The sequence below is a fragment of the Amblyomma maculatum genome, chromosome 1, assembly GCF_055883805.1.
Source record: "Amblyomma maculatum isolate TAMU_Amacu chromosome 1, ASM5588380v1, whole genome shotgun sequence".
Lineage (NCBI taxonomy): Eukaryota > Metazoa > Arthropoda > Arachnida > Ixodida > Ixodidae > Amblyomma > Amblyomma maculatum.
This window is the reverse complement of record NC_139344.1, coordinates 453,507,845-453,652,023: the sequence shown is the minus strand read 5'-3', so window position 1 is coordinate 453,652,023 and position 144,179 is coordinate 453,507,845. Positions and strand designations below refer to the sequence as shown.

Genomic DNA, 144,179 nt, shown 5'->3' with positions numbered 1-144,179 from the left:
CTCTCACCCATGCTGGGTGGGATTTCAGTCTGTGCGCTCTTTTAAGGCTCTTCAGTACCCGCCAACTGGCCTCAATAATAACCGACTCCCGATAACCGGCCTTTGCAATTCTTGTCACCTGTGTTTCAAAACTCTTGCCCATGCCGCGGTAAAAAGATTTCTTCAAATCATTTAATAAGCATGTGTTGATCATCCCATTCTTCACTAATTTTTAATGCCCCGGATTGGAGCTTAGCAATGGCTTCATCGTTCTTGGGTTGTATTCCCAACAAACATGATCATCACCGAATTGATCAATAGATCTAAATACTGTAACCGATCGTCCACTGGTTCTTCAACAGTAAATTCCAGCCCGGATCCACACTCAGTAAAAACATCCATAATGTCCTTCATTCGTTGATTGAATCCTTCACGGTCTGTGAATACTAAAAAGTCGTCCACATACCTGAAGGTGGAATAATGTAAGCCCTCCAAGTTATCCTTCAGGTGTCTGTCCACGTACATTAAGAAGATGTCACTCAAGACCGGTGCAACACTCGACTCAATGCATACTCAAGCTTTCTGCATATACTGCTTATTCTTCCATCCTATGAAGGTGGACTGCAGGTAGAACCCCAAAAGTTCAAGGAAACTTCCAACACTTACACCTGAGGCGTCAATGAAGTCACATTCATTATTGTCTTCAGTAATGCACATTTGAACACGCTTAAGGAGGCAGTCATGGGGGAAGCTATAATACAAATCCTTGACATCCATGCTGAAGCCTACACATTTTCTTGGAATGTGTTCTTTGAGGAATGCAACAAGGGCTTCAGAGTTAGGTAGCCTTAGGGGTTTGATAAAGTCAACGAGGGAAGGCGTTTCTGCAAATATTTGGACACCAGGTGCTGCCACGTGCTCTTCTCAGATACGATGGCTCTGAACGGAACATCTCGTTTATGGGTTTTTGCCGAAAAGAATACTTCCAAATGTAATTGTTGGCATTGTTTCACCTGTTCACGTATCCGTTCAAGCCCAAGATCATCTGGTAGAGCCATAGTCCTCTCTTTTATCATGGTCGCTTTCATAGGAAATCTTTTGAAATTCTCAACAGCAGCCTCGGCGTTTTCTTGAAACTGATTCTCAGAAAAGATAGTAAAATACCCTTCTTTATCTGATAGTATACCTCTGAGGTCTCTTGAGGCCATCCATTTTGCAATATAGTTAATAGGGCACTGTTTCCGCTTTAATCCTTCTTTTGTGTGCTCTAACACTTCCAAGCACTCATGGATGCACCGCGACCTATCAGATTCTTCAACTCTATTTGTAATACAGCGTGACATGGTCACATGTTCAGCCTCATCAACTCTAGGCTCAAAAGCATGCTTAGGACCCAGCTTCAGCATCTTACCAATATCTAGAGGTATCTCTTCATCTGCGAAATTCAATACCTTGCCTTGCTGATCCTTGTTCATCTTCTTTTTTTGTGGAAGCCGAGGTAGAACCACCTTCCAAAGAAATTCCGTCAATCTTTCACTCAGGGCACTCCACTCTGTATACTTGCGACACGCACGCTGCTTGCTATACATGCACTCACACACGAATCGTAGACAATCCTTGAAGTGGCGGGCTTGCCTCCACTTTCAACGGACAATAAGTGTGTCAGCACGACTTCTCTTGCTCTTTCAAGCAAAGAGGTGCCTTTTTTAAGTGCTTTTTATGCAGCAGGTGAACCCAGGGATTGTTTCACGTGACTGTTTCATTTCCATCATGTTTGTTTTTTCTGGGCCTTTGAGTAAAGGGCTTAGGCATAGTTGTGAGTCAGCGCTTGTACAGTGCTTTTCTTGTCCTTTGTCTTCGTGTTCGCGCTGTTTATATTAATAATGAATAAGTACCAACTCGCCCAACAAAGTATCTTGGTAAGCCATATTTCTTGTGCAACGGGCTCTTCGTGTGTCCTACAGAACCTTTCGTTTAATGAACCTGAGGTGTTAGCGCCTGCCATCGCCGTTTGTGTCTGCCAAGCAAGAAAGGCCTCTTGGTACCTCAAGCTCGGCACAGTGCCTCCGGAATTCCTGAACACCATTGGGTTGCTGAGGCCATCTACTGGTCATTGCAGGAGACTCTGCCGTATGATGGTGTCTGAGATGTGGAGGCAAGCCCGCCACTTCAAGGATTGTCTACGACTCGTGTGTGAGTGCATGTATAGCAAGCAGCGTGCGTGTCGCAAGTACACAGAGTGGAGTGCCCCGAGTGAAAGATTGACGGAATTTCTTTGAAAGGTGGTTCTTCCTTGGCTTCCACGAAAAAAGAAGATGAACAAAGATCAGCAAGGCAAGGCATTGCATTTCGCAGATGAATAGATACCTCTAGATACTGATAAGATGCTGAAGCTGGGTCCTAAGCATGCTTTTGAGCCTAGAGTTGATGAGGCTCCACAGGTGACCATGTCACGCTGTATTGCAAATAGAGTTGAAGGTTCTGATTGGTCGCGGTGCATCCATAAGTGCTTGGAAGTGTTAGAGCACACAAAAGAAGGATTAAAGGGGAAACAGTGCCCTATTAACTATATTGCAAAATGGATGGCCTCAAGAGACCTCAGAGTTATACTATCAGATAAAGAAGGCTATTTTACTATCGTTTCTGAGAATCAGTTTCAAGGAAAAGCCGAGGCTGCTGTTGAGAAGAATTTCAAAAGATTTCCTATGAAAGCGACCATGATAAAAGAGAGGGCTATGGCTCTACAATATGATCTTGGGCTTGAACGTATACGTGAACAGGTGAAACAATGCAAGCAATTACATTTGGAAGTATTCTTTTCGGCAAAAACCCATAAACGAGATGTTCCGTTCAGAGCCATCGTATCTGAGAAGAGCACGTGGCAGCACCTGGTGTCCAAATATTTGCAGAAACACCTTTCCTCGTTGACTTCCTAACTCTGAAGCCCTTGTTGTATTCCTCAAAGAACACAACCCAAGAAAATGTGTAGGCTTCAGCATGGATGTCAAGGATTTGTATTATAGCCTCCCCCATGACTGCCTCCTTAAGCGTGTTCAAATGTGCATTACTCAAGACAATAATGAATGTGACTTCATTGATGCTTAAGGTGTAAGTGTTGGAAGTTTCCTTGAACTTTTGAGGTTCTACCTGCAGTCCACCTTCATAGGCGGGAAGAACAAGCTGTATACGCAGAAGGCTGGAGTATGCATTGGGTCGAGTGTTGCACCGGTCTTGAGTGACATCTTCCTAATGTACATGGACAGACACCTGAAGGATAACTTGGAGGGCTTACATTATTCCACCTTCAGGTATATGGACCACGTTTTAGTATTCACAGACCGTGAGGGATTCAATCAACGAATGAAGGACATTATGGATGTTTTTACTGAGTGTGGATCCGGGCTGGAATTTACTGTTGAAGAACCAGTGGACGATCGGTTACAGTATTTAGATCTATTTATTCAATTCGGTGATGATCATGGTTGTTTGGAATACAACCCGAGATCGATGAAGCCGTTGCTAAGCTCCAATTCGGGGCATTCCAAATTAGTGAAGAATGGCATGATCAACACATGCTTATTAAATGCGTTGAAGAAATCTTGTTACCACGGCATGGGCAAGAGTTTTGAAAGACAAGTGACAAGAATTGCAAAGGCCGGTTATCGGGAATCGGTTATTATTGAGGCCAGCTGCTGGGTACTGAAGAGCCTCACCCATGCTGGGCAGGGATTTCAGTCTGTGCGGTCTTTTAAGAACGCACAGACTGAAATCCCTGCCCAGCATGGGTGAGAGGAAGAGGAAGGTTGCAGTGGTATCGTATGTGCACAGAATTTCGCATGGCCTCAAAAATGTAGGCAAGAGGTATAGTGTTGACGTCGCTCAAGATGAAGAGGATCTGCCCGGCTATTCAAAGGGAAAGAGAAGCGAAGAAGCAAGAATGTGGGGTGAAACATAGAAACCGATATGTTGGATGCAAGACAGGTGTGTACAGGCTTCCACTCTCTTGTGGAGCCAGTTATATAGAACAAACAGGACGATGTATCAATAAGAGACTACAGGAACACTGGAACAACTTGGAAAGTGGAAAGGACAAATTGTTTCTGATATCACATTGCCATTCATGTGAAATAATGAAGAAGGAGAAGAAGAAGTGCACTCCTAAGTTTGACAAGGTTAGGATTTTGTATCGCCACAAAAAGAAGATGACGAGAGAGATAGTGGAACCATATTTCATTTCAACGGACAATAAGTGTGTCAGCAAGACTTCTCTTGCTCTTTCAAGCAAAGAGGTGTCTTTTTTAAGTGATTTTTTATGCAGCAGGTGAACCCAGGGGTTGTTTCACGTGACTGTTTCATTTTCTTCGTGTTTATTTTTTCTGGGCCTTTGAGTAAAAGGCTTAGGCATAGTTGTGAGTCAGCGCTTGTACTGTGTTTTTCTTGTCCTTTGTCTTCGTGTTCGCGCTGTTTATATTAATAATGCATCCGGTATTTTGTCTTTTTTATTGTGCGGATTTGGCTGGATTGGCTTTGGATCGGACTTATGGTCACGCATTCCGCGACTATCCCTTTCTGCGCACACCACTGATACAGTGGTGCCAGTGATGAACCAGGCCTTTTTTTTTCGCCTTAAAAAGAAATACCACATGCACAGACGCTGAAGGCCGGTACTTCGACGTTACGACTATGGCTTGCTTGATAAGGTTAAAATAGTGGCCCTTGTCGTCCCGCTGTCCCCCTCCCCTGACAGCTACAAAAGGGGAAACGACTGGATAGTCATGTGTGTGAACCGCCGCGCCTGTTGAAGAGATATAACGGTTGTTATCGCCAATCACTTGTGTTAATATTACAATCACGCGGTCATGTCCGACATCATTTTTAAGCCTTCTGGTATCAAGAAAAACTATTGGATCACTAAAACTAACATCCTCATCAAGTGTTGATGGCATCAACAGGAAGGCACTAAAACACAAAAACCACTGTGAGTGTGGTCCTATGCTATATTGTCTAGCCGTCGCTGTCATCAGGAGTGGTGCTGGAAGACTATAAAGTGGGCAAGGTAATTACAGTCCCGAAAAAAGGTCAGTGATGTTAAGTTCGTGTTCGGCAGGTAGAGAAGCAGACGACGATGATCTGATGATGTTCAATGATACCAGGTCGTCTTTGGTTTCTACGTCCCGTGACCGAAGGTAGTACGTAAAGTACGTCTTAGTGCGCGAGGCGAACTGCGCTCAAGTTTCATCGCGGCGTTTCGTCGCGCGCTCAAAGCGTTCGAGGTATTCTGAGGGGTTAAGCTTCGGCTCCTTATAGCGGCTGTTTTTACCGACTCGTAGCTGCCACACTCATCGTCCCCGAGGTTACGGAGAAGGTACCTGACACGCTCGGCTAGTGCTGGCATGATTAAGTGAACGCGGCTTTCGTTTGGCACCTTGTACGTCGTGAAAATTCTCTCGACTTCCTCGAACCATAACGGCACGTCCGCGTCACACGGCAGCTTCAGTCCCTTAAGGACTTTAGCGCATAGGGAGACTGGATCGGGCCCCATTCGACGCTGATCGTCAATGTCTGACCTTACAGACGTCTGCCCGCTTCCCGCTATCGCCATTGCAACCGCTGGATCTAGCCCTAGTTTCTGTAACTCTAGGCGTTCCTGTGAAAGAATTTTCAATTTTTCCAGCTCAAAATTTAGTTCCATGCGGCGAATTGCAACCGCATCGGATACCGACATCTCCGCTATTTCACGTAGCGCTCCTGCTACAGGCTGAGTTGTCGCTTGCTGCGACTGCTCGCTGCCATCTGTTATATTTCCCCCTGTTTCTCTCTCGCCTACGCTCGCCATCATGCTCCGTGTTAAAACCATACGCCACTTTACACTTGAGCCATAGCCACTTCAACAAAGCGCTAGAAATCCCGCTTACCCGTGATGGTGTCGCCAGTTGGGGCCTCCGTCCCTTGGTGCCGCAGCCTCGTCGGAGTACTTCCCCAGAACGCTGCCTCTGGTTCGGGGCCTATGATCACCTTGCTGCTTCTGGCTGGACGTGCGGACGCTTGTTGTCTATTGGGTTCCCAGGGCCTGGGTGCTCTGGGTGATGCTCGTGGTCGCTGGTTGCCGAACCCTGTCGTACTGCGCCAGTGATGTTAAGTTCGTGTTCGGCAGGTATAGAAGCAGACGACGATGATCTGATGATAGTCAAGATTGAGGCTCCGCGCTTAGCACGTATTTACAGTCCCTAGGCTTTAACCGAGATGCTCGGTAGAAAAGTAAGGGCTTGTAGAGTGACTTCTCTGTGTGAGAGTCTATTTTGTCTCAAGTTGCAGTTGTCTGTGTTACTTGTTACTGTAACTGTTTGCCAATGTATAATATCTTGTTCCTGTAAATATATTTCTCCTCTTGACCATCATCAGATCATCGTCGTCTGCTTCTCTACCTGCCGAACACGAACTTAACATCACTAGGTCCTTTATCTTAGTGTTCTAGTTATCGGCCTATTTCACTAGCAAGTATTTGCTCAAAGATAATGGAACACGTACTGTACTCTCACAGAGTAAAATGTTTAAAATGTGTCATCTTCTTTAACCGTAACCAAGATGGCTTTCGCAAAGGCCGCTCATGCGATACTGAGCTAGCTTCATTTACAAATGACATAATCTCTAACCTAGCTTTCAACATACCTGTAGACGCCCTCTTTGCTGATTTTGAAAAGGCATTCGATTAAGCTCCGCATCAAAGGCTACTCCTTAAACTTTCAACATTACATATTAACCACCTTGTATTAGAATGGGTAATTTCCTTACCAACCGAAAACAATTTGTGTATGCTAACGAACGCTCCTGGTCTTCATCTCCAGTTCTCTCCGGAGTACCCCCAAGGTACAGTGCTCGGATCGTTGCTGTTTCTAATTTCCATTAATGATCTGCCTAGTAACATATCTTATAACATTCGCGCAGACGACTGCGTGGTTTATCTTCCCATTCATAACAGTACTGACACTAGCTTTTACAAAATGGTATTGAAGGAATTAAATCTTGGCGTGAACAATGGTTGCTGTGAACAATGGTTAATGTGCCTAAACAATAACAAAACGCCATTGCTATCTTTTGAACGCCGGAAAAACTATCAGACATCTACTTACTGCATTTCCTGCTCACCAATACTACGCCTTCTGTCTTACAAGCACCTTGATGTCACAATTTTGGCTACACTAATCCGGTCTGAATATATAATGAACATTGCTAATGAAGCCACTTTCACTCTTCGTTGCCTCCATCGAACCTACGCCTAGCTTCTGCATCAGTGAAAACATTAACTTATCTCATATTCGTCCGGCCTAAAATAGAATACGCATGCTCACTCTGGGACCCCCATCAGTCTGATTTTTCCAACACCCTAGAAGCTATCCAGAATCGCGCTGCCAACTTTACTTTTTCGGACTGCTCCTATAACAGTCACTGCACTTAAATCGCACGTGAGCCTCACCATTCTTGAAAGGATACGTGGCTTGTTCAGACTGTGTCGTTTTTACAAATTCTTTCAGACATTAAATGTTTCACAAATCTTACCAGCTCCTCAACAGTCGAGCCGCATCAGTTATCCAAAATCTATTTAACCACCCCCAGTAGAAACTACTGCCCATCTTCGTTCCTTTGTACAGACCGACCAGGACTGGAATAATCTGACTGCCATTGAACCCCTCTTCGCTTGAACATTTATGAACATTATGCCCATCCCTCATGTAATAGCCTTCACCAGAGGCATTGGAGGTACTAATAATAAATAAATAAATAATATTTTTACCCGCGACTGTACACTAGCGAAGCATGTTTCGGCCTGCTAGTTCCTTCCGCACTATGCTCACTGCGAGGTTTTGAGGCAGTACAAGTAGCGGTAGTAGTACAGGACATTATACAATGCAGCACTTAGCCGTCTGATATATCCGTGTGCTCAAGCGGGAAGTTTATGAAGCCTTCGTTATAGACAAGAAATCTTCGACGTGCGTAAGCACTCTGTCAGTGGTGCTGACAAAAATGGAGTATCTGGACTGTCACAATGGAAAGACGTAACAAGAGAAACTTTCAGTGTTTTCTCTTTACTCTTTCTTCTCAAATGTCGGTTGGGTTTTCTGACTTTCTTCTCAAATGTCGGTTGGGTTTTCTGAGTTCCTCTTCTCAGCTTTTTGTTTTCATTTTTTGAATTTTTTTTTTCGGTGGTTTTCTTTTCAGTTTTCTGGTTTTCGTAGGGGTCTCATAATTTTTCTATTTCTATTCCTATTCCTATCTTCTTCTATTCTTCTGATTCCCGGCAACGAAGACGCAAAAGTAACAAGAGTTGCTAGTCAGTCGTTTTTTTTGCACGTGTCTTCTGTTCGTTGTCCTGTTTGTGGTGCGCTGATTTCATTAAGTACATTTGAATCCTTTTACTGCGAACTCTTTTACTGAGCGAACCTCTGCTTTTTGAATAAAGTGGCCTCCTATATAACACGAAATATAATAAGTGTTCTACATAGTCCCCAAAGAAGGGACGGGCCTTCCTCGACCACAATTAATTTAGCGCCAACGTATAACTTTCTAGATTGGGCTGGGAAATACCTATGAAAATTCATATCCCTGACGACATAGAAACTGTTAAGCGTGTCTACACTTATTAGAGACACATCTCGTCGCGTATCGCAAAGAAAACGAATAGGGATGCGCACCGGTGAGCTCGAGCATAACGCTCATTACATAGCTTCACTGAGAAACACTCATGCCCTCAGATCCTTTAAGCATGAGCCTAATATAAAAACGAAAACAGAGACTGTAAACTGAAAATGTATAGAGAAATATCTACTAGTGCTCGTAAAGAGAGTTTGCCATACAAATTTCACCATTTATGTTACTGTAGTCAATTCGCTTCATCGGAAATGATTTATTGGTCCATTTCGCATACCGTGACGACCACAGATTACCTTAAAGGCAGTGCCTCAGGAAGTGATGCAATGTTTAAAAACAGCTTGCCCATCACTCTGTCAAAGAATTTATGACTATAAGTACATGAGGCCTTCTGTTACGTTCTAACCGACCAGACTGTAATGCGTTAACTTAGACGATTGTGTTTATTTGCGATACCCACTACAATGGCGATTCAGTGCACCACAGGACATGTGAGGCTAGCTGTAATTCGCAACGCCCTCATATACGGTGGCTACTGGCAAGGCGCCAGTTGAAAACGGGCAGCCACGTTGAAACTGTTCCAGATATGTGCAACCTTTCGTGCCACTCGTTTCGGAGAGTCACTTGTATCTTTACGTTTCAGTTTATAGAAACCTCCCATGTATACCAAAAAATCTTTGTTGCAGAAACACTGCGTCTTTGTAATCGAACGTGCAACCTACCCTAGTAGCCTACTGTGGTAGTTTTGGCACTTAGCTGTCATCTGTTCATAAGGTCCAGGGTCCAATGCCGAGCAGTGTGATTGTGTTTGGAGCAGTGAAAAAATACAGGGTGGTGTAAATTAGTCCACAGCCCACTTTTATGGCATCGCTATGTCTTCATATGTGAACGTGTCGCTTGCACGAGCGGCTCGTTGTGCTGGGTTTGGCGCTTGGCTGCCATCTGTTCCTGAATAGGCGGCACTCTTGTGAATCTGACCGATTCTGTTAGGCGGGGTCCCAAATTGCACGTCTTTTAAACATGAAGGGAAAGTTGACAATTCCGTCGCATCGTGTTTAATCGCACAAACCCCATTTCTTTCCTACACAGGATTCTGTTGAATCTTGCAAGCCGAGCTTCTCCTGTCCTGTGCAATATGGTCACCTAACGTAACTGAGCAGTGCTTGTTCTATAGATGACTTCAGAGCTTTAATATGGCTGCCTTTAAAGTACACCAATAAAACGCTCGCGCTCTGAGCTTTTTTTCTCAGCTGAATGGGAAAAGAAGGCGCAGCTTTCTGTCATACCAAGCACACCGAAATATCAAGGCCAGCCACTGCCAAAACCATGCCTTAGAAAAGCATGCTTGGCGTCAAGGCACTTAAACAAAATTTCAAATTATTCCTGCATTTGGTAACTGCATTTCAAGCTTCGCAATGATGCAAAAATCTTCCGTTGTTATTGCGTAGCTTACGTTGTGGGGTTAGCGTAGAGCCGAGGTGGCCTCTTTCTGAACCGTGTTTTGACGCTGATTTAGCACTAGGGGATTTCCTTCCGACTAGATTGGGTTGGACAAAATATCTTACTATCAAGATATTCGAACACTGAAGATGTATTAGAAGCCGCACAGAGTGGGTCGGAAGAGACACCCTAGGCTCTAAACTTTTGACATATACTGTACTTTCTTGAGCGGCAGCTGGGGCTTTTCTCAGAGATTAACTGCTTACTCTCTTTCTTTTCAGTACATCCGTTTGCGTTTCAACGCTACCATTTCGTTGACGGCCTGTGTGATCTACATATTTCTCACGGTAACTGAAGAAGGAGCACGTACTCGGCAATATTTTATTCATATGTACAAACGCACACTCAGCGGACTGGCAACCTATTCATAGGCTAATAATTTAATTTAGAGCAATCTGTTTACTGATTGTGCAGTTTAGAGCAGTCTTTGTGTGCAGAAAAGTTCCCTGAGTTCGAGGTCTGTGCGAATAGATTTACTTCTTTCCCTGTAAAGCTGCACCAATATGTGAAAAACAACATAAGGATGTAGCTTTTAGAACATGCGTGTTAATCAAAAACCTACTGAAATAATGAACTGTGTTGTGCAAGAAATTATGCAGTGGTATTTCGAACACACATAAAAATTTAGTTTTTAGCTATACCCTACTTCTATCGCATTTGAACTCCAATTAATTAGAACTGATTTATTTGAGCAGTTTGTTTGGAATAAAGGAATTACATATATATCTTTGTAACTTTGCTAGTTTCACCTCTCATTGAATTCTAGCATGCAGCACGCGACAGCTTATTAGGGGGTAAAGAATAAAGTTATTTTGTTTGTGTCATTAATCTGTGCTAGATAACATGTTATGTGTTATACATTGAATATATTGCAGGCAGAGTCAAAAAGTGCGAACTTCACAGACGTAGAATAACTTACTTGTAAGAAACAGAATGCTGCCACCGCAGTGTTAGTCTATCTCTCCTTTTATAGCACCAAATTCACGAGTTACAGGGCCCTAATTGTAAGATATTCATGGTAAACGTGCGCGAAAAGGCAAACACAGCAGAGAAGACAGCACGACACAAGCACTCACTAGCAAGTGAATGGTTTGTTCGAAAAAAAAACAGCTTACGAACACAAGAAAGTGGGAAATTCAAACAAAACCTGATGCCGCATCAGAGACCCTAATCAGGGCGGGGAAACACACGCATGATAAAATGCGAAGTAAAGAAAAGAATACCGGCACGGAACAGAACAAGCACGGAGAAAACTCGTTAGTCGTAAAGGAGTGCGTGCTTGTTGAGTGCTGGTGTTCTCTGCTTTACTTCACGTTTTATAACGCGTGTGTTTTCCTGCCTTGATTAGGATCCCTGATGAGGCATCGTGTTTTGGTTGTTTGTTTGTATTTCCCCATAACATGTTCTTCAGTTGTTCTTTTTTTTTTTCTTCGAATAAACCATTCAGTTGCGAGTGAGCGCTTATGTCGTGTTGCCTTCTCTGATATGTTCGTCGTTTCACACTCGTTTACCATGAATACTTACCAACTTGCCCAACTTCTCACATAACGCTAATGATAAGATATTGTTCCAATACAAAACGTAAGCTTGTTCGTCCAGTGTATTTCATAAGTGGCTCTTAAGCGACCGTTCCAGGTGTTTCATTTTTTTTTTTTATCTGTTATAATCGAGCTTTATCTATCAGTCTGGCATGTTACATACACCAGCAAGTTTTCTGTGCGCAGTTTCTCAGTACCAACGAGTGTCATGAATTGTTGCCTACTAAGCGCCTTTTTTATTTGTAGCAAATCATCGGGGCCATCTCCATTTTCGCAGCATCGCTGACGCTAGTCACTGGTATGTCTAACTCATTTCTTGCTTTCCACCATAAGGCTACGTCTAACAGAAATATGTGCTAAACATTATTCTCTAGGAAGGTTTCATACCTTTGTTCGTACAGGGTGAATGTCGGGTCACATTATGTTAGGTAAATGCGCTTAGAAGTCTAGTCTAGCCACTGCCCCTTTAAATCGGGTCATAAGCTTATCGGATAAATTCAAAAACGAATACAATGGCATCGCTTAGAAGAATCGAGTTAGCCTTAATAATCTAATTTTGTTTCTTTTTATGAAAGGTCGGAAGCCTTAATTATTCCAGCCACCGCGAACACGCCACATTTAAGAAACGTTTTATATTTTTACACTACTCATGCCCGCAGCTCACCTGTCGCAAAGAGTATGCAACATCATGCCTGGAACCAACAATAAACTTTAAACGCGTTACTTCTAGCTTGCCAGAGCTGCAGTATAATGAATTCCTATGGCAGAACTACAGCTAGCTGGTTGGCTAGCTAACTACTAACTGCAGCGGCGTCACTTAGAGATGCAACCGCAAAGGTGCATTTACAATATTCACTGCGTTTTTTTTTTTTTTGAAGACATAATGTCTGCTTTTTATGAAGCCAGGAGTTTTGAATTCGTTTCGGCGTCGCAATTAATGCAAATGGAATAATGTGCCCAGTTTTAAATCAGAGTTGTCAGTCAGATAAATAGAACTTCTCCTGGTAGTAACATAATGAGTCACCGCATCATGTGTTATGACCGATACATCATTGTATTGACAGCAACTTCGTTTTTGTTACACCTAGAAACGTTAGCATAACCTAAGTGAAGTGTTACCGGAAAAACAATGACTGTGAAGTTTTTAGGCTTCAGTTTGTGCTTTGTGGGACGTCACGAGGTCAGGTGACCTATCTCAGTCGAAAGGAGCTGCCTACTCTCCGGTGTGTTTGATTCCTCTCTCACCCTTCCTGTCAACACGGGCAGCTCCTTTTATAAGGAAGGGTGCGACAGGAATCAAACACACCGTGGGCCTTACACCCCCTCGTCTGAAGCATCGCACCTTCAGACGTGACCATTCCTTCTATGAATAAGTAAATGTGAGCAAGCGTGGACTATCGCCATTATCCTAAATGTGATATTAGCTCCTTAAAGTTTTCTCATCAAATGCTAACTATCTTTTTTGGCATCGCTGTAAAATAATCCGGACGTCGGTACAATTAGAGACAGTAAAGTAAAAAAACTTATTTTTAAGTTCCTTAATATTGTTTCGCACGAGGTTTTGCTCTAGTATATATGCGTATACATCGCGCTCATAGATTTAGTACCACCGGCACTGAACACTGCTTGTAACATATATATAACATGCTAGCCGGTCTGGATTTTACAGCCTTTAACAAGAATAAAATACCTATTTTTCAGTCTTCAAGGTCCCTCTTTTCTGGTGCAATGTACTCATTGGACTTTCTGGAACTCTATACACAGCACTGGTAAGAATTTAAATTGTTTATCATCTGTTTTCAAAGTATTTTCTTTTGTTTTGTGGGGTCTATTCAAGGTTAAACTATCTCTGCGGCCTAAAAATTTCTGAAGCAGCTTGGAGTATCTTGAAATATACCAGGGCATTTTCACTCAGCGAAGCTTGCCCAAAGCACCTGTTCCATATTCCTGTTTCTCTATCCAGGGTGGACTTCGTGGCGTGGTGTGGACTGATTGCATGCAGTTGATTTTTATCCTGGTTGCACCAACAACACTGATAGCGAACGTTATAATTGACTCACTCTCCCCAAACTCTACAGTCCAACCAATAAGTGATATGAACCTTAGACGCTACTTCGCTGAGTAAGTTGCTCGTTTTGTTCGTTTTATTATTGCAACACTGGAAAAGAAATTCTTGATTTTGTTGTGTTCGCGCCTACATAGATTTTTTTTTTTTTTTTGCTGAAAGGTACCATGACTTTATAAATTAAAAATTTTCAAAAGGTTTTGTCAAGCATAAGCGATGGCCAGACTTGATTCTTTGCACAATAGAAAGCGCCGTCTATTTGGGTTGATTTAAGTTACAAAAGACCGCCAACCAAACTGAAGAATTAAAAGGCAGAACGTTTCATAATTTTGCGAGAGAGTTGCAGCTTGGTCATTCAAAGCCCTCGTTCAGTAATCAGCCGCGTCAGCGATCGTAAACAGTGGATTTAAGATGGTGGAACGCTTCCTATAAAGCTGGTAACAACACCTCCCTATATCTTTTGAATAGGCCATGATTCAGGAGTCTCCTACGTTTCCGTACCTCGGCGTGCATTACAAAGGTTCTATCAAAGTTAATTTTATGGTTGAATGCATCAAAGTACTCAAACACCGCACTTCTATTAAATTAAGTTTCTGTACCAACCAGACAGTCCTCTATCGAATACTTGCTCTTCAATTTGCACTTGAGATTGGTTTATAGCATAACGATAAGTTGGCCACAAAGACTTATTTCCAGTTGCTTCCTTGATGAAGAAGATCGGAGTGATGGTGCTTGCCAGGAATAAATATTGACATTTCACATAAGCATTGAACTGAGTATAAGCCTCTACGCATCTGATAGAAAGACCGCACACATACAATATTGACGCAGGCTAGTTCTGCTTCAGAAGGTGACCCCTCATGTTCTTTCTAAAACAGCTTCAGCTTTAACCTGACCAGCGACGAAAATGTTTGGTCCTGCTTCTGCGGAGCGATGGCTTCGTCACTCTATCGGATGTGCCTAGACCAAATGGTTGCCCAGAGACTTCTTGCTTCACGGACGCTGCAAGACGCTCGAAGGTATTTCAAGGTCGTTTGAGAATCAAGCGCTCTTGGCCAAATTAATGTAGGCACTGTGACGCGTTTCTCCTAACATGAATAGTCAGGTGGACCAACCTGACGCCCGCAGAATACTGCACCGCCATCCCATCCATTATGTCATTCCACCAATTTACTTCTCACGCGCTGTGGCCTCTGAGCAACGGGCAAGTTCTATCTTACCGCTGAAGCTCCTTTACCTGTCCCAGCCAAAGCGCAAAACTTCTTTTCAGCGACCTGATTCGTGATTTTTACAAACACTGCTACTGATGTCAATTGGTTTAGTAACCTTTTTTTTCTGCAAATCGGCCCTGAATTGCCGTTGGAGCTGCCCATCGGAGTCCGACATGGGTTATTTTCAGGATTTTCAAATCGTTATCAAAGAGGATCAATATGGGCAGCCAAGTGGGCTTGCTGCAAGAACCAGCAGGAGACCCCTAATGGTCGTCTTGCATACAAAACGATGGAAGGGGATTTCTCTCGGCCATTTGTGGCAGCGTAAGGCCTAATATGGGCTACTCTGAGGAGATCTGCAGGAGTTCAGGAGCGCGCACTTTGAAGGCAAAAGGGCTGAGAAAAAGCGTCATATTGCTACGAAGATGACAAAGCGGGCAGTGGCGCGAGGCGGAGCGCTCGCGCAAGGCCTGCTGGCCATTAAAGCATGTAATGTAATCACGTTGTTCTGTTTCTGTTGTGTCGCCGTGTTTCATCGCTTGTCATTTCGCCACGTAACATTTGATTGGAGGTGCGGTTCATCCCCATCCTCGCCTTGCACTGTCGAAGCGAACCGTACGCCGGGTCCATCTGCCGAAAGACCGTGGAGATCGCCGCCCAGCTCTGCCCCAACCCTTTTTGCTCAGACCCGACCAGCCGCTGTCCCCAGCCTCATCCCCAGACCTGAGCACAGCACACACGACGACCAGGAAGAGCCCAAAGCCGACCCTACCGACCCTACCGATCCTACGATGAAGCGACCTCACGACCACTCGAGCGAAGACAGCACCCCCGCCCAAGCCGTTCGGCGTATCCATGAGCCTTGGCCTTCGGTAAACGGTGAAGATTGGACTTGATGATCCGGTGCAAGCATTCTTCCCATCTTCGCATTCATTGTGGTGTCCAGCGTTTCATGTCCCAATCCTGTGTCTGTGTTCATCGTCACGTCATGCATTGGATTTCTAGCAATCGCTCGGTGCCCCCGGGTAATGCTACGAACATGACGAAGAGGGCAGTGGCGCGGGGCGAAGCGCTCGCGCCAGGCCCGCTGGCCATTAAAGCATATTTCATCGTCATGTCATCACGTCGTTCTGTTTCTGTTGTGTCGCCGTGTTCCACCGCTAGTCATGCCGCCACGTAACAATATGCTTGCATTGCGATAAATTGCACCCATCTATTGCAATCTTACGCCTTCATAAATCATTTATTCGTCTCTAACGGAGTCAAGGAGGTGTTAAAAGAGACATAATAAAAAGACTAATGAGTAAAAAGCACAAAAGAAAAATACAGAGGACAAGGGCCACAGGATCACCCTTATGAACAGGAACAACGAATTCCACTTCACTGGTGTGAGTAGAACTGAAGACTTGGTGAAGCACAAATCCAGGCTTTATTTAAGCACTTTATTCATTTTTAGTTCATCTTTTTGCCACTGCCATGTCCATCAACGACCAGACTTTTAAATTACGGGAACGCGCACACACACGGAGCAATGTGAGGCAACATTTTCGTGGTGCGTGACTTCTTGAATTTTTTCCAGATGTCAAATTAGCTCAACCATGTATTCACGCATCTTCCGTGTTTTTGCAATGACGACCCCGTCACAGGACAGCTATATCTTGCAGATAGTTTGTTTGTCTTTTTTGTGCGTTCCACCCTTTGATTTTTTTATCGGCGACTGCACAGGTACGAACTACATTACCGGCTTACATGTAGTATTTACTTTTTTTACAAAATCACGATCACTTCTATCTTGCCGTAAAGGCCCCAAGCCTAAAATATGGCTAGGCAGTGTTCACAGTACAACTGAAACAGATTACCATCTACAAACAATGCGTAAAATGTCAACACGTGTGCAAATGTCATAGAACAATTCGCGTGGTTGTCGTTGCCCGGTGCCTTTCAAAAGGGGGCTCATACGAAACAAAATAATTTGCCTTTTCATCTGCAGAACTGCCGTGGCCAGCTCAATTCTTCTTTTTGTGTTATATTCTGTGGGCCTATGCATGGGAGTGGCACTGACCATCTGGTTCCGGGGTTGTGATCCCATTCTGCTCGGAGAAACTCAGAGAATTGATCAAGCAAGTATATAACAGCACATTTTTCATTGTCTTTTGCGCCTCAATGCGTTCCCCGGAGTTAAATGGTCATTCAGCTGAATGGGCTCCTTGATAAATGGAGGTCCACATACAGGAACATAACTTTGAAGTCATACAGCCTGAATGGGGCGATGCAATGAGTACTCTCTCGAGAGGGCACTTAGAAGAAAACTTATGCCTAAAATTTATACATGTCGTGCCTATGTCCATGTCAAATGTGTATGTCAAAAATTTTGAGATCAGGCTTCTTCTTCTAAACGTGCAATTGCTCTCGTTTAGCATTCGGGGAAGTCCTTCTCGTTGGGCAAAAATCTCCTTACACCTTCAGGAGATCTGGAACACTGGGAAGGCATTAAAAGCCTCGTGGTGTGGCACACAAGCAGACTCCCTCGGCTCAAAACCCTTACAAAAACTGAATGTAATCTATCGCTGTCCTGTGTCCTTCTTTCTATGGACTATCGTCTTTTGCGCTGTTTCACAATGAATTCATGCCACCTATAGCCAACTCACCGTTTTGTACTTTATTGCGCAGAGTCAAAAGTAGTTTTGAGAAATTGTTTTCTCCCTGGTGCTATAAGCATTTGCGCATCTCTGACGACGCGAGCAGGGCTACATTCTTTTGAGATCCTCAAAATCCCGTAGCTATCACCTTTGTCTGATCGTGCTGCTCATCCTTCTCCCACTACTCGCTCCTTATGCTACTTAGATACTTTAATGATGCTAGCTCCGCATCACTCACACCCCCACGGTCCTTCATGAGGGTAGACGGCGCTGGCCAAATGGAGACGGAAAAGAATATCTTGATTCGGAATTCAGATGCTAACCTAAGGGTTCAGAAAATCTGGCCCTGTCATAGGTTAAGGTGAAGGTTAGGCGCTCGTCTGGCATGAATGTGCATCACAAACGCTAGCATACTATCGTAATCACATCCATATAAAGCACGAATGCTTCGTGAAAAGCGCACCGTCACAGTGTGACAGGTTAAAATCAGCGGTGTTACGGAGGGTACGGCATAATATACAGGTGTGCACACAGGTAATCGAAGCACGCTTTTCCGTTCAAATTTAAATCCCACCATCTGCAATGGAGATAAGAAAACAGTATTTGCCCAAGTGAAAAATCACTAGGGTGTACAACCGGTTCGCAGATACCACGCCTTCCAGTTCCAATTATGCAAAGCGTGAAAAGTGTTTGAAGGAAAAAGCGTGCTCCGTTTACTTTTGTCCTCACCGGTACGCGTTTTCGTGAATGGGAACCATCTTTGGGTAGTAGCACGGTCTGTGCGTCACACATGCAGTGCTTTCTGTGTTCCAGACTTGACTTGGTGCTCGGGTCCGGGCACACTATCGGGTTACATAGAGCCAGACTGCTGGTGGAGGGATTACCATTCTATCATAATTGGTCTCTGTCTATAACGTCTTTGCCTGTTACGTCGCAAATGTTCTCTAATCAACTGGGACGATTTTCGCTTCTTTCTGGACAGACCGTCTTGATATTCGCCCTAAATTCTTACTGAGCGCATACAAATCGCGCTGAACAGCGTAACCACCACCATCTGTATTGATGTTGGTCGACTAGCACCACATCTCGGCTTCCTTAACTTGTGGCTGCCCGCCGTAAAGCCGAGCTCGCTGCTACGCGAGACCTTACATCGGTGTAGGCATGTACACGACTTAATATCTCACAGCTGAAGCTGGTGTATATAAACGTGATCTCTCACGACAGAGTGGCATGCGTAATCTGATGTGAACAATTTCTAGCTCACTCCTCGAAGGGTTCACTCTGACGAACGCTCATGCACTGGATCATGGGTGCCGCTCTATCGGCTCGAGCTTCAGACAGATATCCCGGAATACCGGTGGTTGCTGCTTATACCCTCAAGTTGCTATTGTAATGTCTAAGGAAGTCATTCGCATTAATTACGTCACTAAACCGCTTAGCTACTCGGAGCGACAGCACACGCAATCCTAACAATCCTGCGAAAGTACGTTTTAGCAGACAAAAAGCTAGAGCGTATGCCAGGTGGCTAGGGGTGGAAGTGTTTATCGCCCTTGCATGGCGCTTACATGAACTTTCTGATGTTAAATTCTTAATATACGCTGCTGACATAACATTGTGGAGCACGCACAACGACCTACTGACTAAATCCGCTGCCCTGCAATCAGCTTTAGCTATTACGTCTGCATATGCGTCTTCCATTGCCCTCGAACTTTCCGCCAATAAAACAACGTTCATATCAGTCGCCAACCGCTGAGGGCGTCGTAAACCAGCGGCAACATCTATATATTCGTCTACATCTGTCCGGAACCCCACTTTAGAATTGTTCAACAGAAACAATATGTTTAACCTTTCATGAGTTAGGAACTGGAACTTTACGGCTGTCTCTGGCTAAACAAGAGGCGTTGCAGACTCTGTGTCTGATCAGACGCGTTGCTCCAAAAAGAGGTGGCGCTCGCTCAGACGTTGCAAGACAGTTGGTGCAGGCAGTTGTGCAACCGCGCCTAGTTTATCAAGTCAACGACAGCATTTGACAAGGGCACAATGAAATCGGCTTGAAGCTATAAAGGGAGAGACAATGAGGGTCATCACTTGCCTCCCTCGCATCACGCCAATCGTGGCACTCCAAGATAACGCACCGCTAAACACAATAGATGAACTTTTGCATCAGCGACGTGATGCACGCAGGCTTAAGGGCACGCTCTCTCACGCAACCTGAATTCTCAGGGCTTATGCTTAGTCACATTCACTTGTACACCGCCACTGCAAGTTCTTCCTACTTGATGTTTTATAAAGCTGAGCAATAACAAGCCAGATGATTTACGAAGGTCTAGAACACAGGAAACGGCATCGTCACTTCGCGAGCGAATTATGGAACAAGACGCCCGCTTGCCACAAGGATCCATTATAATATACGTCGACGTGAGCATCCAAGCCTGCGAAGTGACAACTGCAATTTACTGCGTTATCAAGTCTTCACTGAACAAGACGTTAACGTTTCAATTATCGGAACCCCCATCTTCTTTTCTGTGAGGAAGGCGACTCATTCTGTGACCGTCATTCCCATGTCTCTCACAGCCAGGATTGTTATACGCACTTATTCCCTCCAGGTGACAAAGCTACTTTGACGCGTTAGTGTTAGCACAGAACTCTCCCAAAGTATTATAGAGTTTAGCGGTATTGCACCACAGCCAATTTATATTGAATGGACTCCACGTTACCTCTTAAGTCCTCAAAGCCAGGCGGATTCTGCGACCCGCCTTTCACCCTCAACCTCCGCATCACTAAATCTCATAAAATTGGGCAATGCTACCCTACTTTTAACAAGAAACGAACACCTCCAACGCCGTACGCGTGCTCTGTCACCTCCTTGTACGGTGCGCCTCCCCCGCGGTCTAATTCGTGCAGAGGAGGTGGCGCTTCGGAAGATTGGATTTGCAGTGACCCTAACACCGGCAGAGATTAGAAAGTGGCCTCAATTTCGACTTCGGTATCCACAGAAGTCCAGAAATGCAGAAAATTATATACGTCATCTGCTGTGCGAATCTCCAGCGCTGAAGAAGACGCGTATCGGGCACCTGGTGGCAACTGGTCACTCCTTCCATATTACGCAGTCCTATGTCGCTTGAACACCGGGGCCGCATCATCGTTCACTCCTTGATTTTATTGCATCAGCCAACCTTTTTTCACTTATTTGGAGACACCCTTCATCCATCATAACATTTCTTTTATGCCCTGAGGCAATAAACATCAAAAAAGTGTTAAATAAACATTTAGTCAACCACCTCGTCCTCCTCAACGTTGTGGTATTGGTAGTATTGGTAACGTTTTGGCAGTAGGATCTTTAACTTAGGTTTTTACTTTGACTACTTTGGCTGATCGTAAGAGGTCAAATTCTGTAACCAGTACACTACAAACGTAACAATTACTAAGTTCAAATACGGTACATGATTCTTGTTCAGCAGCGAAGCAGGCCACGCGAGAGACGACGATATACTTCGGTCAACAAGGATGGCTTCACTGCACAACACCCTGTTCTTTGAACATTGTCCTCGTCGCGTGGCACCAGTGTTGCGCTGAAAATACATTTATCCAAGACCAAAGGTCATTATGATTTTGAGGCAAAGTTCACCTCGTCCAGTCGATGTAAACCGTTAACGCTGGCAGCAAGCAGCCAAAATTGCGCAGCTGACCCGGCTCCGCACACGATAATGGCCGTGTGTCACCATTGGAAGAAGCCCCCTTGCAGGGCACAGCGCGAACTTCGATATATCGAATGGCCCACTAAATAAGAGTTCGATATAGGCGAACACCGCTCTTGTACTTTTGCATGGAGTTTTGAAGGAGATATTCTTACAGTTAGATATAAGCCATAATTCGATACATATGAGTTCGAAATCAACAGTGCTGCTAAGCAAAATAGGCACTGAAGTTCCCGATACAAGCAAGGTTTCTGTATAAAATTTATTCTCCTAGCAGTTCAGCTTCCTTATTATGCTAAGTCTCTTGAAATTATGTTGCTGACATAGTCCTGTGAAGTGTTTTCATCTACTCGCACTAGAAAAGTACCATTCTAGTAGAAAAAAAAGTCAGCATATGCAGACTTTGTGTCGTGTTCGTCTTCTCTCTCCACATAAAATGTACAAAAACATACGAAATCGAACCGAGCACTCGATCCGTTCTGTTCTAAAGCCACTATAATAAAAACCGGTAAACCATGGACTCATAAGGAGGAAAGCTTCGCGTTCATAGTGACAAGTCTTCAGTCTTCAAAGCTTTGAAAAATACTATGGGCGATGCATTTGTAAGTATTGAGAACTGCTGGGGTCGCCTTTTAGGAAAATCTTGCATTTTGTTATTTTTTACATCTGTGCGTGTTTGCTTTGTATTTTTTTTTCATTTCTAGCAATACTGTTGGGGACAACAATGACTATCTACAGCACACTGTGTGTGTACATGGGATCAGTGACAAGGGTGAGGTCAACGTGTCTTTGGAAAGTTTTCAATGCGTCACAATTTTAAATTATGTGCACTCTCCACAATTATTTAATCTCCTCCGTTGGTTGGCCTTCATTTATAGTAGAAAAATGTGAGACGAAGTGTGAACTGAAATATTCAAGGAAAGAGTACGAAAAATATCATATTTTTATTTGCACCAAATTTTGTAATTACCAGTGTTGTGGAAGGAAATACTGCAACGTTTCCTGCAACATTTACGAAATTTTCATTTCTGCGTTAATATTGATTAGATGCTGAGTACTTTCTCAAATAGTAAAACTTTATCAAATAATTGTATGTTTCAGAACATTACGGCAATAATTAATCATTAGGTACTGCCCTAGAGCGCCCAAGTAGCTTCAAAGAAGACGTACTGCTTTCTCAAAAACTTCCCAGTTGAAGAAAAATGCTGTCAGGTTCGGTGTTCGCATCAATCTTGCAAATCGCTCCCACCTTCGTAGGTCGCCTTTAAAATATTGAACCGGTAGTATAAGGCAGTTTATTTATTTATTTATTTATTTATTTATTTATTTATTTATTTATTTATTTATTTATTTGAAATACCCTCAGGGCACGCGTTGGGCGTTACAGAGGGGAGTGGAATACAAGACAAATTTTGAGGACCAGGAGAAAAGCACAGGGGAATTTATAAAGGTACATATTGAAACATAATAAACAGTACAAAATGATCAATAAGGAAAACCATAATGGGCAGTAAGAGCATTCTTAAAAATTTATATTACTTATAGACAACAACGCCTCAGGAAGGTGGTGCAAGTTCTTAATTGAAACGCGGGAGGAATGAGAATTGTAAAAAGCATTTGTTCGACATGTTGAGGATTCAATTTTATGACGATGGTATTATAACCGTTAAGTGTACTATGACAGTATAGTTAGCTAACGTGGTCGGAGTATCTGATGCGCCAGCCAGAGAGAATGGAGGTGCAATGTGTTTTTCCATGTAAGTGGTTGATGATGCAGCGGTAATTACTATGTAACGAACAGATCGATTCTGATAGCTTCGAAGAGGTCATTACAATATTAAGGCCGGGATCTCATACAGAAGCTGCATTTAGAGTTTGGGACGTACAGATGGTGTGAGGAGTCGAAGTTGTTCTGGCTAAAATTTAAACGGAATGAAGGATGCGCTAAGCGACAACAAAACACTAGTGAAGACACTTGTTCCTTTATTCGTCCATTTTGCTTATGCAATACGTTTGCCGAGTGAAGAGTATGCATCCGAAAGCGGTGGCTAGCTGCTCTACTGTATTGTAAATGTGTCACAAATAACTGCGTGTAGAGGTAAACATGGTATATGTCGGCTGCTAATAGCTAATTTTTGTTTATAAATTCTGTTCAACATCGAGAAATATTAATTAATTGAAAGATTACAATTTTTTTTTAATTTCAACTTGAACACAGATGTTTTTAGAATATTTCAACAGAGAAATATGAACGCTATTGTTATATTGGAAGAGCACCTACTGCACCAAATAAGCTGGCTGTGGATGCCTTATTAACAAACTGAATGTCATTACACGAGTAACGCTAAAACTATTTATGATCTCTAAATGGTACGAGGAGAGATGGCAGGGGGCATCCACTAACCCTACTGCTACTGAAATCACTTTCTTCTTTTGAAAGATTATCATCATCATCATCAGCCGGATTATATCCACTGCAGGTGGAAGGCCTCTCATATTCCTCTAATTAACCTGGTCCTGGGCTAACTGCATCCGCTTGACACCTATGGCATTTAAAACCGTGCGTTTGTTCATTCATTCATATATTCCTTCATTCTGTTTGATGTTCATGATAGTGGGCAAATGAAATTTTCTGTTCATCAGACCACGCTTTTTCACTCTGGAGGTTTCGCAGCGGGTCAGGCTGCTACCGACAGAAATTGTGTTTAGCTTTTCCAGAGCTACAGGCCTAAGTTCATAGGCACAAATATCTTCTGTAGTTTGTTAATGTCACTGCAATAGGCAGAAGCCATAGCCGAAATTTGAATGACACACTTATTCAGTTAACTCCCTTTGATCAAGAAATGATGTCATAAAGTGCTGTCCACGTGTTGCTTTTTCTGGCGCTCTTATTTATGTAGAAAACACCAAAGGGCCCTAATCGATAGAGGTATTGCATAGGGTGAAGGCGTTACAGGCAAGTGATGAAAACTAGAAAAGCCTCGAATTCAATGAAGAAAGAAGCAAAAACACATTATGTGATAGTTAACTGTACGACGGGACTTTGGAAATATGATCGTGCCATTCACAAATGGACAAAGGCAAATTTCTAATGGAGCGCTTATTGATGATACAGCTTATTAAAAACGAAGATGTAATTCAGAAAAATCTGCGTGTTTTGTTTTCAAGGCTGTGATGCTGATAAAACGTGAATAGGCGTAAATGAAACGTACTACGTGGTTCCGCAGTGATTAGAGGTCGTTTATTAAATATGCTTAGTGAGGGCTCCAAATAACCGAAGCATGTTCAATTTTTGGTCGAAAGAGAGCGTACAAGCACGTAATCGGAAATGGAAAGGAACATGCTTCAAGTTTTCTTTCATAGAAACTAACAATCGGCCGACAGGTGCAAGGATAAGTTAGAGTGGGGGGAGGTGGCGCGGGTCGGAGGGTGGGGGGTCACGTTAGGTCAGAATGAAGGTAAAGACTGAGGGACTTGTATGTTGTTACCAAGTCGATATGGGTAATTTAAGGAAATACGCTGTCTGAATTCTTCCGATGCTTCTCGGCAGTTCAGGTAGAATAAGTTTCACACGAGCAGCCTTCTGAGGGACGCAGTTAAGTTTGTCAATCAGTATTCTTCACTGAACAAGAATCAAGGTCTCTTACAACCGTCATTGGCTCCATGCTATCTATGTAATGGCTCTCAGTGATTTCTTTTCTGACAGATATTTATGATGGTCAGCGCGGGACTGACTGGACCATTCGTGGGCTTATGCCTTCTAGCTGTGTTGTTTCCGTTCGTCCACTCAAAGGTTTGTATATTTTCTTTCTTATATTGCTGTTTTCACCACTGGGCATCACAGAGGTGTAGAACAAAAAGAGGAAAATTTAAATCATTTTGTACTTGTTTTTTTTTTATCAAAATTGAGACGCGTGTAGACGGATAAAGCGACATTTTACGCGCAGTACATTTTACACACACGCAACACGTTTATGGAGAGCTCAGTATAGTATGGGGACACCTTAACTCCGCCTAAGGGTATGACACGACGGCGTTAATATGGCAAATTCACCAAGCGATCTGCTCATGCGTGTGTATTCCAGACATGCTCCACATCGCCCCCTCTAGAAAGACACCTGCGGCATCGCTCTATTACCCATTAAAGCGGTTTTCCTTTAGTTGCGGGCAGTAGTCAACAGACCGCGCCTCCGCAAAAGTGCTTTAGGTGGTATTGTGTCGAAGCGGGAGCGGCAGTCCGGAAAGCGCATGCGCAAAAGTGTGTTGTTTGCGTGCGCCATAATGATCGCTAGCTAACACCACATAAGAAAAGGTAACGGCAGCGAGTTTTCGGCGCATTCAGAAAGCATCTTTTTATAGGATGGAAATGGCTATAGTCACTGCCTCAGATGAGAACCAAGCATTACAGCAGCCGCTGCACAGCCGTCGTCGAAAAAAAGGCGCTTTGCCGCGGTACCGCTTTGTGAAACGTTTTAGATCGCCCCATGAAGCAATGGGACTTTGTCATGATATGCTGCAGACCTAATTAAACGAAGGGATAACCATTATTTCATGCAAAAAAGAAGCTCGACTGGGGCATCTAAAACTAATGGGACAATTAAATGTTCTAACATTGTCAGTATTCGTGTGTGTTTATTCAATATGATTATGTCTGTGTTATCCTACACATACTCATTACCATAGAGCTCCGTCGCTACAGTAAACCATGTTTGCGGCACTACACTGCTGAATCAAAGAACGCGAGTTCGATCTCGACAGCTGCTTTTCGATGGAGTCGGAAAGTAACGGACACGTGCATGTACTACGAGACATCAGTGCAGGTTAAGTAATTCCAGGTGACGAACCGAAATTTCCTGCGCTACAAAACGCCACATTCTCAGAAATACTAGGATTTTGACTCTATCGGGGCATTATGTAGTGAAGGATACGCGCTGTACATTTCCAGGCGAACATGAAATACGGTTGGCTGGTTTATGGGGTGTAAAGACCCAAAGGGACTAAGGCTATGAGGGACGGTGTAGTGGAGGGCTCGGAGTTGCAACCACCTGGGATTCTTTAATGTGCACTGGCATAGCTCAGCACATGGGCGCCTTGGCTTTCGCCCTCATAAAAAAGCGGCTACCGCGGCCAGGGTTCGACGGTCGACCTGCCTCCGTGGGTACACATTCAAGCGCCTTAACCACTGCACCATAGCGGCGGCGGGAACATAAAGTATGTTTGCCCCAGCATTGTGAATAATGGCGTTGTGTGTAATAACAAAACGTAATTTCTAATGCCACAGCTCTGGTGCAGTTATGACAAACAGTGCATTTTGCAGGGTGCTGGTGTGGCAACGCTTCTCACGGTCATTTACCAGGTCTGCCACATGGTGGCGACGATGAACACCGGTAGGAAGCCGCCACGAATGCCGGTGTCCCTTTACTACTGCCCCGGAAACCGGAGTGCGACTGTATCATCGTCGCACACAGTGCATTTTCCGCCAACCACCCAGTAAGATGATTGAGCCAACAATATTTTCATGGTCGAATGTGGCGTAATGTAGACGCAGAGGTGACCCCGTTTAGGGTTACCAGGTGCGAGCTTTCGACAAAGAAGGATAAACACACGACGAAGCGCTTCGTCAGGTTCGTTCATCTTCTTTGTTGCGAGCTAGCTCTTCCTAAATCATACCGCTTAACCCCAACACGAACTCTTGTGCGGGGAACCCCAGTATGAGACCTTTATTCATAGATCCAGGTCTATCCCGAGCACTCATCGCGTGTCAATGGCCGATTTGTCATGTTTTGGCTAAACGAGGAGATCGCGTGCCCTAATTTGCCCATAAGAACTTTAACACCACAGCAGTAAGATTTGAAAATGCTTGCTAATATCCTGCCAAACTTGCAAAAGTTACGTTTCTGAGGCATCCTCTCCTTGGGTTAGCTCCTTCGGTGACGACGATGTGATCCGAGCGAGCGAGAGAGGAGCAGAGCGGAGGATGGGAGTACGCAAATAGAGTCGCGAGGTCAAGGCGGAAAGCAAAGGTGGAGCGAGGGTCTTACAGCCGTCCAAATTTTCAACAGGCGTGCGTGACGGCCGCATTCCCAGCGATTCTGGGCGTTACAAAGGAGTTAATCTGCTAAATGACAAAGTATAAGAGAACTCAACAACCCTTGCCTAATATTGACCTTCTGGCAAGTTTTATTCGCCCGAAAGCGCAGGAGCACAGAAGAGGCGGGAATCACGCAGGCCAGTTAAAGATTTGGGCGGCTTTACATCATGCTCAGCCAGCCCTGTGTACAGTGGTTGCGGAAAAACGCACTGCTCGCCGCTGAGGACGAGGCATTGCTCCCTCGTTGTTGAATACAGACGCGGTTTGTGTATTTATTAATGCACAAAAAGTTATGTTCGGCAGAATTCCTCGCCCACAGACGCCAGTTTTTAATGTGCAGTGCGTAAAAGCCAATCAACGAGCTTTCATATGTGTATTTTCTGTGTTTGATAACTGGAACTTCCTGGCGGATTCATAAGTTTTGAAAGGGGGATTCATCTTTTCCCATCCCTTTAAAGCAGATCATGCTTAATTTTAGGTATTTATTATTAATTTAATCATTAGGGCTTTCATTTATATCATGTCAGTCTTGCTTTACAGCACACCTTCATAGTGCACACCAATGCACGTTTCAATGTTTTGCAGCGTACGCTCCTCTCCTAAGGTATTGTCACGCTAATGACGACGATGAAGGATGGTGTGACCGAAGAGGAGGAAGAAGCGTTGGTTTCTGGGCGCTAGTAGGCTTCATCTTGTTCCGCTTCATCAGCACTGTAAATAAGCACCCCTTCTTATTTCATCGTAACAACTTGGTGTAGGTGCGGGGTACGATCCCCTCGATCCCTACCTACTGCGCTGCAAGGCCAACTGGAGCTTCGACGTAGTCGCCGCATCGCTGGACTGCCACCGCTCACGACCATTATGGACCACGCCGACACAAACCATGCAAGCCGCGACGCTGCAAGCCAGGCTGGCGGCATGCCTGCCCACTCCAACCCAATTCCGTCCCAGCCTTACCGGGAACCACGACCTTTTGCCGGAGAAGAAGGTGAGGACGTTGAGAAGTGGCTACTCGATTATCAACGAGTTAGTCGGTACAACCGGTGGGACCCTCTTACCATGCTAACAAACGTCGTTTTCTTTCTCACTCACACGGCTCTGACCTGGTTTGAGAATAACGAGGATAACTTAACGACTTGGGAACGGTTCGCCACCGAGTTAAAACTGCGTTTTGGCGACTCTGTTCCCAGCAAAAAGCGAGCTGAGCAGACCCTTGCACAAAGAGCTCAATTGCCCGATGAAACTTCTACAACTTACACAGAAGAGATCCTCAAGTTATGCAAATGTGTCAATTCCAACATGCCCGAGGAAGACAGAGTCGGTCACATTTTGAAGGGTATTGAGGCGGACGTGTACAACTTCTTAATCGCCACAGACAGCCTTGACACTGTCTCCGATGTCATTAGACACATCCGCGCGTTTCAAGCTTTTAAAACACGTCGTATTGCGCCGAAATTTGGGCGGCTGGCCAACGTGCCTACCGTGGCCAGTCTTGATGACCATGTCAAACTAGATCTTCCGTCAACTATCCGGCAAATCGTGCGCGAAGAACTTCTACGGATCAACACGCTTCCCCTGCATGAATCTGCTGAGGTTTCTGTCCTGAGGGCCTCTAGACGGCCGGCTTCACCACCACAAGCTATTCAAGTACAGCATTTCTCTCAAGCTCCTGAAATTGCGGCTTCTATTGACTACCCGCCAATGCATTTTGCCAACCCGACTGCGTCGATGCTTGACGCCCCAAGGTATGACGTCACCTCAAGTGCACCTAGATCTTCTATTCGATCTACAAGGAATCCTGTGCAGTGTGAGCATTCAGCCAGACCTACGATGCGCCCTGCTGTGCCTGGCTCGTATCCACAACAGCATTTTATACCTTCCCCACCGATATGCTACCGCTGCGGCGTCGAAGGTTACATCGCCAGGTACTGCCGCAGTATGTTCCCGCCACGCTATAACCGCCCGGTGCCTCCAGCAGTACCCAACAATCGGCAATAGAGCCCCGTTTTCCAGCAATCCACTCCTCGTGGGTACTTCGGCAACATGCAGAACCAGAATCTCCGCGACCATTCCCCAGCATCTGAGCGAAGTGTTACTCCTCCACCCGCCTTCCGTGCACGTCGTTCTCCATCACCGCGGCGGCGCCCCATGCCGCCCCATCCGAAAAACTAGCCAGCGCGACCGATGGGGGTGAGGCCGCTGGAAATGTGCAGTGTGCCAACATCCCTCCAACTGCAATGCTCAAAAACAAAATTCGTGTGTTCATTGATGGTGTGTGTACATTAGCTTTGGTAGATACGGGTGCGACTGTGTCTGTGATGAGTAATCAGTTTAGGCGCTTGTTGGGACGCAAAGTGATGTTTGAATATGACCGTGCTTCAACGTTTTGTGGTGTGAGTGGAGAGGCGTTGCGACCACTGGGTGTGTGTAGTGCGCAAGTGTCTGTGGGTGGTGCAAGTTTTCAAGCCGAATTCGTAGCTTACCCCACTCTACGCATGACATCATTTTAGGAATGGACTTCTTGAAGTTTTGTGGCGCTACCGTGGACTGCCGAAGCCAAGAGGTTCATTTTGATGGCTCGCATCTGCCGACACTTTTCGAAAGTGGCCGTGATGAAGAAACAGTTTTTAGTATTACCGAAGACACCGTAGTTCCACCCTTGTCTGCCATGATCGTCCCCGTATCCGTTCTACTTCTTGAGAAGCTTTCATTCCAGGCCGTGGTGCACCCAGTTCACTCAGCATGCCTGAAGAAAAATGTAATTATCCCTGACTGTATGATCTCCGTGCATCACGGTAGTGCCTCGTTATGGACCATCAATCCATCGTCCGAACCCGCAGTTTTACCAACGGGATTGAAGCTTGCCTCCTGTGGACCCGATGCTCCCCACGTCGTTGCTTTGGTCACAGATGCTACGAGTGCCACCGTACCTCTGCCTGCTGATGAAACTTCGATCATCCGCATGATCAGCGCCGATCTCAGCTCACCTCAACGCCGTACTCTTGTGGATATTCTTCTACCTTTTTCGCCTATGTTTGACTTTTCTGAAACAGATGGACCAACCTCTCGCCCTGCACATCGGACCCATCATAGCATCAACACTGGTTCGGCTCATCCCATTCGTCAAAAGCCATATCGCGTGTCCCCATCAGAGCGCAAAGTCATTCATGAGCAAGTGGAGGACATGCTACGGAAGAAGGTGATACAGGAGTCATCTAGTCCCTGGGCTGCCCCTGTTATTCTTGTACGCAAGACGGTTCGTGGCGATTCTGCGTCGATTATCGGCGTCTAAATTCTGTTACGAAAAAGGACGTCTATCCTCTTCCTCGCATAGACGATGCCCTCGACTGCCTCTCTGGTGCGTCCTATTTTTCTTGTCTTGATCTCAGATCTGGCTACTGGCAAATTCCAATGGACCCTGCGGATAAGAAAAAAACAGCCTTCGTAACGCCAGATGGCCTTTATGAGTTTAATGTTATGCCATTCGGGCTGTGTAAAGCGCCAGCCCCATTTGAACGCTTTATGGACACAGTTTTGCGCGGCTTAAAATGGGACATTTGTCTTTGCTATCTGGACGATGTCGTCATATTTGGGAAATCCTTCCAAGAACACAATGACCGTCTAGTACGTGTCTTGAATTGTCTGCACAACGCCGCCCTAATTCTGAACTCTAAAAAGTGATGCTTTAGAGAGCGCCAAGCGCTTGTGCTAGGACACCTTGTCAGTGGTGATGGTGTAATGCCGGATCCCCAGAAAACTGTCGCTGTTGAGTCTTTTAAACCCCCGCAGACAGTGAAGGAGTTGCGCAGTTTTCTAGGGTTGTGTTCGTATTTTAGATGCTTTATACATCGCTTTGCTGACTTTGCTTACCCATTGACGTGCCTTCTCCACAAAAACTCTACTTTTGACTGAACACCAGACTGCGACGCGTCATTCCGTCAACTGAAGATTCTTTTATTATCGAAACCCATCCTACGTCACTTCGATCCTACTGCAATGACAGAAGTACACACGGACGCTAGTGGAATCGGTCTTGGTGCAGTCCTTGTCCAACGGCACGATGAACGAGAGCATGTTATCGCGTACGAAAGTCGTACCCTGAGCAAACCGGAGCGAAACTACACAGTCACCGAACAGGAATGCCTAGCTGTAGTTTTCGCTGTGCAGCGTTTCCGTAATTATTTGTACGGACGTTCGTTTACTATCGTAACTGACCATCATTCACTCTGTTGGTTGCGAAACCTTCGAGAACCATGTGGTCGCCTCGCACGCTGGGCCCTCCGGTTACAGGAATATGACTTTGCCGTGGTGTACAAAAGCGGGAGGCGTCATGCAGACGCAGATTGTCTTTCTAGGATGCCAATGGCCACGACTGGACCTGAAAGCGACGATTTCGACAATTATATATCGACCCTCGAGCCAGCGTTCCCCGACACGAATGATTTCAAAACGGAACAGCAAAATGATACCAGTCTGCAGCCTCTCTTTGCCCAAGCCAACGTACCTACAAGCCGTTTTTGTGTGCATGATGGCCTTCTATGGAAAAAGAGTTATTCGCCTGTCGGCCAGCGATACCTACTCGTAGTTCCTAAGACGTTGTGCACGGACGTATTGCGTGTTATGCATGATGATCCAACTTCTGGGCATTTGGGATCGGTTCGAACACTCCACCGTGCTCAAGAAAGATTTTACTGGCCAAGAATGCGCTCGACGGTTGAACAATACGTTGCCAGTTGCAAGCAATGTCAACGCCACAAACGTCCAACTGCAACTCCGTCAGGCTTGCTGCACCCTGTGAAGACCCCGACAGCACCGTTTGATCAAGTAGGCATTGACCTCGTAGGTCCGTTTCCGAAGTCCGTGGATGGAAATCGCTGGATTGTAATCTGCGTGGACTATCTCACACGTTACTGTGAAACCGCCGCTCTTCCATCTGCTACGGCGCATCAGGTGTCGCTTTTCTTGCTGCACTCAGTCATCTTACGACACGGGCCGCCACGAATTGTCATCACTGACCGGGGCCGACAATTCACTGCTGATGTGGTTGAAGAGCTCATGCGTTTATGCGCCGTAATTTTCCGACACTCTACGCCATACCATCCCCAGACAAATGGCTTGACTGAGCGCGTCAACAGAACGCTTATCAACATGCTAGCCATGTATGTGGACACAGGGCATAAGAACTGGGACACCATACTGCCCTTCATCACGTATGCGTTTAATGCCGCCACGCATGAGATGACTGGGTACAGTCCATTTTTTCTGCTCTATGCCAGACCACCACGCTACTCTCTGGATACTATCCTCCCCTTCACAAGCCGTGAAGACCCCTGCCTTGCTGAGACCCTCTGTCTCGCCGAAGAAGCTCGAAGAATCGCCCGATTACGGTCTGGTGCTTCACAAGAACGTTCTAAAGTTCGATACGATGCCAGTCACCGGCGGGTCACGTACTCTGTAGGTGATTTAGTCTGGCTATGGCGTCCAATTCGGCGCCGTGGCCTACATCAAAAACTCTTGGCCCATCATGACGGCCCATATGTGGTTATCAAACGCATTAGTGATTTAACTTATGGAATAGCCCGCCTGACAGCATCGGGTCGCCGGTCTGCCAAAACCGAACTGTGTCATGTTGCCCGCTTGAAGCCGTGTCAGCCTCGCACAACTCACAAACACGCACAGAGGGCTTCGTCTGAGTAGGGGGGAAATGTCACGCTAATGACGACGGGGAAGGATGGTGATGGTGTGACCGAAGAGGAGGAAGAAGCGTTGGTTTCTGGGCGCTAGTAGGCTTCATCTTGTTCCGCTACATCAGCACTGTAAATAAACACCCCTTCTTATTTCATCGTAACAGTATATAGGGCTCCTGGGGAAACCTGGTGACACACTGGCACCTATATGACATTCGCTGAAAAGTCACCTTGCGTTCTGCGCTTGAGCGACGTTAGAGTTAGTACGCAGAAAGATCGCACGCCGAGGAATTCCTGGTGTAAAGGGAGGCCACTCCACCACAGGGAGGCCACTCTACCGTCTTCGTAGTGTGACGTCACGCACCATGTGATGCGACAATAAATAACAAACCACACATCCTCTAATGACGCCGACATCCACGAACGTGATTCGAACCCATGGAGAGGTTCGCACGGCAGCTTCCCTTGGAACTACATTAAGCAACTGAGCCATCGCCGCATCCAAGCATCGCACGTTTTCAACGAACTTCCGATGTCAGTGCAAGTTAAAGAACCCCAGGTGGTCGAAATTTCCGGAGTCCTCCACTACGGCGTCTCTCATAGCCTGAGTTGCTTTGGGACGTTAAACCCCACAAACCAACCAATCAGTAAGGCCATGCCCAGTTCTGACTGTGGCGTCTTGTCCTTTATACAGGTACCTGAGCAGACAGATGAAGTGAATTGCAACTCTCATCTCTTGGAGAGCTTACCACAATCTGCTGTGATCTACGCAGTCAAACGCGTTCGCATAATCAATAAAGCAGAAGTAGATGGGTTTTGCAACTACCTTGCTCTTTCCATGATACAGCGAAGGTTGGCAATCTGGTCTCCAGTTCATCTGCCCTTGAGAAACCCAGCCACCACGTCCGGAATCTCCCGATCCACATACTGCTGCAGCCTACCTTGCAGGATTTTCAACATCACCTAGCTAGCATGCGAAATACGCGCGAACCGTGGGGTAGTTGGAACAATCTTTGGCACTGCCTTTCTTTGGCATGGGGATGTAACCTGACCTCCTACAATCCTGTGGCCACTCAAGAGTTGTCCAAATTTGCTGACATAATTTATACAGGACGTTAACAGCGTCATGTTTGAGTTTTTGAAGCAACTCAGCTGGAATTCTATCAATTCCGCTAGCTTTGCTCTTAGAAAGGCTGGCTATGGCCCATTCACTTTCACTCTTCAGGATGCCCGGCTCGAGATCAGTAATCACAACCGTCTTATGTTGGGTTTGCGCACCCGGGTCCTTCTTCTAGAGTTCTTCTGTGTATTCCTGCCACCGCTTCTTCATCTCTGAGGCTTCAGTGAGGTCCCTGCCTCGTTTTTCCTTTATCACGCCCAGCATAGCACAGAAGCTTCCTTTGATATCTTTGATTGTCTTATACAGAGCTCTTGTCTTCCTCAGTCGGCTATTGTCCTCAACTGCTGGGCACTGTATGTTCAGGAAGGCGTTCTTATCTCTCCTTGCTATTTTCTGAAAATCCGCATTGAGAATTAACCTTGTTTCTTTCTCTTTCTCCCTGCGTTGAAGGCCTCCCAGGCACTGTTCTGCTTTATTAAAACGCACAGGCCTAATGGAAAGACTATGAGTTTGCTGTTATGTTAAGTGATATGACTGTGACGTGATGTGATGTGGCATGTCTGTTATGTGACTGTACTAACTTCAACTATCCCTATCTCAATACTTTTATATCAACTCATCCCCTTTTCCCTGTGCAGGGTAGCAAACCGATTTCTTTTACCGGTTAACCTCCCTGCCTTTCTTCCTCATCTTCCTCCTCCTTCTCTTTCTCCCATAGCTTTTGCCATCCTCCTTGCCTCAGATATTTGCAAAGCCTCTTCAGATACACAGTTTGCTTTTTTGCATTTCTCTTACTTTGGAACTACCTTAGTAGCAACTTCTTGCTTTATATCATGAACATCAGTCCACATCTCTTCAGGCTCTCTGTCTTCTAGATCTAATTCTTGAAATTCATTCCTCACCTCTACAACATATTCTAATGGCATTTGATCCACATCATACCTGAAAGGCCTTCTAGTTTTCTGCGTTTTTCTCAATCGAAGTTTAAATTTGGCAACAAGAAGCTGATTCTCGGTGCCACAGTCGGCCCCAGGCCTTATTTTTACTGCTTGTATAGCGCTTCTCTATTTCTGCCGGCAGAGAATATATACAATCCGATTCCTGTACAGACCGTCCAGTGAAGTCCATGATAGCAGGCGCCTCTTGCGCTGTTGAAAATGAGTATTCGCTATGGTCAGGTTGTTTTCTTTACAAACCTCTACTAGCCTCTGCCCAGCTTCATTTGGCTCACCTAGACCGAACTTGCCTATAATTCCGGATATTTCTTCACTCCCCAACTTAGCATTCCAGTCTCCTATGAGAAAAAGGACTCCTGATGATGGAGTGCGGTCTAAAAGGCATTGCAGGTCCGCATAAAAACCTCTCAATGTCAGTTTCTTTAGCAGTAGTGGTTGGTACATAGACTTGGGTAACAGTTATTTTGAAAGGGTGACTTTGGATCCGAAGTGAAATCATTCGTGTAGTTTCTGGGGTTCTACCCTAGCACTTTTGGCCATTCTTCTGTTTACTATGAGAGCGACCCCATTCCTTCTCCTGGACTCATGCCCACAATAAAAGACATAATGGTCGCCGGAAATAAATTCTCCCATTCCGGTCCACTTGAGCTCGCTGATACCCAAGATGTCAAGTTCAATCTGTCCATTTCTCGCTTGACGACATTCCGTTTACCTTGTGTCATAGATATATTTCATGTTGCTATGTTGTATATCTCCTTGCGACATCGGACTTTCCGGTCGCTTCCCGACACACACACAACTGAGCGTCCTTTTGGCTTTAGCCCAGCCGCTTCATTCGTCCTGGAGCTACTAAGGATCGCCCTTTGCATCCCCATTAACATGTTTAACATGTAGGACGCCTTCCAACCTGGGGAGCTCATCTTCCGGCGCCCTATCATTAGTGCTATTGTGACTGGCCATAGGATTTTCTTGGCAGGAAATACTGGAGTAGGTTGCATTCCTTTTCCAGTGAATCACATTTTGTGAGAGCTCTCTGCCGTGACCTGTCTATCTTGGGTGGCCCTACGCAGCAGAGCTCACGACTCCATCGAGTTTCTCAAGCCCCTCCGCCACGACAAGGCACTGTTCCATGAAGGGGATTAGAAGCCTAATTCACCGAAAATTCGGCCTTTGAGCTGCCATTGTGAGCGAAAATTCAAGAACATGGCACTTGCCGATGGGAGCTAACAGCTGACGTGGCCGCGCTATGACTTGACGTAGTGCTGCCTAACGTGTCATTTGAAAGGAGTTTCATCCTCTCCCATCTTCTTCAGTATGGGGGATCAGCCTGCAAGGAATATATAATTCATCTTACCCAGGCCATGCAGGCACGTTTATGAGGCTTCGTTAAAGCGGAGCCTTGTATGTGAACTAGTAGCATATGCTGTCGCTCCGTACCCTTAAAGGTCGAGCTTCAATGTCCTCCATATTTTCCATTGATACATGCACATTTCACCAAAAGCTCAAACAATGGCCATCTTGCACTGATATTTACAAGCAGAGAATGGTTGTGTCACTTTACCGAAAAGACTTCATAAAACCTAAAGGACTGTGAGGTGCCCGGCATCTACATTAGGATATAGAAAGCGTGCTGAGCGGGTCAGATAAATAACTCAAGTTATTGGCATTCTAGTGGAAATCAAGAAGAAATGGCCATGGGCAGGACATGTAGTGCGAAAAGGGGATAACCGACGGCTAACGAACTGGATTCCAAGAGAAGGAAAGCGTAGCAGGGGGCGGCAGAAAGATATGTGGGCGGATGAGGTTAAGACGTTCGCAGGGGTGAAGTGCATGCAGCTAGCACAGAACCGGGTAAAATGGAGAAAAATGGGAGAGGTCTTCGCCCTGCAGCGGGTATAGTCAGGCTGATGATGACGATGGTGCGCGGCGGTTACAAGGGCAGTGAGGCGCTAGTTTGGGTTCGCTGCTAGGTGTGCGCGGGGAGAGGAAGATAACGTCGTGACAATGGATGAAGCGTGTGTGATCTGTGGTGCAGTGTGGTGTTTACTAAGCCGTCGGTCAGCGGTGCAGACGTATGACTGTAAGGCTGACGTGTTATGGCACGGGCGTATTTTCCGTTTGAAGCAATAAACGCAGTTTTAACCACATGACAAATTGGGGGCTCGTCCTAAGCTTCAGCATGGACAGCGGTGCGGAACAAGGCGACGAGTCTCAGTCGCTGCGTCCAGTTGTGGCTCACAGTAAAATCCAGGACCTACTGTCGCAGACCGGCGGTTCAACCCTGGCATGGGAGTGAATCGCAGGGGTGGTTCGATCTCTGCTTCTCCAGACACCGGTGCACTCCAGTCATTTCTCTAGCCTAGTAAGCCAGGTGGCGCAGCTAGGCCTACATCTGACCGACGTGGCGGCACTGACCGACGCGGCGACGGTGCCGTCCACGACTTGGAGATTCAGTAGCGCTTACTCGGAGGTGCCAACGTTTTCGGGTTACGAAGACTACCAAACTTCCGATAAATTCTTGAAGCGATTAAAGGAGTTTTGTTACATCTTTAGAATCAAAGAACAGCTCCAGCGTCAACTGGTTCCGGTGGCCTTGGAAGGCAACGCAAAACTGTAGCTGCGCTTCACAAGCAAGTTTGATACCTGGGCAGGGTTCGTGCACCAGTTTCAGGCTGAGTTCGTGTCCGCCAACTATAAACCCAAAAGCTCCTTCCAAAACCCAAAAGCGCCAAAAAGCTCCTTCAAGAGGAGCTGCAGCGGCGCATGCAGCACCCGCAGGAGAATCTCCACCACTTCATTCACCTGATAGCGGAATGTTATGAAAGAATGGGACAGCCGGTATCTGAAGAGGAAAAAGTTCGTACAGCTAGGGAACTCACGCACCTGCAGTTACAAGATCTAGTGGAAAACATGCAGCTCAAGGACCTCCGCGATATGGCAAAGGCGGCGGGAACATTGATGCAGAAGGCGTGGAACTGCCGCAACTACGTGCCACCCCCTTCTCGAAGTAACCAAGTGGCCCAAGGTCTAGCCTTTTGCGACCACGTTGCAGCACCTCAAAAAGGCAACAAAGCAACCACAGCTTTTTAAATGTCCCTGGGTATCAGTGGCCTTTGCTCCCAAAAGCTTTGCAAACTACCCATTTCGCAATCATGCCTGCACCAAGTGACCGCTGGCCGTAAACAGTGGGTAATGGAAGTGGCATAGGCAATGTAACAAATTCGGTCACATTGCCTCCCAGCAGTATTCGGCGGCATCCAACAAGTAGCATGGCCGAGCCACCTCGACCGAACTCTCAGCAACAGCTCTGCCATCGTTGTGAAGGTGCAGGCCACTTTGTTAGGCATTGTGCTTCGAGGGAGTCAAGAGGACAGGCTCTCTGCTTTCGATGCAACATTCTAGGGAATATTAGAGCCAACTCCCCGGAAAACGCTCGGATGTAGATGCTGCTCCTGCCGGCACCTACACCGCAACGCTGCAAGTGGCAGCTACGGCTGGAAGGAAAGAGCCCCTACTTGAAATAGCGGTTGACAATCTGGTATTATTCGCACTCCTTGATACTGGATCACGTGTAAGCCTTTTCGGTGACACTGTTATGGCAGCAGCAAAGTTAGCAAGTGCCATTCCTGGAAAAGAATCTCATTCTCTCCGTCTAGCGACAGGGTGGACTGGCGCAATTCGGTCGGTGCAATGCAGGATTCATTGGGCAGGAGCCTGTCGCAAGCAACGCTTTTTGCACATGATGGGATTGTGTCGGGATGTAGTTCTAGGAAGAGACTTCCTCGTAGCATCAGACATGTGTATTCATAAGGGCCATGATGACTGGACAGTTGACACAGACCCGTATTTTCTCGTCAAGTTTGTGCGTCCGCCTGTTACTATGCCTACACAGTCGGCATCGACCGATGATGTGTGTGCACTGGCCACCTTCTTTCAAGAACCCGTGCCACAACACACCGAGAGTACAGTGAGTAGCCAGCATGATGACTCGGAGAGGCGTGTATTAAAAGTTTTGGATGATTGCCATCTTTAATAAAAAGCCAGGACTCCCCACCCTCATGGAGCACAAATTGTGTCGGAAGGCAATGTACCAGCACGCTGCAAGCTTCAGTGAATGCCAAGAAAAGAGAGGTTATGGATCAGTGCCTTCAAGAGGTGTTCAACGAGGCGCTTATATAACCCAGTACAAGCACTTGGTCTTGGTCGCCACAAAACTTGTGGATACCGCTTCACAATCGACTACAGGAGTCTGAATGCCAAGTTAAGGGTACCAGTGTACCCTATACCAAGAACAGACTGGGTGCGCACACAAGTAGGAATAGCGCAGTGGTTTACCAGCCTCGATTTGTCGCAGGGCTTTTCATATTCAGGTAGCTCCGAAGGACCTCCCCAAGACCGCCTCCTTATACTTTCAAGGCTCATTCCAGTTTACGCTGATGTCATTTGGTCTGGTCGGAGCCCCAGCCACCTTCAAAATGCTAATGGACAAGATCCTGCAAGGCATCAAGCACAAGTAGTGTATGGCCTTCCTTGATGACGTGCTCATCTACTCGGAGTACTTCGAGGTGCACATAGAAATCTGCAAGGGGTAATGAAGCGGATACAAGTGGGTGGCCTCACAATAAACACAGGTAAAGCTCAGCTCTCCAAACGCACCCTGAAGTTTCTTGGACATATTTTCTCCCCTAGAACTGCTGCCCCTACCCAGAGAAAGTGCTAGCAATGCAGAGTTTCCCGCATGCGCAGAACACAAAGCACTTACAAGCTTTCCTCGTACTGACAGTGTACTACAGCAGTTTTCTGTATAATTTCTTGGTCACAGCCACGAACTTAACGTCACTTCTCCGGAAGGATATGCCATGCACTTTTACCCGTATCAGGAAGTAGCTTTCACCACTCTTAGGCACCAGCTTTTAGTGGCAGCACTACTCAGCTTGCCTGACCTCAAACGCCCTTTTATCATTGAGGCAGTTGCTAGTGGACTTGACATTGTAGCTGTCCTGCTTCAGGAAGCCAAACGGAGTTCTGCGTTCAGTATCGTTCATTAGCTGGGCGTTATCTGCTGCTGAAAATAACTATTGTCACGTTGTTGGCGACAATGCCGTTGGTAAAAAATGAGAAGACTTAATATTCACAGGAATCTCTCCTTATTGGGCTGACTTTCGCCTGGAAAGGAACTAAATAATCGGCGGCGCCATAGCAACAATCGTGCTCAGTGGTCGTCGATCTACAAATACCCGCAGCACACGCGACGCTTAATTTAAAGGCGGCTAAGAAACATCGAGATAAAACCGCACACTAGGATTAGCACAACCTGGGACATTGCAGAAACACACGCGAGTGGCGGGAATCTTCGAGATGCTTCTCATCGCTTCTTGCGCGACAGAAAATCTGATAAATTTGCGTCTCGTACCAACTAGCATAAACAAACAAAAAATACAGAATAAGGCAATAAACAACGTCATTAAAAAAATAAGTGTGTCAGAGTAAGAATAACAAGGCCGCATGCTGGCGGCTACTGAAAAGCAACAAATAGAGTTTCTAATGTTTCGCGGCACTACAGTGTGCATGATTGGGAGGGCCTGGCTGTAGTGTGGGCTCTGGACAAATTTTGATCCTTCGTGTATTTTAGAGTTAGAAGTTCATATTGACCATGCTTCACCCGCATGGATGTTCCGCACCTAGCAAACATCGAGCAGAGTACGAAGATGGGTTCTTCGGCTCCAGGATTTCAACAGCACTATTATACATCGGAGAGGCAAACCTAACATACCAGCAGGTACGTTATGTCGCTTTCCTAGGCCAGAAAATCACCAAATATTGCCATCAGTGGCTGAGGAGCTCTTCCCGTGGTAGTGGCAGAGCTCGTTAGCTTTATTAATTTTGATGAGACAGTAGCTGTACAGGAGTCTGCTGTAGCAACTTTTTCTGTCCTTCATGCACTGGCGGCAGAACAGGTTAAGGGAACACTGCTTAGGGACATCTTCGGCTACATTGACAGAAACTGTCTCCCTATAAGGACATCAAAACGGCCGCACTAGTAAAAGACCTACGGGGCGAAAGTGAGGTTGACGCACACGGTGCCCTTTTGCATGTTGGTGACAATCTGAGGGCACTGTGGATCACTGAGCAGCTCCAAACAGAAGCCTTGCGTTTCGGATGTGACCATCCTCTCAACGGCCATACCGGCTACTTTAAGACCTGCAAACGCATATGTGAGCAGTATTTTTGGCTTAAAATTCGGGCGGATGTTTACCGGTATGTCCGTTCCTGCCAGTCATGTCAGAGACTAAAGCCACGACGACCGAAGACGAGTGTCTGATGTGCAAGTCATGGGAAACAGTACCTATGCAAGAATTAATTATCGACATCATTGGACCTCTTCCTATCAGCATCCTATCACACCTCGCTACCACAGGTTTATCTTCGTTGTGCTGGACAAATTTACGAAGTTTGTAAAATTGTTCCCCCTTCGTGCTCAAACCTCACAAGCCATATTCGACAAACTTATCGAACTTTTCTGCAGACATGGTGTCCCATACAGCATCTCCAGTGACAATGGGAAGCCATTCGTTAGCAAGGGGTGGAAGTAAGTGATGCGCCACTGCTGCATCACTGACCGCCATACAGTTCCGTATAGACCAGTGAGGTAACCGCTGGAGAGGCACAAAGTTGTAGTGAAACGGGGTGTCATGGCATACTGCGATAGCCACCGCGATTGGGACAATCTTCTCCTGGAGATCACCCTTGCCATGCGCACTTCAGAAAGCGCAGTCAGAGGGTACACACCAGCTTACATCTGCTTCGGAAAAGACCTGCGCATTCCATGAGCATTGTTGTCCCCTCCAAGAAGCCGGGGCCCATCCACCCACGAATATGAAGCGGAAGACTCAAAAACCGTTCAAGATTCTTTGGACTTCGGTCGTGATCACCAGAGCAAGATGAAGGAAATGCAAAAGAGACAGTACAACAAACGATGCAAGCCCTACGAGTTTGAAATGGGGGACTTGGTCCTCCGCGACTGTCACACCCTCAGCAATGCCGCCAAGGGCATTGCAAACTAGCGCCGTGATGGAATGGACCATTTATGATTGCGGCCCGAGTGGGACCTACCTCGAACACAAGCTTAGAGATCCTCAGACGCGCGGACAGTGTAGGAAAGCTAACGTGGATCAGCTCACACCATACCATTCAGGTTGATCATGTGCGCATATTAAGGGAGAGGGGGGAGGATGTTAGGTGCCCGGTGGTTACGAGGGTAGCGAGGCGGTGATTCGGGGTCGAGGCTAGGTGTGCGGGAAGGGGTGGAGAGAAAGGTCGGGACAATGGATAAAGCATGTTTGATCTGTGGTGCGGTGTGGTGCGGTGTCTGAATTGAGCCGGTAATCAGCGCAGCGGACTTATGAGTATGGAGGTGATGTGTTTCGGCACGGACGTATTTTCCGCTTGAAGCAATAAACCTTGGTTTAACCCCTAACGCCTGACATGACATTATGTATTTTCTTATTGCTCGCGTTGCATCTCACCTTCGTAATCGCTACCGGTCTTAGGATATTGAGCTGTAGTGGCGGATATAGACAAGGTCGATAATATTTCTGCTCGATTTTCGCGCCTTCCTGTTGAAGCTTGAATATCACGAACCGCCGGTATTTTTGGTTGTGATCCATTTGTATCAGCAGCGCGCACACAATCAAGAAAAAAGGGAAGGAGATAGGACTGACAGATAGATAGGACAGACAGGCAGGAATCTGTCCTAACTCCTTCTGTTTTTTCCTGATTGTGTGCGGCTGCTGATACAAATGAAACTGTTGAAGCTGATGCTATTCCTGAGTAGTTTACTGCTATAACCTTGCAAAAGTTATAAAAGGTTCTCACCTGTAACAAGGAGGTGAACGGTTGTTCTGTAGAGCCTGCGTTGTTAACCTTGTTTTGTTTGCTTTTCAGATCTCATGACACGTTCTTCCTTTTCCGCTTGTCGTACTTATGGAGCAGCGTAATTGCAACATTAGCAACTGTGGCGATTGGCGTACTACTCAGTGCCCTCACAGGTACTACAGTTATGTAGCTGTAAACGTTTTACGCATTTTCTTAATAAGCTTTCGCTGTGGCGACACTGAATGCTATTTTGATCATACTCGGAATCGCGGAGCCGTAGAACTTCACACTACGACGATAGGCGACAGTCGAAACTACTGGTGTCATCGCCTTTGTAATATGCGACAGAAAATTGAGTCGATATCCAAAGGAACCTTTAACCGTGCAGCCCACTGACTGTCAGTGTCTTCTCTTGATTAAAGCATGCCCTACTCTACATCGATTTCATGAGGCAACATCTTTATCAAGCACTTCTGCATGAGGGGCGACCACTATGTCAATCGTCAAAATAAGGGATAGACGTGCCCTTTGATATTGCAGCCTATATGCTCCGCCGCGTATACTTTGTGACATCACACGAGCATTCCAAAATGGCGGTCGCTTTCGGTGTGAGGAGCTTTCCGATTTCTATCGTGTTTTTTTTTTTAATATGCGCCACGCGCTAGGCACTAAACCTTTGCCAGTAGGATCAGAGACCTATATAATAGTCATAGAAGTATAAAACGGCAATACATCGAACGACCCTGTCATCGCCCCTATGGGCTATGCAAGTACTAAAGTATTTTTCCTTTTTTTTTATTTGTATAATTGAGGGTGCTGTGGAACCACTGCAGAGAAAGCGTGAAATCAGTGGTCAGCTTGAGCTATCTGTTTTTATTCGTGTTTCAGATATTTTCTGAGTGAAAGAATAGCAGGTGTCAGCCTACTTTTATGTGTGTTTGAAATATGTATCGAACGTAGGGCACATTCAAATTGGTAAAATGAAACATTGAAGATTTAACATCTTTCCGCCTTTAGGCGAAACGACGAAGACTGCTGAGCAACCAGAATTATGCAGCGACCTTATAACCCGCATATGGAGGAAAAGGCGGCATCTTTGCACAGAAGAGGGAAAGCAGGTAAGTTGTATTGGAATGAAAGTGTTAAAAAGGGGTAGCTGAATTGTGTCATATGTTACTTACAGGATGTGCCTTCTGAAAAGCTCAAGAAGATCAAGAATGATTCAAATGACGAAGATGAAAACCTCCTGGTACAGATTAGAGAAACTGATGTTTAGTCAAGATACTCGCAGTTCCGAAATTTAAAAATGTGCAATAAATCTCATTTTAAAAATTACCGATGGTCTAGCTATAGTGGAATCATGGAATATCGTGCGATAGCGCTGGTTTCAATGTCAATGTTCGTTTTTTTTTTCATGTCAAGGTCAAAGAATGAGTCACATTGTCAAATATCAGACTCAAAAGGTAAGTGGTGGTGAAATGGTGGTCATCTATTGCCCCACGTGGTTTTGTTATGTTACGCAGTGTTTAAACCTACATTTGCCTGAAGTCGGTGGAGGATTGAGAATGGAATCGGCCATCTTCATCCTGCGACCCAACTATGGTTGTTTCACCATAAGTGTCGTGTCATGAGCCTTCGCTTGTGCTTTCACTGTGCTTTCACTGTGCACCTGATCACGGCTCCTGTAAAACAGCAACACACTATCGCGCTGTGCAGTGAACATCTTTGTCCTCGCGAAGTTTCATTTGCGCAGCTCCTTCGTTTAACATAGGTGAATAGCACAAACACTCGCCATCTGGGCGAGTCAGGGAGAGTTCCGCGACCGTAGGGACCGGCAAATCCACCACACGGCGTGACAAAAAGAGGCGTCGTGGCGTACAGGAAGCCACTCTCAGTAAAGATAAGAAAATCGGCCGTGCCAGAGAATGAAAATGAAAACCGCGATCTCAGGATTAGTAGCGCGATGGCAATAGGCATATTGGCCCGAGTTAAGAGCAGCACGCGCATGCCCTCCGCCTCCCCAAAATACGGCCGAGAATTACAACCGCGATCTCAGGATTTGTAGCGTGACGACACTACTGGGTTACCGCAGTAGGTAATTCTTAGAGAATCTTTACCGTAATTCGGATTGTTTGTAGCTACCTATAGTAAACGAGTGTAGCGAGACAATGAGAGGGCCATCATTCACCTCGCTTACCTGCGGCTTGTTCATCTTTTTTCTACATACTCAAGTGTGCTAGGATACAGGAAAATAGCCGGCGCTCGCTAAGTGAAATACAATTTTGCACAATATTTCAAGAGTTCAAGCCAAATGCTCATCTTGCATTCTTTAATTCAGCCGAGCACAGTATTTACACTTGGCACACATTCTTTCCCAGAAATCGTGCATAGCATGCAACATGCGGACCGGATACTATATACACTAGCATTGGGCACACAATCCTTTTATTGCTCAAGGTTGAAATAAAAGACATAGTACATGGCCCTGTACTGTGCGTACAACCTTGCGGCCGTTTCAGAGAAACACTACATAAGCTTGGCTCGCTTCCTGGCTGCCTTTACTTGTATGCTGGAGCTCTCATGCTGTTGAACGAACACAGAATAAAAATACATACGAGTAGTCAAATAGAATTTGATCACGCGAACACTCAGCTTTTCGTAATGAAGGCTGCATCCTACTTTCACCAGACCCATTTTTGAAAGTTTCTCTGAAATTGACCAAAACAGATCTCCGAAAACTTCGTCTTCGTCTTTTCTTCAATGGCACATTCGTTTGCATTGATCATGCTGGACAAAGCACCCGATGGGTGCTGCAGAGCACCAGGCTTAAATGATCTCATTTCGGTCTGTACAGCTGCTGGCAGCGCATGCTGCGTTGACACACAGGTCATCAGGCAACAATCCCAAGTACTAAACTAGCGGATTTTCTTAACAACGTACTCTGCAAGATAATACAGTGGGGCGGCTGTACCTGTGCTGGAGCCTGTCGTCAATCCTTGGTTCTTGCAAGTCAGTTTCACTGATAATCTTCCTCAGCTCTTCCTCACGGATTTGTTTCCTGCAAAGTGCGTCCAGCCTCATACTGTTTAGGTTTTCGTCAACCACAACAAAGACTGGGTCCACTTCACCTGTGCAGTTGATTTTTATGGCCACCTTGAGAGGTGTGTAGAGGCTAAGCAGTCTAAACATCCGTCCAAAGTGAGTAATTGTGGGGTGATCTTCGTAACCTCCAAAACATCTCACAACTCCAAAGAAGCGCTAGAAATATAAAAAAAATATTGTCACGCCACTGACGATGAGAAAGGATATTGTGCTGGTCTGGGAGAAGAAGAGGAGAAAGCGTTGGTGCCTGGGGCTAGAAGGCTTCACCTTATGCTTATGCTCGGTGATTGAGGATTGCCGTAAGAAGTCTGAGATCTTAGTACGGAGCTCAAAGGTGAATACTTCAGCTGTTTGGTGGAATGCTGATTGTTCCCGAGATTACAGACGTAGAAAGGCGGCATGGAAAAAGCTTCTCCACAACCAGTGCCCGAAAAACTGGCAGGATTACAAGTTCACTGGAGCTACTTTTAAACGTACAGTTGCAAAAGCGAAGGACGAGTATGATGCTAAGCATTTTGATTTCCTCTCTAAATCTGGCAATCGAACTGCTCTTTTTAGTTTTTTACGCTCGCGGAAAAAGATTCCGCAAGTACAAAATCTACATTCCTTTATTTTGACTCCCCATGAAGCAATAGACACAAGTGAAACAATTGCCAAAGGACTGGAGAAACGTTTCTCGTCTGCACTTCCTTCGGACTCGATATCTGTAATGCCAATGGAACCAGCTAATAATAATCCTCAAATTTCCGTTTCTGAGCTTTCTCCTATAGTTATGAGATTACCAGCCGCTGCTCCCGGTCCTGATCAAGTAACTTCAAAAATGTTAATGTTTTTTGACAAATCACCTGAGACGTTGTTAGCGCTAGTAAATTATTCCATCAAACATGCTTGGATACACCCAGAATGAAAACTTGCCAAAATAATTCCTTTACTTAAGAATAAAGACGGTGCCTTGTCCATTGAAAATATTAGACCATATTAGACCATTAACATCAAACATTGTAAAATTAATTGAAAGAGTCATACTTATACGTGTTTCGGAATTCATGAATAAAGAAAATATCCTCAGCCTTTGCCAAATTGGTTTCCGTCAAAAGTGTTCCATCTGGAATGCACATGCTGATCTCGAGAGTCGAGTTCGTTTAGCGCGTAGCCAAAAAATGCATGCTGCCTTGATAACGCTAGATATAGCCAAGGCCTATGATAGCGTTGAGCATAGCATACTATTGCAAAAATTAAAATCTCTTCAGTTTCCACATTATTTAGTAGCCTGGATATCCGAATTCCTCCAAAACCGAGAGTTTTACTGTGCATTAAACGGCGTTCATTCTGGCAGATATAAGCAAGCCAGGGGAGTGCCGCAAGGAGCAGTCCTTTCACCAGTCCTTTTCAACATACTACTCAGCTCAATACCAGTTAATCGTGACGTTCGCACTTACGTATATGCGGATGATATTGCGTTTTTTGCAACTGCATCGGATATTCAATTCCTTTATCTCCACTTGCAAACGTACCTGACCTCTATTGAGAATTGGTTGCGTGGCTTGCGTCTCACATTAAATGTAAACAAAAGCGCAGTCCTCGTATTCAATATAAAAGATTCTGTAAGTCTGTCTGTAATGTATCAGCAGCAAATAATCATCATCATCATCATCAGCCTGATTATACCCACTGCAGGGCGAAGGCCTCTCCCATATTTCTCCACTTAACCCGGTTCTGTGCTAGCTGCATCCACTTGACCCCTGCGAACTTCTTAATCTCATCCGCCCACCTAACTTTCTGCCGCCCCCTGCTACGCTTTCCTCCCCTTGGAATCCAGTTTGTTACCCTCAGCGACCATTGGTTATCCTCTCTTCGCCCTACATGTCCTGCCCATGTCCTAGCAGCAAATAATACCACAGGTTAAATCATTAAAGTATTTAGGAGTCACTTATGATGATAATCTTTCATGGCAGCCCCACATTAACCATATTGCTGCGAAAGGGGCTCGGGCCATGGGCATGTTGCGCCGAATTAGTCGTCCCAGGTCTGGAATGCGGAGAGATGTCCTTTTAATGATTTATGTTATGCATGTGCGTCCGACTTTAGAGTTCGGTTCAGTCTTGTTTTCAGGATCAGCAGCTTATAAAATTCGACCGCTTGTTCTCTAGGAGCGAGAAGCGCTTCGGTTGTGTCTGGACTTCCGAAATTTGTTGCCAACAATGTCCTCTACCTTGAAGCCCGGATTCCACCCTTGATATATAGATTACACATTCTAACCGTTCAGACGTACTTAAGGATATATGAATCAGAATTTCACCTATCTATGACTATTTTTTGCTGTCAACAGACCTCCTTTTTCGGTGTCCATTGGCCTAAATTTCACACCCCGCAGGTTGTTATGGTCAAAAATTTGCTGGACCCTTTAAATGTTTCTCTTCCTAGTATTCTACCCACACAAACCATCGGTTCATCTATTGAAATTGTCTTTGACGACATATTCCCGAATAATGCTAAAAACTTATCATCCGTTATTCTAAACAGATTATTAAAAGATCATTTAAGAAGCCTTTCTTCTAATTTAGTTGCAGCTACTGACGCATCTCAAAGTAATGAAAAGGCGGGGGTGGGTATATATTGTCCACATTTAGACTGGTCTTTTTCTGTCCGGCATCCGGACTTCACCCCAATTTTTGAAGCGGAGTTTCTGGCGGTGGTACTCGCTTTACGGAAATTAGACTCCTCTTTTTCTAAAGTGGCTGTAATTTCCGACTCTCTATCCTCGTGTTCATCTCTCTCTTCGTCGGGGGATTCTGCAATAGTAAAACCCTTTGTCTCCCTGATCCCTAGACATTTGAAAATTGTCCATATGGTATGGGTACCAGGCCACAGCAATGTGACTTTAAATGAATATGCTGACAATTTGGCAAAAGAGTCCCTTAAGAGTCCCGTATTATCTATCCTTCAGGCGACCGCGTACATCACCGCAGCGAGGTTTCGAAGAAACGTTCTATTAAATATAAAAAATGGACATCTTTTAAGATCTGATGACTACCTGCATCTAAATTATTCTTGGAATAGAAAATTATGTCATTCACGGCAACTTGAGATTTCACTAACAAGACTGCGATGCCGTATCCCACCTTTAAATTTCTGTCTTTACAGGTCTGGTTTGGCACTGTCTCCCGTCTGCGCATTTTGCGGTGAACAAGAAACATAATTAGATCGGTTTTTGTTGTTTTGCCGCCGCTTCACTACGCTGAGAAAACAGTTGATGGAAAGGCCATTGCAACAGCTTGGCCTTTGTTTATGCAGCCCGACATTGCTATCATTTGGCGCCACCATCCTTGGGCACAGTCACAGGTCTGTTTTTACCGCCATGCAAAATTTTTACTGGACTCAAATCGTTTGCCTTGCTAAATATTTAAACATCTCTTGTTCTAGAATTGTAGTGTCAATCTCCCGTGAGTGTTACCACTTTTCATTTTATATTCCACTTATTTCCCGTTTTGTTTCCTTTCCTCTATCCCTCAAATCATCTTTTTTATGCAAGTATATTTAAAAAAAAACATTATTCTTTGCTACCCAATTCTTGGTCGATCCCCCTCTGTGGATATGTGCCATAAGTTATTTGGACAACAACAACAACCTTATCCCACTGCCATATCACTGTAAATAAACACCCCCTTTGCTATTTCACCGCAACAACTTGGTGCAAGGTGCTCCGTTCGATCCCTAAGTACGGCGCAGCAAGACCAACTTGAGTTTCAACGTAATTGCCGCCTCGCTGGACTGCCACCGCTTCCAACCATCATGTACCACACCGAATCTAACCGTGCCAGCCGCGACACTGCAAGCCAGGCTGGTGACAGGCTTGCCCCCTCCAGCTCTATTACCAAGCCTTATCGGAAACCACGACCGCTTGCAGGAGAAGAAGGTGAGTACATTGAGAAGTGGCTACTTCATTATGAACGAGTTAGTCGGTGCAACCGGTGGGACCCTATCACCATGCTCACAAATGTCGTTTTCTTTCTAACTCACACGGCTATGATCTGGTTCGAGAATAATGAGGACAATACAACTTGGGAATGGTGTGCCACCGAGATAAAACAGCGTTTTGGTGACTCTGTAGCGAGCAAAAAGCGGGCTGAGCAGACCCTTGCTCAAAGAGCTCAATTGCAGGATGAAACTTGTACCACTTATACGGAACAGATCCTCAGATTGTGCAAATGTGTGAATTCCAGCATGCCCGAAGAAGACAGAGTCAGCCACATTTTGAAGGGCATCGCGGCTGACGTGTACAACTTTTTATTGCCAAAGACACCCTTGAAACCGTCTCCGATGTTATTAAACACATCCGCGGTTTTCAAGGTCTCAAAACGCGTCGTATTGCGCCAAAATTTGGGCGGCTGGCCGACGTGCCTACCGTGGCCAGCCTTGATGACCTTGCCCAACTAGATCTTCCGTCAACGATCCGGCAAATCGTGCGAGAAGAACTCCTGCGGCTCAACTCATTCCCGCTGCACGAATCTGCTGAGGTCTCTGTCCAGAGGGTATCTAGACGGCCGGCTTCACCACCACAAGCGATTACAGTGCAGCCTTTTGCACAAGCTCCTGAAGTTGCAGCTTCTATTGACTATCCTCCCATACATTCGCCAACCGGAATGCGCCGATGCCTGACGCCCCAAGGTAAGACGTCGCCCCAAGTGCACATAGATCTTCCACTCGGTCTACCAGGATTCCTGAGCAGTATGAGCATGCAGCCAGAACTACGACGCGCCCAGTTGTTCCTTGCTATTATCCACAACAGCATTTTCTACCTTCCCCGCCGATATGCTACCGCTGCGGCGTCGAAGGTCACATCGCCAGGTACTGCCGCAGTAGGTTCCCACCTCGCTATAACCGTCCGACGACTCCAACAGTACCCAACAATCGGCAATACAGTCCCGTTTTTCAGCAATCGAATACTCAGCGTGGGTATTACCGCAACATCCATAACGAAACTCAACGCGACCACTCCCCTGCATCTGATAGAAGTGTTACTCCTCCACCCGCCTTCCTTGCGCGTCGTTCTCCATCACCGCGGCGGCGCTCCATGTCGCCTCAGCAGGAAAACTAACCAGCACGACCAATGGGGGTGAGGCCACTGGAAATGTGCTGTGTGTCAACATCCCTCCAACTATAATGCTCAAAAACAAAATTCGTGTGTTCATTGATGGTGTGTGTACATTAGCTTTGGTGGATACGGGTGCGACTGTCTGTGATGAGTAATCAGTTTAGGCGCTTGTTGGGACGCAAAGTGATGCTTGAATATGACCATGCTTCAACGTTTTGTGGTGTGAGTTGAGAGGCGTTGCGGCCACTGGGTGTGTGTAGTGCGCAAGTGTCTGTGGGTGGTGCGATTTTTCAAGCCGAATTCGTGGTCTTTCCCCACTCTATGCATGACATCATTTTAGGAACGGACTTCTTGAAGTTTTGTGGCGCTACCGTAGACTGCCAAAGTCAAGAGGTTCATTTTGACGGCTCGCATCTGCCGACTCTTTTTGAAAGTGGCCGTAATGAAGAAACAGATTTTAGTGTTACCGAAGACACAGTAGTTCCACCTTTGTCTGCCATGTTTGTCCCCGTGTCCGCTCCAATTCTTGACCAGGTTTCATTTCAGGCCGTGGTGCACCCAATTCACTCAGCATGCCTGAAGAAAAATGTTATTATCCCTCACTGTATGATCTCCGTGCATCACGGTAGTGCCTCGTTATGGACAATTAATCCATCGTCCAAGCCAGCAGTTTTACCAACGGGATTGAAGCTTGCCTCCTGTGGACCCTATGCGCCCCACGTCGTTGCTTTGGTCACAGATGCTACGAGTGCCACCGTACCTCTGCCTGCTGATGAAACTTCGATCTTCCGTATAATCAGCGCCGATCTCAGCTCACCTCAACACGGTACTCATGTGTATATTCTTCTACCCTTTTCGCCTATGTTTGACTTTTCTCGAACAGATGGACCGACCTCTCGCCCTGCACATCGGGCCCATCATACTATCGACACTGGTTCGGCTCGTCCCATTCGTCAAAACCCATATCGCGTGTCCCCATCTGAGCGCAAAGTCATTCACGAGCAAGTGAAGGACATGCTACGGAAGTAGGTGATACAGGAGTCATCTAGCGCCTGGGCTGCTCCTGTTATTCTTGTACGCAAGACGGTTCGTGGCGATTCTGCGTCGATTATCGGCGTCTAAATTCTGTTATGAAAAAGGACGTCTATCCTCTTCCTCGCATAGACGATGCCCTCGACTGCCTCTCTGGTGCGTTCTATTTTTCTTGTCTTGATCTCAAATCTGGCTACTGGCAAATTCCAATGGATCCTGCGGATAAGACAAAAACAGCCTTCGTAACACCAGATGGCCTTTATGAGTTTAATGTTATGCCATTCGGGCTGTGTAATGCGCCAGCCACATTTGAACGCTTTATGGACACCGTTTTGCGCGGCTTAAAATGGCACATTTGTCTGCTATCTGGAGGATGTCGTCATATATGAGAATTCCTTCCAAGAACACAATGACCGTCTAGTACGCGCCTTGAATTGCCTGCACAACGCCGTCCTAATTCTAAACTCGAAAAAGTGCCGCTTTGGAGAGTGTCAAGCGCTGGTGCTAGGACACCTTGTCAATGGTGATGGTGTAATGCCGGATCCCCAGAAAACTGCCGCTGTTGAGTCTTTTAAACCCCCGCAGACAGTGAAGGAGTTTCGCAGATTTCTAGGGTTGTGTTCTTATTTTAGACACTTTATACATCACTTTGCTGACGTCGCTTACTCATTGACGTGCCTTCTCATCAAAAACTCCACTTTTGACTGGACAACAGACTGCGACGCGTCATTTCGTCAACTGAAGTTTCTTTTGATATCGAAACCCATCCTACGTCACTTCGATCCTGCTGCAGTGACAGACGTTCACACGGACGCTAGTGGAATCTGTCTCGGTGCAGTCCTTATGATGAACGATGAACGAGAGCATGTTATCGCGTAAGTCGTACCCTCAGCAAGATGGAACGAAACTACACAGTTACCGAACAGGAATGCCTGGCAGTAGCTTTCGCTGTGCAGCGTTTCCGTTCATATTTGTACGGACGGTCGTTTACTATCGTAACTGACCACCATTCACTCTGTTGGCTGCGGAACCTTCGAGACCCATGTGGTCGCCTCGTACGCTGGGCCCTCCGGTTACAGAAATATAACTTTGCCGTGGTGTACAAAAGCGGGAGGCGTCATGCCGACGCAGATTGTCTTTCTAGGATGCCAAAGGCCACCACTGGACCTGACAGCGACGATTTCGACTATTCTCGACCCTCAAGCCAGCGTTGCCCGGCACGAATGTTTTCAGAACGGAACAGCAAAATGATAGCCGTCTGCAGCCTCTCTTTGCCGCCGGCCAAGCCAGCGTACCTAAAAGTCGTTTTTGTGTGCGTGATGGCCTCCTATGAAAAAAAGAGTTCTCCGCCTGTCTGCCAGCGATACCTACTCGTAGTTCCCAAGACGCTGTGCACGGACGTATTGCGTGTTATGCATTATGATCTAACTTCTGGTCATTTGGGATCGGTTCGAACACTCCACCGTGCTCAAGAAAGATTTTACTGGCCCAAAATGCGCTCGACGATTGAACAATACGTTGCCAGTTGCAAGCAATGTCAACGCCACAAACGTCCAAGTGCGCACTCCATCTGGCTTGCTGCACCCTGTGAAGACCCCGACAGCTCCGTTTGATCAAGTAGGCATTGACCTCGTAGGTCCGTTTCCGAAGTCCGTGGATGGAAATCGCTGGATTGTAATGTGCGTGGACTATCTCGCACGTTACTGTGAGACCGCCGCTCTTACATCTACTACGGCACATTAGGTGTAACTTTTCTTGCTGCACTCAGTCATCTTATGACACGGGCCGCCCCGAATTGTCATCTCTGATCGAGGCCGACAACTCACTGCTGATCTTGTTTCAAGAGCTCATGCGTTTATGCGCCCTAACTTTTCGACACTCGACGCTATACCATCCCCAGACAAATGGCTTGACTGAGCGCGTCAACAGACCGCTTATCAACATGCTAGCCATGTATGTGGACGCAGGGCATAAGAACTGGGACACCATACTACCCTTCATCATGTATGCGTTTAATACCGCCACGCATGAGACGACTGGGTACAGTCCATCTTTCCTGCTCTATGCCAGACCGCCACGCTACTCCCTGGATACTATCCTGCCCTTCACAAGCCGTGAAGACCCCTGCCTGGCTGAGACCCTCTGTTTCGCCGAAGAAGCTCGGAGAATCGCCCGATTACGCTCTGGTGCTTCACAATAACGTTCTAAAGTCACCTGCAGCTCACGTACTCTGTAGGTGATTTAGTCTGGCTGTGGCGTCCAATTCGGCGCCCCATGTATGGGCCCACTATGACGGCCCATATATGGTTGTAAAACGCATCAGTGATTTAACTTATGCAATAGCCCACCTGACGGCATCGGGTCGTCGGTCTGCCGAAACCGAACTATGTCATGTTGCCCGCTTGAAGCCCTGTCAGCCTCGCACGACTCACGAACACGCCCAGAGGCCTTAGGCTGAGTAGGGGGGAAATGTCACGCCACTGACGACGACGAAGGATATTGTGCTGGTCTGGGAGAAGAAGAGGAGAAAGCGTTGGTGCCTGGGGCTAGTAGGCTTCACCTTATCCCACTGCCATATTACTGAATATAAACACCCCCTTTTCTATTTCACCGTAACAATATTTTTAGACATGAAGATTACACGTGCACACGATTGTGCAGCTTACAGAGCAATGACCAAAAGTTAGAAAAGTACTTAAAACACAAAAAGCACATGCAAACTTATTAGATTGAAAATACCAGATTGGTTTGGATGCGAGAATTTCTAAATCTTTGTGCTTTTCATGATATCAGTGGCACATAGTTTTTAGTGGTTTTACACAAGATATCTAAAACAAAGAAAAAAGGCATTTCTACACATACCTCTAAGCGGTCCTGATTTAATTCCGCAGTGAGCACATATGGAACATGCTGATTATGGGGAAGAGCAGTTATATCCAAGACTGACAACAGTGTCACTCTGAGGGATTCCATAGTCATTTGGGAGGCAAACATTCTGGTATTTTTTTGCAATGCTGCTCCTCTTATCTGCAAGTTGACCCAGTCGAAAGCAACTCTTCTGGTTATTTAACTGTTTTGTTTGTTTTTTTGTTGTTTTTTTGTTAAATCCTAAACATTTTCAGCATGTGTTACATGAGAGCGAAAGGCGCGCTCTATTGGGCGTGAGCGCCACCACTGGAGCGAACGGCGCTAGCGTTGAGCTAGGGGAGCAAGTGGGATCACGTGACTCCTCTTACTGCTGCTGGAGCAGATGCTCGATTGAACTGGTGCGTATTAAACGCTAATAGTCGCGTTTTTTTCTGTAATTTTGCTTTATAATGAGTGCCAGCATTATACTTCTCATCTTGCATGGTAGCGAAGGTTGCTGAAGTTTTTCAAGCTGTTGCCGCGGTCCGTTATTGCTCAGTATCCGGACATACGCGACAGAACCCGTCTCAAGCTCCCATTGCTACCCCCCCAAAAAAAGAAAAAAAAGCTCACGGAATCTTTCTTATTCAAGACTGAATGAGCAAAGAAGCGAGTGTTCATTCTCATGTGTGCAGCAGACATTTGAGTGAGCAAGGTGTCGTCCATGGAGTTTGCGGTAAACAGTTCGGTGAGTAGCGGCATAAGTAACTGCGCGCACGTTTTAATTTGAGCTTATCACTTGCGAAGTAACGACTTCCCAAGATAGAAAAGCTGATGCTGTCATGGAACTGTACGCTCCCAGAACAAGGAAGAATCGGAGGAAAGACAGAAGGTCTCATTCTCCTGAATGAAGGCGTTGACATGGAAGTTTCAATGAACTGAATTAAATATTCTGCAGCCACGAGCAGCGGTATGCATGATGAGTAGTCTTAGGCAGCGTCTGCAACGCTGACGGGATTTCAAATATCAGAGTACGGGAATAAATGGGAAATAAAGCACTACATGTTTTGATATGCTGAGGTATGCGTCAGTAAAGGTTCTCTGTGCGGGGAAAACAAATATGCGCGCCCGAACCATAACTGCCTACGACCGTATTCAAGCCCCTGGCAGCTCTCCTTCTTGTAGCAAACAATTCTTACAATTGAGATTCACTATATGCTTGCTGCTGGCTGGTTGTTTGGAAGCTTCAGTTCCTTCCATAATGGCAACAACAACTTTGGCCAGTTCGCGTCCTCGTCCAAGTAAACTTTTCGACCGGGCCTCCGCTTCGCCAGGTAGCTGCCTTGATGAAGTGCTGTATGGCGGAATGAATGGGCCTAATACCTCAAATTAAGCTTAAACAAGACGATTTAAGTGTAAATAAATAAATATGTGCATGCAACGTTAGCGCCGCAATTAAACTGCATAGAAAACGATCTCACAGCGGTAGTTCAACGCGCGGTATCCCATTAAGTACGTCACGCGGTGTTGCCGAGAGGCGGCGCCACGGCATGTCCTCGCGCCCAACACGTTCATCAAATGACCATATTGTATCTTTTCTACGCTCATGCAAGTCTGAGTGAACAATACATTGATCATTTCAACGAACGGGCAAAAATTACAATCTGATTCCCTGACCCTAATCCCTAGCGAATCTGTCTTCTGCAGAATGCATACCTCCTTGAGAAGACTGAGCTCCAAGAGTCAGAAATAGGGACGGCAGCGAAGTAAAAGGAAGTAGACTCGCTACCACGCAGCGTTTCCGCTACGCAGTCGCTCCAAGGAACATCTAGCGAAAGCAAATGAAGAGCTGCAAAAAGAGAAAACAAATGGACTCCGCATCATTCACGTATTTTCATTAAGTGCCAAAATCGTAGCCTCTGAAGGTAAACCGTGTCAGATTAGCCTTTTCTTATCCTTAGCATTAAATCCGAGAAGATAACCTTTACCCAGACAGATTACAACTTTTATGTATAAAGGCCACCACAGAACACAATGCGCTAAGAGAGAAAAGAACGGATAACTATGCAGCTCAGACTAGCACAGATCATTGATTGTCTAAGGAGTGGTGTTTTCAGTTCTTTGTCCTCTCCGCCTCTTAGTGACCCCCACAAGGCCGGACAAGTTGCTTCCGGGATCTAGTGAGGAGGTTTCGTACAAAACGATTGCACTGCAGGTAAACGAAAAGAAATGAATGCTTCCTACACAACTGCGGGACTTCTAATGTGACAGCCCTCAGGGGGCTACGTATAGTCCTCAGCAGGAATGCGAAGCACTAGCTCCTTCAGGGGAATAGTGGGAGAAGAGAGGCGTGTTTATAACATTATTTAATTTCTGTTTTCGTTTTATTTTTCGTCTTTAATTTTGTTTTTCTGCGAATATTTTGTTGTCCCCCAAGTTTTCTTTATCTTCAGAAGGTTTATGTTAAAAGCAAGAATTTTTATCTTTCCCTTTTTTTTGCTAAGTCACCAACAATTTTCTTATTCTTCGTACCATGAATGAACGGCTAGTTATTTAGGTGCGCATCATGGGCGTCGACGTCATTTATAGTTTTCCTTGTGTATATGATGGACTATGCAGCGCCAGCAATCTTCAACTTTGTGTACCAAAATAACTGGTTCGAAAGGTTTGCTGAGATAAGCAGTCGTCAGGTGGATATGAATATGTGTGTCACAGAATAGGCGAAATCTATTAATTTGCCCATGTTGCATTTATTGCACACGCTCAATTGTTGTTCTGTAAACCTCATAAGTTCACGGGACCTGTATATGTGACCGTCGGTTGGGCGTGCAAGAACGCGCACGTGCACGTTGCCTTAGAACAGTATAACTTTCCCTGTGCTAGCTCCAACTCTCTCCATGTTCGAGCGGAAGAGTACGGGCTGTCTGTTTTGTCTGTGTCTTTATCTTTTCCCTGGCAATGTGACCCCCAGAAGAGCCGAATTTTGGCGCACATAACTGTTGTTCTTGTTGCGAGTTATTTTTTTCAAACCTAAGATGGGCGGTCATGCAGTGCTAAAGTGTGTTGTGTCTACGTGAGCCTTCTTCTGTGAGTGAACTGCTTTGTGCGCTCTAAGTGTGCGTTTTGTTTCGGACCCCGACACTGCGCACAAGGCATCGTCCACGAAGCCCCCGTGGCCCCAAAGTAAGTCCGCCCAGTTCGCTCCTGGAGAAGGAAACCCGAGCTGCCGCGTACTCCCGGGGGCTCCCCGATTCACCGCCGCCGGCACCGCATCCTCAGACCGCAAGCTGCACCGGAAGGACCATCGCCTTCGAGGGCCGCCCTTCTGCGTTGTCCCAGTGATGGACTGCCGCCGCGTTCCCCGGTCAGTTACATGTTCTACACTGCTCTCAACTTTCTTTCCCTTGCTATTACTTGGAATGTTACTTCCATCCCGGAAAAGCAGGTTTAACTCTGTATGCGTAACTCGGAGTATTTAATTCGATTGTTTCTTCACTCAGGTCTTTGTCTTTTAGAATGTTAATTGCTGCCCTCTAAATGTTTTGTGTATTCCTCGTTCCGAGCCTATAAACGTCTTCTTACTGTTGTTTCAAATCAACACGTCTTCATCTCATTCTCCACGTTTGTTTACCGGCCACGCCGGGCATCGAACGACCAACCCCCTTTTTGTCATGTCTCGGTGACGACCTCCGGTGATTACCGGGCGCTTGACAATGCGGTTAATGCTAGCAAGAAGCGATTGGAATATTGTTGGCTTAAAAACAGAAAGGTGGCATAAAGTTAGGTGTGTAGGAGAAAAACTTTCTAAAGGAAATGATGAAACAGGTCACCGATTTATAACAATGAAGAAATAGAACAGGAAGAAACGCCGATCATGGTGGCAACTGCCACCACTCCGTTTCAAAGTAGACGCTCTTATATTACATCCATTCATTCACTGTGAATAAATAGCAAAAGGAAACTCGCAGGTAGGAATCATTAACATTGCGGCGCCGTATTCCTGTAATAGGACCTTAAGTGGTGTCCCTATTATTTTTTTCAAACACAAACACTGCAGCCGCTTCCCAGGGTGAGCTGGCCGGAACCTTTGTGCGCCGAACGACGTCGTTCGCGCTGACATATTTTTTTAGCAGCTGCAAAACATCTATTTGATACTGCAGGACAGAACATACCGAACACTCTCAAATGCCCCAAAACATTACCGCGCTCACATGCGACGCATGACACGTTCATACGCAGTCGGCAACAGGCTCGTGTTTGCATTCAGATGGCTGTCTTGGAAGGAATTTGCTGCTGCTGAAAATTGGCGCGTTCTCTCACTAACAGATCGGCAAAAATGGAGCAGCTGTTTCGCTCAGTCCTTGCGCACACGTGTCATTGTACACACCGGACTTTCCGCGCGAAAATAAAAAAAAAATGCCATGGTCATTTTCGCTCATCTTTTATCTCATATTGTGACCGAATGTACAACCGAAAGGCCAACCTCATGAGAGCTGCACGACAATCAGCGACCACACAGTATACGCACGCAAACGGTTCTCGTTTCGTTTGGTTTACAAGATATAACTTCCCAACGCGACTCAACCTATGAGGGAAGCCGTAGTGGAGGGCTCCGGAAATTTCGACCACCTGCAATTCTTTAACGTGCAGAGACAGTAAAAGCACACGGATGCCTTACCTTTCGCCTCCTTGAAAAACAGCCGCCAGTGCCGGGTTTCGATCACGCCTCCCTAGGCATAGCTCTCGAGCGCCATTATGATTGCATCCTCGCGCCGGGGCGCAGATAGGTATCTGGTAAGAAGTATCGATTCGGTGCTTCCTCAATTTTTGAACTTTTACAGCTTGCGCGAGACTGCATGGATTCTTGTGACTGTCTCTGGCTGTCCGTAAAGCCAGTTTTTCTTTATGAATGGTAATATAGACCCTTCTATCAACAGAGCAACGTTAAATGTCCCACTCTTCAGAAATTCCGATGTCGTCACTGTGGGCGTCGTGAGCCAGAAATCGCTGACATGGCGGCGGCATGTGCATGGTAGCTGTTGGTTGAATATTTCGGGAAATCTCAGAAGTTGGAGTAGATTTGTGATAAGGGAGTAATTACGCATACACACCCACCCAAGCGCAGCCGTACTGCTACGCTTGGGTCGCAAGACGCATCAACCGAAGATTTTATGAAGGAGCCTTCCTGAATGGATCGACGCGACCAAAAGTTCGGTTGATGAGAGCCAGTGGAACTTGCTTCACTTAGTAAAAAGTGCGCGACTTCAGTTAACTTTTGCCATCCGTTTCTTCAACAAACAGCACCCATTGTTATAATTTTTATTAATAAACCGATATTTCGTAGAAGCAACAAACAGGACGTGTGGCGATCTCTTGCACAATGATAGTTCTCTCTCACTGTATCTCTCTCCGCAAATGCGGCGCTTTGCTTGCAAACCACAGAATGCTTCTTGCTCAAAGGGACAATCGGAATCGACAAGGCGTGTACACTGAATGGTAGTTATGATATTCAAAGTTAATACGGAGTTTGAGACAAGCTGCACACAAAACACTAACAATGTAATCCTCTCAGGCAGAAGGATATGTAATCAAGGCTTCCGAATACCGGCTGGGGAATACGGGTGCGACTTCGAGTGCGGACGTTTGCCTCCGGCGAGAATGGCGGCAGGGATCCTATTGTGCACTCCGCATTCTTCACACAAAGCCCTCACACGCATCTTCCGCGGGAAGCAGCGAGAGCAGGCAGTATATAATACCGGTCACTACCGTGCCTGGATCCAAAAGGCGGATGGCCATGCCCGATGGTATTTCCAGTGGGCGCCGCATACTGTTGGCCGAGCCATATGCCGGTGTTCGCCGAGGGAGGCTGTGAGAGCGTGCATGCAGTCGTTAGAGTCACTGGAATATTCTCCACGGCTAACGACCGCTCCCCCAGGTCTCTCCAGGGTCGCCATTTTGTACCCTCGGCCACTGACCGACGATTGCGTAATTCGCTTTGCCAAGTGACATCGGCAGTGGCGTTCGCTGCCGCGCAGAGAAGTCTGTCTCATCTAGGCTAGTTGCTTCCATGATTTTGACTGCGAATCGAGCTCGCCATGCGCCAGTCAGCGAGACATATGACTTCGGTTTCATTCCAGTGGGATCACAGCCACCTTAATCCGAGCATGCTGTTTTAGGTGGTCCTGGCGGGATCAACTTGGGGACGAATAATGTTCTGCTCTAAACCGGCGCAACAAGTCGGTCGCACCGAAATCTAATATGTTTTATGCTACAATCATGGAGATGCTGTATTGTATTCTCAAAAATTTTAAATACACTCAAACTCAAAGAATGAGCTCAGCATTTCATTTTTATTTTAATATTTCCAAACGTTAGTCGTGCTTCTAGCCTCGTTGAAACGTTGGACTGTTACCCGTTATCATAAGGTAAAAGAACAACGGTAAACTCAGAGGTCAAAGGTCCAACCAAAAGTGAAAGAATATTTTCACCATGCTGGACACATTCCACACGGGAAAACATTAATGAGCAGAGAACTTCGCTATAGGTAAAGTTTTGTTATGTAAATGAAGTTTCACTGAGTTTCGGCGAGGCCTCCCTTAGGTTGAGGCATTCCACAAGATTCGGATCGGGTTTGACCGTGCCAAGTTGTGCTCTTGTACTGAATTATAGGAAAGAATTATTCGGAGTTCTTACATGATACTACAGTAGGATACAAGTTAAAAGCAGCAGTTGCTGACTACGGCTCATGGAAGAAAGCGTGTGTATTATTGTACTAAAAAGCAAATAAGCTGGGTTTTTTTATTTCATTATAGCAAAGAAGACAGGCATTGAAATTCTTGAACTGTTAATGGGGTCTGAGGCTTAGCCTTCAATTTAAGTACCAATAACGCTTTATAAGGAACTGCTTTCTCTCACGGATGAAACGGGTGAATTGTGTATGGCAAAACTGCGGACCAGAGTTATATCCGGCCATACTGTGTTTTCTTTGAGAGGCTGTGCTTAGAGTTTAAAGCGTTGCAAGCTGAAAATGCCCTGACCGGACACCCAGATCTGATTTGCTTATTGGCTTTAATATGGCGGCCCCTGTTGGCCGCGCTGAAGCGGCACAGTGGTAGGAGTGCTGGTCTGCTGGCACGTAGGATAAAATAATAGTCACGGCGTTGCTTTTCGATGAGGATGGAGACGAAACTCAAGGCGCTTTTGTATACCGTGCGACGCAGGGCACGTTAGAGAACCCAAAGTGGTCGAAATTCCCGTAACCCTCCAATACAGCATCTCCCATAGCCTGAATCGCTTTGGAAAGTTAAACCCTGTAAACCTTATCAAACAGCTTCTAGCCATTAAGGGCACTACCCTCTTCCCTCTCGGCGGGAAGTGGGGCGAAATGATTTTCGGCACTTCTCGTGCTTTCGTCGCAGTTCGTGCTTGTTTTTCGCTCATGATTATATGATCAATATCTTGAAATGTAGTGTCAGATTTTTAATTATGAATTTTAATGCATCAGATCCCATCATGTGTTGGTTCATCATATCTTGTGCAGCGACGCGAACTGAGTAGGGTAACGATGACGACAAAGACATGGTGAAAAGAGCGCTGAATTGTAACAGTTTGGTTTGCTGAAGATTGCATGCCTAAGTATGTAATGAAGAGTCAATATGAGGGGGAGAAAATGGGAAGGTGAAAACCCAACACAAAGAGCACAGTAATCATGAGAGACACAGGGTCCTAATCACCAACCGTGTCAGAGCCTAACCCTTTTCTTGATCAGTACAAGAGGTGACAAGCTTACACGCCCTTCTCCTGCATGTGCAATGTTGATCACCTTGATTTTCTCAAACACACTGATATTTTCATCGACCCACATCGCCCCTTTTTTGTGCAGAGGCATGGATGGCTTGGTTAAGCGAATTGTAGACGAATTGTAGGCGCATGCACGGCAGGTGGCCCTGGTTAGCGTCCTTTACCAGTGCCATCGTAGCTTGCACTATTAGCACGCGGAAATGAGTCTGCAAGTCGCTGAACCAAGCCATCCGTGTCTCTGTACAAAAAAGTGCGATTGTGACTAGACACAAAGATCAGCATGTCCGATTCAATCCCATAGTTGACCCCTTTCCAAGCCCATCAGAAGAGCAGTGGGGGGCTATTCTGCACAGCGATGATCCTGACCGTCAGCATTGGCTGATGGAGGGGGCCAGCGCGACAGCAATATTCAGTGAACCACCGGACTAGGCGGCCCACCCGTATGGTCTACAAGACTCTGTAAATAAAGACGTTTTCAATCCATCTATTCCAAAGGTAATCGGGACAACACGATTGCTCGTGCAGAAGGAGCGCGCATAAGCATGCCGTCAATTATACTGATCAAAAATAAAGTTAGGTTCTTACATAACCTTGTAAGAACCTAACCTCTTACAGTGTGATTAGAACCTCTTTTTTATCATGCACCAGCGCTCTTTTCATCATGTCCCTTTTTTTTTTTTCATTTCCTGCTGAAGCTAAGTTTTTCGTTCTTAAGCGTGGCATCGTCAATAAAACAACGGTTGGAAGTCCGCTTTGTCGTCGTCCCTTTCAAATATTTAAACAGTTGACTCAATAACGATTACCAATGCAATGCGTCTTGCAGCAACCTGCTACCATGGACACAATGTCCACAATGGCATGCAAAACTATTTGCACTCACCGCAGTGCCGTAACTTTCATGCATTTGTCAACAAAAATTTTGCATATTTATGAAAAAGACACGGGTGTATAGGCTTCCATAGAACCGCTATTTACACTGTCCGATTTTTTTTTCCTCTTTTTTTTAAGGCTGGCGGCAGAGAATGTGTTTTCGTTTACTATAACAACTAAAAAGGCTAACCATGGCACTGTTTTTAGCCTTGTCGTGATCTTCATGTGGCACTGTCCGCTTTTGTTGTAGTAGAAAGAAGGATCATTTTGACGCCGTCTACTATTTTTAACTTAATAGGCGCGTATATTATATAAGTCCATCCCAATCTGTCTGCTTTTTCTTTTATGACCCGTAAAAATCGCGTGCTTGAAAATAAAAATAGCTTAGGCTGGTACACAACATACGCGCTAGCCTTAATGTTATGCTGCGGACTTTTTTCTTTCTTTTCTTTTTTGGCTTGAAGATGCTGCTAGTTTATCGCCACAGCGAATGGGGCGCTTACGGCAAAAAAAATAAAAAGAAACAGGAAATGACAATATCCCTGAATGCTAGCGCTAAGCAGCGCAGCTCGAAGGTAATTATGCTGTACGTATCTACGTCGTAGCTTCTATGCGACTCCCATGTTATGCACCAAGTGTCCGTGCACTATTGTGTTCGTAGTCCTTTGTCACTGGAACCAGGCACGTGCGCATTGTTTGTTGAAGTCTGCCATCTGTTGGAAGCCCATATGTTATGACTCAGCTTTATGTCGTACAGTCGTCCTTAAAGCTCAACATTCAAATCATAGCTTTTTTTATGACATTCACATCCCTTTGTTCAAACTCTACTGCAAAATTTTGAAAGGATATTAGTGTCGACATTTATAAAAATATCAGCATAACACAACTTCAGAATGGAATGCCAAGTGGTGGAATGAAATTGGTGCCACGCTGCCAGTGTTCAAAATATCTACACGAGCGCAGCCTGCACACGGGAAAGTTCATTTTGATTCCCGCAAATCGCACGATTGATTAGCATTCAGCATATATTATACAGGATCTGGTACAGCCCAACACGTATGTAAAGGCTCTTGGTTATTATTTCAGGAGCAAACTCATTTAGGCGAGAGGAGCAAATGTGAAAGCGACGATTTCCAATACGGAAACCAAACCGTTCCTCGTGACGTAGCTGCGAAACAGATAATCTGAGATTTACACTGCAAACATCATTATGTCGTCTGACAAATCCCAGGAGGGCGAAGGTAGTGTCTGCTGCGGAAAATTTTAAATAGCTTGAACAAACCTTCAGTACAAGAAAGCAGTCCTCGGGTTTTTCACACCGTGATTTAAAGTCACCATCTCTCACATAGCCTTTGGAAGAACAACAACGCTACAGTCAGTTACATACAAGACCGGCTGAGCATGGCCCAGGTTGTCGACTACGTTCTGTGTGCTTTTTTAGTAGCAACTAACTTTTGTCTCGGACTGTACTTTTCATTCCGCCAACGTTCCTTTCGAAGTGGAGGCGCAGCAGTTAAAGCGGAAGTCTTTCTCGGAAGCCGAACGCTCGGAACGCTGCCGCTCGCCGCCTCAGCCGTGGCTTCGCTCTTCTCTTCGACGGGCCTCGTCGGCTTCACCGCACACTTCTACGCTTACGGATGGCACGTGGCTTGGACCTTTCTGCCTGCGCTAGTTCTTCTGCCGCTCGCCACGCACGTCTTTGTTCCCGTGCTCTATAGGCTTGGCGTCACGTCCATATTTGAGGTGAGTAGACCATGCCTGCTACGAAAATATTCAAATGCGTGTTTTCTCCCGACGCGAGGAAAGCGGCTGTGCTGGGGCTTTAAAAGAGACAGCGTTAAATCCCCGTTGTCCATAAAATCGGTGGCTATCTTTGCTGTTAGTAGAAAAAGAACCAGTCTTTGATATTTTGTGGTTGGCTGGTGACATCTATACCGTCGGTGCCGGCCCGCGTATCGTGCCAGTACATTCCTATGGAGCAGAAAGGTAGAGGTAACAAATCATGAACCCCGCAGGGAGCTATGAAAATAAAAATGTTTTGTGTAACGTTGTTCAGAGAATGGGGTCAGGGAACAAACGCGAGTTAATGATATTTTAGTCAAGAAGATGAAATGGGCATAAGCAGGTCATGTAATATGAAGACGCTGTAACCCATGAGATCAAATGATAACAAATTCAGGGAAGGCAATGCAGAACTGGAAGGCAGAAAGTAGGTGGGTGGAGGAGGTTGCTAAGTTTGTAAGGACCAAAGGGATGCATCTGGCGCAGGACCGATTTATTGTATTACTCTCGCCCTGCAGTTGATATAGTCAAGCTAATGATGATGATTATGATTGGTGGAAAGGTTGCGTGACGTCGCGAGACGACATGACATGGCAGGCGCTGCAAAGTCAGACTTCTTTTTTGAAATGGGAGTGAGAGATGAAGATCAAGCCTTCTAAGGCTCTTGGGCGAGGTGTAAACCACGGTATTTCTAGAACGCAGAAGCTCACCACCAAGCCTTTTTGTCGGGGCTTTCAGGAATATATACTGGGTGCGCTATCGCATCAGTGGATAGCTTACAACTGCACACTATTTAGTATGTGCGACATAATAGAAGCAAAGTTAAGGGGTTAGTGATTATGAGAATAACAAAGAAGTGCATATCTGCGAGCGAGGATCCAAAACAAGATCGGTAGTTGGGAGCCGCTAACGGTGTAAACATAACATTGACATCATACCTATAAAGGCAGAGGTACAGCGTCTCTGAAATTTTTTCTCCTTCAGTGGACAAAAAAAACCATCGCCGGTGTAAATCTACACCTCTATTTAGTGTCATTGCGCAGTCCCATAAATTATCTTATTTTGGATGCGGAAAAGAAATTTGGTGTGGTACAAAATTATCGGTTTGAAAACAATGCTGTGACATTTCACTTCCAATGCTTTTTGCAATTCTCGCTCTCACCAGACAAAATGCAGCCATTACAACAATTATCTGCTTCTGAAACAGTACTCTGAGCATTGTGTTCGCCTAGTTCACTTGAAACAAGACCTAAATAGGACCAGCCCTTTGGAGAGTCCTTATGTAGGCTTCATGCTGGGTGGTCTCGAAAATTTGCTTAGACAACTAGTATTCCCTAGTGGAAGCGTTGGGTCGCTTTGAGGGCAGTCAGCGTTGGGAGCTGCTACAGGTTACTAAGCAAACGAGAAGGCTGGCGAACAAGTTCTAGAGGCGCGTGCGGTCGTACGACAATCTGCACTTCAGGATGCTTAAGCGGAACATTCTGAAGCGTAGATGATGTCTTACATCTGTGAGCATCATGCCAAGGAAATGAAACGGTAGAATTGAATTTTCGCAGGTGAAGAGATGAGTTTAGACACCTGGGCATACATACCACACAGGTGGGTTCTTTCTCCAGCGTGATGACAGGCACAGCTACTCGGGTGCGACGTCCCTTCAGCGCGAGGTAGTGCCCCGCGGAACGTCACAAAGAGGCAAGAGGTTTCTTTAGGAGCAGATCACTTGGTAGAGGGTTCGGAAGTCGCAGCCGAGCATCATAAAAAGACAGGATACCCACCAGGCTTTGGGAACACATCTGCCTAGCTGCCTGATCGTATTTTGTCGGTTGCAATTAGGGTTCTATCTCAGTTTATTCAGGTTCACTTCCGGGTTGTGCTAAGAAGCAACATATTCCGTTCTGGTTGAAACGGGTTCAGGATTACAAAACTTTAATGCGGAGAATTTCGTATCAGCCCTGTTGTCGCTTATTCCATAACGTCTGTACGCCGAATCAAACCACTAACTCTGATTTATGAAAGATGTTCTGAGTTTAAATACTCGCGCATACATACTACCCAGAACTGCGGCGCGACGTGGACAGACACATAAAGAGAAACACAAGCGCACACTACCTTATTGCTGTTGTTGTCCAAGTAATACATGGCACAAACCCACAGGGGGATCAGCCAAGAAATGGGCAGCAAAGAAAGTTTTAGAGGGCAGCTCTTTGGCGCCCGTTGCTGCGTTTCGCATCGCCGTCGGCGTCGATGTCGGCCTCGTAACCAGTTCTGCATCCCTTTCTGCCCCCCAGCTCAGCCCCCCTCTTTCTCCGTGTCGGCGACCGCACGGGTGCGCCGAGGGAGTTCTCCGGTTGCCGAAGCACCGACTCCCTATCCCAAGCAGAAACGCTGAGTCACGTTGTCTTCACTCGCTAGCGGCGTCAGCGGCATCAGTCAGTCGCTGCCATCTCTTCGTCGCGCAACGTTCCAATGGGCCCACGCGCTGCCTCCCGCAACCTCCCGCAACCTCCCGGCAACTTATGTGCTCTCTTCATTTCTCCGACCACAAAGCCTCCTTCATGACAGTCAAACACTGTTAGTGGGGTGCCTCTTGAAGGAATACGTGTGAAAAAACAAAAAGGGTATCTGCAATTGTACATACATGTCTTGCATGAATTATTTGACTTAATCTATCCAAAACGTGAAAGAGCTGATGAGCAGCGCTCAAATTTCGCATTAGGAACTAACGTAATCGTCAACAAAATTTTTTGAAGCATGCTTAAATGTAAAAAAATAAGGAATATGGTTGGAAGGGTAGAAGAAAAGAAAAGAAAAGGTAAAATAAATGAAATAAAAAATGAAAAGTCATAACGCACTAGGAATGTTGACACTGAGATTTATAGAACAGTTGTGGTGTTGAAAAATTTATCAAGGCAAACGGTTTGACTCCAGTAAAAAAAAAAAATTCATGATGGTAAAAACAGACCTGTGACTGTGTTCAAGGATGATGGGTGCCAAATGATAACAATATCCGGCTACCTAAACTGAAGCCAAGCTGTTACAACGACTTTTCAATCATCTGTTTTTTTCAATGCAGTGATGCAGTGGCAAAACAATAAAAAATGATGTAATGAACCTGTTCACCGCAAAATGCGCAGGCTGGAGAAAGTACCAAACCAGACCTGTGAAGACAAAAATTTAGAGATGGGATACGGCAGCGCAGCCTTGTTAGATAAATCTCAAGTTGCCGTGATTGGCATATTCTTATACTCCAAAAATTGTTGAGATGCAGGTAGTCGTCAGATCTTAAAAGATTTCCAGTTTGCATGTTTAATAAAATGTTTCTCCGAAACCTCGCTGCGGTAATATACGCTGTCACCGGAATAATAGATAATACGGGGCCACTGAGGGACTCTTTTGCCAAGCTATCGGCATATTCATTTAAAGTCCCATTTCTACCTGTGTCTCATACCATGTGTATAAGCTTCAAATGTCAAAGCATCAGGGAGAGAAAGGTTCTTACAATTGCAGAATCCACTCACGAAGAGAGGGATGTACACAAGGATAGAGTCGGTAATTACAGCCACAATACAAAAAAAAAACGCGAACAAGAGCGCTGTCCTTGTTTTCAATATAAAATATCCTGTAAGCCTGTCGTTTACGTATCAGCAACAAATAACTCCTCTGTTGCTGATACATAAACGACAGACTTACAGGATATTTTATATTGAAAACAAGGACAGCGCTCTTGTTCGCATTTAACGTGAGACTCAGGCCACACAACCAATTCTGTTCTGTTCACAAGAAAGCGTCTAAGCAACAAATACAAGACCAAGTCCATCATTCACATACTCCAAACAAGATAGTCACAACTTCCGCCACACAGACACAAGCTAAATAAAACCATCAAACATCTGCAGATGCCACGAATCAGGTTCACGTTCTCTCCCATTACATCTAAACAACGAGTCTGGTTTGTATGATTGCAAGCATATATTGTTGGCCAGGCATATCTGCTTGGGACAGAAGAGGTGTGCGAGTGTGTTGTACTTGGGAGTAGAGGAGGAAGTTGGGGCCGAGTGTGAAAGAGGAATTTCAGTTTCCGTTTTATATTAAAGTTGGAAGTGTGCGCTAATGTTTTTCTCTCTAGGTGTTAGTCAACGTAGCGCCGCAGTTCTGGGTATTATGTATCAACTCACCCCACGGGTTGTTATTCTGACGCACATACTGTTCATGACATTCGGTATTAGGATTTAAAGCTACACCTCGGATTGGAACGAACTAAAAAACTTGGCTTCATATGTCATTGCGCGTAAAAAAGGTTTAGCTGCCGCAGCATATGCCTAAACACTGGTTGCTTTTGCACACACACCATATTTCGACATCTTCGAAGACATCATAGTGAGCACAGTATTTAACACGCAGCGCGGCCATTAGAATGTCATTTAGGAACTTTTACTTTAGGCGGCTAAGCATATTGCCGCGAACTATTCAAATCTTAATTTGTTGTTTTTCGGCAACCATCGTCATGTGACCTTGTCAATGATTCTAGAGCATGGGTCGTTTTGTATTCTTTGTTTGTTCATGGTCTTTGTCGCGAAAAGCAGCTTCATCGCCCCTTTTTTTGTTTTTGTCGCGCAATATGCGCCCAGAGGTAAGATTCCGGTCACTCGCATTGGTTTCTACAATGTTCCACGCTATCTAGATCTTTCCTCGCCGCCTTTAAATTGAGCTTTAGTCGGTGTGACGGAGATAGTAATTCGATGACCAGCGAGCACGTTTACTTCTATCGCCACCGCTCAATTCTTCAGTTCTTTTGCGGAAGCAAGTCAGCCCAATAAAGACTTGATTACAGCGTTATTACGCCTGCATTCTCGTTTGTGCCTGCAGCCTTGTCACTACCCCGTGACAGCACTATTACGAGAAGACGAGGACGAAATGTTTCTTGCCCTTGCCTCACGGTAGGCAGATAGAAGATGATGAACTGTGACTGGCTGCGTGCCAGTTATAGTTGTATTGTAAATACACAGTAAATATAACTAGTCTTCACGTAACATCTTGGTGGAGGTGCGGGGTGCAGAGCAGAATGCGGCCTAAGTTGCGGCTTCAGGTGACAGGAGGACAAAGTTGACACAACAAAGGCGATGCACAACCGAAGAGGTCGGGTCGGAAGGAGAGGGATGATCTTCCATCCTCCATACTTCCATTCTTTGCATACTTTTATTCCATCGATTTACGGCTCAGGTATTGGAAGATCGCTCTTGACGAGAAGGACCGTGAAATAACAGCCTTTGTCACATCAGATGGGTTGTACCACTTTAAAGTTATGCCGTTTGGTCCCTGCAATGCCCCGGCGACCTTTGAACGAATGATGGAGGCCCTTCTTCGCGGATTTGAATGGACAACCTGTCTGTGCTACCGCGACGACGTCGTCGTTTACTCGCCGACCTTTTCTTCGCATCTTGAACGCCTCACCAGTATTCTCAGTGTGTTCCGTACAGCCGGCCCCAGCTCAATTCATCGAAATGTCCATTTGTCTGCGCCAACTCAGCATTCTTGGACACATGATTGATGCCTCCGGAGTACGACCTGATCTGGCTAAAATTCAAGCCGTCAAAGACTTTTTGTGTCCCCAGTCTTCGAAGGATGTGCGCAGCTTTGTTGGCTTCTGCTCTTACTTTCGCCGCTTTATCAAAGATTGGGCCCATATCGCTCGTCCTCTCACCGACCTACTAAAGACCAACACCGCATTCACATGAGGCATTACCACCAAGGTGCGTTTTCAATGCTTATAAGCTTACTGACATCTCTCCCTGTCTTGGCTCTTTTCGATCCCTCAGCTTCCACTGAAGTTCGAACAGACGCCTGTGGATATGCGATCGGTGCAGTGCTGGCCCAACACCACCACGGCGCAGACCGCGTCATCGCATATGCTAGCCGCCTTCTCTCTAACGCCGAAAGAAATTATTCCATTACTGAACACGAGTATCTTAGTCCACGTATCGGCTGTCGCTATATTTCGACCTTACTTATTTGGCCGTTCTTTCCCAGTTGTCACTAACCATCACGCGCTTTGTTGGTTGTCATCCCTGAGAGATCCATCCGGCCGTCTTGGTCGCTGGGCCCTACACCTCCAAGAATACCCCTACACTATGGTGCTCTGGTCGGGCCGCCTTCATCAAGACGCCGACGATTAGTCTCGTTATCCTGTAGAGCCCCCTGATCTCGATGGCATATAGGTCATTCCCTGCATCTTCGCCCTCTACAATCTCGCGAACGTAGCAGATGAACAGCGCAACGAGCCATTTTTAAGTTTCATCATTGAAAGCCTGACATATGAAAGATCGAATTCTTCTCTGCAGCTTTGTGTTGTGCAGGATGGTGTCCTCTACCGCCGTAACTTTCATAATGACGGTTCTCCCCTGTTGCGTCCGGACGGCGGCTTCAAAGGGACATCTGGCCAAGTGCCTTTCGAAGAGGCCACAGTGAACGACTTCCTGTGCCACGCATTCTCTTCGGTTCTTGTTTCGGCGTGTATCGGGAATTTATGACTGTCTGCGCCTTCTCCGCCCAAAAAGAGAAACACACAGAGCAGTTGGCGCCGATCTCACAAGAACTGCGTTTACGCTGTCCTGTATAACTACTCTGTTTTCGTCACTTCGTGCCGCGGCCGAGACGCGGCTCCGGGGCCATTTGCCGTGAAGCGGAGCGGACGGAGCCGGCGGCGCAGCCCTTTCCAAGTGTTTCGGATACCACCTCCAAGGAGCGGCCGCTTCTGCCGCGGTCATAAATTTTCACCCGCGCCAAGCTGCCCTTTGACCCTGGGCGTTCCTCTGGACTCTCTCCCGCAGTTACGTCATGTGACGTGCGTGCCTAGGGACTCTGTGTGGGGACCTGGGGAACTTTTTCGCTAGTTATACCGAGCTCCATCTTATGCGAGCTCTCTCTCACTGTGAACCTGGAACATGTAACCTCTTGTATAAAGTCTCTTCCTCTTCTCCTCTCAACTGAGCCTCTCGCTTCTTCGAGCACGGCACCAACACCGGAGGAGCCGATGGCGTCGCTAACCAAGTCCCAACAGTGGATGGCAGCTCGGTGGGATGAGCCGGCGTCAGCTATCCTGGTGCGGTGAGTGCCGCGTGTTTGTCTCTCGATTCGCCAGATTGTCTAACGCAGGGAGTCGTTAGTCGAGTTTGGTGCAATTTAATTATTGCAGAAAATTTTGTTGCCACAGGCCAAGAATTGGGTGGTTTGAGCACAAAATTTAGCAGGGAGGAAATGACGCAGAGTGCAAAGTCAGGATGGACAAGCTTAAAGTCCAAGACCTTCTTGAAATCTGCCAGGAGTTGGGCATATCAGTTGGCCCAACAAAGCGCAAAAAGCCAATTCTAGTGCTAATGCGGGCAGAGGAGGTCACTGAGGAAGAAGCCGACGAGGCTTAGAAAACAGTTCTAGAGAGGAAAAAACTAGAAGATAAGGAGCTGGAGAGAAAAAAGGAAGCAGAACAAAGAGAGCATGGATTACAGCTGAAGAAACTCGAGATAGAGGCACTTCGTATTTCCACGGGGCGCTCTGTTTCTTCAGGTGGTCAGTACAAAATGAAGGACCTTCTGCAGCCGTTTAGGGTGGGCGAGGACATAGCACTTTTTCTCGTTAACTTTGAACGCACATGCAAAAAGGTCGGCTTCGAAAGGGACGAATGGCCACAAAAGCCGTTGACTGTACTTCCATGCGAGGCTTCCGTGGTAGTCGCACGCCTTAGCAACGACGAGGCTAAAGACTACGATAAAGTCAAAGCGGCGCTGTTGCGGAAATACCGTCTGTCGACTGAGGCCTTTCGGCAGCGTTTTAGAAACGCGAGGAAGGGTACAGAATCTCATCAGGAGTTTGCTTATGAGATCAGAGCTAATATGACAGAATGGCTAAAGAGCGCAGGCGCATATGAAGATCACGACAAAGTGGTCAAGTGCATTGGCCGAGGGCAATTCTATCGAGGAATCTCGGAGGAAGTTAGATTCTGGGTGCAGGATAGAATGACGGAACTAAGTTTGGATAAAGCAGCCGAACTGGCTGAAGAATACAACATTCGCCGAAATGTACGCCCGAAATTGGCAAAACAGGAAAAAAGCGACAGAACGGACTTTGTTCCTCGCAGGCTCGAAGGAAGGAGATTTCCTCCTCCGAAAAACCTTGAAAAAGCTCCTCCACAGGCACCGGGGAGTGAAACGGAGGGCCAGGCAAAATCGCCGAAACCAGCGGAAAGGTCAAAGTCACCTGGTGACAACGCAAGAGCATTCGTGGCGCGCAGCCCAGTTATATGCTATAACTGCAAGGAACGGGGCCACTTGGCTAGAAGCTGCAAAAAGAAAGTCGCTTTTGTAAGCATTGCAGAATCTGATGAGAATATGAGGCTTTTACAGCCATACATGCAGGAGCTGCTTGTTAATAGTAAGAAATGCAGAGTGTTGAGAGATTCTGCGGCCACCATGGATGTGGCGCATCCGCGTTGTGTTTCCCCGGAACATTTTACCTGAGAATGCGCATGGATCCGGCAGGTAGTAGAAGAGCAGAGTGTCTGCCTGCCACTGGCTAAGGTGGTCATAGAAGGCCCGTTCGGAAAAGTATGCACAGAGGCGGCGATTTCTCCCAACCTACCTGATAATTTCCCCTATCTGTTCTGAAATAAATCTGAGCAGATGCTGAAAGAACGGGGTCAGTCGTTCTCTAATAGCATAGCTTGCATGGCGTTAACCCGTTCGAGGGCTCGCGAACTCTCCGGAAAGCTCGGAAGAACACCGCCAAAAGAAGCGCCAGTAAATGCGACCGCTGAGTCCGACGCTGTTCCGCCGGTTGTTCAGCACCGCGCACCAGACGATGAGAGTCAAGGGGAGGGCACTGAAAGCACAGAGGCGCCTGCTGAGGAAAACCCGGGCGCAGGCTCAGTATTGTCACCTGCGTCCGACAGCTGGAAGCAGCTCGCTCTGCTCGACATGGTAACACTTGATGCCTAGCAGAAAGGAGATGTTTCATTGAACGCCCTGCTAGAGAGTGTCAAACAAGGCGCCCCCAGATAGAACATTTCGTTCTATGAAAAAGATGATCTAATGTACCGCCGATACTCTGACAGTAGAGGTAGAGTATACGACCAATTGTTGGTCCCGCGGAAGTATCGCAAGCAGAATCTAGACCTGGCACATAGCAACGTTTGGGCCGGCCGCTTGGGCATACGAAAAATTAAAGCAAGGTTCATCATCATCATCATCATCAGCAGCAGCAGCCTGATTATACCCACTGCAGGGCGAAGGCCTCTCCCATATTTCTCCACTTAACTCGTCTCTGTGCTAGTTGCATCCACTTGACCCCTGCGAACTTCGTAATCTCATCCGACCACCTAGCTTTCTGCCGCCCCCTGCTACGCTTTCCTTCCCTTGGAATCCAGTTTGTTACCCTCAGCGACCATCGGTTATCCTCTCTTCGCACTACATCTCCTGCCCATGTCCATTTCTTCTTCTTAATTTCTACTAGAGTGTCGGTAACTTGAGTTATTTCTCTGACCCACTCTGCACGCTTTCTATCTCTTAATGTTACCCCTACCATTTTTCGTTCCATAGCCATCTGGGTTGTCCTCAACTTAAGTAGAACGCTCTTGGTTAGCCTCCATGTTTCAGCCCCATAGGTGAGTACAGGCAAGATGCAACTGTTGTATACTTTCCTCTTGAGCGATACCGGTAAGCTGCTAGTCATAATCTGCGAGTGCTTGCCAAATGCGTTCCATCCCAATCGTATTCTTCTTGTTATTTCCTTTTCGTGGTCCGGGTCTGCGGTTACAACCTGTCCTAAGTAGACATATTCGCCTACTACTTCCAGTATTTCGCTACCTAATGTAAACTGCTGTTCCTTCCCGAGGCTGTTGAACATTACCTTAGTCTTCTGCATATTGATTTTCAAGCCTACCTTTCTACTTTTCCTGTCTAGGTCATCAATCATTATTTGCAGTTCATCCCCCGAGTTGCTTAGCAAGGCAATGTCATCAGCAAATCGCAGATTACTGAGGTATTCTCCATCTACCCTTATCCCTAACTGCTCCCATTCCAAGTCTCTGAATACTTCCTCTAAACAAGCTGTGAATAGTACTGGGGAGATTGTGTCTCCTTGCCTAACACCTCTCTTTATGGGAATTTTGTTACTTTCTTTATGCAGAACTATGGTTGCTGTGCAGCCGCTGTATATACCTTCCAGCACTTTCACGTATGGCTCGTCTACCCCTGATTTCGCAATGCCTGCATCACCGCCGAGGTTTCAACTGAGTCAAATGCTTTTTCGTAATCAATGAATGCTATGTATAAGGGATGGTTATATTCCGAGCATTTTTCTATCACCTGATTGATGGTATGGATATGATCGATAGTAGAGTACCGTTTCCGAAACCCTGCTTGACCCTTTGCTTGATTGCAGTCTAAGGTTGTTCTGATTCTATTAGCGATTACCTTAGTAAATACCTTATACGTAACAGACAGTAAGCTGATTGGTCTATAATTTTTAAGGTCCTTAGAGTCCCCTTTCTTGTGAATAAGGATAATGTTTGCATTCTTCCATGGTTCCGGTACCGTCGATGACACCAGGCACTGCGTATACAGGGTGGCCAGGTTTTCTAGCACGATATCCCCCCCGTCCTTCAGCAAATCTGTAGTTATCTGATCCTCTCCAGCTGATTTCCCCCTTTTCATAGTTTCTAGTGCTTTCTTGACCTCGTCCTTCGTCACTGGTGGAACGTCTGACTGTTTTTCCCTACCGCCAATCTCATTACGGTCCTGACTACTTTGGCTACTGTAGAGATCTGTATAGAACTCCTCGGCTACTTTGACTATCTTTTCCATATTAGTGATGACGTTGCCCGCCTTGTCCCTTATCGCATACACCTGGTTTTTGCCTATGCCCAATTTCTTCTTTACCGCTTTAAGGCTTCCCCCGTTCTTTACAGCATGCTCAATTTTCTCCATGTTATACTTCCTAATATCGGCCACTTTGCGCTTATTGATTAGCTTTGATATCTCGGCCAATTCGATCTGGTCTGTTGGATTGGAAGCTTTCATACTCTGGCGTTTCTTAATCAAATCTTTCGTCTCCTTAGACAGCTTACCGGTATCCTCTCTAACTATCCTACCGCCTACTTCTACCGCGCACTCAGTAATGATATCTCTGAAATTATTGTTCCTTGCCTCTGGGGTAATGTCGCCATCCTCAGTTAGAGCTGAAAACCTATTCTGTAGCGAGATCCTGAACTCTTCTGCCCTCCCCCTCACCGCTAATTCGTTGATGGGTTTCTTTCTTACTAATCTGTTGCGTTCCTTCTTCAGATTTAGGCTAATTCGGGACCTCACCATCCTGTGGTCACTGCATCGCACTTTCCCGATTACCTCTACATCTTGCATAATGGCGGGGGTTGAACACATTATGAAGTCGATTTCATTTTTAGTCTCTCCGTTAGGACTTTTCCAGGTCCATTTCCGGTTCTTCCGTTTGCTGAAGAAGGTATTCATGATTCGTAAGTTATTGCGCTCTGCAAACTCAACTAGTAACTCCCCCCTGCTATTCCTAGAACCAATGCCATAGTCACCTACTACCTTGTCTCCTGCCTGTTTTTTCCCTACCTTGGCATTGAAATCGCCCATTAGTACAGTATACTGCGTCTTTACTTTTCGCATTGCCGATTCTACTTCTTCGTAGAACCTTTCAACTGCCTGGTCATCATAACTACATGTAGGTGCATAGGCCTGTACAGCCTTCAGTTTATACCGCAAGGTTAGTACAAGAGTACTACTGGCCCGGGTGCTGGAAAGAGGTAGAGGACTACGTTCGCTCTTGTGACACATGCCAAAGAATTGGGAAGTCCACTGACAAGTGGAAAGCACCGATGAAATTGGTTTCGATAATTACTGAGCCATTCCGGCAGCTAGTTATTGATATCATTGGACCGCTACCAATGTCGGAATCAGGTTGCCGCTACGTCTTGACCGCGCTGTGCGAAGCCACTAAATTTCCAGAAGCGATCCCCTTGAAAGAGCTAACTTCGGCATGCGTCGCGGATGCTTTGCTGGCTATTTTCTCGCGGATCGGATTCCCAGCAGAGATCCAAAGTGACAACGGAAGCGTGTTCACTAGTTGTCTCACGACGACGTTCTTTGAGCGATGTGGAATCAAGGTCGTGCATAGCTGTTCACCATCCGCAGTCGAATCCGGTTGAGCGAATGCGAATGGAGTTCAGCTCTTCAGCAGCACAACTTCGAAGTGCGATACAAGAAAGGAAAGCTGCATACCAACGCTGACGGTCTCAGTCGAGCATTCTGAAATCAATTCAACCCCTTTCCTACCTTGTTATTCATCTGTGTAACCGAATGCATTGTATATTAATAGACATTTATGATTTCAGAATGGTATGTACCGCATGCAGTCGAATAAGCGCGCTTTGAGTTTTAATGCAGTGCCACTATGTTTAATGCGCACTAGGGAATGTGTGCAGGTTGTAAAAAGGTGTGCAAAACCTCGGGGGCCTCGAAGTCCCCTTAAAATCGAAACAGCTAGATATAGAAGGGAATAATACAACGCTCCTAGTACAGTGAGCTGTCCCCTTCGCCTGCCTGATATGCTCTAGCATTTTAAACATTCATTTAGTTGAATTGCATAATCGGATAGCGTCGTGGTGTGAAGGCGCCCTTGCGGGAGGTCTTCTTTGGGCTTTTTACACTTGTCGGGCACTCTGGTTTGTTTTTTTATATAGCCTATTAGCAGAAACGATTGTTTTCTTGAAGATCTGGCGTTTCGAGTGGTTTTCACGGGGTGCTTACTGTGCTGGGTGTGTTTGGCAAAGGCAGTCTTGCTGAGCGCGCCAAGCTTACACAAGTTCCAAGCGACGGGTGCCGCTGAGTGCTGAGAGGAGGACACCATGCAGCAGAGAGAACCAGAGATTCGGAGAAAGGCGGAGCCAACCACTCGTTCGAGCCTTCGAGTCAGCGCATCAAGTCAGCCGAGCAGTGCCAAACTGCGCGACCTCCTGATGCAGTGTCTGGCGGCGGGGGTGCTGTTGCGTCCGGACGGCGGCTTCAAAGGGACATCTGGCCAAGTGCCTTTCGAAGAGGCCACAGTGAACGACTTCCTGTGCCACGCATTCTCTTCGGTTCTTGTTTCGGCGTGTATCGGGAATTTATGACTGTCTGCGCCTTCTCCGCCCAAAAAGAGAAACACACAGAGCAGTTGGCGCCGACCTCACAAGAACTGCGTTTACGCTGTCCTGTATAACTACTCTGTTTTCGTCACTTCGTGCCGCGGCCGAGACGCGGCTCCGGGGCCATTTGCCGTGAAGCGGAGCGGACGGAGCCGGCGGCGCAGCCCTTTCCAAGTGTTTCGGATACCACCTCCAAGGAGCGGCCGCTTCTGCCGCGGTCATAAATTTTCACCCGCGCCAAGCTGCCCTTTGACCCTGGGCGTTCCTCTGGACTCTCTCCCGCAGTTACGTCATGTGACGTGCGTGCCTAGGGACTCTGTGTGGGGACCTGGGGAACTTTTTCGCTAGTTATACCGAGCTCCATCTTATGCGAGCTCTCTCTCACTGTGAACCTGGAACATGTAACCTCTTGTATAAAGTCTCTTCCTCTTCTCCTCTAAACTGAGCCTCTCGCTTCTCGAGCACGGCACCAACACCGGAGGAGCCGCTGGCGTCGCTAACCAAGTCCCAACACCCCTTGTGTTGGTGATTCCCAAAAGCTCCGCTGCTCTGTTATTGAAGAACTCCACGACCTGCTCACAGCTGGCCATCTCGGTGTGTCTCGACCTTAGGACCGGGTACGGCTTCGTTGTTTTCGTTTTTTTTTTGTCTGGACTATACCGCAGCATCCGGCGCTACATTTCAGCATGCGACAGGTGTCAATTGTACGAATAAACGATCGAGGCCACCAGCTGGCTTTCTCCAACCTACTGACGTACCCATGGAGCCATTTTATCTTGTTTGGCTCGACATTCATGGCCCGTTCCCGACGTCAAGGTCAGGTCACAAATGGATCGCAGTGGCAACCGAACATGCGACACGCTACGCCATCACACAAGTTTTTTACCCACGAGCTGCGCTACGGATGCCGCGGATTTCTTTTTACACAGTATCATTTTATATCCCGGCGCTCTTCGCCATTTAATCATCAACCGTGGTCGCTACTTTTTGTTTCGAGTTATCGAAAACATCCTGCGTTCATGTTGTACCAAGCATAAGCTCGCGACTGCGTACCATCCACAGACCAATATCCTTACTGAGCGCTTCAACCGCACACTAACACACATGTTATCTATGTATATATCACCTGATCACCACGACTGGTATCTCGCGCTATTATATGCTACATTTCCCTCCTATTCTTTGAAACGCGAAACGAGGCGGCATATACCCTTCTTCCTGCTATTTCGCAGGAACCCCGCTTTACCTTTGGACACATGGGTCCCGCCTTCTGGCAGCCCCATATCGTCCTACGTACATGACACCATTGCTCAAGTTACAGAAACGCGCCAAGTTGCCCGTAGTCGGCTGCCCGCCTCTCAGACTTCTCAGAAGTCTGCTTACGATAGGCGACATCGCCACGTATCCTATGACCCTGGGTCCTTGGTGCTTCTATGGTCTCCTGCACGCCGCGTTGCACCTCTCGCAGAAACTTTTGTCCCCCTAAAGTGGCTCTTATCGTGTGGTGCGCCAAGTCACCGATGTGACGTAAGAACTTGCCCCTCTTGTGCCCGCGTCCTCTTCCTCTCACCCAGCTACTAACATTGTATATGTTTCCCGCCTGAAGCCATACCAACTCATGCCTGCTTTGCCAGTGCACTCGATGACATCTGCCATACCGGCAAACACGCAACATACGTAGGCGCGGCAGGGTAAAATGCAAAAACCTTTGTGGCCTGTACTACCTCGCCATCTACCTTTATCTCCGCTGCCCCGGTGCGCGCCTCCTCCCCCATCGCAGCGGAAGAAAGAGCAATAGGGCTGGCCATCGCTGACCCGCGTGCGCGTATACAGCCCTCAGTGACTCAAAAGGAGCTATACTTAATTTCTCGGCAGGCTACAACTGCCTTCCTGCCGCACGCAACCTGCGCGGCTGCACTCCTGACCCCAAAATTCACCTAATCTGGGTACCGGCCCACGCAGGCAAATCTGGAAACGATGGGGCCGACTAACTTGGATGAGGATTATAAATCCGGACAGTCTGTCTCACGCATCCAGACGCATTCGCTGAAGCCCCCCGGACTTTCGCCGAAATCACCAATTTTCACATAGACATGATGCCTTTTCCCGCTTCCCCACCACGACCTCGACCGAGAACAAGCCACCCTGCTCCGTAGATTACAGACACACTCAATTCTTAGTCACTCCAGTCTATCACTAATTATTAACAGGGAACCATACCCCACATGTCAAAATTGCAACAACGGAGAACCCGCCACTCAGGCGCACATCCCCTAGGGATGCTAAAATAGCCCGTCCCCAAGGACTCTCCTGCCAGCTCCCTCCGCAGAAAGCTGGGACCTACTCCTCACCAAGCCAGACAAGCACTTATTAGCATGCACTTATTTCATAGGCCCAGGATGTCGCCCCCACCTGGAGACCACACAGGACCCACCTGCCCTACTTCACGACATCTCGGGCAAATAAAGTTCTCTATCTCTCTCTTTCTTGCCAGTTTAACGCCGTGACGGCGTTTACACCGCCGTGGGTAATGTTAAGAGAAGACGAGAATGAAGCACGCGCAAATGTCACAGGCAGGAATCTAGGCCCGTTTCACTTAAAACTCGAACCGTTTCACTTAAAAAATAAAAAAATCATGCACCAGTTATTCGTTTGTTTCGCCCTCGCACCTAGAGTTTTTTTCGCAGAGAGAGAGCGGCTGTCCAAGTGCTTGAGGGTATTTTCCAAGGCCCTCCTCGTATCACTACAGTTAGGGCACTCACAAATAATATGAAAAATTGTCTCTGGAATGTTGCAGCTCACAAAATTCGGGTTTGCTTCAACCCCGATCTTGTAAGGGTAGTCTTTGGTGTTCGTCACTCCAAGCCGTAACCAATGAAGCAGAGTTCCTTGACGTCGCACAACTTTAGATGATACGTGAAGTCGCGAGCTTGCATCTAGCTATGGTGGCTAGCCACCATAATCTAGCCGAGAGATGCGGTTCTGCAGATGGCTTGCATCGTCCCAGTGTAGACGCATAGCTGACTGCATTGAATGAGTCAGTCGATTCGATTTTTAAGTGAAACGGGCCTAGATTCCTGCCTGTGACATTTGCGCGTGCTTCATTCTCGCCTTCTCTTAACATTACCCACGGCGGTGTAAACGCAGTCACGGCGTTAAACTGGCAAGAAAGAGAGAGAGAGAGAACTTTATTTGCCTCAGATGTCGTGAAGTAGGGCAGGTGGGTCCTGTGTGGTCTCCAGGTGGGGCGTCGCTCCTTGAGAATGAGAGGTGTATGGAAGGCTGGTCTTCATGAGCCGCTTGGCTTCTATATTAGCACTCTCATTGCCTGTGATACAGCAATCGCTGGGAATTCATTGCAACTTGATGACGTGGCAACAACAGATTACAGGGGACTAAAAACGGTTCAAGATATATAAGTAATCATTGACAGAGTAATGATGGAATACGTTCTCATTAGCGTCCACCCGAGCTCTGCCATACGCTTGCAGAGAAAATATGCACAGTCATAGGAGACACTTCGTGGATAAAGGCTCATGGTGACCTTCGACTGCCCGGAACAGCGGTTGTACAAATTTCAAAACCCTTTACTAGGTAGAAATTAAGAAGAAATGGGCATGGGCAGGACATGTAGTGCGAAGAGAGGATAAACGATGGTCGCTTAGGGTAACAAACTGGATTGCAATGGAAGGAAAGCGTAGCAGGGGGCGGCAGAAAGTTAAGTGGGCGGATGAGGTTAAGACGTTCGCAGGGGTCAAGTGGATGCAGCTACCACAGAACCGGGTTAAGTGGAGAAATATGGGAGAGGCCTTCGCCGTGCAGTGGATATAGCAGGCTGATGATGATGATGATGATAACTAGGCCGAATTTTATTATTGACTATCATGTTTCTGAAAAGACGCATAACTGTGATTTGTAGGTGTATGAATACGTTTGTACAGATGAAAATTAGTCATTGCTTCCGCGTTTTAAATAGCTCCACCTATGCAAATAGCCTCAAAAATTGCACTAACACTTTTACAAGTTTCATATATTACAAAAAAATCTACCTACCAAGAGCATTTACACAAACTCTGGGAAAGAATTTATGAATGTATTTTCTTTCCACATCCTGTTGGCTTCATACGGCAGCTGAAACTGGTCGTTTCGAGCGCGGAAAAATGCTTAAAAACCTTACTTCACTACTCATCACAATCTAATGCATTTCTCATTAACAGGTGCATAACAGAATTATGCAATATTTAACGGTTGCCTCAAAACTGTAAATCGTCCCAGAAGGACATACACGCGTAGCCTATTCCCTCGTCTATAGAAGGCATCTAGGCATAAAATGCATTGAAGGGCGGTTGTAGCTCATCTGGGGCTCCTTATATGGGCAGGAACCTGCCAAACCGCTTTAGCCCGGCCTCTATCTGCGGAACTTGACCTTCCCCCACCCGCTTTCGGCTTTAATTAAGCAGCGCGCGTTTCACGAATTGAGGCGCTTCCACACTTCATGGAGAATTCCCTTGTCCTCCCTCCTTTGGCGCTTTTGGTTGTTGTTGGCGCCTCGTGAGACTGTTTTTTTTTTATTTAGTGCTTTGGCAGCACACTAAGCATTACTCGCCGTATTCGCTCTGTAATTAGCGCGTTTGCTCTTCAGAGGTCTCAGCAAACATTCAAGTCGCAAAAAGAACAATTACGGTTGAGGTGGGATGGGGGCTAAAATCACAATTTTCATTTAAAAAACATAAATAAACTTCTCACCAAATTCGGTTGTAATCTGTAAAGTAGAAAAGTATTAATTTTTTCGAGATGGGGTGCACTCCCTATCTTTCGAAGCGCCTATGAACGCTGATTCCAAGACACAGCCGCATAGCGGCCAAGAAACTGAACTTGGAGTGCAAACCCAAGTTGGGATGCTTGCTTTTGCTTGCAACAGAGGCTTAGCTGGTGAACCGAAATAGAAGTTTGGATTGACTAAAACACAGCACCTAACCTTCGAACGCTGTTTTTCGCATTAGGAGCCTCCGCTAACCACAGTGCTCGACAAGCTTCAAGTAGAATATGGAGCCTAGGCGAATAGCAATGCCCAGAAACCAACAACCAAGGAGAGAATTTCACGAGCGCAGATAATGGCACTGGACAGCTGTAAAGCCGAAAAAAAAAAAGAGGCAACTCGAAACAATCGCCACAGAGCAGAGTCGTGCTGAGAAGGATGGCCCATCGTATGCCCTAGGTCACTGTGATTTATTAATTTAGGCCATAAATATGAATAGCATGTTCTGAAATCTTTTAACTCCTTTTTCTCATTCCGCCCTTTTTGCAAGGTCACAACCATCAGGAAAACTTCCATTTCCACACTTTTTCGCCAAAGGTAGCTTTCAGGGTGGTTTCTGGACTAACATTTTCGTGAGAACAAGATAAGGTACTTTTTGGGTTCCCAATTGTTCTTTAAGGTTAAAAGGTATCAAATATGTGACATATAATGACAACAGAAAGAAAATTAGGTTTTTCTTAAAGTGCTGATATTTTTAGAAAATTATCATAAAGAGCCCGCAATAGGCCTTATCCTGCGCAATGAACTACCGAGAAGGTATCTTCTCTTCATTAGTTTTGAAACATCTTCATTAGTTTTGAAAATATAGTTTTCCTAAACGGACACACTTAGTTACTCGCTACGATAGCTACAACATTTATTCTGTTTGTGCTAAGGTGATGAAACTTGGAATTTATTCTAATAATAGAAAGATAAGCCATATCTTTGAAAATTTTATCGAAATTGGTGCAACAATTAAAAAGTTAACAATTTATCCCCGCATCCCTCTTGACGAAGATGATTATTTCGAGTACGGAGAGTGAGTTGCAGTCAGAGCACGTAGCGCAAGAGGCTGCTCAGGTGCCCCAGTTTGGCTTGGTTTGGTCTGGTTCATAGGAGTCTCAAACTGACCATTAAGGCGGAAGTATTAAGAAAGCGGGCCAAGATCTGGAAATCAACGCAAAAATATGAATAGAAACAACGAAAAAATATAAACAGTAACAGACTTAAGAGTATGGAAAGCTTTAAAGCAATTCCTATCGCTTTTCTGGCATAGGTAGACGTCACACTTTGTACAGCGCGTGCGACTTCTTGAAAAGAACCCTGGCAGCCTGCAACACCTAGCATTCTTGATAGGGTCAATCACTGGAAAATGTCAACACTATCTGTACGCTTGTAAACATGAGGAATACTTGCTACCCTGATGGCTTTGTCAGCGTGTGTGTCATCAATGAGCGTCACTGATGCGTTCAATATAGGAAGTTGTTAAAAATTTCTTCCACGTCATCTTCATTTTTTGGGTTGAATATCGCTGCAGAAAAAAAGTTTATACAATATTAGCAAGCGCGAAAATTCAACTTCACAAAAAAAAAAAAAAGAACGACGTCAAAGCTCTAGCAGCTTGACCGATGGCTGCGTTCGAGATCTACCATGCAACTTGCGTTTCTATAGCCCTCGCTAATTATTTTCAGTGCAGTCATGACTATTTATTTGACAAATATATTCTTTGATGCATCAGGAGGCACATTTTAAATTAGCAACCTCCCAAACGCACATTAGCAATATTATCACTACTTACGTCTCGGTGCTGGCAGCCTTCCTCCATGCGGCAGCAGCTTAGTGCAGCTGGATTGCGTCATCTTGAAAATGCAGTGGTGGTCACTCTGGAGACTTGTCTGCGAACTAGCCAAATGTTTAATTCAGGTCAACACCTCCACAAATGTGATGGTTGGGATGGAATGTGTGCAGGGTGTACAAAGTAGCCGAAATAAATTTTTTTTATACCCACACGTTTCTGTGGGCGACTCGACCAAATTCATATCAAGTGGGTGAAATAAGGATCCAAAAGAATCATGCTTAATTAAAATTACAATACCAGTAGGTGGTACAATATCTCGGGATTAGCAGACGCACATAACGGAAGCGCGCAATATCTTCCGCTGGCGTCACTCATCTTTCACATTTTCGTTTTTTCGTAAACCTTTCGCATTGCCTAACGCAGTTATTTTTGTTTTTAAACTGTGATTTGAGACCTCTTATTTCGCTTTAAAAAAAAAAAAAGAAAAATAACGTCCTAGGGCCCGAAAAGCTGAACTGAACCCTAACATGAAAAGTTAAGGAATGTTTCCTAGAAACCATTCTGGCTTGAGTTCGGTTCTGAAATGTCGAAAAATGGGCAATAGTTTGCTTCGGTTCTGGTAACGGATACTATTACGGGTTGAATTCCAGTTTCGGGTTCATGTTAGGTTCCAGTTCCACACCCTGATTCGGATATGATCATTCCCTCGGTCGCTAAGGATTTGGTGAGTATTGCCAAAAAAAAAAAGAGTTGAAGGCAGTTCGAGGTCAGAAATTAGGCTTGGCACACGTGATCCCTCCCGCCTCTTTACTTCCCTCTTCCTCATCGTTCCACTATGAAGGCGGCACTAGGGCACCATCTGTAAGCAATGAGCTGACAACTTCCGCCCTGGAGTGCATGTTACCGCTACAATCCCAATGTAGGCGCGCATAAACGCAGATGTTGCTGCGGATTGAAGACTGTGGGGCACAAGTCATGACATGCTTTTCAAGCTTCTAACACAGTCATTAAATTTAGTTTCCATTCATCGTCCTGAAAACACTGATGAAGTAGGTGCAACCTGTAGAGAACATTTCAAAGAGCGATGCTCTCTTAAGACGAAGTATGCGGCAGAGACAAGAATGGCGTTTTGCAATAATTAGGAGCGTGAATACTATAGGTGCAGTGTACGCCAGCAACAGCATTGTTCTGAAAAAAAAACTTTTTCTCTAGTCCGTTTTCTGCTGGAGAAAGATGTGTTTCTTTTTCGTTTATGTAATATCAATTCATTCATATTTTGAGGTGCCTGTGAGGGATCATTCACTATAACTTCTCTCTGAAACTGTAACCACAAAAAGTTAGTTCATCCCCTCGTAAACTCAAACCGCAGTAGTGGCTGAATGGTTAGGACCCTCAATTGCTGATCGCGAAGACGTGGCTACGATCTCGTTCACGGAGGCCGCGTTTGGACAGAGGCGCAGTGCAAACTTGTCAGTGTACTAGTGCTACGTGAGTACGCTTTAAGGTGATCGAATTTTTTAAGCCCTTTACTACAGCGTCCTTCACAGCTTGAGGTGGTTTGGGACGTTAAACCCCATAATCTGAATCCTAAATTAACTACTTATTTGCAAACATTCTTCATAGAAGCAATTATGACACACATGAACACCCGACATGCTTGCAACAGCCCTGTAACGCCATTTATGCCTCTATATTAGTAAGCAAGGCAGCCCGTCGCTCAGTAGCAGTTCCGAGACTATCGCCGCTCTAAATTCCAACCATAAGATGTATTCTCTCTGCATGAATGTCTAAGGACATATTCAGTAGCCCTCAATTCGAGTGTTAATAACAAAGAGGTTTCACAAACTGGAGCTTGCAGTCAAATTGTTGAAGGAAGAAAAACGGCAAACTGCTCCAGTGAAGTACAGGCGTCGCGTGAGCTGTGCGCCATCATCTTCAGCTGTGTGCGGTGACATATGTCGCGTCGTTTATCTTCGCTTTTTGTTTGGCCACCACCCATAATTGTATCGCTCAAATATGCGACACACACGTTGCCAACGTCGGCAAAACATTCCTCTTTCAGGAATGCCAGTGCCACAGCAGTGTGCCAGTTGGGTGCAAACATGGCAACAGGAATAGCTGCCAGTCTATGTTTGCTCTCTATGACTCTCAAGGACGTGCAGCGCTCATCGCGTATGCCCTGAAGGTTGTGCGCTTGCATCACTAACCAGCTACCCCCGTCGTTAATCCCTTGCCAGGTCTAAAGAAAACATTTCGCGCAGCCATCAGCCCGCACGCTGTTTGGAAGGCTGGCGCGAAGTGCTGCAACCTCTAGATTTAGCTTTGTTCGGAATTATAGTTTCGACAGATTTTTGCCTCGGTATGTACTTATCTTGCTGGAAGAGAACCGCGAACAGAGCGGGTGTCTCGGCAACGGCGGAGATATGTCTTGGGGGTCGATCGCTGAAGGTCCTCCCTCTCGCGGCATCTTCCGTGGCGTCTCTCTTCTCTGCTACGGGACTTGTCGGCTTCACGGCGCATTTCTACGCTTATGAATGGCACATATTGTGGGGGAACATAATGTCTCTCTTCGTGCTTCTGTTGGCTGGCTGTCAACGTTATCATTTCGCTGATGTACAAGCTCGGCGTGACATCCCTATTTGAGGTAAGGCGTCTTTACTCATGTGTCCTCATGACCTTCCTTATAGAACGACAATTCTTAAACAGACAGCTTGTGGTGGAGGACCGCTGTTATGGGCGAAAGATCAAAATTCTCACCTCAAACATGGCTAACAAGGCCAATTGTGCAAGGCAGAAGCAGGTGAGTGCACAGAGGAAGAAATGCAAACCACTTCAAGACTGGAAGGTTGCATCAGAGAGTATGTGAGGGCTCACATGGGTGGTAAGCTAACCATTAGCAGCTGGCTCGCGACTCTTCAGTCCGAACCAGAAAAGATGAAATAAAAAAAAAATAATCACAAAAATGTTCGTAAAATTTTACTAGTCCTTTTCTATGTACGGGTGTGATCGGCAAATCAAAATTTCTTTAATACTGATGTGAAATGATATTTCTTCCCCGAATTTGGAGGCGGATGCCCCTTCGCACCCTTTAATTTTTATGGCGTTAACACTGTTCAGTTCGTTAATCAGTTTCACTCCCTTGCCGTCAGCGTGCAAAGCACACCTGCCACAGGTTTGCAGGTGGTAATGCGAAGAGATTGAAACACTCTTCCACAAATAAAGAGGGAGGTTCTGGAGAACAGAGTGGTCCCACACATCGAGTCAGCGGATTGATGGAAATACCTGAAGTGAACATCGGTTCGTTTGTTACCACTTCCGCTTCTGGGGGTTCCACATATCACAGGAAGACAAAAAAGGCAGTACCGGCACTTCTCAAAACAAAAAAGAAAACGAACGCTCGGAGTACGAACTTTAGTGGCATAAAACATTGTGGCTGGAGCTAAAAAAATTGGCTGCGGTTTAGCTCGGGTAATTCCAGTTGAATTGCGAAAGCAACGGCTGCATGGTTACGCCTGTGGTTAAGCGTTTGATTTAGCTCTATTGTATATACAAGACAAACTGTTCAGGTAGCGACAAGGCTTTTATTCTTTATACCAATGATGACGCTGCGATGATCAGTGAAGTAGTGGCACTTGGTTTCCACTCTGCTACGCCGTGCTCTGTATCTGCCGAGGCTCAGTGTAAAACCAAGTCTAAACTGCTTCTCCAATGTGTTGTCGTTTGAGGCTGGTGCTGGCTCAACTCGAGTAGAAACCGCTCCTCTGCAGCTTGAACGAAGGCGAGTTTTTGTCTTTATTAAAGTCCCCCGTCACGACAACTAACTCCTTTTCAGTTTGGCTAGGCATTCCGGTAACGCAGTTTCAACGCTGGCCGGGGGGTAAATATATATACCCCGGTTACTATTACACCCGTCTGGCACAGTTTTACACAGCGACGGCATTGCCGTCGACGGCGGCGCCATCTGTTGGCATCGTTTTGTTGAACCAGCGTTCCGTTGAGCGCATCAAAGTTCACCGGCGTTTTATGTTTTCGTGGTAAAGGCGTTTATTGCACCTAAAAATGGGGACACTTAAGCTCTGCCTTTAAGGGTATGACGCGATAGCGTAGGCCACCAGCCCACATATAAAACCCCGCTTTAACCAAGCCGTATGAAAGTGCCTTAGTGGCCCATAGGGTAACGTGAATACCATGGTCCTGGCAGGCTAATTCTGACATAACCGTCCCATATGAAACGGAAGAACCAAGTTGGCAACTCCTGCCATGGTTTTGTTGCGTCTGCAATTTGTGGCTACGGCATACGAGCATACGCGACGTGCCGAGCTGGCTGGCGTAGTTTTGCTTTCGTAATAAAATGGACAACTGCAATGTGGCTACCATGAAAAGAACTCGGAGGTGGCCATCGCGGAAGCAGGAAGGGCAGGTGAGAGCGGAGTGATTACACAACCAGAGTGTTCGCTACATCAAGCAGCCGATGTGTAGATTTCTACTATGTGACCCCGGATGTCGCACCTGGTGACACCCAGGGACACTTCTATGGTTAGATGGTCATCACAAAGCATTTCTATCACTTGGTCTCGAATTGCTTGGTGCTCTTTCGGCGAAACACGGTATAGGGGCTTTGGCGCAGTGGTCTGGTGTTTTCCTCGGTTGCAATTTAATGCTTAGGGGTGGGCGTTAACCCAACCATTGATGACGACGAAAAGTACTCGCAGTACCCTCGTAGGAGACAACGGATTCTTCTTGTATACCCGCAAAACGTCGCTCTTTTACACTGCGCATGAGCAAGATCATTTTGTTTTCATCAATCGTATCGGGAGCGGAGAGGCAGAAGAGGTTCTTTGCCCTTCAACGTAAGCCAAAAAGGACCCATCCAGCAGTTGATCTCGTGATTGAACGACGGACTGAAATGTTTCTTTTCTGACTCCCTTAGTAAGTCTCTTCGATAGCTGTGTCTTGAATGTCTCCAATCCTTGGAAGAAGCCTCATAATTTTCATACCAGATTCGTGCATGTGTCTGAAGATTTTTCTTCTTTATTCAAACTACAAACATTGTACTAGTCCAAGCAGGGTGGGTTACATGGCAAACAAGACAATAATAACAAAGTTAATAAATATCAAAGTGTGGCGAATGGCAATAAGGAAACATTCCAGTCGGCTAGAGTGCGAGGAAAAAATGAAGACGAATAAATCTGTTCTTGCGAGATACGGTGTCAGCGAGTTAGGATGACGGTGGAGCGCATGCTTGGATGATAAAAGCGACAGATATGGTGATGCTAGATCTCGATTCCAAAGCGAAGAAAGCAATTCCAACCGTAATTTTTTCTTCGTTGTTCAAGACATTGAATACGATTATCCTGCATTATTTCAGAGGCTGAGCCAAATGGAGAAACTTTATAGTAATTAAGCCTTAGCGCTTTTAGCTGTACCTTTTTTAGACGGCGGATATTGTGTTTAGAAAACGGATCCCAGACGACGCATGCATATTCAAGTTTCGGTTTAATTACTGAATTGTAAGCAAGGAGTCTTACGCTAGAGGGAGAATTTTTAGGCTTATGTCTCAAAAACGCATAGTTTATTATAGTTTAGTATTAGTAAGCGTGACGCCCAAATACTTGTATTTAGTCTCTTCCAACAAAGATGGCGGACCTATAGCCTGTAGTTAAAAGAAAGCGGAGCTTTTTTGCGAGAGAAGCGAAGAACGACTGTATTATAACTGCCGTTTTATGTCTCACGTCTCACACCATTCAAAAATGTTGCCGCGCGCCGCTGCATTTAGTCCGACCGTAGGGAGGAGTTAAAATGAATTTGGTTCTTAATCGAAGTTATTTCCTGAAAAACCACACATTCATCCGCAAACAACCAAAAATGCTCATTCGGATCAAGTTCAGTTGTAATATCATTCATTATAATAAAAACAATAATTGGCCGCAGCGCTCTTCCTTGGGGCACCCCAGATCCGACCGGACGTCAACGCGATCGAAGAGGTCACGCTTGTCTTCCGCACCTTCATTCAGGGTCTCACGGGGCTGTACAAAAGCCAGAGCTGCGTCTGTTCGGCTGGCTCCAGCTTCAAAAGCATCGGCTCGGTGACTGGGTTTGAAATCTTCACCAGATGATAGTGGTGACAATTCCGCTGGCATGACAAAAGAACAGCTAGGTGTAACACTGAAATCAACTCTTTGGCTTACATATTGCGCTTCACTTTGGCGTATTTCGTACTCGCCCTGTGCAGCCCTATAACAGAACCATTAAGCCAGATATAAGTTTCGCGGCATGACCATAATCACTTCGATAAACGGACGCCAATCTTTTCTACGGAGAAAATGAGGAGGAGGGATCTCCAACACGTCACATGAAAGCAGCTATTAGCGTAGCTCGGCCGTGAAAGGTAGCCCGTTCAACCGCACAGAAGGTGACACAAATTTTATCGGCAGCCGTGTATGGTCAGAAGGCATTGTTGTCCGGCTTTGCTTTCCAGTAGCCCGCATGGGATGTGGAAAGAGAACCAAAACGCGATTCCACAACGGCGCTTGTGCGTTTTTTTTTTCTTTTCTCGTTTGACATTGTGAGGAACCGTCCCACTTGTGTGCCGTTGCGTCTTGCGTTTTTCGTTATTGTTTTTATGCCGTCTGGTGCTTCTACTCTTCGCACGCGCGTCCATTGCCGCCCTCCCAGTTTCTGCGCCCCATTCTAAAAAACTAAAACAATATGCAGCTTGGATTTAAGCTCATGAGGGTTTCTCACAGTGTACTGCCATTCAGGAGCGATATAACAACTCTGTGTCATCGGGTCATATCTTACCCAAGCTGTGAGAGCTCCCGACTGCGACCTCTGTGGAGAGGTATCCAGAGAAATCAGCTGATGCGATGCGATAACGCTGAATTTAGGTGCCATTTTCAGTGCAAATCATAGCTCAGATAAATGGCTCGAAACATATCTAAAGAGCGTGTAATGGCACTCACCCGGAAGTGTGACACACTACAGAATGGGAACGACGATTTTTAAAAAAAACAACAAAACTTCCCTATTATCTGATGTCCGCATATGGGCTGTGACAGTTACTGTTCGTTTATGCACGAAGTACGTTCGGAGGACATTTGCTGCGTCTTTCTTACGCTCATCATAGGTGTGCACCACTAAATGTTTTCGTGCTTCTATTTTCATGAAACGACGATATAAATGTGAGTGGTCCGCTGAGCAACCCATTCGCTGGCCGTTTGATAATTGAGCCGCCGCATGTGCGTGTTTTGTTTATGTTCACTTTGTTATGATCGTTTACAGGACAGTTTTCTTTAAAAATTTCTGCTTTTAATTTTAGAAGGTATTATTTTTTCTCTGCCTATTGCTTTTACATATAAGTGAAGCTTATTGATTTTTTTATGAATTTAACCCTCCACACACATAGCTCACATCATGTTATTTTATGTGGCCAGTTTTATTAGTTTGTTATGTTTATGAGCATTGTATTTCCTCATCGGCGACATTCTCTGAAGGAGCCTAAATGTAGGCAGTACGCACGATAAGCAAATCGTGACCTGTACAACCGAACGTTTGCATTGTCTCCCATGATGCGTCTTGCCAACCTTCTGAACATTTCTGGACTACTGTAGTATTTGCCTGACATATAGTGCATCCCGTTCACACCCCAGTATTCACTCAAAGTCCTGTTACAGCCTTTTTTGAGAAGGTTTGATGGGCTAGGTGTCAGAAACACCGTTTGTCCTCGAAACAAGCATGGCACATCATTTCACGCCCGTCATCTTTATTGACTGGCCTTTGCCATTATCGCAGGCATCTTTCTAATATCCTAGATTATCTCTTTAGTACATGTAGCGAAAGAATCTGTCCTGCTCCTTTCAGCAAAAATCTTTTTTTTTTAGACTTGCTCTTGGTCAAAAAAATGTGACAGATGTCTCTTCAAAGAGCGAATAATCTAATAATCTGAACAGGTTGCAGAGAAGCATGCCTGCTCTGCTCTCGTATGCACCCAGATGTAAGCTGGCGTCATGAAACCTTTCGTGGCCACTTTCGTGCTTATCCTAGCTGTCTACGACGCTGTTTTGTTGATAACCTATAATACGCTTGTATTTACCTCGACATGGCAGAACCTAACCATTAGAGTTCACTATTGGTTCTAATGGCTATTCCGTAGCGGTGCTTGTACATGAAAAGTTCTTCATGAGATGGTGATGGCAAATATGTATTAATTTTACAGGTTAACAACCGCACGCTTCCTTGTTTAGAGTTGTAAGAGAATATATTGAATCCAGAATGTGTGTGGGATTAGCAGCGAAATTCCTAGGGGTCTTAGCTAGTACATTCGTTCCACGTTCCGAATCATGCACAATATTCATGATCTTCCCCAAAATACGGAAGGTTTTGAACTGACAAAAATTGTCAGAAGAAGGTCAGGTCTGATACCTTGATTTAAGCTTGGTTGCAAGCAAAGATCACCTATTCTGGTGTTATGTCCGAAGGTCCAAGAAAGGCCTTTTTTCATACTCGTCATCCCACACGAAATTAGTAAAAAGAGCAGTTGCTTTGTTAGGAGGTCGGGTCGTATCATAGACTGCAAGAAAGCTTGCAACCCCATCTGAAGCATTTACACGAATATGAATTTCCGGATACCCTCTTTTCCAGCCTGGCATGCGTTCAAGCTTTTGAAGGAATTCCGTCGATCAGGCTGGCCAAAAGAAGTTGCGAAGATAAGAACCAATACAGAAGAGAACCGCCAAGCCGTATGGGCATGGAAACAAGTCAAGCGTTCAAGTTGGTAGCGCGGGCTTCGATGCATTTGATTTTATTCGGGCCCAGGAAGTTGAGCATGCTTTGCAGAATGGAGAACGATGGAGGACCACGACTGGAGAAGTGCAAACAGGGACATGATAATATTTTCATTACTTGTGAGACGGAAGTAATTTACGAAACCCCACCATCTCATTTGCGGAGCATCTTATGTGGGTAAGAGAGGTCGCTGAAAAAAAGACTGCCAAGTAGAAAGGCTAATACTTTTAAAACGAGATACGGCATTTCTGTCCCAAGTAAAAACGATCTTACCCTCCCCGGCCTGCTACATAAGTTTAAACGGCTTGAAAGGCATGTCTGCGAACCGCCGCGCCGCTTGGTGAGATATAACAGTTCTGGTCGCCAATCACTTGTGCTAAAATTACAATCACGTCGTCATAGGTACAGTGCTCGTACGGGTGCTATTTCTACTTTACATTAATGACCTGTCTAGAAACATATCTTATAACATTCGCTTATTCGCAGACGAGTACGTGGTTTGTCGTCCCATCAATACCAGTACTGACACTAGCTTTTACAAGATGATATTAAACGAATTGAAATTCGGTGCGAAAAAATGGTTAATGTGCCTAAACACTAACAAAACGTCATTGCTATCTTTTCAGCGCTGGAAAAACTATCAGACATCTACTTGCTACATTTCCGGCTCATCAATATTACGCTTTCAGTCTTACAAGTACCTTGGTGTCCCCCTTTCGGCCACACTAAACCTGGTCTAAACATAAAATGAACATTACTAATGGTCTAAACATAAATTGAACATTACTAATTAAGCCATTCGCACTCTTGGGTGCCTCCATCGAACCTACGCCTAGCTTCTGCATCAGTGAAAACATTATCTCACATTCGTCCGGCCTAAAATATAATACGCATGCTCACTCTGGGAACCCCATCAATCTAATCTTTCTAACACCCTATAAGGTATCCAGAATCGCGCTGCCAAGTTTATTTTTTTCGGAATGCTACTATAACACCAGTGTCACTGCACTTAAGTCACGCGCGAACCTCACCATTCTTGAAAAAATACGTTTCATGTTCAGACTGTGTCTTTTTCACAAATTCTATCACACACTAAATGTTTCACAAATTTTGCCAGCTCCTCCAGTCAAGCCGCACCAGTCATCTAAAAGTCATCTATCCCCACCAGCACAGACAACTGCCCATCTTCGTTCCTTCTTTGTACAGACCGCCCGGGACTGAAATAATCTGACTGCCATTGAACCACTCTTCACTTGGGCCTAACATTGTGCCCATCCCTCATGTAATACAACTCACCAGGGGCATTTGAGATACTACAAATAAATAAATGTATTGTTACGACGGGGGTTTGACGTCGGAGCGCTGCACAAGTCAAGGCGGAAGAGAACTCAGCTAATAAACGGCTGCGAGTCCGGCACGGGCACGAGAGTCTCCTCGTCTTTCTCAACGTCCGTTTCCCTTTCCTCTTCTATTTGTTTTTCGTCTTCCTCAGTATTGCTACAATATAAATATTATTTTACCCGCAACTGTACTCGAGCGAAGTATGTTTCGGCCTGCTAGTGCCTTCCGCACTTTGCTCACTGCTAGATTTTGAGGCAGTACAAGTAGTGGTATTAGTACAGGACATTATACAACGCAGCACTTAGGCATCTGATACATTCGTGAGCACAAGCGGGAACTTTATGAAGTCTTCGTTATATACAAGTAAGGTTCGACGTGCGTAAGCGCTCCGTGTTTGGTGCTGACAAAAACTGAGTAACTTTCACAATGGCAAGACGTAACAAGAGGAACTTTCGTTGTTTTCTCTTTACTCTTCGTTCTCGGTGTTGGTTGGTTTTCCTGAGTTTTTCTTCTTCACCTTTTGTTTTCATTTTTGATTTTTTCTTTTTCTGTGGTTTTCTTTTCCGTTTCTCTAGTTTTCTTTGGGGGTCTCCTAATTTTATTTTTCCTATTCTTCTCATTGCCGGGAAAGAAACGCATAAGAACCATGCGTTGCTAGTCAGCGTTTTTGGGTGTGTATTCTGTTTGTTGTCCCGTTTGTAGTGCGCTGTTTTCAATAAGTACATTTGAATCTTTTTAGAGCGAACTGTTTACTCGGCGAATCTCTGCTGTTTGAATAAAGTGCCCTCCTATATAACACGAAATATAGTAAGTGTCCTGCATGGTCCCCAAAGAAGGGGCGGGCCTTTCTCGACCACAATTAATTTAGCGCTGACGTATATCTTTCTAGGTTATGATGGGAGATACCTACAAAAATTCATGTCCCTCAGGACATAGGAACTGTTGATCGTGTCTACACTTATAAGAGACACATCTCACCCCGTATCGCGTTGCAAACGGATAGGGACGCGTACCGGTCAGTTCCAGCATAACGATCATTACATAGCTTCACGGACAAGCACTGATGCCCTCGCATCCTTTAAGCACGAGCTCAATATAAAAACAAGAACAAAGACTGACAACTGAAAATGCATAAAGAAATGTCTACTAGTGCTCGTAAAGAGAGTTTGGCGCACAAATTTCATCATTTATGTTACTGTAGTTATTTCGCATCATCGGAAATGATTTATTGGTCAATTTCACATAGCATGACGATAACAGTTCACCACAAAAGGAAGTGCTTTGAAAAGTGGTGCAATTTTTAAACACAGCTTGCCCATCACTGTGTCAAAGAAGTTATGACTTTAAGTGAATGAGGCCTTTTGTCAAGTACTAACCGACAACAACTATAATGCGTTCACTTAGATAATTGTGATCCATTGCGATACCCATTCCAATGGCGATACAGTGCACTGCAGGACATGTATGGTTATCTGGACTTCGCAACGCCCCTCATATATGGCGGCTACTAGCGATGCGCGAGTTTAAAATGTGCAGCCACATTGAAACTGTTCCAGATATGTGCAACTTTTCGGGCCAATCGTTGCGGAGAGCCACTTGTGTGCTTACGCTCCAGTTTATAGAACATTACCATGCATACCAAACATTCTTCGTGGCAGAAACACTGTGTCTTTGTACTTGAACGTGCCACCTGCCCTAGTAGCCTAATGTGATGGTTTTGGCACTTACCTGTCATCTGTTATTAAGGTCCAGTGTTCAATACAGGGCAGAGTGATTGTGTTTGGATGGAAGCATAATGCACAAGTGCAAGTCCTGTGTTGGAGCTACATGCCCCTGAAAAAACACAAGGTGGGGTAAATTTGTCCGCAGCCCACCTTTAGTCGTCGCTGTGTCTTCATATGTGAACGTGTCGCTTGCACGAGCGGCTCACTGTGTTGGGTTTGACGCTTGGCTGCTCTCTGTTCCTGACTCTGACCGAGTCTGTTAGGCGTGGTTCCGACGTCTTTTAAACATGAAGGGAATGTTGATAATTTCGTCGCATCATATTTGAGCGCGCAAACCTAATTTCTTTCCCTCACAGCATTCTCTTTAATCTTGAGGGCCGAGCTTCTCCTGTGACGTGCTGTCTGTTCACTGAAGGTCACTTTGAACAGTGCTTGTACTATAGATGTCTTCCAAGCTTGTAATATAGATAACTTTAAACTACACCAATGAAATGCTCATGCTCAGAGTTCTTTTCTCACCTGAGTAGGAAAAGAGGGCGCAGCTTTCTGTCATACCAAGCACACCAAAATTACAAGTCCAGGCACTGCCAAAAACATGCCTCAGAAAAGCCTTCTTTGCGTCACGACACCTAAACAAAATGTGCAATTATTGTATCATTTTGTAACTGCTTTTCAAGCTTCGCAATCATGCAAAAATATGCTGTTGTTATAGTGTAGCTTACGTTTTGGGGTTAGCGTAGAGCCGAGAGGGCCTCTTTCTGAACCGTTTTTTGACGCTCATTTAGCACTATTGGATTTCCTTCCGACTGGAGTGGGTAGGACAAACAATCTTACCATCAAGATGTTCGGAACACTGAAGATGCATTAGAAGGCGTGTAAAGCGGGTCAGAAGAGACACTCTGGGCTCTACACTTTTAGTAAATACTGTACTTTCTTGGATGGCAGCTTGGGACTTTCCTCAGAGATTAACTGCTTACTCTCTTTCTTTTCAGTACATCCGTTTGCGTTTCAACGCTGCCATTTCGTTGACGGCCTGTGTGATCTACATATTTCTCACGGTAACTAAAGAAGGAGCACGTTCTCAGCAATATTTTATTCATCTGTCCAAACGCTCACTAAGTGGACTGACAGCATATTCATAGGCTAATAACTTAATTTAGAGCAGTCTACATACTGATTGTGAAGTTTGGAGCGCTCTTTCCATGAGTTCGAGTTATGTGCGAACAGATTTACATGTTTCCCTGTAAAGCTGCACGAATATGTGAAAAACAACATAACGATGTAGCTTTTAGAGCATGCTTAGTAGGCTAAAGACTTCTAAAGTAGTGAACAGTGTTGTGCAAGCAATTATGCAGTGATATTTCAAACATACATAAAACTTTTATTTCCAGCTATACCCTACCTTCATCGCATTTGAACACCAATTAATTGGAACTGATTTATTCGAGCAGTTTGTTTGGAATAAAGGAAATGCATATATATCTTTGTAACACTGTTAGTTTCCCCTCTCGTTGAATTGTAGCGTCCAGCACGAGACAGCTTGTTAGGTGGTAAAGGAGAAAGGCATGTTATGTGTGTTACATTGAATATATTGCAGACAGAATCAAAACGTGCGAATTTCGCAGGCGTAGAATAACTTGCGTGTACGAAATAGCATTTCTATGTGCGCAGAAACTTCCCTATCAGTTTTCAAGTATTCATTGCTGCCACCGCAGGGTTAGTCTATCTCCCATTTTATAGCACCAAATCCATGAGTTTCAAAGCCCCTAATTGTAATATATTCATGGTAAACGTGCGCGAAAAGACAAACGCAGCAGAGAAGACGACACGACACAAGCACTCACTAGCAAGTGAATGGTTTGTTCGGAAAAAAACAGCTTGAGAGCACGAGGGAGGGGGAAGTTCAAACACAACCTGATGCTGCATCAGAGACCCTAATCATGGCGGGAAAACACCCGCGTGATAAAATGCGAACTCCCATTTTATAGCACCAAATCCATGAGTTTCAAAGCCCCTAATTGTAATATATTCATGGTAAACGTGCGCGAAAAGACAAACGCAGCAGAGAAGACGACACGACACAAGCACTCACTAGCAAGTGAATGGTTTGTTCGGAAAAAAACAGCTTGAGAGCACGAGGGAGGGGGAAGTTCAAACACAACCTGATGCTGCATCAGAGACCCTAATCATGGCGGGAAAACACCCGCGTGATAAAATGCGAAGTAAAGCAGAGAACACCGGCACTCAACAATCACGCGGAAAACTCGTTTGTATAAAGGAATGCGTGCTTGTTCAGTGCTAGTGTTTTCTGCTTTACTGCACGTTTTGTAACGCGTGTTTTCCCGCCTTGATTGGGATCCCATCGGGTTTTGTTTGTATCTCCTCCCTCTCGTGTTTTTCAGCTGTATCTTTTTTCGAATAAACCATTCTGTGGCGAGTGAGCGCTTGTGTCGTGTTACCTTCTCTGATGTGTTTCTCGTTTCACGATCGTTTACTATGAATACTTTCCCACCTTCTCACGTTAACGCTAATGATAAGATATTGTTCCAATGCAAAAAGTAGGTTTGTTCGTCCAGTGTAATTCATAAGTGGCTCTTAGGCGGCCCTTCCAGGTGTTCCATTTTCTTAATTTTTATCTGTTTTAATCGAGCTTGATCTATCAGTCTGGCACGTTATAATACACCAGCAAGTTTTCTGTATGCAGTTTCTCAGTATCAACGAGTGTCATGAATTGTTGCCTACTGAGCACCTTTTTTTATTTTTAGCAAAGCATCGGAGCCATCTCAATTTTCGCAGCATCGCTGACACTAGTCACTGGTATGTCTAACTCATTTCTTGCTTTCAACCATAAGGCTAAGTCTAACAGAGAAGTACGTCGCAAGCATTATTCTCTAACAAGGCTTCATACTTCCGTACGTACAGAACTAATTAGCACTGAACTGGGCGAACGTCGGGTCACATTATGTAAGGTAAATGTGCCACTACCCCCTTTAAATCGGGTCATAAGCTCATCGGGGAAATGCGAACACGTATACAATGGCATCGCTTAGAAGAATCGAGTTAGCCTTAATAATCTAATTTTGTTTCTTTTTCTGAAAGGTCGGAAGCCTTAATTATTGCAGTCACCGCCAACACGCCACCTTTAAAAAACGTTTTATTTTTACACTACTGATTCCGGCGGCTCAACTGTCGCAAAGAGCATGCAACATCATGCCTGGAACCAACAATAAACTTTAAACGCGGTGCTTCTAGCATGTCAGAGCTGCAGTATAATGAATTCATATGGCAGAACTACAGCCAGCTGGTGGGCTAGCTAACTACTAACTGCACTTGGAGATGCAACTGCAAAGGTGCATTTACAATATTCATTGTGGTTTTCTGAAGACGTAATGTCTGCTTTTGATGAAGCCAGGAGTTTTGCATTCGTTTCGGCGTCGCAACTGATACAAATGGAATAAGGTGCTCTGTTTTAAATCAGAGCTGTCAGTCAGATAAATTGAACTGCTTCTGGTAGTAACATAATGAGTCACCGTATTATGTGTTATGACCGATATATCATTGTATTGAGATCAACTTCGTTTTTGTCCCACCTAGAAACGTTAGCATAACCTGAGAAGTGAAGTGGTACCGGAAAAACAATTACTGTGAAGTTTCTAGGCTTCAGTTTGTGCTTTGTGGGACGTCATGAGGTCAGGTGACCTATCTCAGTCGAAAGGAGCTGCCTACTTTCCGGTGTGTTTGATTTCTGTCTCACCCTTCCTAATGAAAGGGGCTGTCACCACGGGCAGCTCCTTTGGTGAGACAGGAATCAAACACACCGTGGACCTTACACCCCCTCGTCTGAAGAATCGCAGCTTCAGACATGACCATGCCTCCTATGAATGAGTAAATGTGAGCAAGCGTGGACTATCGCCATTGTCTTAATTGTGATATTAGCTCCTCATAGTTTTCTCATCAAATGCTAAGCATCTTTCTTGGCATCGGTGTCCAATATTCCGGACGTCGGTACAATTACAGACAGTAAAGTACAAGAACTTCTTTTAAAGTTCCTTAATATTGTTTCACATGAGTTTTTGTTCTAGTATTTATGCGTATACGTCGCGCTCATGGATTTAGTACTACCGGCACTGAACACTGCTTGTAACATATATATAACATGCTAACCGGTCAGCATTTTACAGCCTTTACCAATAATTAATTTACTATTTTTCAGTGTTCAAGGTCCCTCTTTTCTGGTGCAATGTACTCATTGGACTTTGTGGAACTCTATACACAGCACTGGTAAGAATTTAAACTGTTTAACGTCTGTTTACAAAGTCTTTTCTTTTGTTTTGTGGGATCTATTCAAGGTTAACCTATCTCTGCTGCCTAAAAATTTCTGAAGCAGCTTAGAGTATCTTGAAATATAAAAGGGCATTTTCACTCAGCAAAATTTGCCCAAAGCACCTGTTCCATATTCTTGTTTCTCTATCCAGGGTGGACTTCGTGGCGTGGTGTGGACTGATTGCATGCAGTTGATTTTTATTCTGGTTGCACCAACAACACTGATAGCGAATGTTATAATTGACTCACTCTCCCCAAATTCTACAGTTCAACCAATAAGTGATATGAATCTTAGATACTACTTCGCTGAGTAAGTTGCTCTTTTTGTTCGTTTTATTATTGCAACACTGGCCAAGAAAATTGTTGATTTTGTTGTGTTTGGGCCTACATAAATAATCTTTTTTCGCTGAAAGGCAGCACGACTTTATAAAAAAAATTCAAAAGGTTTTGTCAAGCATAAGCGATGGCGAGACTTAATTCTTTGCACAATAGAAAGCGCCGTCTAGTTGGGGATGATTTAAGTTACAAAAGACCGCCAACCTAAGTGAAGAATTAAAAGGCAGAACGTTTCATAATTTTGCGAGGGAGTTGCAGCTTGGTCATTCGAAGCCCTCGTTCAGTAATCAGCCGAGTCAGCGATTGTAAACAGTGGGTTTAAGATGGTGGAACGCTTCCTATAAAGCTGATAACACCTCCCTATATCTTTTGAATAGGCCATGATTCAGGAGTCTCCTACGTTTCCGTACCTCGGCGTACATTACAAAGGTTCTGTGAAAGTTAATTTTATGGTTGAATGTATCAAAGTACTCGACCAGCGCACTTTGATTCAATTAAGTTTCTTTACCAACCAGACAGTCCTCTATCGAATACTTTCTTTTCAATTTGCACTTGAGATTGGTTTATAGCATAATGACGGTGGCCACAAGGACTTATTTCCAATTGCTTCCTTCATAAAGAAGCTCAGGGTAATGGGGCTTGCCAGGAATAAATATCGACATTTCACATTATATTGCACTGAGTATAAGCATCTACGCATCTAATAGAAAGGCCACGCGCATACCATATCGACGCAGGCTAGTTCTGCTTCAGAAGGTGACCCCTTTCCAAAACGTTCTTTCCAAAACAGCTTCAGCTTTAACCTGACCAGCGACGAAAATGTTTGGTCCTGCTCCTGCGGAGCGATGGCTGCAGCACTCTATCGGATGTGCCTAGACCAAATGGTTTCCCAGAGACTTCTTGCTTCACGGACGCTGCAAGACGCTCGAAGGTATTCCAAGGTTGTTTGAGAATCAAGCGCTCTTGTCCAAATTAATGTAGGCACTGTGACACGTTTCTACCAACATGAACGTGATACCTGCTACAGTCAGGCCAACCGGATGCCCGCAGAATACTGCACCACCATGCTACCCATTATGTCATTTCACCAATTCACTTCTCACGCGCTGTAGCCTCTGAGCAACGGGCGAGTTCTTCTATCTTGCCACTTAAGTTCATTTATCTGGCCACGCCAAAGAGTAAAACTTCTTTTCAGCGATCTGATCCCGGATTTCTACAAACACTGCTACTGATCTCAATTGGTTCAGTAACCTTATTTTCTGCGCAGCTTAACTGTAGTCCCGTGTTGCACCAATCGGCCCTGAATTGTCATTGGAGCTGCCCATCGGAGCCCGACATGGGTTATTTGCAGGACTTTCAACTCTTTATCAAGGAGGATCAATAAGGCCAGCCAAGTGGGCTTGCTGCAAGCACCAGCAGGGGACCCCAAATGGTCGTCTTGCATACAAAACGATGGAAGGGGATTTCTCTCGGTCATTTGTGGCTACGTAAGGTCTAATATGGGCTACTCAGGGGAGACCTGCAGGAGTTCAGGGCAGCGCGTACTCTGAAGGCAAAAGGACTGAGAAAGAGCGTCATATGCTTGCATTGCAATAAATTACACCCATCTATTGCAATCTTACACCTTCAAAAAATCATTTATTCGTCTCTAACGGAGTCAAGGAGGAGCTAGAAGAGACATAATAAAGAGACGAATGAGTAAAAAGCACAAAAAATATAGAGGACAAAGACCACATGACCATCCTTATGAACAGGATCAACGAATTTCACTTCACTAGTGTGAGTAGAATTGAAGATGAAGGATTAATGAAGCATAAATCCTGGCCTCATTTTAGCACTTAATTCGTTTTCAGTTCATATTTTTGCAGCTTCCAGGTCCATCAACAACAAGGCTTTTAAATTACGGGAATGCGCACACACCCGGAGTAATGTGAGGCAACATTTTCAGACTGCGTGATATGTTGACTTTTGTTCAGATGTCGAATTCGCTCAACGATGTGTTCATGCATCTTCCGTGTTTTTGCAATGACGACTCCGCCACAGGAAAGCTATATCTAGCAGATAGTTTGTTTGCCTTTTTTGTGCGTTCCAACTTTTGTTTTTTTTATCGGCGACTGCACAGGTACCAACTACTTTATCGGCTTACATGTACTATTTCCTTTTTTACACAATCAAGATTCAAGAAAGCACTAGAAACTATGAAAAGGGAGAAATCAGCTGGAGAGGATCAGATAACTACAGATTTGCTGAAGGACGGGAGGGGGGGGGGGATATCGTGCTAGAAAAACTGGCCACCCTGTATACGCAGTGCCTGGTGTCATCGACGGTACCGAAACCATGGAAGAATGCAAACATTATCCTCATTCACAAGAAAGGGGACTCTAAGGACCTTAAAAATTACAGACCAATCAGCTTACTGTCTGTTACGTGTAAGGTATTTACTAAGGTAATCGCTCATAGGATCAGGACAACCTTAGACTGCAATCAAGCAAAGGATCAAGCCGGGTTTCGGAAACGGTACTTTACTATCGATCATATCCGTACCATCAATCAGGTGATAGAAAAACGCTCGGAATATAACCAGCCCTTATACATAGCATTCATTGATTACGAAAAACTATTTGACTCACTTGAAACCTCGGTGGTGATGCAGCCATTGCGAAATCAGGGGGTAGACGAGCCGTACGTGAAATTACTAGAAGATATATACAGTGGTTGCACAGCAACCACAGTTCTGCATAAAGAAAGTAAAAATTCCCATAAAGAAAGGTGTTAGGCAAGGAGACACAATCTCCCCAGTACTATTCACAGCTTGTTTAGAGGAAGTATTCAGACGCTTAGAATGGGAGCAGTTAGGGATAAGGGTAGATGGAGAATACCTCAGTAATCTACGATTTGCTGATGACATTGCCTTGCTAAGCAACTCGGGGGATGAACTGCAAATAATGATTGATGACCTAGACAGGAAAAGTAGGAAGGTAGGCTTGAAAACCAATGTGCAGAAGACTAAGGTAATGTTCAACAGCCTCGGGAAGGAACAGCAGTTTACGTTAGGTAGCGAAATACTGGAAGTAGTAGGCGAATATGTCTACTTAGGGCAGGTAGTAACCGCAGATCCGGACCATGAAAAGGAAATAACAAGAAGAATAAGGTTGGGATGGAGCGCATTTGGCAAGCACTCGCAGATTATGTCTAGCAACTTACCGGTATCGCTAAAGAGGAAAGTATATAACAGTTGCATCTTATACCTGTACTCACCTATGGCGCTGAAACGTGGAGGCTAACCAAGAGAGTTCTACTTAAGTTGAGGACAACCCAGAGGGCTATGGAGCGAAAAATGGTAGGGGTAACATTAAAAGATAGGAAGCGTGCAGTGTGGGTCAGAGATATAACTCAAGTTACCGACATTCTAGTAGAAATTAAGAAGAAGAAATGGACATGAGCAGGACATGTAGTGCGAAGAGAGGATAACCGATGGTCGCTGAGGGTAGCAAACTGGATTCCAAGGGAAGGAAAGCGTAGCAGAGGGCGGCAGAAAGTTAGGTGGGCGGATGAGATTAAGAAGTTCGCAGGGGTCAAGTGGATGCAGCTAGCACAGAACCGGGTTAGTGGAGAAATATGGGAGACGCCTTCGCCCTGCAGTGGGTATAATCGGGCTGATGATGACGATGATGATGATGATTACTTCTATGTTGCCGTAAAGGCCCCCAGCCTAAAATATGGCTAGCCAGAACTTATACAGATTGTGTTCGCAGTACAACTTAAACAGATTACCATTTACAAACCATGCGTAAAATGTCAACACGTGTGCAATTGTCATATAACAGTACGCGTGGTTGTCGTTGCCCTGTGCCCTTTCAAAAGGGGGCTCATACGGACCAAATTAATTTCCCTTTTCCTCTGCAGGACTGCCGTGGCCAGCTCAATTCTTCTTTTTGTGTTATATTCTGTAGGCCTATTCATGGGAGTAGCACTGACCATCTGGTTCCGGGGCTGTGATCCCCTTCTGCTCGGAGAAACTCAGAGAATTGATCAAGCAAGTATTTAACAGCTCATTTTTCATTGAGTCCTTTGCGCCTCAATGCGTTCCCCGGAGTTAAATGGCCATTCAGCTGAATGGGCTGCTTGATAAATGGAGGTCCACATACAGAAACATAGCTTTGAAGTCATAAAGCTTGAATGGGGCGGAGCAATGAGTGATAGGGCACTTAGGTGAAAATGTATGCCTAAACTTTATACATGTCGTGCCTATGTCCACGTCAAATGTGTATGTCAAAAATTTGGAGATCAGGCTTTCTGCTTCTAAACGGTGCAGTGGCTCTCGTTTAGCATTCGTGGAAGTCCTTCTTGTTGGAGAAAATTTCTTTAGCTTCAGGAGATCTGAAACACTGGGAAGGCATTAAAGGCCTCGTGATGTGGCACACAAGCCGACTCCCACGGCTAAAATCTTTTACAAAAACTGAATGTAATCTATCGCTGTCATGTGCCCTTCTTTCTATGGTCTATTGTCTTTTACGCTATTTCACTATGGATCCGTGCTAATTATAGGCCAACTCACCGTTTTGTACTTTATGCCGCAGAGCCAAAAGTAGTCTTGAGAAATGATTTTCTCTCTGGTGCTATAAGCATTTGCAGATCTCTGGCGAAGCGAGCAGAGCTATGCATTCTTTTGCTAACTTGGTGTGCGAAGTTCCTCAAAATCCCGTTGCTATCATCTTCGTCCGATTGTGCTTCCCATCCCTTTCCCACTACTCGCTCCTTATGCTACTTAGATACTCCAATGATACCAGCTCCGCATCACAAACACTCACACGGTCCTTCATGAGGGTAGAGTGAACTGGCCATATGGAGATGGAAAAGAATATCTTGGTGCGGGATTCAGATGCTAGCTAAAAGGTTCAGAAAATCTGGCCGTGATCATAGGTTAAGGTGAAGGTTGGGCGCTCGTCTGGCATAAATGTGGCTCACAAGCGGTAGTATACGGTCGTAATCACATCCATATGAAGCACGAATATTTCGTTAAAAGCGCACCGTCACGGTGTGACAGGTTAGAATCAGGGGTGTTGCGGAGTGTACGTCATAATATACAGGTGCGCACATAAGTGAAGGAAGCACGCTTCTCTGTTCAAATTAAAATCCAACCTTCTGCAATGGAGATGAGAAAACAATATTTGCCCAAGTGGAAGGTCACTAGCGTCTACAACCGGTTCGCAGATACCACGTATTTTAGTTCCAATTATGCAAAGCGTGGAAAGGGTCTGAAGCAAAAAGCGTGCTCCGTTTACTTTTGTCCGCACCGGTACGCGTTTTCGTGAATGAGAACCATCCTGGGGCAGTAGCACAGTCCGTGCGTCAAACATGCAGTGCTGTCTATATTCCAGACTTGACTTGGTGGTCGGGTCCGGGCACTCCATCGTGATACACGGAACCAGACTGCTAGTGGAGAGATCACCATTCTATCATCATTAGTCTCTGCCCCTAACGTCTCCGCCTCTTACGCCGCAAATATTTTCTGATCAACTGGGACGACTTTCGCTTCTTTCTGGACAGCCACTCTTGAGATTCGTCCTCAATGCTTACTGAGCGCATACAAAGCGCGCTCAACCGTGTAACGACCACCATCTGTACTGATGTTGGTCGACTAGCACCGGATCTCGGCCTCCGTAACTTGTGGGCTGCCCGCCGTCAAGCCGAGCTCGATCCTACGCGAAGCTGGCATACATAAACGCGATCTCTCGCCACGCAGTGGCTTGTGTGATGTGATGTGAACGATTTCCAGCACCTCCTCGAATGCCTCACTATGGCGAACGCTCATGCAATGAAACATGGGTGCCGCTCCGTCGGCGCAGAAGCAAATGCATGCTTTGCATCTATTTTGTCTCTTCATTAATTCGCCAAATAAACAGCACAAAAACATTTCCCCAATGTTCTATATATTGCCTCCCTCGGCAGTTATCTTTAATTTGGCAGTTATCGCAGTTGATATGTATACAAATTCCACCTTCTGCCGGCGCCGACGGAACCGCAAGTCCGTTCTCTACGCCTGCGTTTCTGGCTGCTACAGATTATGCGAAATGGAAAATAGCCCCCGGCCCGTACAATATTTACTATGAGGTTTACAAGAACATGAACAGTGCTGCACAACCTCAATTACTAGACACTGTAAACAATGTATGGCTGGATGATGCCGTGCCCGAGAGCTGGAAATCTGCTGCCATGATTTCTATCCCAAAACCAGTATAATATCCAACGGATATCGCCACCTTACGACATATTTCCTTAACACCAAGATTGTGCAAGCTTGTAGAGAAAATACTGGTCACACGACTGTTGTCGTGGTTTGAGCAGCAGTTTCTATCCCCCCCGCTCTAATTGGCTTTCATCTGTATATATGTATAGAGGAAGGGTTGGGGCTATCTTGGCACCAGCAGCTGTGTGACGTATCCGCCGCCGCAATGAGCGTAGCGTTTTCTCAATGCATATTGAAAATGCATACATCAGTCATAGTGTCATCCTTAACTCGACTGTCATGCTTCATCTCCCTATGAAAGGGCGCAGCTTTGTCAAATCATTTTATAAAGGGTGAAAAATTGAAATACGTCTCAGTGGTGAAGCGACCGGGTGATTTTTTTCACTACGCGGCGGACCCTGAGGTCCAGTATTGTCGCCAACGTTAACTAAAATTGATATTATCCCACTGGCTTGGCACTTACGTGATATCCCTGAGCTTAAGTTTTTGCAATGCACCGATGATATTGCCGCGAAACCTTCAAAACAGTATTGTTTTTTAACAGCCGCCGGCATACAGGCTTATCACTCTGATTCTGGACCGCGTATCAGTTTCGTAATCTTTGTTTGTTAATGCTCGATGTCGCGAGTCACACCTTTATCAGTTTTGTTGTAGCGAAAGATGCACCGAGATCTGTCTCGAAGGTTCCGGCCACTCGGGTGTCTTTCCACAATGTTCCAGCCCGTGCTGGTAGCTGTTTGCGACGTTATCTAGATTGTTCTGTGCAGCCTTTAAATTGAGCGTTGACGAGTGTGACGGGCATTCTTTGTCCGACGATCGACGAGCACGTTTGTTTCTATCGCCGCCGCCGAGTTGCTTAGTTCTTTTTCGGGCGCAAGTCCGCCCAAATAAAGAGTTTCTTTAGTGCAATCATCGACCCCTTCATTTGTGTCGTCGACCCTGGTCACCACTACGTGACAATATTGATATGATGTGTAGGCGAGATGTCAAAAGACGACAAGGATATTGATGTGTGCCCGGTCCTACGGGGGTGTTCCTGACTCTGGGGTGTGACTCTTTCAGCTAGGGCTTGAAAGGGATAATGTGCCTGTGCAGCCTAGAGGGCGTTTTAGTATTCCACTCGACGTTCTAAACCCATCTCACCCGTCTTTCTACGATTCTTTCTGTCTTCTGCCTTGCCGGTCTCCAGACGAATTAAAAAGGGCAGCTGAGGTTAACGACAAAATCCTTGACCACTTGGTTGATGACACGCCGTCCTTGATTTCCCAACACCGCGTTGCTCAGCTGATGAGCGCAATGGCCTTGGCTTGTTATCCTATTCTCGGTGGTTCATCCAGAACTTCGCCGACGTTGCCGTCCGCTCACACCCTCTTCAAGGAGAACGCACATTTTCCTCTAATGAAGCTCGCGCTTTCCAAGCACTTATTTCGGCCCTCATGACTCCTCGTGTTCTGGCCGTTCTTGTTCTAACCCTTCTGTACCTGCGGCACATCGAACCGACACCAGTGGCTATGGAATTGGCGCTATCCTTAATCTAGTACCAGCATTTCTCTGCCGTATAATTCCCTGTGCCAGCCGTCTGCTATCTCCATCCGAGCGCAAGTATTCAATTACGAATCGAAATGGCTGCACTAGTTTGGGCGTAGACTAAATTCCGCCCTCATTTGTTGGCAAACCACACTGATGCCTTGTGCTGGCTCTCGTTCACTAGACGACCCTACCGGGCGCTTAGGTCGTTGGGTCTTGAGTTTACAATAGTAAATATTTACAATTGTCTGCCCTTCAGGCCAATTACATCGACGCTGGGCTTTTGCCGCAATCCGTCGATCCTCCAGAATTTCTTGACAGCAGTGCCGACGACTACGTTTTGTAGATCATGGGCTTTCTGAACATTGGTGCCGAACAATTTTGATCGTTCCTGCGATCCATATCGGCAAGCTGCGCAACGACGACTCCTTCGGTCAGCATGTTTGTGCTGTGTAACGATACATTGTTGCGACACAATATGCTTCCAGATGGCTCGCACCTTTCACTTGTCGTCCCGACTTATCTCCGTTCTTCTGTTCTTGCCCAACTCCATGATGCCCCACATCAGGGATACTCGGGGGCACTGGGTATCTATTGTATTCCAGTTAGTCAGGGTGGTTCTGCAGCCACATATCGATTGTCAAGACCAGTCTTAACATCTGCCAAGAACACAATTGGATCGTCTTGAAGCCGTGAACCGAAAGGTTATGAGGATAATTACATGCCTTCCACTTATCACACCGGTCGTTCTACAAGGGACTGCGCAACTTAACACCATTTATGAGCTCGTGCAGCAGCGCCGTGAGGCCCGCAGAAAAAGCCAGTCTATCGCTGTCCACGCAAACACTGGTGGCTCATGCAACTATAAACTTCATTTTTTCAGCCGCCAGCGCCAATTCTGCCTCCCTAGAAATTTGTACAGATAAGCGAAAACGAGCCAGTAATTAATCACAGACCAACGCCTGCCAACTCGGCATCGTCGCTTGGCCGGAAATTTGAGGAGCAAGAAGCTCATCTGCCTCAAGAGTACATTGTTGTTGACGTGAATGCGAGTATGCAAACTGATGCAAGCCCTAGCCTTAAACTTCCACATTTCAACTTAAGGAACCACCTACATATATTTATGATAAGCTTATTGCGCTTCCAGAGGCACTCTGCTCCGTGGCCGGCACAACTATTCCTCGTGCGGCCTAATCTCTCATCCGTACCGATGCCCTTCAATCAGCAGTGTTGCTCCAATGTGTCAGCCACTGTGCAGTAATGTACCAGGATTCCCACCAGCTCGCGGCACGCATCGCGTAGTCTGTACGTATTGAGTGGGTACCACAGCACCTACTGCCTTCTCAAAACTGTGCAGATTTAGCGATGTGATAAATGCTTCCAGACTCATCATTACCTCGGCTCCGTAATTTGGACAATAGTACTGTCCTTTTGTCAAGAAAGGAACACCTCCAGCGCCACACACGTTTTCTATCTCTCAGTGTGCGGTAATCCTCCCCTGTGGTCTCACCCGTGCAGAGGAGGTTTCGCTTTGTAAGAACTAGGCGGGGCTGCCCTCACTCCGGCCGTCACTCGGCCTTGGCCTCATTTTCGACATTTATATCTCCGCCCAGGGCATTCGATATGCAAATCCGAAATTATTGAAGCCGAGATTGAATATTTGCTGCGGGACTGCCCAGACTGAAACCTGCGAAAATCTGACGCCTGACGGCAGCATGTCCCTCACCAAGAACTCCTATATCATGCATGGCCTGTACCCATGGACCACATCATTGCTCACTCCTGGGCGTCATAAATTCAGCAATCCGTTTATTATTAGTTTCGTCATTTCTTCATCTTATTTCGCCATCTGATGACCGACAGCAATAAATATATTGCAAAAAGACTAGCGAAAAGTTGGCCTCACACTGACGCCCTTTGTCGGCACGCCAATACGGTCGGATCAGAAGGTTGCCTAGAAGAAGAAGGTAAGCAACGATGTAAACTGGAATGCGCATATCACTAAAATAATATAATCTCCTAACAAAAGTCATGGATTTCCAAAACGTCATCTGCACCACGTGCAACGTAGCCTAAACTTACTAGCTTGCAAATTACTTGTCCGATCTAAGCTTGAATATGCCTCGCCCATCTGGAGCCATAACCAAGTATATCTAACATATTTCTTAGAATCTGTTGAGAATCGAGCCACCAGATTCACTCATTTGTGCTACTCGTACAACACGAGAATATCGTCATTGAAAAGGGAATCTGGACTAACAATCCTAGCTTGTCGCCGTTGAATTGCAGGTAGGTGCTTATTTCACAACTTTTTTGTTTTGTTTTTTTGCTGTTCATTTCATCTCGCACCTAACACCAACCCTCCAGAGCGCATTTTGCACCGCATCGGTCATTCCCTTCAAGTTGCCCGGCCACATTCCCGCATTCCCACATTTTTCGCATCATTCCTGCTCCGATCAGCTCTCGACTGGAACGGCCTTCTGCACGACATCGTCACGATCCCCTGCCCATATAAAGTTTTCAACTGTGTAGCTGCTATCTTTAACCGCAACAATTTTTAGCATCTTTCATTCATGTAAATGTTTATCTAGTTTTTATGTGTCAACCCCCCCTTATGTAATACCCCCCCTCCTGGGGGCCTTTGGGGTAATAAAGTGAATTGAAGGGCAGTGAAATTCATATCACGTCGGGGTCACCAGGGTCCTCAGATGTTGCTTCCGCAAGGGTCTTGGTCAAACTGCTTTATCCCTGCAGCTGCGCTTCTATTCCTGCACCTCTTTTTCATCGCGCGAGGCGCTAAGCGAACCACCAAAAGACTTCCCACCTATTCTCCTTACAGGCCCCACCTTCCCTCATTCCCCATTACCGAATGTCGCAGAGCATTACTGTTAGGCTCTTATGGCTAGCACTTCCACTCAAGACCCGAGCTCGATCATGTCAAGTGCCACGAAATGAATTGGGCTCCAAAGAATTTCTCTTGCATATTAAGGGTGTCTCTTTGCAGTGAGGGAGCACCCTAGTACCATGTAGGGGGCTTCGCCCCCTCTCCCCATTTCTGGTTACCGATTAATGTTTCTATCACCACTTCCAGCACGCGCGGTACTAAGCACGCCAGTACATGGTAACTGATTGAACGAATTAAGGCATAGACTGGAACGTGTCCGAAGAAATTTCTATCAGAGATGTGAGCGAAAATAACCAGGTAATTGGCCACCTTTGAAATCCAATCTAATTCAAGTGTGCCCGCATGCCCCCCCCCCCCCCCCCCCCCCCGCCTAAGAAAAACATTTGGCCCTCTCGAGCCCCCCAATCGTACCTCACCAAAATTGCACCAAACTTCGTGTGTCACTTAAATCGAGTACGGTAAATTCAGTGGCGACCTTCAATCTTAGATTAACCACTTTCAAAACTAGGCTATCTGTGCCGCTGAAGTTTCGAAAAAAATTAATATTAACCTACAGTAAGTACGGCCAACTTGACCATGACATCCAAATTTGGGTGATCCGCCGCAAAACTTTGCTCCCATTACCCCCGGAATTCGGAATGTAAAAATTAAATGTATATTCCTGTCATGGAGGAAGGCGTCCAGGGGATACAATTGGCACTGGACATGGTTATTTGGAGGAATATGTGAGAGGCTTTCGCCCTGCAGTGATTATTGATGATGATGATGAAATATATATTTAACTTCGTCGAATTTAGCCAGTAGAATTAGACATTTACTAAGCAACGGTACTGAGCGACGCCAGACTGAACTCATAATGGAACTAGGCCCGGCACTCGCAATGCTGTCTGCAGGTAAGCAGACTTAAGTACACCCCTGCAATTTTTTTAGGCTCGAGCTTCAAACAGAGATTCCGTAATTCCGGTGGTTGCTGCTTACACCCTGAGGTTGCTATGGTAATCACTAAGGAGCTCATTCGAATTAATGACGTCACAAAACCGCTTAGTTACTCGGAGCGACAGCACACGCAATCTTGTGAGCGGACGTTTTAGCAGACTAAAAGCTTGAGCGGATGCCAGGTAGCCAGGGGTGGAAGTGTTCAATAAACGTTTTCTCCGCCACCTCGTCCTCGTCAACTTGTGGTATTGGTGGTATTGGTAACGTTTTGGCAGAAGGATCTCTAACTTAGGTTTTTACACTGACTTAGGTCAATGAAGATTCAAATTTAACATGATGGACAGTATACGTATATTTATTAAATTTCTCATTGAATAATTTTATTGTTAATATTATATATTTTTCAAATTTATTATATTTTTTATTTAACCTTCAAAGATGCTAGTGGTGGTCAAGCTTTATTACCAGCAGATCTAGAGGAGCCACCTGAAGGGCCGACCCCCGCGTAAACAATGGCCGCTATCCCCCTATCCCCTTTGCAGCGGCAGCGTCTTCAGCCAGCTGGAGGAGCTTGATCTGTGTTCAAAGGTGGAGGCTGAGGATTAAATCCTCCCATTGATCAGAGTCTGGAATGAAGTCATATTTACAACAGAGAAGCTTTCTATATAAAATCACAGCATGGTACACTGCCAAATTCTTTTTCATGACACGAGATGCGAAATATATGCGATAGCCTTGTATACCACCATTCCGAAATTCTAAGCAAGTTGCCAACTAATATATTTGTATTTATTTCAGTCTTTGTGACTTTAACCATTTATATTTTACAGATTTTGCCATATTATATCAACACGTACCTCATTCATATACCTGGATTCGTAGGACTGTTTCTTGCCGGCGTCGTCAGCGCTGCTACAAGGTGTTTATGTCTAACGAAGCACTCTAAAACTGCAATACGCCGCATTTTTGTTTTTTACCATGCTGCAGATTGTTATCGCTGCTTAAATTGTCCTGGTTTAAATCTTCGCTGCCACGGGTTGCCAAAATAGAGAGCCACATTGCAGTCTTCAAGCTGTTTCTTTTTTTTTTCTTTGCGGGTAGAGCCTGCTCTTACACAGTCTGCATGGTCGTCCGTTGTCATGGTATCATGAAAATATTTAGCCTTCTCTTTTCCAGCACTGTTTCATCTGCGATTAACTCCCAAGCTGCCATTCTGTACGTTGATGTGATTTCTCGGCGCTACAAGAATCCCGATCAACATATTCTGCTGATTACACGTGGCACGGGTGAGAAACTTTTTGTTCCGCATCATTGCTAGGATGTGGCAACCAACGCACAAGTATCCGCTTAATCTACTGTTCTCAAATATCACAGAAAGAGTAAAAGAAGTTATTAAATTACAAACTTGAAATAATGGCGCGAGCAGTTTTCAAATAAATGCTCATAAGGCAGCTGATATCTGCTAACAACTATGCATTTTGCTTCTGCACCTGCGACGGACACACGGCACTGCAGCCGGTGCCCAGTTTACTGTCGAGTGCCAATTTTCGCTGGAAAGGGGAGCTATTAGGCTATAGCTTATACAGCTCGTTCGAACGAAAAGCTCTCGGTGTCGTAGTAATAGTTGTCGGTACCGCACAAGCGCTAGCGCTTGTGCGTGTGTGTCGCCTGTTTTGCCTTTTTCTTTGTATTTAAAATCCCTACATCTTGATGATCTGAATTATGCAAATTGAGAGTGTTTATGAACCAATTAGGTAACTAAAATGAAAAATTGGAAAAAGGAGGTTCTAAGACTTCCAAATTCTCAGAATGAAAAGCCAATATTTGATTACACTGATTAAGAAAACTCAGAGTGAATTTATACAAATAGCTAAAAAAATTGAAAATGCATTCAAAGGTGTCAAACTACTCAGAATGGAAAGCCAATATTTGCTGATACCAAATAAGGGTGTAGAAAAAGAAATTTAAAACTAAAAAAGAAACATTTATAAAGATAACAAAGTGAAAAACCTTGGTTAGTGTCTGTGAAATGCTATCGCTTCGTACCATTAAAGATGAAGCCTAATTGGCCCGCAGATGTTCTAGAAATAAATATATTTATTTATTTTTTTGAAGACTGTCTTTTATGTCATATCTGTAAAATTTGTGTGTCCTGGTGTCTAATTGTTTAGTTTTTTGTTCTTGCTTTTAGTAGCTTTTGGCTTAGGCATTACATACAACGTTGCCAGCCGATTGCTAATACCCTTCGCGGTGTCACCGTAGCATTCTCTCTCCATTCGTGAGGTCAGCGGGATCACAGCGCCCACATATTGATAGGGTGAAGTGAAATAATGACCATGCACAGAAGATAAGTTCAAAACAGAACTTCGTGTATGATATGTGACCGGATGGTGATCATGGCGGAGGCAACGTACAAAGAGAATGAGTGCACTGAAATGAACTTTTTACTGGGCTGAATTGTGCACGCAGTATAGTTAAGCAGCTCGGCAACGGCGACAGGAACAAAACTGTTCGGCAGTTATCCAACTTTGAATATCCTCAATTTAAGTCGGGAAATAGGGATCTACATAACCACTAAAAAAAGCACTTAAAAAGCCTTTAGCATTGATGATACAACCTCGCCTTAAATCTTGGCATATCTTGCACTACAAGGAACGTCATTAAGCCATGCTTGGGCGACACTGAGCTTAAAGGAATACAAAACACAAAATCCTTCTGCGCACTACAAGCAGAATGTAAGGCCATATGCCAGCGGTTAATGACAGCAAAAAATATTTGTTGAAATAATGCACCGTAATCCAAGATGGGCGGTGAACAGTTCTAAGTGTCAAGGAATACTCGATCTACTTACGGCCGGTTATGTGGTCAGATCAGATCCTTGCTAGATGAATAACTGATAGAATAAGAATTAGGTGACATACACTTGGCAGGCACTTGAATAGAAGATAAGTCTGCTAGTATTCTCAACAAGACATTATATAAAGCATTATTTTACTGGCACTCATATATAAGGTGGTAACTTCGAAGCTAACGAATGCGGTTGAACTTACGTTAAGGACAGTACGACGAGTTATCAAAAAAAAAAAAAATGTTATGCGATGTCAAGAACCAGGAAGAGTGCCAGTAGGTCAGGGTACGAACACAAAAGGTACTGACAATTTACCCAACATCAAGACGAAACGGGTACGGGAAAGACATGCAATGCGAAGGCAAGATCACTGGGAGATAGCTAAAGGTAATAAAGTGGATTCCAAGGTAATTCAAGTGTAGCAATACCGAAAGAAAGTTAGATACACGGATGAGGTTAGGAAGTTGGCGGTGTTAAAATGGATGCAGGTGGTACAGGCCTGGGTTGAGTGAAGGGATGTGGGAGAGGCCCCTGCCGAGAAGTGGATGTAGTCAGGCCCGATAATGATGACGCTTATGAGGATAATTATGTGCAATGTCAGCGCATGTAAGCCAGTCCCGGATGGTCGTTATTCATCCGAAGCCATCTATGATCTTCGTCTCTTACAGCCCGCGCACAGCATGTATGGTGAATTCATACTCACGCGTCCATTATCAGTCTGTAGACTTAAAACTGAAGGGGGAAAAAAAACCCGCAGGCGACGAGAGGACAGATGTCTTAATAATTTTCAGTCATACTTAAAATATGACCAGTAAGTATATTTGACTGATTTGAGATAATTTTTAGATGTGGAGACATGCTAACAAACAAATGGTAGTGCATAAAGACGTACTATAGTGCCTTCAAAATACAACGGAGCACAAGAACGAAACATTTTCGATTCACGGCGTGCCCTGCGACCGCGTGCGCATTTGTATAGCTTGGGTTTGTGAGGGACACGCGGATGTTCAGCTTGACCCTCTTGGTTTTCGCCTCACCAGGAGCCCGGACGAAGAAGATCACTTTTTCCACAGGCCCATGCTGTATTTTATTTTTGGAGGCACTAGCACGCATATACCGTAGGCATTTACAGCGTGTCATGTCACTTTTCGTTAAATAGGTACGTTTCGTTGATGTTTCCAAGGTGTAGATCCACTTCTTGCTCAACTACAAAGTAGCTGGCTGTCTCCTTTTGTGTTAAACAAGAATTTGTGTAGGGCATTGAGGTGCGAGCGGGTGTTTTTCGAGATGCCACGGTGACACAAAATGTGCAGTGAAGGCAATTTTACATATCAGGAGCACATCACACATCCGAAAACACTCGAGGCGTTCGGGGATTTTTCTTCAACTGCATTACCTTGCTCCTTAAATGAAAATCTCGTTCTACTGCTGCTGCACTTATTTTTGAGTGTAGCGTAATCTAATAGGGTAAATGCATGACAAAAAAACGCCCTTTTAAACCCTTGATTTTGCAACGTGGCGTTAAAAGTATTTAAAATTAATTTGCCAGCCTTAAATTGCAATGTAATGTATCCGAGATTTTTCTTGCTTAAAACATGTCATGTAATATCAGCCTGGAATGCAGCAACTTTCGCCTTCTACATGTGGTATGCAGTCGATCCCGGATATATCGAACTCAAAGGGTTTCACCAAATAGTTCGATGGCATCCTTACAATTCGATATATAAAATAAGCCAACAGATGAGCTTCCCTATGACACAAGAGCATGCCTCCTGAGAACCCACTTTAGCGGCGCACTTTGTACGGCGATGCCCGTCCTGCTGGCATACAGCAGTCCACAGCTCGTCGCGAGTGCAGTTTCTAGCGAGAAGCACGCAAGCGCCCTCGCGCGTCAAGCGCCACTTAGCGCCAGGCACTGAAAAGCAGGGCTCACCTCTACATGCCGCTCCGTGGGTGTGTCCGCGCTACTACAGTATTTCATAGGAACATATCGGGGTGTCAGGGCTCTCGCCTTGCTCCATCTGCCACCTGTGCCTTCGGGCTTAGGCTTGACATCAACGCATGCTGCGAGTGGTGGTTCGGGAAAGGTCACTGCTGATCATAAGAGGTGAAATTCTGTTACCAGTACACTAGAAACGTAACAATTACCGAGTTCAAATAGGGTACACGAATCTTGTTCAGCAGCGAAGCAGGCCACGCGAGAGCCACGTGAGAGCCACCGCAAGCCTTCGGTCAACAAGGATGGCTTCACTGCACAACACCTTGTTCTTTGAACCTTGACCTCGCCGCGTGGCGCCAGTGTTGCACTGAAAATATTTTTATCCAAGATCAAAGACCATTATCATTTTGAGGCGAAGTTCACCTCGTCCAGTAGATTTAAATCGTTAACGCTGCCAGCAAGCAACCAAAATTGCGCAGCTGACCCGGCTCCGCGCGCGAAAATGGCCGTGTGTAATCATTGGAAGAAGCCTCCTTGCAAGTGCACAGCACGAAGTTTGATATGTCGAATGGTCCACTAAATAAGTGTTAGATATAGGCGAACACCGCTCTTGTACTTTTGCATGGTGTTTTGAAGGAGATATTCTTAGAGTTCGATAAAAGCCCTAATTCGATACATCGGAGTTCGGAATCAATAGTGCTGCTAAGCAAAATAGGCACTGAAGTTCCCGATACAAGCAAGGTTTCTAGAGTCAATGTAGCACTAATGCATAAAATATATTCTCCTATCATTTCAGCTTCCTTATTATGCTAAGTCTCTTGAAATTATGTTGCTGTCATAGTCCTGTGAAGTGTTTTCATCTTCTGCTCGCACTAGAAAAGTAGAATTCTAGCATTGAAAAGAATCAGCATATGCAGACTTTGTATCGTGGTTTTTTTTCTCTCTTTCTCTCCATATAAAATGTACGAAAACATACGAAACCAAACCGAGTACTCGATCCGTTCTGTTCTAAAGCCGGTATATTGAAAACCGGTAAACCATGGACTCATAAGAATGAAAGTTTCTAGTTTGCGTTCATAGTGACAAGTCCGTAGTCTTCAAAGCTTTAAAATATGCTATGGGCGATGCATTTGCAAATATTGAGAACTACTGGGGTCGCTTTTTTTTTCGCCTTGCATTTTGTTATTTTTTACATCTGTGTGTGTGTGTGTTTTTCATTTCTAGCAATACTGTTGGGGACAACAATGACTATCTACAGCACACTGTGTGTGTACATGGGTTCAGTGACAAGGGTGAGATCAACGTGTTTTTAGAAAGTTTTCAATGCGTCAGGATTCTAAACCGTATGCACTCTCCACAATGATTTCAACTCCTTACTTAGTTGGCCTTCCTTTATAGTAGCAAAATGTGAGAGGAAATGTGAACTACAATGTTCAAGGAAAAAGTGCGAAGACTGTCAATTTTTTTTATTTGCATCAAATTCTGTAATTACTACCGTTGTGGAAGGAAATACTAAACGTTTCCTGCAACATTTACGAAATTTTTATTTCTGCGTTAGAAGCTCATCTTATTGATTGATGCTGAGGTTTTTCTCAAATAGTAAAACTTTCTCAAATAGTTAAATTAATTCTATGGTTCGGAACATTACGGCAATAATTATTTATTAGGTACTGCCCTAGAGCACCCACGCAGCTTCAAAGAAGACGTGCTGCTTTCTCAGAAACTTCGCAGTTGAAGAAAAATGCCATCAGGTCCGGTGTTTGCACCAATCTTGCAAACCGCTCCCACCTTCGTAGGTCTCCTTTAAAATATTGGACAGGCAGTATAAGGCAGTTTATTTATTTATTTATTTATTTATTTATTTATTTATTTATTTATTTATTTATTTATTTATTTATTTATTTATTTATTTATTTATTTATTTATTTATTTATTTATTTATTTATTTATTTATTTGATTATTTATTTGTTTGTTTGTTTGTTTATTTATTTATTTATTTATTTATTTATTTATTTATTTATTTATTTATTTATTTATTTATTTATTTATTTATTTGAAATACCCTCAGGGTACGCGTCGGGTGTTACAGAGGGGAGTGGAATGCAAGACAAATGATCAGTTAGGAAAACCATAATGGCCAGTAAGAGCATTCTTAAAAATTTTATATAATTTATAGACACTAACGCCACAGGAAGGTGGTGAAAGTTCTTAATTGAAACGCGGGAGGAATGAGAATTGTAAAAAGCGTTTGTTCGACACGCTGAGGATTCAATTTTATCCCGATGGTATTATAGCCGTTAAGTGTACTATGACAGTATAGTTAGCTGACGTGGTCGGAGTATCTGATGCCTCAGCCAGAGAGCAGGGAGCTGTAACGGGTTTTTCATGTTAGTGTGTAACGATGCAGCGGTAATTACTCAGTATGTAACGAGCAGATCGATTCTGATATCTTCGACTAGGTCATTAGAATATCGAATATCAAGGCCGGGATCTCATACAGAAGCTGCATTTCAAGTTTGGGACGTACAGATGTCTTGTAAAGCGGAAGTTGTTTTGGCTAACATTTAAACGAAATGAAGGATGCGTAAAGTCACAACAAAACACGAGTGAAGACACTTGTTCCTTTATTCGTCCATTTTGCTTATGCAATACGTTTGCCGAGTGAAGAGTATGCATCCGAAAGCGGTGGCTAGCTGCTCTACTGTATTGTAAATGTGTCACAAATAACTGCGTGTAGAGGTAAACATGGTATATGTCGGCTGCTAATAGCTAAATTTTGTTTATAAATTCTGTTCGGCATCGAGAAATATTATTAAATTGAACGATTACACTTTTTTTTAATTTCAACTTGAACACAGATGTTTTTAGAATCTTTCAACAGAGAATTGTAAACACTATCTTTACATTGGAAGAGTACCTACTCCGCCATATACGCTGGCTGTGGATACCTTATTAACAAATGAATGTCAATACATGAGTAATGCTAAAAATATTTATGATTTTCAAATGGTCTGAGAAGAGATGGCAGGGGGCATCCCCAAACCCTTCTGCAGCAGTAGCCTGCTGGGGGTGACTGCTGAAATCACTTTCTTGCTTTGAAAACTCATTATCATCATCAGCCGGACTATACCCACTGCAGGAAAAAGGCCTCTCTCATATTCCTCCTATTAACCTGTTACTGTGCTAGCTGCATCCACTTGACCCCTGTGGCATTAAAACTGTGCGTTTGTTCATTAATTAATTAATTCATTCATTCATTCATTCTTTTCAATGTTCATGATAGTGGGCAAATGAAATTTTCTGTGGATTAGACCACGCTTCTTCCCTCTGGAGGTTTCAGAGCGGGTCAGGCTGCTACCGACCGAAAATGTGTTTAGCTTCTCCAGAACACATTCATTCTCCAGAGCAGAGTTCATTGACACAAATAAATTCTGTAGTTTGTTAATGTCACTGCAATAGGCAGAAGCCGTGGCCGAAATTTTAATGACACACTTACTCTATTAACTCCCTTTGATCAAGAAATGATGCAAAGTGCTGTCCACGTGCTGCTCTTTCTGGCACTCGTATTTATACAAAAGATACCAAGGGGCCCTAATCGATGAGGGTAGTAAATAGGTTGAAGGGGTTCCAGGCATGTGATGAAAAATAGAAAAGCCTCGAATTCAATAAAAAAAGAAGCAAAAACACACTATGTTATAGTTAACTGTGTGACATGACAATAGCTTAGCTTTGGAAATATGATCGTGCCGTTCACAAATGGACAAAGGCAAATTTCTTATGGGCCGCTTAGTGATGGCACAGCATATGAAAAACGAAGATGTAATTCAGTAAAACCTGCGTGTTTTGTTTTCAAGGATGCAATACTGATATAACGTGAACAAGCGTAGGTCAGAATGAAGGTAAAAACTGAGGGACTTGTATGTTTTTACCAAGTCGAAATGGGTAATTTAAGGAAATACGCTGTTTGAATAATTCCGATTTCTCAGCAGTTGAGGTAGAATAATTTTCACAGGAGCAGCCTTCTGAGGGACGCCGTTAGGTTTGTCAATCAGTATTCTTCACTGAACAAAAATTAGGGTCTCTTACAACTGGCGTTGGCTCCATGCTATCTATGTAATGGCACTCAGTAGTTTTTTTTTTTCTGACAGATATTTATGATGGTCAGCACGGGACTGACTGGGCCATTCGTGGGCTTATGCCTTCTAGCTGTGTTGTTTCCATTCGTCCACTCAAAGGTTTGTATATTTTCTTTCTTGCAATGCTGTTTTCAGCACTGGGCATCACAGAGGTATAGAACAAAAAGAGGAAAATTTAAATCGTTTTGTACTTGAGAGCATTTAATAAAATTGAGATGCGTGTGGGCAGATAAAGCGATATTTTACGCCGCAGTACACTTTACACACACGGAACACTTTTATGGAGAGCGCAGTATAATGTGGGGACACCTCAACTCCGCCGTAGGGATATAACACGACGGCGTTAATAGAGCAATTACACCAAGCCATCTGCTCATGCGTGTGCATTTCAGACATGCTCCACACCGCCTCCTCTAGAAAGATGTCTGCGGCATTGCTCGATTACCCATTGAAGCGGCTTTCCTTCAGTTGCGGGCAGTAGTCAACAGATCGGGCCAGCTACGTACCTGTCTCCGCAAAAGGGGTTGGGGTAGTATTGCGTCGAAGCGGGAGCGGCAGTCCGGAAAGCGCATGCGCAAAAGTGTGTTGCAGGTGGACGCCATAATGATCGCTAGCTAACACCACATAAGGAAAGGAGACAAAGAGGAAAGGTAACGGCAGCGAGTTTTTGGCACATTCGGCAAGCATCTTTTTATAGGAGGCAATGGCTATAGTCGCTGCATCAGATGAGAACCAAGCATTGCAGCAGCCGCTGCTCAGCCGTCGTCGCAAAAACGGCACTTTGCCGCGGGACCCCTTTGTGACATGTTTTACATCGCCCCATGAGGCAAAGGGACCTTGTCATGATGTTGCTGACCTAACTACGCGAAGGAATAACCATTATTTCATGACAAAAAGAAGCTCTGTGGGGATATCTCAATACGAATGGGACAATTAAATGTCCTAACATTGTCAGTATTCGTGTGTGTTTATTCAATGTGGTTATGTCTTGTTATCATACACATACTCATTACCATACAGCTCCATCGCTGCAGGGGTTCATATTTACGGCGCTAGAGTGCTAAACGAAAGAATGCGAGTTCGATCCCGACAGCTGCTTTTCGATGGAGTCGGAAAGTAACGGACACGTGCATGTACTATGAGACATCAGTGCAGCTTAAGTAATTCCAGGTGACGACCGAAGTTTTCTGTGCCACAAAACGCCACATTCTCAGAAATACTAGGATTTTAACTCTATCGGGGCATTATGTAGTGAAGGATACGCGCTGTACATTTACAGGCGAACATGAAATACGCTTGGCTGGTTTATGGGGTGTAAAGACCCAAAGAGACTAAGGCTATGAGGGACGGTGTAGTGCAGGGCTCGGAGTTGCAACCACCTGGGATTCTTTAATGTTCACTGGCATAGCTCAGCACATGGGCGCCTTAGCTTTCGCCCTCATCAAAAAGAGACCACCGTGGCCGGAGTTCGACGGTCGACCCGCCTCCTTGGGTACAGCATTCAGGCGCCTTAACCACTGCACCACCGCGGCGGGGCAACATAAAGTATGTTCGCCCCAGCATTGTGAATAATGGCATTGTGTGTAATAACAAAATGTAATTTATAATGCCACAACTCTGATGTAGTTATGACAAAGAGTGCATTTTGCAGGGTGCTGGCGTGGCAACGCTTCTAACGGTCATTTACCAGGTCTGCCATATGGTGGCGACGATGAAAACCGGTAGGAAGCCGCCGCGAATGCCGGTGTCACTTGACTACTGCCCCGGTAACCGGAGTGTGACTGTATCATCGCTGAACACAGTGCATTTTGCACCAACCGCCCAGTAAGATGATTGAGTCAACAATATTTTCATGGTTGAATGTACGTAAAGTAGACGCAGAGGTGAACCCGTTTAGGTTTACGAGGTGCGAGCTTACGACAAAGAAGAATAAGCACACACGACGAAGCGCCTCGTCAGGTTCGTTCATCTCTTTTTTTTTTACGAGCTAGCTCTTCCTAAATCATACCGCTTAGCCCCAACACTAACTCTTGTGCGGGGAACCCAAGTATGAGGCCTTTTATTTATCGAACCAGGTCTATCCCGAGCACTCCTCACGAGTCAATGGCCGTTTTGTCATTTTTTTGGCTAAACGAGGAGATCGCGTGCCCATAATTTGCCCCTAAGAACTGTTTCATACCACAGCAGTAAGATCTGAAAATGCTTGTTAATAACCTGCAAAACTTGCCAAAGTTACGTTTCTGAGGCATCCGCTCCTTGGTTTAGCACCTTCGTTGACGACGATGTGATCCGAGCGAGCGAGAGAGGAGCAGAGCGGAGGATGGAAGTACGCAGAGTCGCGAGGTCAAGGCGGGAAGCGAAGGTGGAGCCAGGGTCTTACAGCCGCCCAAATCTTTCACAGACGTGCGTGATGGCCGGATTCCTAACGATTCTGGGCGTAACAAAGGAGCTAATCTCCTGAATGACAAAGTATAAGAAGGGCTCACCAACCCATGCCTACTATTGACCATCTGGCAAGTTTTATCCGCCTGAAAGCGCAGGAGCACAGAAGAGACGGGAATCACGCAGGCCAGTTAAGGATTTGGGCGACTGTACATCATGCTCAGCCAGCTCTCTCTACAGTGGTTGCGAAAAAACGCACTGCTTGCCGCTGAGGACATGGCCTTGCACACTCGCCGTTAAATACAGACGTGGTTTGTGTATTTATGTATGTATAAAAAGTTAATTTTTGGACAATGCCTCGCCCAGCGACCCCAGTTTTTAATGTGCAATGCGTAAAAGCCAATCAACGAGCATTCAAGTGTGTACTGATAACTTGAGCTTCCTTGCCGATTCAGAAGCTTTGAAAGAGGGATTCATCTTTTCCCACCCCTTTAAAGCAGTTCATGTGCAATTTTAGGTATTTATTACAACTCTGATCATTAGGTCTTTCATTTATACCATGTCAGTCTTGTCTTACAGCATATCTTCATAGAGCACACAAATGTACGTTTCAATGTTTTGCAGCGTACGCTTCTCTCCTGAGGTTCAAAAGGCTGCTGGGGAAACCTGGTGACACACTGACACCTATATGGCATTCGCTGAAGAGCCACCTTGCGTTCTGCGCTTGCGCGACATTAGAGTTAATACGCAGAAGGAAAGATCGCACGCCGAGGAATTTCTGGTATAAAGCCTTAAGACAGGGAGGCCACTCTACCGTCTTCACAGTGTGGCGTCAAGCACCATGTGATGGAAAAATAAATAACAAACCCTATATCCTATAATGACGCCGACATCCGCGAATGTGATTCGAACCTATGAATAAGCTCGCATGGCAGCTTCCCTCGGAGCTACAGTAAGCTACTGAGCCATCGCCGCTGCCCAGCATCGCACGTTTTCAACGAACTTCCGTTCATGCGCAGGTCAATCACCAAAGAAGACCAAATAGGACATGCACGTCCAAGACAAAATTATAACGCGTGGTGCGCCTCACAAAAAGGAGAAGGAAAGTTTGTCGCACTGGGGCTTCCATCGGTCAAGTCTCCGATCCGCATAGGCTAAAAACTACCGCAGGCGCTAATGACGCTTTGGACTATTTTAAGCGTCATGTGGGAAGGAACAGCGTTTCGGCCTAGATCAGGGAGGACTCTTTTACCACTTAGTCACAGCAGCATACTCTTCTCATTTCCTTACTAAATCATGTTGCAAAAGAATTGGGAACATTGTGAATAGAAAGAATTTAGCACTTACATGTGTGCGTGTTAATATCAGCAGAAATCACCAAAATTATAATAACTCTTTCGACACGATCCTGCAATGGTAAATCCTAAAACGTTGTCGTGAGGTCACGGCTGGTGAAAAGTGACCATGGTGAACACAGCCGGAAGCTGCGCGGCTTCTTTCGAGATGATTATAAGATAGATATCAAACCAACGGAATGATAATCGGAATCTTCGCTCTTTGAAGGCAAAGCGCACTGAGAAGCCTATCGTGAAGTCTATCGTTCGTGAGCTCCGTTTTCACGCGATAGCGTTAGAAGCCTAGTTCACCGAAAATTCGGCCTTCCGCTGGCGTTGTGAGCAAAAAGTCAGGAACATGGCGTTCGCAGGAGGATGCTAGCAGCTGACGTGGCCGCGCTATGACTTGACGTAGTGCTGCCTAACGTGTCGTTTGGCAGGAGTTTCATCCTCCACCATCTCCTTCAGTATGGAGGGGGGGGGTGGCATTATCAGAATCAGCCTGCCAGGAATATTGCATTCATCCAACCCAGGCCATGCAGGCACGTTCATGCGGCTTGGTTAAAGCGGAGCCATGTATGTGAGCTAGTAGCATACGCTATCGCTTCATACTCCTAAAGGTGGAGCTTAAATGTCCTCCATGGTTTTTGTATTGGTACCTGTACGTTTCACCATAAGTTCAAAGAATGGCCATCTTGCAATATTTGCGACAAGCCAAGGATGTTTGTGTCAATTTACCGAAAAGATTTCATAAACCCTCAAGGACTATGAGGTGCCCAGCATCTACATTAAGAGATAGGAAGCGTATAAGTGGGCATGGGCAGGACATGTAGTTCAGAGAGGATAACCGATGGGAGCTTAGGGTAACAAACTGGATTCGAACAGAAGGAAAGCGTAGCAGGCGGCGGCAGAACGTCAGGAAGGCGAATAAGGTTAAGAAGTTCGCAGGGGTGAAGTGGATGCAGCTAGCATAGAATCGGGTAAATTAGAGAAATATGGGAGAGGCCTTCGCCCTGCATTGGGTATAGTCAGGCTGATGATGATGATGATGATGGTGGTGGTGGTGGTGGTGATGGTGGTGGTGGTGGTGGTGGTGGTGGTGGTTCCCGGTGGTTACCAGGGCAGCGAGGCGATGCTTTGGGTTCGCGGCTAGGTGTGCGCGAGGAGAGAGAAAGATAACGTCGGGACAAAGGAATAAAGCTTGTGTGACCTGCAGTGCGGTGTGGGATGGTGCGGTGCGGTGTCTACTGAGCCGTCGGTCAGCGGAGCGGACTTATGAGTGTGAGAGTGTGAGACTGACGAGTGGCGGCACGGACGTATTTTCCGTTTAAAGCAATAAACCTAGTTCTAACCCCTAGAACCCGGCAAATTGGGGGCTCGTCCTAAGCTTCAGCGTGAACAGCGGCGCAGAACAAGGCGAAACGTCTCAGGCAACGCGTCCAGTCGTGACTCACAGTGTAATTCAGGACCTACTGTCGCAGACCGACGGTTCAACCCTGGCACGGGAGTGAATCGCAGGGGTAAGCAGACGCACTCTGCTTCACGATACACGGGGTGGACTCCAGCCATTTCTCTAGCCTAGTACACCAGGCGGCGCAGCTAGTCCTACGTCCGACCGACGCGGCGGCACTGACCGACACAGCGACGGTGCCGCCCGCGCCTTGGAGACCCAGCCGCGCGGATTCGGGGGCGCCAAAGTTTTCGCGTTACGAAGACCGCCAAACGTCGGATAAATTCTTGCAGCGGTTAGAGGAGTTTTGTGACACTTCTGGCATCACAGAAGAACAGCGCCTGCGTCAAGTGGTTCCGGTGACCTTGAAAGGCAACGCAAAACCGCAGCTGCGCTCGACAGGCAAGTTTGATACCTGGGAAGCATTCGTGAAGCAGTTTCAGGATGAGTTCGTGTCCGCCAACTATAAACAGCGCCTTAAAGCGGAGCTGCAGCGGCGCATGCAGCACCCGTAGGAGAATCTCCACCACTTCATTCACCTGATAGCGGAATGTTAAGAAAGAATCGGACAGCCGGTATCTGAAGATGAAAAAGTTCGTACAGCTAGGAAACTCACGCACCCGCAGTTACAAAATCTAGCGGAAAACATGCAGCTCAAGGACCTCCGCGATAAGGCAAAGGTGGCGGGAACATTGATGGGGAAGGCGTGGAGCCGCCTTAACTACGTGCCACCCCCTCCTCGAAGTAACCAAGTGGCCCAAGGTCTAGCCTTTGTGGACCAGGTTGCAGCAGCTCAAGGAGGCAATAAAGCAGCTCATGGTGTAGAACGGCGCGAAAAAAACGGCAGGGACGAAGGAAGACAACAAGACGACCGCTGCCTTTCATCTACACAATGGATTACCAACGTACCCAAGCTTCTGTTTTAACAACAAAGCAACCACAGCTCTTTAAATGTCCCTGGGTATCAGTGGCCTTTGCTCCCAACAGCTTTGCAAACTACCCATTTCACAATCATGCCTGCACCAAGTGACGGCTGACCGGGAACAGTGGGTAATGGAAGTGGCATTACCAATGTTACAAATTTAGTCACATTACCTCCCGGCAGTATTCGGCGGCATCCAACAAGTAGCACGCCCGAGCCACCTCGACAGAACTCGCAGCAACAACTCTGCCATCGTGGTGGACGAGCAAGCCACTTTGAGCAAGCACTTTGTGCTACGAGGCGGTAAAGAGGACAGGCTCCCTGCTTTCGATGCAACATGCTAGGGCGTACTAGAGTTAACTGCCCGGGAAACGCTCGCGTGTAGATGGTGCTCTAGCCGGCAGCTACACCGCAACGCTGCAAGTTGCAGCTACGGCAGAAAAGAGCCCCTGCTTCAAAATAGCAGTTGACAGTCTGGTATTATTCGCATTCCTTGATACTGGATCAAGTGTAAGCCTTCTCGGTGACGCTATGGCAACAGCAAAGTTAGCAAGTGCCATTCCTGGAGAAGAATCTCATTCTCCATCTAGCGTGGGGGGGGACTGGCACAATTTGGTCTGTGCGATGCAGGATTCATTGGGGCAGGGGCCAGTCGCAAGCAACGCTTCTTGCACATGCCGGGACTGTGTCGGGATGTGGTTCTAGGAAACAACTTCTTCGTAGCAGCAGACGTGTATCCATAAGGGCCATGATGGGCGGACAGTTGGCACAGTCCCGTATTTTCTCGTCAAGTTTGTGCGTCCGCTATTGACTTTGCCTACACAGTAGCCACCGACCGATGATGTGTATACCCTGGACTCCCTCTTTCAAGAACCAGTGCCTCGCCACACCGAGAGCAGAGTGAGTAGCCAGCATGATGATTGAAGAGGCATGCATTAACAGTGTTGGATGATCGCCATCTTTAATACAAAGCCAGGGCTCACCATCCTCGTGGAGCACAAATTGTGTCGGAAGGCAATGTACCAACACGTTGCAAGCTTTGGTGAATGCCAAGAAAAGAGACGTTATGGATCAGTGCCAAGAGCTGCTCAACGAGGGGCTTGCATAACCCAGTACAAGCACTTGGGCAAATGCATCTGTCTCGGTCTCCACAAAATCGAGTGGTTACCGCTTAACAATAAACTACAGGAGTCTGAATGTCAAGTCAAGGGTACCAGTGCACCCTATACCAAGAACAGATTTGGGTGCTCACACAAGTAGGAATAGCGCAGTGGTTTACCAGCCTCGATTTGTCGCAGAGCTTTTCAGATTTAGGTTGCTCCGGAGGACCTCCCTAAGACTGCCTTCTTATGCACTCAAGGCTCATTCCAGTTTAAGCGGATGTCATTTGGCCTGGCCGGGGCCCCAGCCACCTTCCAAATGCTAATGAACAAGATCCTGCAAGGTATCAAGCACAAGTGCTGTATGGCATTCCTCGATGACGTGCTCATCTACTCGGAGTACGTCGAGGTGCACATGGAAATCTGCAATGGATAATAAAGCGGATACAAGTGGCTGGCCTCACAATAAACCCAGACAAAGCTCAGCTCTGCAAACGTACCCTGAAGTTTCTTGGACATAATTTCTCCCCTGGAACTGCTGCCCCGACCCAGAAAAAGTTCAAGCAGTGCAAAGTTTTCCAAATCCGAAGAACAGAAAGGACTTACAAGCTTTCCTTGGACTTACAGGGTATTACCGCACTTTTCTGTCGAATTTCTCGGTCACAGCCAAGCGCTTAATGTCACTTCTCAGGAAGGATATGCCATGGAGCTTGGGTCCGTACCTGAAAGTAGCTTTCACCACTCTTAGGCACCAGCTTTCTGTGGGAGCAGTACTCAGCTTGCCTGAACTCAAACGCCCTTTAAATATTCAGACAGATGCTACTGGACATGGCATTGTAGCCGTCCTTCTTCAGGAATCCAACAGAATTCTGCTGCTGTACAAAACTATTATCACGTGGTGGCGACCATGCCGTTGGTAACAAATGAGGAGACTTGATATTCACAGAAATCTGTCCCTATTGGGCTGACTTTCGCCTGCAAACAAGCTAAATAATCGGCGGCGGCGATAGCAACAATCGTGCTCAGCTGTCGTCGATCTACAAATACCCGCAGCACAAGTCGATGCTTAATTTAAAGGCGGCTAAGAAACATGACGATAAAGCCACAAACGATGATTAGAACAACCTGGGACATTGCGAAACACACGCGAGGGGCCGGAATCTCCGAGATGCATCTCGGCGCATCTTGCGCGACAATGAACCTGATAAATGTACGTCTCGTTACAACGAGCGTGAAGAAAGAATAAATACAGAATGAGGCAATCGACAACGTCATTAAAAAAATAAGTGTCAGAATCAGAGTAATAAGGCCGCATGCCGGCGGCTACTGAAAAGCAACAAATAGAGTTTCTAAATGTTTCGCGGCCCTATACTGTGCATGATATGGAGTGCCTGGCTGTAGTGTGGGCTCTGGACAAATTTTGATCCTACGTGGAATTTAGAGTATGAAGTTCATTGTGAACGTGCTTTATTCGCGTGGATGTTCCACACTTAGCAAACATTGAGCAGAGCAAGAAGATGAGTTCTTCATCCCCAGGGTTTCAACAGCACTATTAAACATCGGAGAGGCAAAGCTAACATCCCAGCAGATACGTTATCTCGCTTTAATAGGCCAGAAAATCACCACATATTGCCATTAGTGGCTGAGGAGCTCTTCCTCGTGATAGCGGCAGAGCCCGCTAGTTATATTCATTTTGAAGAGACAGTAGTTGTACAGGAGCCTGCTGTAGCAACTTTTTCTGACCTTCAGGCAATGGCAGCAGAACAGGATAAGGGCACACTGCTGAGAGACATCTTCGACTAGATTGACCGAAACTGTCTCCCTATAAGGCCATCAAAACGGCCCCACTAATAAAGTACCCAGCCGGCGAAAGTGACGTTGACGCACACGATGCCCTTTTGCATGTTGGTGGCAATGTGAGGGCACTGTAGATCCCTTAGCAGCTCCAAACAGAAGCCTTGCATTTGGGACGTGACCATCCTCTCAACGGCCATACCGGCTACTTTAAAACCTACAAACTCATGCGTGCGCAGTACTTTTGGCTTGCAATTCGGGCGAATGTTTGACGGTATGTCCGTGCCTGCCAGTCATCCCAGAGACTGAAGCCACGACGACCGAAGCCGAAGGCTCTGATGTGCAGCTCATGGGCGACAGTACCCATGCAAGAATTAAGTATCGGCATCATTGGACCTCTTCCCATCACACCTCGCTTCCACAGGTTTATCCTCGTGGTGCTGGACAAATTTACGATGTTTGTAGAATTGTTGCCCCTTCGTGTTCAAACCTCACAAGCCATAGTCAACAAACGTATCGAAGTTTTCTGCAGACATGGTGTCCCAAACAGCATCTCCAGTGACAATAGGAAGCCATTCGTTAGCAAGGGGTGGAAGCTAGTGATGCATCACTAGGGCATCACTGACCGCCATACAGTTCCGTATAGACCAGTGGGGCAAACGAGGGAGAGGCACATGGCTGTAGTGAAGCAGGGTATCATAGCATACTGCGACAGCCACCGCGATTGGGACAAGCTTCTCCTGGAGATCTCTCTTGCCATGCGCACTTCAGAAAGCGCAGTCAGAGGGTACACAGCAGCTTATCTCTGCTTCGGAAGAGACCTGCGCACCCCATGGACATTGTTGCCTCCTCCAGGAAGTCGGGGCCCATCCACCCATGAATATAAGGCGGAATACTCCAAAACCCTTCAAGATTCTCTGGACTTCGCTCGGGGTCACCAGAGCAAGGTGAAGAAAATGCAAGAAATACAGTACAACAAACGACGCCAGCCCTACGAGTTTGGAGTGGGGGACTTGGTCCTCCGCGACTGTCACACCCTCAGCAATGCCACAAAGGGCATTGCAAGCAAACTAGCGCCGCGATGGAATGGACCATTTATGATTCCGGCCCGAGTGGGACCTACCTCGTACAAGCTTAGAGATCCTCAGACGCGCCGACAGTGTGGGAAAGCTAGTGTGGATCAGCTCACACCATACCATTCAGGTTGATAATGTGCACATGTTAAAGCAGGGGAAGGAGGATGTTAAGTGTCCTGTGGTTACGAGGGTAGCGAGGCACTGGTTTGGGGTCGAGGCTAGGTGTGCGCGGGGGGGGGGGGGGGGGGGGAGCGAGAGAAAGATCGCGTCAGGACAACTGATAAAGCGTGTGGGATCTGTGGTGCGGTGTGGTGCGGTGTCTGAACTGCGCCGTTGGTTAGCGCCGTTGGTCACGGACGTATTTACCGCTTGAAGCAATAAACCTATTTTTGACCCCTAGAGCCTGACATGACATTGTGTATTTTCTTAATGCACGCATTGCATCTCACCGTTCTTAATCTCTATCGGTCTTAGGATATTGCGCGGTAGTGGCGGATATAGACGAGGTCAGTGATATTTCTGCTGGATTTTCAACCCTTTCCATTGAAGGTTGAATAACACGAACTGCCGGGCTAGTTGGTAGTGATCCATTTGTATCAGCAGCACGCACACAGTCAGGAAAAAAAGAGGAGGAGATAGGACAGACAGATAGACAGATAGTACACACTGGCAAAAATATGTCCTATCTGATTCTCTTTTTTCGTGGTTATGTGCGCACTGCTGATACAAAACAAACTGTTGAGGCTGATGCTATTCCTGAGTAGTTTACTGCTATAGCCTTGCAAAACTTCTAAAATATTCTCACCAGTGACAAGGAGGTGGACGGTTGTGTTGTACAACCTGCGTTGTTGACCTTGTTTTTGTTTGCTTTTCAGATCTCATGACACGTTCTTCCTTTTCCGCTTGTCGTACTTATGGAGCAGCGTAATTGCAACATTAGCAACTGTGGCGATTGGCATTCTTCTCAGTGCCCTCACAGGTACTACAGTTATGTAGCTGTAAACGTTTTACGCATTTTCCTCATAAGCTTTCGCTGTGGCGGCACTCAATGCTATAGTTTGATCATACTCGTGGTCTTTCTTCTTAGACATTGCGTCCAGCTAAAATTTTTCTCATCGGAGAGCCATTTGATTTCCTTCTCGCTTGTTATACTCCGCGTGACCTCTTTACTTTTCTGAGCTTTGTTCAACCTTGACGATCAGAGCGGGCACATACAATGCTTACTGCAAGTGTCCCACATCATTCACTGTATCAACAAAAAAGCGCATTTTACGTCATTTTGTTTCTTTTGTTTGCTCTGGTATTCCATGTGAAATTTTCACATAACGACTAAGACAGCAATGATAATTGCAAGGAAGCCAAGCTTTTATTGTCAGCTGAAAACTTTTTTTAGTGCCTGAAACTGAATGGTCAAAATATTTAGGCGCCGTATTTAAGCTCAGGCCAGCAGGGTTGGTAGGAAGTCGGGAGGGCGAGTGAGGTTAAGTTCGCAGGGGTCAAGTGAATACAGCCAGCATAGGACCAGGTTAGGTTAGTTAATATGAGAGAGCGTGTCGCCCTGAAGTGGGTATAGTCCGGCTGATGATGATTATGATGCTTTAAGCGGCAACAGAAGATGCCATTCCATCGGTTGCGTCGCTCATTTTTCTCGAAAGGCAACGCTGTGAGTTGCGTGACAGCACGGACAATCTCTGGTGGTGGTTAAAACTTTAATTTCCAACAGATACAGGATATGCGTTAGCCCATCTGCCTAGACGGCGGCCAGGAGTCCTTGGAGCCAGGCGGCGCGTTCGGCTAGTCGGATTACCTCTTGCTGGGTTTCAGGCTGTGAGCTCAACAGTACTCTCCCGAAATTCGTCTCTCTTGTTTTCTCAATGAGTATTTTTTATTTCTGGACACGTCCATATCGTTTGTACCATATCCGCCCTATCCCGACATAATTTGCATATTCCTGAGAACTGTTCCGGGTACTACTGGCTAAGGGCAGCTGGATTCTGAAAGGTCCTTGTTCGTAAGCGCCTTCAGGTGCTTTCTAGGCGCTTATTTACTGCCCCGCCGGTGGGTATTATACCTGTTTAGCCGATAGTGATCAGTAATCATTCTGTGTATTACAAGCCTTTCTCTGATCAGAGTGTACTGGAAGTCGGAGATTGCCTGAAGATGAGAACGCGGACAAGCTTATGAGCTCCCTCATTTCGCTTGAACTGAGAGCGGGCTGGTGCCCATTAGTCGGATCCTTCTGTCGTCCTGACATGTTTTCATTATTCCTTTCACCTGTGATGAGACACTTCCCTTGAGAAAATAGCATTTTGCTGTTTTTGAGTCACTTATAATTGTAACAGGCATAATTCCTGCTATTGCAAGGGCAAGGGCCCCCTCTTCAGTTGTGTCAGCGAAGCTCTTCCTGACCGAGTCGCTTATGCTTAGGTTTTGCTGATAACAAACATAACATGATGGTCCTCATGATCGGCGGCATCGACATAGGCCACATTCTTTCTTTATATAAATTCTGCACCGTTTCCCTCTTTTTCTTCCTTCTTTCCTGGTGATGCTCTAGATTCATCAATCCCCCACTCACATAGACATCCTATTGTGTAAAACTATCACATGCTGCTGATGAGCGAGCGGCACAGAGCTCGTGGTTCTTCTTTCTTTTTTATTTAATAGCGATGTTTATCGCATCAGAACATAATGGAATATGTAAAAAAATTAAAGGCGTATTAAATGAAAGAAAGAAGGTTGGCTGTTTTAATAAAGTTCAAGATAGAGCGATGGTAAGGCCCTTGCTACAAGTAATGTACGAAGATGAGTTGTTCGGGAAAAGGCCCACTGCCGTTAGGTGTAGAACTCTCGTAGGCTTCAGTGCCGGGCGAACCCACAAGTGGTGAATATCTGCCTCATTATTTTGTAATTTGCAGACAGAACATCCTGGACATTAATATAGACATCGGTGTTGAGGCTATGTTTCTGTGTGAGGGCAACCCCGACCCAGATCCTCCGTAGCGCAACCTCCTCTGCGCAGGCAAGACCGCTAGGGAGGGTTACCGCACACGGCGGGACAAGAGCACGTTTGCGGCGCCGTAGGTGCTCCTTTCTTGCGAGAAACAGAGTGGCATCATTCATAGTGAAGAAGTATGTCATTGATGAATTGACCAAGCGGAATTCAGAATCTGCAGAGGTTTGCGAATTGAGTAGGCCATGTGGTACCCACTCAATTCGAACGGTTTGCGAGATGCGAGCCGCCAGACGATGTATATTCTGGCAGATTTCTGGGCTGCGACTGACGCGTCGCAGCAGACGTGTTACTTGAGGAACGTCGATGCGGATGACAAGTAGAGGACCAGACAAAACTTTTGAACGAAGCGGTACATCTTGACTTGCTGTTATATGCGCGTGTTAGTCAGACTTAATTATTTTCGGCTGGTAAAGCATTTTTGCAAAGCAATGTTCAGTCTGGTCGCGGCCAGCGCACTAAAGCATGTGCCGCCGGCGCTGCTTAAGTCCCGTCGTCGTAAAACCCAACGCGATTCGACTGCGCTTCACTGCATGCCCGCAACGAACAAGAGCCTCCCAGTCGCCGCCGCATCCGCTTCGCTTCCCCCCAAGCTGCGCGCGCGACTAGCCGCGACCGATTCCCGAGCCTCAACTTGCGTTTTTCTACTGCTTCTCCAGCAAATGACTCGTGAAGGCTTCAACGTAAGCATACACCATTTAATATTTAGTGTGTGAGCCCTAAACTCCCGCAGGAATGCGCCGATTTGCGGATTACAACGGCGCCCCCAGCGTGTTTGTTTACATATGGATTTTGCAGTGATACGTATGCTGCTCGTTCGCACGGCATAGAAGGCAAGCTGAGCTAGCAATACCAAAACTATCCACTTCTTTTCACACCGGTCGCACCTTTATTTCTTCCCAAACGAGAACTACGCTGCAAGAAGCACCGCGGATGCTATACGTCCCCTGCCTGCGCTCGGTTTATACACAAGCGGCGCCGACAGCTGCCGGCTGCGCTCGCTAGACAGGGTCACATATCGACACTTCCCGCTCAATGTGCACTCACTTTGTGAAGTAAGAAATTGTCGATTTGGGGTCGCTGCTGCCAGAACTACACTCGATGGCCACGTACCACCGGTAAAGCTGGTGAATGCACGCTCCGTAATCGCCGAAACTCCAGACCCGAGCTCCGAGTACTCGCGCTAGGCCTACTTGTCGCTGAACTGGCCGGCAGTTTGGCGCCGACTAAAATTTCTGGCTAAGGTCTGTGCTGATTACAAGGGGGAACATATAACGCGTAGCTTCTTGTTTTCCATTTTCTAACCCGGTTGAGCTGCAGACAAGTGCAGCTAATCAGGCCGTTCACTCATCGGGTGTTAAGTTCTCGCTCGGCCTCCGATCAGACCAAGACAGATCGGATGACCGTCCGCTGATCTGTTTCATCGGAGTCGCAGAATTTCACACTACGATGATAGGCGACCATCGGCCCTACTGGCGTCGTCGCCTTTGGAATATGTGACAGATCAGTGCGTCGATAAACAAAGGAACCATAAGCGTGCAGTCCACTGACTGTGACCGTGCCTTATGCTGAAGAAAACATGCCTTACTCTACATCGCTTCCGTGCGGTAGCATCTTCATCAAGCACTTCTGCACGAGGAACGACCCCTATGTCAATCCTCAAAAAAAATGATATAGACGTGCCCTTTGATATTGCAGCCTACATGCTCCGCCGCATATACTTAGTGACTTCACACGAGCATTCCAAAATGGCGCTCACTCTCGGTGTGAGGAGCTTCCCTATTCCGGCTTCTATCGCGTTTTTTTGTAATATGCGCCGCATGCTAGACACTAAAACTTTCCGAGTAGAATCATAGACCTGTGTCATATTCATAGAAGGATAGACGGCAATACATCGAACGGCACTGTCATCGCCCCTTTAGGCAATGCAAGTATTTCTGTTTTTTTTTTTTTTTTTCATTTGTGAAAATGGGGGTGGTGGGGTGCCACTGCGGAGAAAACGTGAAATCTGTGGCCAGCTTGAGATATCTGTTTTTATTCGTGTTCCAGATTTTTTTTTTTTGAGTGAAAAAATAGCAGGTATATTAGCCTACTTTTATGTGTGTTTAAAATTAATAGCGAACCTGGGGTACATTCAAATTGCTAAAAGGAAAATATGAATATTTTCACGCTTTCCGCCTCTAGGCGAAACGGCGAACAATGCTGAGCAACCAGAATTATGCAGCGACCTTATAACCCGCATATGGAGGAAAAGGCGGAAAGTTTGCATAGAAGAAGGAAAGCAGGTAAGTTGTCTAGGAACGAAAGTGTTAAAAAGGGGTAGCTGAATTGTGTCATATATTACTTACAGGATGTGCCCTCTGAAAAGCTCAAGAAGATCAAGAATAATTCACGTGACGAAGATGAAAACCTTCTGGTACAGATTAGAGAAACTGATGTTTAGTCAAGATACTCGCAGTTTCGAAAATCAAAAATGTGCAATAAATCTCATTTTAAAAATTACTGATGGTCTAGCTGTTGCGGAATCATGAAATTTCATGCGAGAGCTCTGGTTTCAATGTCAATGTTCGTTTTTTTTTCATGTCAAGGTCAAAGGATGAGTCACATTGTCAAATATCAGGCCCAAAAGTCAGGAATGGTAAGTGGTGGTGAAATGGTGGTCATCTATTGCCCCACGTGGTATTGGTATGTTACGCAGTGTGTAGACCTACATTTGGCTGAACTCGGCGGAGGATTGAGAATGACATCAGCCATCTTCATCCTGCGAGCCTACTATCGTTGTTTCACTATAAGTTTCGTGTCATGAGCCTTCGCTTTTGCATTCACTGTGCTGGGGGCGCTACACCGCTGTCGACATGAGCTTACCGCAACTTCTCGCACAGGTGCTTTTCGGAGCCCTGCTGATTCCATGGCCAGGCGACGGCTTCTTCAATGTGGCCGGATGCTTGGCCCCGTCTTCATCTTCTTCAACGGACGCACGCGAGGCCGTGCGAACATCGCCTTTCCCGGAAAACAACGAACAAGCGCCAACTCTGGATACATTCACTTATCTGGACTGGCAACCACCCTCGTCAACTGATACCAGGGGGGCGGAGGCTCTACTTAAACGCCGCATTGACGTTCTGCTGCCGGGGCGCTACACCGCTGTCGACATGAGCTTACCGCGTCTTCTCGCACAGGTGCTTTTCGGAGCCCTGCTGATTCCATGGCCAGGCGACGGCTTCTTCAATGTGGCCGGATGCTTGGCCCCGTCTTCATCTTCTTCAACGGACGCACGCGAGGCCGTGCGAACATCGCCTTTCCCGGAAAACAACGAACAAGCGCCAACTCTGGATACATTCACTTATCTGGACTGGCAACCACCCTCGTCAACTGATACCAGGGGGGCGGAGGCTCTACTTAAACGCCGCATTGACGTTCTGCTGCCGGGGCGCTACACCGCTGTCGACATGAGCTTACCGCGTCTTCTCGCACAGGTTGGTTATCGAAACCCTGCTTCTTGTTACCGGTGCTCTAACCGATGTGTGATTGCGGTGTCGTGCCCCGACAGTCTGTTGGAGTGGGTTAAGAAATGCATGGGTTTACGTACTTTGTCCCATCGTTCTTTCTCTGCATTGCTTTTACTCCTCTCGGGAGATGTTGAATTAAATCCTGGCCCTAGTCCGGACAGTGGTAGTATTGATGCATGTACTATTGAGGGCATTTATGCAGTTGTCCGCAGGTTAGAGCAGGGACAGACACGCTTTCTTGCCGATCTTGATGTAGTTATAAAGGAACAGAATGCTCTTGCTTGTTCGCTGCAGGAACTTCAAAACTCAGTCGCTGTACTGCAAAATGATTTACTTGCAGTCAAAGAAGGCGCCTCAGATAATCGGCGTAGACTGGTAAACGCGAAATCGTCCCTCGAGGATGCAAATAACAGGACACGCAGAAATAACTTGATAGTTTTTGGCTTATCTGACTGTGAAAATGAAAGTTGGAAAGAATCTGAGAAAAATGTTATCGCGTTTTTCAAAACTGAGCTTGACCAGATCACCCACGCAGATGATATCGAACGTGCTCACAGGCTCGGAACTTTTCGTGAAGGAAAGAACCGGCCGATTATTGTAAATTTCTGTAGGTTTAAAGCAAAAGAACTACTGTTGTCGTGCGGATCAAAGCTAAAGGGTAAACGATATGCTATTCGTGAGGATTTCAGTCCCGCTGTTAGACGCGCTCGCTCAAAACTGTACGAATATGCTCAAACCACGAACCTCTCATTCAAACTGCGTTTCGACAAACTACATATAGGCAACAAAACTTTTCTCTTCGATAGCGGAGATGACATGGTGACGGAAATAAATAGATAGCTAAATGTCAACCACTGCTCAAAGTCTAAAGCTTTGCGCGCCAGTGCAAAATCTAATTCTCCTTGCAGCCTTCCGCTTAGTATTTTGCTAGTTAACTGCCGAAGTTTGAAAAATAAGGTAGACGAATTTGCTGCATTGCTTTCCTCTGTTCGACCACATGTTATTATCGGGACTGAATCTTGGCTTCATGAATCCGTTGCAGATATCGAAGTCTTTCCTTGTGGCTATGAAGTTTACCGGTGTGATAGAAACACACATGGTGGTGGTGTTTTTGTCCTTATAGATGAATGCCTTCAGAGTAGTGAGTTACCTAGCTCTTTTGATAATTCTGAATCTGTGTGGTGCAGGATTAGACTTAACCATGGCAGTTACATCGCTATTGGGTCCCTTTACCGGCCTCCTGGTTCTTCTAGTCCAGAATCATTTAGTGAGTTATCAAGCTTTTTAACTACCATAAATAGTGATTATATACTTGGAGGAGACTTTAATATGCCTGCCGTTCACTGGAATAAGGGGAAACCTGTTTTGGCTGATTCGACTACCTTATCTCTAGCTTTTTCAGAGTTTATTACAACTAATGACCTGACCAAATTCGTGACTGAGAGCACCAGACGAGGTCATGATAGTGAGAGTACCTTGGATTTGTTTTTTGCTACCTCTGAGTCATTGATTAAAGATGTAGTTGTCATCCCTGGTATCAGTGACCATGACAGTGTTGTGGCCACGTGCTCTACCACTTCAGTCAGATCTGCCCACAAACATCCCAGGAAAGTGTTTTCTTACGACCGAGGTGATTACACGTCAATTTCAAGAGAACTTTCTAGTTTCTACCCTCTTTTTTATGAAGTCATCCAGTCACTGGATATAGATGGAGCTTGGATTCTTTTCAGAGATAAACTAATGGCTTTAATTGAGCAACACATCCCTTCAAAAATTATTACACGTAGACGCCGGAATGATAAGCCATGGGTGGATAAGAAAATTCGGGCATTAATTAATAAGAAACGCCGTCTGTATGCCACATATATAAGAAATCACAAGCAGTCTGTTTTCCAGGAAATGCGCCAGATAAGCTACAAAATTAAGCAAGAAATAAAGGTAAATAAACATATTTATATTTCATCGCTTGATACAAGGTTAAGAGAAAATCCAAAAGAATTTTGGAAATTTATTAAAATCAATAGTAAAGAGGTGACCTCTGTCCCTACTTTGTTAGTTGACGAGAAGACAGTGTCCGACGATTATGAGAAGGCCTGCTGTTTCAATTTTTATTTTCAATCCGTCTTTACTGCCGCATTCTCTGGTGAATTGCCTGAAGCACAAGAAAAAGCCTACGAGGACATGCCCGCGGTTACTCTCACATATAATGGTGTCCTCAAGTTACTTTCTAGCCTAAAAAACAAATCAGCCAGTGGGCCTGATGCCATCCCGTCGCATGTATTGAAAGCTTGCTCACAAGAAATTGCGCATTTCTTAGTAGCCTTGTTTAATAAATCACTATACAGCATTTCTTTACCTGCAGACTGGAAGGCAGCAAATGTCATCCCAGTCCACAAAAGTGGTCCCAAAAAGGCATTGCAAAACTACAGACCAATCTCTCTTACATGCATATGCTGCAAAACTATAGAACACATTATTTACAGTTCTGTGATGAAACATCTCCAAAACAATAATTTCTTCTCAAATGCTCAACACTGCTTCAGGCCTGGCTTGTCGTGCACGACTCAACTGGTAGAATTTTCTCATGATCTCTTTTATTATTTTGATCTTGGTTTTCAGGTAGACTGCATCTTTTTGGATTTCCGCAAAGCCTTTGATACCGTTCCTCATGCTTTATTGTTATATAAATTATCTTCTCTCTGTATACACCTTGAAGTAGTAGACTGGATTAGAGGTTACTTATCTGGGCGAACTCAAAATGTTGTAATCAATGGTAGTAATTCAACGAATGTCACCGTAACCTCTGGCGTGCCCCAAGGGTCTGTCTTGGGGCCTTTGCTATTTCTAGTCTTTATAAATGACATTGTTGAAGGGCTTGAATGTAAAGTGAGATTATATGCTGACGATTGTGCCATTTACAGGAATATACGAAATGATCTTGATGTAAGTAGTATACAGAGTGATCTGAACAAAATTCATTGTTGGTGCACTAAATGGGGCATGTCTTTGAACACTGCTAAATGCCAGTATGTGTCATTTTCCCGTAAACGTCTTCCCGTGAGATCAGTCTATAATTTGGACGGGCTACCACTTGAAAAGGTCCAACATTACAAGTATCTAGGGGTCTATTTTTCAGAAAATTTGACATGGAACCGACACATAGAATATTTAACCTTAAAGTCATCTAGAACGCTAAATCTCATTAGACGAAATTTTTATAAAGCCCCCACAAAAGTAAAAGAACAGCTATACGTAACTAACGTCCGTCCTATACTCGAGTATGCTTGTGCGGCATGGGACCCTCAAAGCTCTTACCTTGTGGAAAAACTTGAACGCATCCAAAACCGCGCTGCCAGGTTTGTTTCCGGCAACTATAACTTCCGTAGTAGCATCACATTAATTAAAGAAAACCTTAGATGGAAAACATTGGCTCACCGGAGACTAACCGCAAAATTAGAACTTTTTTACCAAATATACTCTGATCTTACGGGAATAAACAAGAGCTTGCACATTCTACCTCAACATTTTATCTCTGAACGCCGCGACCATAAGCTGAAAGTTCTTGTAACGCGATGTCGAACTGATGTGTTCCGTAATTCCTTTTTTCCTCACACTTCTTCACTTTGGAATAGTCTTCCTAAGAGCATAGCACAATGTAAAACAGGTAAACATTTTCAGTCTTTCCTGGCGTCCAATTTGTCGTAGTAGCTTTCCACCCTTTTAAACCTGTTTCTCGCACTCACATTTTCAGTGTTGTTCTTTTTATTGTTAAACAAATGTGCTTTACTGTAAACTTTCGGTATTGTAACATGCTCATTTTAGGTATTTTTTTCCGTTATTGCCCCCCCTGCTATAATGCCCCTGGGCGCTGCAGGTACTTGTATAAATAAATAAATAAATAAATAAATATCACTGCATCTGATCACGGCTCCTGTAAAACTGCAACACAGTATCGCGCTGTGCAGTGAACATCGTTGTCCTCGCAAAGTTTCATTTGCGCAGCTCCTTCGTTTACCATAGGTGAATAGCACTAACACTGGCCACCTGGGCGAGTGAGGGAGGTTCCGCGACCGTAGGGACCGGCAAATCCACCAGACGCCGTGACAAAAAGAGCCGTCTTGGCGTACAGGAAGCCACTCTCAGTAAAGATAGGGAAATCAGCCGTGCCAGAGAGACTGCCGAGAGCGCCAAACATAGAGAAGCCAGACTATAGCATATTGCCGAGAAGCTTACCAAGCGCGAAATGGTGCCAAGACAGAAGCGATTGCGACCATATGGCTAACACTCGTGAAACAGTTCTAGGTAGTTCAACCTCTTCAATTTTTTGCCCCCAATGTCAGAACTAAAAAATAGCCGATCGGTGCCTTTTCCTCCCTTGTCTATATTTCCTGGACATGAGTAATGTTCACCTGTCGATACCTGTACGGTTTAAGAGTTATTTTGTTATTGCGAAAACATTAATAGGCTATGCTGATGAGGCTAACCGGTGTACACAAAAAGCGAAGCCACGATAGTGTATGACGACACGGTGCAGGTGCCCACTGATGAAGTGCGACAGATACTGTCCCTTTCCTCGCCTGTAAACCAACTACTAATGCTAAAGTATTACCAGGTTATGTGAAAAAATAAGCAATAATAATTAGGAATAATGGTAATTAAACAAAATAAAATATTATTAGTAATAATATATATCAGTGACACCGATAAATAAAGAAAACAAGAATAAAAATAAGCAATTGAAAAATAGAATACAAATACACAGTAAAATGTAAAAAGCACAAATAAAATACTCACACTTGATCTGTCTTGTATAGCACAGTGCGACTTATACATCGCAGCATCCCGCCACATATAAGTGTTACAATATTGATTTCAAAACGTAAATGACATCTCAGATTCAACTCAACAGTACTTTTTCCTTGTAGCAAAGACTTCTGGACGCTAACTTCACAGTATGGCTGTATTGCAGTCAAAACCTGCGGGCACCAGCACCAATTACAAAAGTGCCCATTTCGCAGTACATTTCTTCCGTTGCTGGAAAATGATTACCGCCCCATCGTCCAAGGGGATCACTTTGAAAAGAAACATACGTTGGACAAATATCCAAAGCATGCCGCCATTTTGAAATTTGTAAATGTCGTTTGGTTAAATAAAAATGACATGATAAAATTAGAGTGCATATGAAATGAAGTGGAAGAAAATAACAAACTCAACATGAACAG

At 45.6% G+C, this 144,179-nt stretch overlaps 2 protein-coding genes across 2 annotated transcripts in view; both read left to right on the top strand.

Annotated features, from left to right (window-relative positions):
- Nucleotides 1-44,281, top strand: part of LOC146209680 (sodium/iodide cotransporter-like) — a 50,178-nt gene extending 5,897 nt beyond the window's left edge. The window contains exons 2-14 of the mRNA XM_084580917.1: nt 10,347-10,412; nt 11,910-11,961; nt 13,365-13,432; nt 13,627-13,784; nt 14,607-14,747; nt 16,930-17,063; nt 18,852-18,935; nt 21,981-22,048; nt 24,983-25,069; nt 26,594-26,766; nt 43,075-43,178; nt 44,110-44,123; nt 44,189-44,281. Coding sequence (XP_084437043.1) covers nt 10,347-10,412; nt 11,910-11,961; nt 13,365-13,432; nt 13,627-13,784; nt 14,607-14,747; nt 16,930-17,063; nt 18,852-18,935; nt 21,981-22,048; nt 24,983-25,069; nt 26,594-26,766; nt 43,075-43,178; nt 44,110-44,123; nt 44,189-44,281 — 1,242 coding nt within the window. The remainder of the gene's footprint in view (nt 1-10,346; nt 10,413-11,909; nt 11,962-13,364; nt 13,433-13,626; nt 13,785-14,606; nt 14,748-16,929; nt 17,064-18,851; nt 18,936-21,980; nt 22,049-24,982; nt 25,070-26,593; nt 26,767-43,074; nt 43,179-44,109; nt 44,124-44,188) is intronic.
- A 43,470-nt stretch (nt 44,282-87,751) lies between these two features.
- On the top strand, nt 87,752-137,891 carry LOC146209679 (sodium-coupled monocarboxylate transporter 2-like). Its single transcript, XM_084580908.1, has 16 exons — nt 87,752-87,971; nt 98,169-98,234; nt 99,942-99,993; nt 101,390-101,457; nt 101,652-101,809; nt 102,626-102,766; nt 105,742-105,871; nt 114,284-114,372; nt 114,630-114,739; nt 119,465-119,532; nt 122,390-122,476; nt 124,029-124,201; nt 128,297-128,305; nt 133,311-133,414; nt 137,633-137,733; nt 137,799-137,891. The coding sequence occupies exons 1-16, from the start codon at nt 87,939-87,941 to the stop codon at nt 137,889-137,891; spliced, it is 1,482 nt and encodes a 493-aa protein (XP_084437034.1). The 5' UTR covers nt 87,752-87,938.
- Nucleotides 137,892-144,179: the final 6,288 nt, after the last annotated feature.

Bases quoted from the DNA above. Each gene is read 5' to 3' on its own strand.
- LOC146209679 (XM_084580908.1), top strand. From the start codon at position 87,939: ATGTACAAGCTCGGCGTGACATCCCTATTTGAG. The intron at 119,533-122,389 runs GTGAGATCAACG...TTTTTCTGACAG, and splicing joins ACATGGGTTCAGTGACAAGG to ATATTTATGATGGTCAGCAC. The intron at 137,734-137,798 runs GTAAGTTGTCTA...TATTACTTACAG, and splicing joins GCATAGAAGAAGGAAAGCAG to GATGTGCCCTCTGAAAAGCT.